Raw genomic sequence first — 144179 nt, forward strand, 5'->3', positions numbered from 1 at the left:
TAATACAGAGGAATGGCCAATAGATCAGACGACAATCTACTTAACAAATGGAATGAAGAGCTTTCCAATGTCTTACTTCCAAACTCTGTCTTTCTCGCTATATGCATAGCAGTGGGGTTCATCGGAAACGTTCTCGTAATTTTTATCTATGGATTCAAACTCCGAGGAGCAAAGGAACGGTATTTCATCCCCATCCTTGCTCTGGCTGACCTTTTGGCTGTAACAGAGACTTCGGGGTTCAATATTTCCTATAATTTTAACCCCGTGGAATATGACCGTGAGCTTCTCTGTAAATGGGGATGGTTTTTCGGTTACCTGACGGCCATGGTTTCCATATTTCTTCTTGTGGTGATTGCTATACAACGTTATCTCAAGATCTGCAGACCCTTTGCCAAACAGATGTCCCTAAAATGGAAGAGAGTTGCTGTCTTATGTTCATGTGTTTTAGCTGCTGTGCTCTCGGCTCCGATTCCAGTAACGTATGGACTGGATCCCGCGTATAATGAACGTTATAAAGTCACCGGAAGTGCCTGTCGCCGACTGACCCAAGAGAATCGACTTTTATCTCTTTCCCACGCCATTGTGTGTAATGTTCTAGTTTTTGTGTTTGTGTGGGTTCTGATTCTCCTGTATACTTTGATCGGACAAAGAATCTATAAACAACTTCAGCAGTGGGACAGGGGGCAGAAGCTTTCCACAATCAACAAAAAAGAAAATCAGAGAGAAGATGACTCTGAAAACACTAATCAGAGAAACAAACCAACAATGTTCAGAATAACATTCATGTTTATGTTGATTTCTTTTATTTTTATTGTCAGCTTTTCTCCAAAAGTGGTCATTTTCATCCTGGAGTGTATCGATGACAGATTCTGGGACTCGATGACATACAGTACCAGACTTCTGGTCAGGTTCTTTGACGTCTTGTTTATCGTCAATAACATCGCTAATCCTCTGGTGTACGCATTTCTGGACGTCAAGTTTTCTCAGGAGCTAAAGAAAATATTTTGTGACTTTGACTACTCCCTGTGAGTAAGTCGGGTCTTACGGTAGTAGCATAGTTCATTCTTTTCACTGGAGAAAACTAATCTCATGATTTAAAACTGTTTCCATGGATATATAAAGTACGAAATAAAAATAGAGACATAAAAATCATTTTAGTTTCATTTTTCTAGATTTCTAGAATAGAAATGGTTGTTACATGTAGCATTTCGGCTTATATAAGAGGTATTTATCAGAAAAAGATGACGAAAAGAAACGAAAATAGAATATAAGATATATAAGTGAAGAGTTAGAAATAAGACGTTTTTTGTGAGCGCATAGGCGTTTATAATTAATTATATGATGATGAAAACGGTTACCGTAGCTTTATCTATTAATTTTCAATTTAAATCGTTGAAAGGCGATTTTTATTTTTTGTTTGATTGTATCATGATCTTTATGATTGTCAGTTTTGATTCCATTAAAAAATATTTAAAAATTAAAAAAAAAAACATCCGGTAAATGTAATACATGTATAAATTAATACTAAGGTTACGATTTATTTTCTATTGTACGCATAGTTTCTGAGTTAAAGTTGATTCTATTTCTGAGCTTATGACGCAACGGAACTAATGGTTTTGATAGTTTCTTATAATTTCATGAAGTTATATATCTCTAAGTTATGGTCCTTGGGCTATGAGTCTAATATTGGCCATAACTTTTTACTTTTGGTCATCAACTAAATTACTTTGTTAAAAAATTATTCTGATTCTGCACAAAAGAACTCTGAAGTTGATATTAAAGGGATGCTCATTGACAACATTTATGTAGTCTTCGGAGACAGTCTTCCAATAAGCTGTTGGAATTGCGATGGGCACTTATTGTGTTCCTTTATCAGCCGACTTGTTTTTATATTCCTAAGAAGCGGAATTTATTCAGAAACTTCTACATGAAATATATGGAAATAAAGAACAGTATTCAAGCTCAGAAGTCCATTAAACATTACAAAATAGGAGCAGAGCAAACACGGACCTCCAAAACATCAGAGGTAGGATTTGGTGCCATGGAGGAGTGAGCATCCCCTGCCGACCGGTCACACCGCCGTGTGCTCCTTGTCATGATCGGGAAATAACGGAAAAATCCGTCGACAATTCAGTGTGTAAATAATGGCCTAACAATTAGTATGAAAAACGTCAGTCAGCATGAAAAAAGTCATAAGAAGAAAACACTGTGGCCGCCTATTCGACATCCAGATATATCGACGACGTTTTATCAATTAACAATAATTACTTCCATTAATTTGTCAATTCGATATATCCCAGTGAACTGGAAATAAAAGACACCAAAGAGTCGCCACATCTGTTTCATATTTGGATATTTTACTGACTATAGGCGATAAGGGCCAACCAGCAAATAAACTGTATAGCAAACGAGGTGACTTCCGCTTTTCTATCGTTAACATTCCTTATTTATATCGTAATATTCCGCTATCATCTGCATATGTTGTTTACGTCTCCCAACTTATTCGATACTAAAGAGTATGATCTGAGTACGTTCAATTCTTAAACCGAAGCAGGCTACTGACAGATAAGTTCATGTTACAGGGATTTTAACAACCTCGTTTAAAGTCAGCAGTTCGTAATTCTATGGTCATTATAATGACCTTGCTAACAAATAAAACCCATCATTGGGTCGTATTTTGGCTGAATTGTTTCATTCCAATTGTTAGGACTTCTTAATAAATTTGACCAGAGTTTGTTCAAGCTACCTGATCAATGCATACGGCTCACGGCGGGTGTGACCGTTCAGCAGGGGATGCTTACTCCTCCTAGGCACCTGATCCCACCTCTGGAATTTCTGGAGGTCCGTTTCTTATGCCCTGTCTACAGATTTGTATTTTTAATAGATTTTTTTTTTACATCGATCTCTTCTCGCTATCGTCATTTTTTTTCATTTGAACCTTTTACTGGAGTGAATTCAAACTTGAGTCTTGATATGAAGTAGATAAAAGGTGTGATCTAGACTGTTTATATCTAAAATTGTCATGAAAATTTGGTGTAGTTCTAGATAAACGAAAGTATCCATGCATTATAGTTGTCTTTGAGAATACTTTGTGATTGAAATACATGTACCTATGTTATATGCTAAGTTTCTTTCGGGTGAAATCGACCAAATGTAGTTTATACGTGGGATCGTCATTTACAAGATAGACTTCAACATGACCAACTAATGACCGTTAAAACTACTTGTCAGATATCCGTCCTTGTTTTTCCCTGGCGTCGGAAAACTTTTAATTTATCAATACTGTTGTAAGTGCGGAAAGACTTTTAATATGAATACTAGTACTATTGTAAGTGGTCTGTGACGATTGATGTCTAACTTGTGAGAAACTAAAGAAGTGGGATTGAATGAAACCTGTGTGGAAAAACATACAAAAAAATCATAAAATGAAATATGATTAAACGAACAAAGAAAAAATATTGTAGATATGAAAAATTCCGAACTATTCTGAAGTGTAAAGATTTTCCCAAAACACTAACCATGCAATTGACTTTTAATTGAAAACTGATTTTTTTCCATACATATCTTATTGTATAGAAGATAGACTAATGGGTTGAATACAAGACGTAAAAATTTTACCTTATAATGTATACTTGTAAAAAATGGTTACAAAGATTGATGACAATAAGAAAATTATTCCTAATATACTTGCTGAAACGAAAACAAAAACAAATTAATAGCAATTCTCTGTAACCAATTAAACTTGTTTGGCACGCAGGGTCACCGATTCTTATAAAAATTTGCAAATCACTATACTTTGACTCCAGAAACATATATCAATCAGAATTTGGTTGCTATGCATCTTGGTTGCCATAGTAATCGACAGAAAATGTTCAAAAATTAAAATTTTTATCTTTTTTAAAAACATTTTTGGGCTATCACAAGGACTTTGAAAACCATAATGACCACTTACACAAAAACTTTTTACAAGATAACAAAGCAAAGCAACACAAATTGTGCTTTACTTTTGATTATTAGTGCCATTTCATGAAGCATGGAGAATCGAAACTGAGAAATATATAAATATAAATATATATCTATGTTTTTTTGGAGACCATGGCAAGGTCTTCCAACAATATGTTGGAATTCCCATTGGTACCAACTGCGCCCCATTTTAGCAGACCTATTTTAGATTCATATGAAGCAGAATTTAGTCAAAATCTTATACAGGAGAAAAAGAAATCTCTTGTTGTGGCCTTCAATTCGACATTTAGATATATCGACAACGTATTATCAATTACGGTAACAATAGTTATTTCCTAGGGAAAGACGTTAATGGTAATCTAACAACACAGCTTTATGATAAACATGATGAATTTAACTTTTCAATCGTCAACTTCCCTTACTGATATAGCAATATACCCTTATTACCTGCGTATTGGGTGTATATCTCTCTTTTGATTCGATACACAAGAGCATGCTCTACATATGAATAATTTATAAAGGTAAGTTATTGACAAACAAGTTGATGAAACAAGAATTTCAAAAGTCTCGTTTAAATTCATCATTTTGTAAGTTCATTTGTCGATACAGAACTTGTCAACAAATACAATCTATCATTAACATATGCTGAGAGACGCTCTTCATACTTATTGTTGGGCCATTTTTTTACATACTGAATTGTCGACAGATTTTTCCGTTATTTCCCGAACATGACAAGAAGCACACGGCGGGTGTGACCGGTCGGCAGGGGATGCTCACTCCTCCGTGGCACCTGATCCCACCTCTGATGTTTTTGGAGGTCCGTGTTTGCTCTGCTCCCGATGTTTATTGTTTGAATGGACTTTGAGCTTGAATACTATTCGTTATCTCCATATTTCATCTTTAAGACCCTGTATCCCAGAGAGCATGAAGAAAATAAGGAAATCGTTGCTTTATTATTGTAACCATAGAGTCAGCATGGTAGTGGTTTAAACTTATCTCCTTTATTTTTTATAAGTTTTTTTTATTTAATTACTTCTGATAAAAAATATTATACTATATTAATTCATCTTTGATTACGTGAATTTAAGAAATAAAAGTTGAGTTATAAATAATGATCTGTTGCTATGGTTTTCAGAGGGAAAAAAATGTTCAATTTTCCTAGCCTCATATAATAGCTACTGGCATCGAGCTAGAAACGGCATGGAATGTATCATTAATATACATCAATCTAAACAGTCTTTGAAATTTACATACAAAGTTACGTATTACAGAAAACTGAATACTTTTTAAAATTTTTTTAACATATATTTTAACATAACCAAATTTGCACAGTCTATTTTAAGAATACGATTAAAACTTTTCGAAATATGGAACTTTAGATCACATCCTTGTTTTCAATAACTGTTCTCCAGTTATACATATTGACCAGGGGTCATTTTTCTGTGTAGAAAATTGAACCCCACCCCCCACCCCCCAACCCCGGTCTATATCCTACTTAAAAAAATGACAACTTTTTGTAGAAATTACGACCTTAGGGTCATTTTTCGATCACAGGGTCACAAAAATGATTCTGTTAAAATCTGTTCCACTGTCTTTTGTCGTTTTCTAGTGTCAACAAAGCCTTAGCAATATGAAGCTTTTTACATCAAAAACTTAGTCAATTAAAAGAGAGGCGTTTGGTATACCAAGAATTGACATAAATCTATAAACAATAAAATCGTCTTCTCCCTTTCTAGTTACATGTAAAAAAAAATTAACAATAGAGAAACCCCGAATGTTGCATTATGAAAAATCTTCTCAGTCTAATTCACATACTCAGCATTACATTTTAAGTTTCATGCCCCCGGATCGAATATACGGGGATGTATAGCTTTTGTCCTGTCTGTCCGTCCGTCTGTCTAGCTGTCTGTCTGTCCGAAAAAGACTTTTGCCCAAAAAAATATTGCCCATAACTTTTGATTGGTTGGAGATATGACTTTCATATTTCACATGTGTATTTCTTGTGACAAGACCTTTCTTATAACATATTTGACCTTGACCTTGGAGTTTGACCCAGTTTCGCAAACTTTTACCGAACTTTAACATTGGCCAAAACTTTAGAAAGGTTGGTGCTAGGGCTTTCATACTTTACACGTGTAATCCTTGTATTAAGGCCTTTCTTTGTGTGACGAAGTTGATTTTTTTATATACTGTTTTAATTTTGGTTTTAACGGGTTTCCTTACTATTGAGGTTGTTTTGTTACGAGTATATAAAGGGACCGGTTTTGTCAGAGTGGTCAGATCTAGTTTGGTGTCCGGTAGCGTGACCAGCCGGAGGTGTACCATGTTTGCTTTATCCCCTGCATGATTATACAAGTGGCGAATATATTTCGGTGAGATATAGCACCGAATTTAACGGGTAGCCATATAACTTGTAAGGCGGACTATTGCGGCGTGTGTATGCAGTTCTAGCCGGTAAGAGTGTTCGAATAATGTAAATAGTTGGTTTATTGTTATAATTTCCGGTTTTCAGTTGTAATATAGGTTAGGTTTTTGTAAGTGTAAATTCATTTCAGTGCGTAAGGTGCTGAGAGAATATTGTGCACATAGAAGACGGGCTGAGGGCCAGTTGACTGTTATAAGCGTTTGAGGTCAGTGGGGAGCGTTGGATGGAAGGCCAGTCGTGTCATGTTCAATCGTCGATGCTGAACAGGAACCAATGTTGGTAGGATTACCGCAGTGGGAGGCGATAGACCCGGGGCTACGGTTAAAGCAACTACCACGTGGTGACGAGAGAACGGCACAGGACTTAGACGTTCCTAGATGAGTGCTAATGGCGGATACACGTGTGGTGTGACTTCCGGTGAACGTTTATAAGCAGTTGTGATATAGTAACTATTGAGTAACTTTCAGCCGTTTAAGAAAAGGAAATTATTTTTTGAAGTATATATAATTATTAACTAAAATTATTTGAGCTTTTTCGGAATATTATTCAAGTCAATTTTGGTGAATTTTTCATTTCATATAATATCTGATACTTACTGAATCAGAATTGTAGAAGTTAATATTGAATTAATGTAAAGTATCGGAATTGGTGAAAACTGAGTTAACAGTTTTCTATTACATTTATTTCATTTTCGGTCTGTGAGCCTGTATGTGAGAGTGAGTGAGTGACATAGAATTTATTTGTTTTCTGTTTTATTTATTTTGTGTAAATAAATTTATTTGTTTATTCTGATTGATATTGTTTTCCTTCTCAACTCTACAAAATCCAAAAGAACTCATTACACTTTGCATACCAACAAATTGACCCTATGACCCTTGACCTATGAGTTTGACCTAATTTTGAAAAACTTTAACCTCGGCCATAACTTTTGAACGATTGGTGCTAGGGCTTTCATACTTTACATAAGTAATCCTTGTGACAAGACCTTCATTTGGATAGCAACAACTTTGGTCTTTATCCTTGATCTTGAGTTTCACCTACTTTTGGAAAACTTTAACTTTAGGCATAGCTTTTGAACGATTGGTGCTTCAATGGTGATTGCATACTTCACAAATGTAATCCTTGTGAGAAGGCCTTTCCTTGGGCACCATTAATTTTGACCTTTTGACCTTGATGTGTGACTTACTTTTGAAAAACTTTAACCTTCTCCATATTTATTCAATCATTGATGCTATAAGTTGTCATACGGGGGCATCAGTGTTTCACAAACACATCTTGTTTTCCCGAGGTATGATTGGCAATATTAACACATTTGAAGATGCGTGTGCAAAAATAAAGAACTCTACAAAAAGGTATTGTAATAAATCGCTAAGATCCATGTTTATATATTTTTCAAAATCATAATCGCTAAGCTATGACGTCTCAATCGCAAACCTATGATGTCACAGCCTATGGCACTGTGTAAAGAAAAGACAGAGGCAAAAGGAAAATCGAATAAAAATGTATTACACAGAAAATTCAATGTTATGTAGTTGGAAATGGAATTTAATTCACGAGTGAGACAGGATTTTTTGAAATTTTCACTCGTGCTTCGCACTCGAGTAAAATAAAAAAAATTCCCGTCTCACTCGTGAAATAAATTCCATATCCAACTATAAAACATGGAATATCCTATATATATATATATATATATATATATATATATATATATATATATATATATATATATATATATATATATATATATATATATATATATATATATATATATGTGTGTATATATATATATATATATATATATATATATATATATATATATATATATATATATATATATATATATATATATATATATACATATATATATATATATATATATATATATATATATATATATATATATATATATATATATATATATATATATATATATATATATATATATATATATATCTCTGAGGGAACTGAATTTTGGTATTTAGGTGTATACAGGTAATATTTTATGGCGCACAAATGCTAATTTACATTCATAAAGTTATTTATAATTACCAAAAGTTTTTCAGATAAGCATTGTAGAATTACCTACAGTATATTTTTTCAGCATTCTCAATTGTGGAAAGTTTATAGTCATTTCACTTCACTTCTTTATTGATTGATTTATTCATAAAAATTTAATTATTTACATTTTTTAAATTATTTATTAATTATTTTTTTTGCATGATAATGCCGTGGGAAAAAAAGAACTACATGTTATGTTTAATGGTATTGATAGCATATTCTCAGATATATTCATTCATATTTCATTGGAAATTTTAATTTTGTTACACTGTACTAGTATATGAAGTTTGAATTAAGATGTGGAATTAGCTCCTCCTACTGTTTATAATTTGATATAAATAAGGGACACTCTCAGGATAGCCTATAACTAGATTCATCATCCTATTGAAAGCAGAACGAAGAATAACTCAATATTTTTGAATAAGGTAAGAACCATTTCAATATTTTATATATTGGGAAGATTTTCCATGCGTGCCAAGATTACAATATTTCTAAAAGGGAACCAAACATCTACATTTAGCATCATTGTAATACAATTTAAAATAATTGTATTAGTGATTTGTTGTTATTGAAGTAACAGAATATTTCTTAAAACCAGTTCAATCTATAATGATTAATGATACTCATTCCTGAGTTCATTTCTCAAGAAATAAAAATAATAGACAATACAATGTATTTTTTTGTTATTTTATTATTATTATTATTTAAAAACGAATTCATTTAATTAACTATCTTAATGCATTTACCATGTACGAAGAATATAGGAAATAAAACAGCGATTTGAATGAAATTATAAATAATAATTTTATGTATGTAAAAGATATTCAAGTCATCACAAGACATAACATCTTTTTCATATTAACACAATATAATCATGAATATTTTAAATGGATTTCAAAACGTTAACAATTATTCGGTATGAGAATTTTGAATAAGAAGCCCTGTGTCTGGGGTGAAAGTGGAGTACACATATTTATTAAAAGAAGAACAATTGATTAGAACTAACTAATTAACTCATTATAACGCTTATAGTACTGATTCAAAATGCACAGAAATGTTTTGATTATTTTTTTTCTTTTAAAAAAGAAAAATCAGAATGCTAAATAATTCTATGGAAGCCCGACTAGAGTGGTGGGATGGTATAATGGCTGATGCCTTCATCACCTGCACAATCTACCTGGTTGTGTGTGGCATTTTGGGAGTTCTTGGAAACACAACCGTCTTGTACATCTATGGAGTTCGTCTGAGAGAAAAACAAAGTGGGCGATACTTTATTCCGTCTTTAGCTCTGGCAGATCTTCTTGCATTAATAAGTTCAGTACCGTTAAATATTGTGTCAAATTTCCAACCCATAAATTTCAAATTTGAACAGTTTTGCAAATGGAGTTTTGTAATTGCGTTTTTGACAACTAGTTTGTCAATATTCATTCTGTTGATTATCTCGATACAGCGATACCAAAAAGTATGTAAACCACACGGAAGACAAATGACCCTATTCTCTAAGCGGCTATCCTTGTTGATTTCTTTTATTGTATCTATTATGATAGCCTCTCCGTGCTACTTTACTTTCGGGCTGGAGAAAATCTACAATAGCCAACTGAACGTCACCGGAAGTGCCTGTCGAAGACTAACATCAAAAACACAAACATTATCCTTATCTCACAGCGTTATCTGTACACTATTTGTGTTAATTACATCGTTAGTACTTGTTGTTCTCTACTTTAAAATAGGAAAAGTCATCTATCAAAGCTCTAAGAAGTTTAAAAACAAATCAACAAAAAATACCCAAACGGATAAAAGATCAAAGTACAAATCTTCACTGATGTTTATGATTATAACAATAATATTTGTTGCTTCTTTTCTGCCAAGACTCATCACGTTTGTTTTGGAATGTGTAACTGTTGGATTCTGGGAAACACTTTCCGTTCAGGAATATAGAGTTGCAAGAGTTTTTGAATTGTCCTATCTTGTGAACCACGTTGTAAATCCCTTTGTGTATGCTTTCATGGACAACTTATTCTTTAGCGAGCTTAAAAGATCATTATGTTGTAAAAATCGGATCCGTTCTTACGGAACAAGGGGCAAGTGAGCTATCTCGCTAGCCCGAGTGACATTGCTATCCCTTTCTGAGCTAAAAATACTATGATAAAAAAGAAATGATAGTATATTGCCGTATAAAGAGAATGGTACTTTTACTATAAATTTCTAAATACTATTTATTTGCTCAGTTCAATTACGAGATGTGTTTTTATTCTGCATACATTTTATTAGAAAATACGATTTCAGAGAACGCCCCATTGTTAGATTTGTAACTGGTGTGACTTGTTCTTTAATGGCAATTTAAATCTACCTTCTTTTAAAATTCTTCGGAAGTATATTTGCGTTTACTTGTGCTTTTATGAATAAATTAATAAAAACATAAATTTGATTTTTCAGATTGTACTTTAGTTTTTAAAAATTTACCTTACTTCATTTCACCTTATGGTAAAAGTTAGTTATTGAAGTAAATAAATCCTATAAGCTTATCGAGATTCAAATAGGAACAATTTTTAAAAAATGCATTTCAGTTTTGAAATTTCATAAAGGTATAATCTTATACTTTTCACCCACTGAATGCTTCATGAAACACAGGGCTGCATGAAAAGTGTCATGTCCTCTTGAACTTTTACACTGTAATACATTGCTTTATTTACATTTCAACTATATTCTATTTAAACATACAGCCATTGACAAACTATTTAGGGTTAATTTCCCCATAGCTTAAAGGAGTGCCGACTTATTATCATTTCTCTTCAGTTGCATTTAATTATGTGAATTTCTTTCAAAACTAACCTTAAAAGAAAAATCACATTATATAAGTCTTTAACATATATCTACAGAATAAGCATTATATCGATTAATGTATACTTCATTCACTTAAACTGTAATTTACATTGATGTATATTCATGGGAATTTACAATATAAGGTGGATAAAGTCTTGGGTGCAAAATTTCACCCGCCTCTGGAAACTCTTACACATGTCTGTCTGTGAAGAGATTCGAGCTCTGATCATCAGATGTGATATGTTAGAATATCACGAAATTTCTGATCGGCTTATTATACATTATTATTTTTTAAATGAAATATGGAGAAAACGAATAGTATTCAAGCTCAAGGTCCATTAAAACAATACAAATCGGGAGCAGAGCAAACACTGACCTCCAAAAACATCAGAGGTGGGATCATGTGTCATGGAGGAGTGAGCATCCTCTGCCGACCGGTCACACCCGCGGAGCGCCCCCTGTCATGACAGGGAAACAACGGAAAAATCCATCGACAATTCACTGTGTAATAATATACAAATAATATAAAGCTGGATTTCTTTCATGAATCCGTTTGAATTTTTAATACATGTATAGTAACTCTGAAGGGCAAGGGCAGATGACTAGTAGACCAGCAAGGATGTGAATACAATACATCTAGATTATTCATATTTTTTAATATCCAAAATCCGCCCTGATTCGAGAAGCAATTGAAAAACAAATATCCATAACAGTTTTGCTATTTCTGCATTACTCACAGGGAAATAAAAAATAATTGAAATTGTTTTTTTGGAAATTGGAAGGCATTCCTGATTGTATACATGTTTGTAAAGTTTGTTTTTTTAATGTCTCTTTGAGAATTTTTCACTCAAATTGAGATGCCACCATTTGCCGGTTGAGAGCTACAAATTTATGCCTATACTTGGCACCCTGGGCCATTGAACTTTCGCTCCAACACCTACTGTCTCCAAGTCCCGCAGTTGGATTCGAACCCGCGACGTAAGGATCAACTCCTTACTCCGCCACTCTAGAACAAACGCTCTAACCACTGCACCACGCGGGGTAAAACGGTTATGTGTTCCTTTTTTGTCATGTATCTACCTACATCTGCTTTGTTTCTGCTAGAGTTTTTTTGTTTATTAGGAAGTAAGAATCGATTAAGAAGTTCTCTTAAAAGAGCTTTCTTAAAAAATAAGTTTCTTTAAAACAGTATATGAATGAAATATTGATATTTCATTCTTATATGTTAATACTGTTAATATATCAATTATATTCCTCATTTTAATACCAAAGAATGATCAGACAACTTCACAAGTGGAATAAAGGGCTGACTGATGTGTACCAAACTATGTATTTCTCGGTATTTGTATAGCGTGGGTTTCGACGGAAATGTCCCTGTGATTTTATCTTTGGATTCAAACTCTGAAGAGCAAAGGAGCGCAATTTTATCCCAATCCTTGTTCTGGTCGACATTTCAGTGGTAACAGAGACCTCGGGGATCAATATTTCCCACAATCTGAACCCCGTGAAATATGACCGCGAACCTCTCTGTAAACGGGAGTGGTTCTTCGGTTACCTGGTTTCCATATTTCTTCTAGTGGTGATCGCCGTACAACGTTATCTCAAGATCTGCACACCATATGCTAAACAGATGACGATGAAATGCAAAAAAGTAGCTGTTTTATGTTCATGTCTTTTGGCGGTTTAACTCACGGCTCCAATTCCGTATGAAATATATTCTGCGTATAGTGAACGATATATAGTAATCGGAAGTATTCCAAGAGAATTGACTTTCATCCATTATTCATGCCACTGTGTGAAACGTTCTAGTTTCTGTGTTTGTATACATGGGTTCTGTTTCTCCTGTACACTTCAATTGGTCGCAGAAGCTATGCACAACGTAAGCAGTTGGACCGAGGGCAGATGCTTTCCACAATCAACAACAAAGAAAATCAGAGAGAAATGACTCTGAAAACACTAATCAGAAAAACAAACCAACAATGTTCAGAATAACATTCATGTTTATGTTGATTTCTTTTATTTTTATTGTCAGCTTTTCTCCAAAAGTGGTTATTTTCATCCTGGAGTGTATCGATGTCAGATTCTGGGACTCGATGACATACAGTACCAGACTTCTGGCCATGTTCTTTGACGTCTTGTTTATCGTGGATGACATCGCTAATCCTCTGGTATACGCATTTCTGGACGTCACGTTTTCGCAACATACAAGTATACATAGGTTTGACCGTTCAAAAGGGAATGCTTACACCTAGTAGGTGCCTGATCCCTTCTCTGGAATTTTCGGGGGACCCTGTTCAGAGATTCCTATTGTTTGTAGATTTTTTGTTTAGATCGATCACTTTCCGTTATCTTCACCTTTTTTCATTGATATGTGATTTTCAATTATTTTGTTTGACCGTATGATGATTTTGCTATCGTCTACGACTGATTCCTGTTGGTTCAATCCAAGAATTTTTTTTCAAATAAAAACAATCGTGCGAGTTCTATGTGCTACATAGATTTTAGCAATACGATTGCTTTGTGATATATGTAGAAGCAGAAACTTTTGATGGGGATAAAATTTCTTTGATTTGTGATCTAAAATAGTTTCGTGGGCATTTAATTTCGTTGTTTTGAAAGTAACCCTATTCAATATATAGTCGTAAAAAAATTTCGTGTGGAATTTAATTTCGTTGCTAACTTTTAATAACGAAATAAACGAAATTAATCCCACGCGAATATTTCTGCTTTTACATGTATTACTTAGGTAACAATTGTTTTTCTATTAGTTTTTGTAGTTATTATTAATTCTATTTCTGGACTTATATATAACGTAACGGAACTAGTTTGTTTGAATTGATTCCTATAATTTTATAAAGTCATCTCTAAAGTTAAGGCGATGAATCTTATTATGACTGGTTCATAACTTTGGAGCCCTTCACTGGATCAAGATAATGTTGTCCATGTCAATAATGATTCTAGTAAACGAGGCTTACATTTCGTTAAAATCCCTTCTAGTTGTCTTTGACAATACTATTTGACGGAAATACATGTACCTATGTTAACTGCTAAGTTTCTATCGGGTGACGTTGATCAAATGTAGTTTATATGTTGGATTGTCATTTACAAGATGAACTTCAACATGACGATCAGTTAAAACTACTTGTCAGATATCCTTCCTTGTTTTTTCCTGGTGTCGGAAAACTTCTAACTTATCAATACAGTTGTAAGTGCGGAAATCTCTTAAATTATCGATAATGTTGTAAGTGGTTTGTAACAATAGAGGGCTGCAGTGTGAGAAACTGCAGAAGTGGATGTTTCCGATTTTCTGTATTATTTCTTACAGCGATTTAATTGGATTGAATGAAACTTTTGTGGGAAAACACTAAAAATTCGAGAAATAAAATATGACTATAAGAACAAAGAAACATATTATAGACATGACAAATTCCGTACTTTCCTGAAGGAATGAATAATAAAATAAGAAAGTGACGTCGAAATAAGTGCAAATTTTCCTGCTCTTTTCACTGGTATCAAACTTTTTTCCCAAAAAACACCAAGTATGCAGTTAACTTTCAACTGATTTTTTTTAAAATTAATATTCGTATATATTTTATTGTGAAAAAGATAACTATTGGATTGAATATAAATTCACCAACTCCACTAAGTAAAAATATTTACCTTATAATATTAATTTTATTCCACGTGTATTTTGCTTATAAACTCTGTGGAAAGCTATCAATCAAAACTCCATGACACGGACGGGGAGGTCAAAAGGTTAAAGTATGATTTTTATTTTGACGTTACAAACGTTGAAAGCCGTGCAAATGCAACGTCATCAGCGGACATCAAAATTCACCCTCACATTGAACAGTTTGTAGTTAGGACATGTTGCAATGGTTCTTCCATTAATTATAACTTACTCGAAGGATAATACAGGGATTTTTAAATATAACTCACATTTATAGACAAGACAGGGCGTTAAAAATGTTAATATAAGCATCGAATCATTATTTCAAAGATGTAGTCTCATAACTGCAACGACATTTGCGAACAAAGTGAGTATCGTGCGTCAACGCGTTATGAAAATTTGATTGCACAACCGGTGCAGTTATGAGAAATGGAATAAAAACATACAGAGAACATACGGGGATCTAGAGGGGGGGGGGTTCGGATCCACCTGGAATTTGCGGAGTTATTAAAAGTATATACTGAAGCAAATAAAAATTGACTTTGGACCCTCCTAGAAATCGACGTCCCCACCATCACCACCACGAAATAGGTGTTTTTCACGTTTATGGAATGGATTTTAGTGGGGTTTTTTTTTTATTGTTTTTTTTTTGTTTTTTGGGGTTTTTTTTGGTTTTGTTTTGTTTTGGGGTTTTTTTTGTTATTATTATTATTTTTTTTTTCTGATTTTCGAGAAATTTTTGGGTTAAATGTTTTTTGAATGGGATCCCCCCCCCCCCCCGGAAAAAAATCCCTGGATCCGCGGCCAGAGAATGTAGTAAAAATTACTACGTTTGGTTTTACTACCATGGCAAGCATTGCCAACCAATAAAAATATAAATTTTCTTCTTTTAATATGTGACAAGGATCGTTCTCTATAATAGCTTACACTACAACTTATAATTGCTTTTATTTTTTGAAACTTGAATAATCAAAATGAATAAAAATTATAGAATTTCAATACTTTTTTTCCATGTCAACTTATGTCACAGTTGTTTCCCAAATATTTTTATCATGCAAAAAAGATATCAAGACTTTGACTTTTTTCTATCACTTTTCTGTATTGCTGCAAACGTCATTGATGGGGCTCTGAACATGTTCAAAACTGCTATTTTTCATACTCTAGGCCATGTTGCCATTGTAACTATGACCATAGCAACTAAGTTTTGCCTGATATGACTTTATGGTATCAAATGCTTTTACCATAGCGAGTTTTAAGAAATCATGTGATTATGCGTGCTATGTAAGAGATGAAAAAGGTAAGAGTTAAAGTTATTACAAAGAATGGCTCTTAAAAGTCTGAGAACTTTCTGAAGTTCAGGCACGGATTCAAAGTAAGATGGGTGGGTCTCGGTACGCGCCCCTTCTAAAAATATATCAGATAAAATTTCACTATTATACACAGGTGTAATAAAGGTAAAATTACAGTCATTTATGTGTCAAATTAAGGTCTACGCATTCCCAATTCTCAGAAGCTTACGGGGGCTTTGTTTCCGGGCCCCAACCAGACTTTGTCCTTGACCTACTTGAGTCCTCGAAGGTATCCAGACTCCTTGTCATCTAATTATAGCGCACCCTTTAACACAAAATCCTGGATCCGCTCCTGAAGTTATTTTTATTACTAACATGTATGGATTACATGTAAGTATATTTCTGCTTGCAAAAATACAGACTGACAACACTCGTTTTATATATCTATTTTAAATAAAAAGATTTTTTAAACCACCACATATGAAGTTTGAATCGTTAATTCGCTTTCATATGAAAAATTTAAGATACCATATAACCCCGTTGGAATAATAAAAAAAACATTAAAAAGGTATACATTTCAGCATTGTCTAGCTATTTCAGATTTTCAAGGAAGTAAACAAGCGATTTGTCAATTTTTTGGATTGGCTGGAATGATTAGCTTTAGACGGGATAATCCGCCATACAATAATAAAGTATCCCAATAATAAAACAGCGAGTTCCAGCTTTAATGTTCCTCTCATAATCACGGTAATCCGATTTCATTAGATACCAATACACACACCCCTAACAAAACCAAAATGGCGAATCTCAAATGAAAATTGTGTGAAATGTTTGAATGAGACAGAGAGAAAAATGGGTATTAATCAGTCAAAGAATCTTCACGCCATTACCGACTTTGACAAGGTTTGTAATAAAAGACCTCATTCGTTTCTTGTTTCTGCTGTTACAATTTGATTTGATGACTTTTTAAAATTGTTTCATGTGATCATTACATTTTACACGGGAAATCAATTGCTTCAGGATTTTGACGTTTTTGATATTTACATATTCCGTTTTACTTCAATATGGTGCTGTACCTTTCTCAATCAGGTACCTATCACTCCAATTTCATGTTAATATGTTGTTGTTTTTTTATATTTACGTAACTCAAAACAAACCTTTAAAAACTTTCTCTTTACATTATTCTAATAATATCATACTTATTTCTGTTCGCTTTAGTATCATACACCATCATATTAATTTAAAGGCTCCTTGCTTCAAACATTTTTTCTTTCAAAAATCAAGAAAATACACACTCATTCTATGTTTATATAAGGAAAAATAAATAAGTTTAGCTGCACAGAGTTATTTCCCCCAACATTTTCAGTAATGTTAAACACTGGGGTGAAAAAACTTTATAGATTGGTAAGGGGAACAGCAGATAGCGAGAATTTTTGACATAAGAAGAAAATCTACAATTTCTTCACTTTTTTCTCATTTAGAATCAAATTAAGTCCAAAAATATATAACAACCATGTATTTAATTTTTTGTAGCAAATGTCTCTAAAATATAAATGTTGAAATCTCCCGTTTATCTTTTGTAATAAATCATTTTCTAGCAACACATTCCGACGTTAGATGGCCAGGTACCCGAGCAGAAACAGGACCTCCCCAGTCCCTCACCCAACATCACCACAAAGGAGGAGTTCTTTAAACTTCCCATGTACAAAGATATCGATGACTATATCTTAGGGGTATGTGTCATATCTAAAACATTTTAATATTATGAATAAATATTTACATTTGCAAATGTTTTCCTTTATGTAACAGTATTTGAGCAATGCATATTTAAACCTGTATAAAAGCAGGTTCGTCACTTGACCGCAAATTCATTGTTAAGTCATAAATCGACATAGATTCACAGTGATGTCATGAGTGGTCGACGTGTTCAACACATTCAATTTATACCGCTGAGGTTTGAAAATTTTAATCATTTTATGTCTTTAAAACGAAAATAAGCAAATATTTGTTTTATTCTTATATATGAACCTTATTCATTTATTTACATTTGTAACTGATATAAAACAAATATTTGCTTATTTTCTTTTTAAACACATAAAATGATTAATTTTTTCAAACCTCAGCACTATAAATTGAATGCTTTTATTTTGAGATATGTTTTATTTCAAAACCTGACTTTAAAATAAAAAATAGTTTTATGCATTTTGTAACTAAAATTTATTTTATTGTAAATTTCTATTTTTGGAGAGTCCTAATTTACTATTTTAAACCTAAAAAAACAGGCGCCATCTAAGCTCTTAGTGGGAACATTTGATGACGTCATCCAATTCTTTAAATATCGGGACTATTGGAACCACATGGCCTTGACCCGGGCCATATTTCTTTGGGTGGTGCATCAGGACATTTATAGCCTTAAGTCAACTGATGAACCTCCCCCTAACTCCCCTTTGGAGTACTTCATTAGCATGCAGACCAGCCAAGGTGGATATGCCCACCTCATCTGGGGACTTTGCAAGTAAGTAAAAAATAAGATGTATGATATCCGATATACTTCTCATTTTCCTTCTAAGTTAGTAATTAATTGAGAAAAATATGGAATCAGCTCTTGGTCTTGTAAAGATTCAAATTAAATAAAATTCCAGAAATACAAAAATGGGTTTGTTTAAAAAAAGGAATAGGGAAATATTTATACTTCACAGACATTTGGAAATACTGTTCATTCCGTATTTCCCGGGAAGTACTGGTCATTCCGTATTTCCCGGGAAATACTGGTCATTCCGTATTTCCCGGGAAGTACTGGTCATTCCGTATTTCCCGGGAAATACTGGAGTAGTCTAAACAGTTTCATAAACATGAACCCTAAAACTGTACAAAGCTTTAAGAAAACTGGTAAAGATTGTGGCAAATATGTCAAACTTAAGAAGAAACCTCTATTCAAAGTAAATATCTCTCAAAATAGGAGTACACACATACATAGGAGTCAAGAGTCAATTTGTTAAAGCAACATGTTTAATTTCAATACCTAAAGTGTACATACACAGGTGGACAAAAATAATGTGATTTTCATTTTTGTGTTCTTAATTATGCGACAATGGCAAGGAGATTCTCTTATAATAAAAAGAATTCTATTTTGTTTAATAGACGGCTATAGAGAATCCTGTGTTCTGCTACAATTGCTTAGGGAAGCTTGCGTAGTGATACATGGTACTGACTCTCTGAACATGAATTGAAATTGGAGACACATTCACCTTGTTTTTTATGTTTATTTTGTTTCTTTAATTTCTCATTTGAATAAATAAATTATAAAAAAAAGTCATATTTCCCAGCAATTACCCCAAATCCTCAATTTAAAGAAAAATTTGTAGTATTTACTAGGCCGGAAAATAACGGTTATTACCAACATTGGTATTCTAAGCCAATCCTGATTCAAATAAATTTACACTGATTCAAATTTTGAAATTACCAGAAATTAAGTGACTGTCTATTCAAATGTGATCATATCTTGAGATGTTTAGTTTTGCAAATGTAACAATTTTTTTGTTGTTCTGCAGTATGCTGGGCGTGCCGTGTGTTATCATTAATGGAATGACAAAGAGTGCCGCGTATGAAGTGGGAGGCAAAGTAAACAGAGAAAATATGGGGGCCCAGTGGAACGCCGTGTACCTTAAAGACGAATGGCGATTCATCGACGCATTTTGGGCTTCTGCATGTGTGGTAGGTAAAAAGTCCAAAGAATGGAAATTGGTGGACGCAGAAGGGAAATACGTGGACGAGGACGAGGAAGACGAAGGCGCGTACCAGCACGTGGAAAACGAGGTCAACGAGTTCTACTTCTTCACGGACCCTCAGAAGTTCATCTGGACTCACTACCCAGACGAAGAAGAGTGGCAGTGCTTAGATACCCCCATCTCTTTGACGGAGTTTGAAGAGCATGTGTATATCCGGGAACGTTTCTACTCCATGGAAATCAGTCTTCTAGATGACTTTCAGTATAAAGAGATAATCATTCCGGAAGAAGGCGAACTTGGTTTGCGTTTTGGATTCCCGGAAGAGAAAACTGATACCTACCAGTTCCGTTACGCTATGTACAGAAATAAATCGGACGAGGAGTTCCGGCACCATCTGAGACTTGATCGCTTTGTTCTCCTGGAACATACTAAAGGGATATTGAGACTATCAATGAGATTCCCACTCTCTGGTAAATTTAAACTGGATGTTTATGGAACGGATGACAAAGAAAATGGATCATTTGACCTTATTTGTTCTCATATGATACATTGCACAAATCCGAAGAGAAATTGTTTGCCCCTACCGGACCAACCTGCCATCGGATGGGGTCCTGTAGAGGAGACCAAGGACTCGGGTGTGGTTCCTGTGAGTCACAAGGGTGCCGTCATAGTAACAGAAGATGGTAAGATTGATGTTAAACTGGGCACCAACAAGAAAATGGAAATTCACCAACTTTTGAAGAGTATAAACTTAGATGAAGCGACCCTCAGTAAATACGTTCTTGTAAGGGAAGAAAATGGGGAACATTTTATACACATTCGGTTACCACAAGGCGGGGAATATGCCCTTAAAATCTACGCGAACGAAGAAGGTATGCCAGGTGATGCAGATAACATTTTGAATTATCTGATAAGTTGTACTAATGAAGACATTCAGAATAAACCCTTCCCTAATGTACCAGATGGAATACTCGGTAAAAAAGCAATAGCAGAAAATATTGGTGTAAATGCAAGAATTCAAAAGGGGCGCTTTAAAACAAAAGACGGGAGGATTCGACTGGAATTCGCTGCCATGAGCTATGTAGAACTAATGGTTGAAATCCACACAACAGATCCTGTTGCAATGAAGTATTTGAAGTCCTACCGACAGACCATAGAGGATCGATGGGCGTTTGATATAGATCTACCTGTCAAGGGGGAATACTCTATCAATGTTTTTGCACGAGAAAATCCAAAGCGTTCCCGGGTATACAATGTACATTCTTACCTCGTCTTTTCCGATGGTCATGCCTATAGAGACACAAAAGAAGAGTTTGTACCGACAAAGGTTCTCACAGAAACAATTCAAACAGCTGATAACGAGGCTCTGATTCCAATACCACGTGGTTATTTAGATGTCGTCTGTTGCCTCCAGCGACTTCATGCCAACGATCCCCCGGATAATTCTCAAATAGAGATAATTGATCATGATAACGACAGACTCTTCCTGACAGAGTTGAACGACTACGGCGAGTACATGATGAATTTATACGATAAGGATGAATTTGGACTGCTGAATTGCATCGCTCGCTACCAGCTCAACCGTAAAACAACCACAGAGTTGATGCAAGACGACCCCATGGTGATCATGGACAGAATTAAAGAGGAAGTTGAAGAAGATGAAGATAGGGAGGAAACGAAATCCGAAACAAAAGATCGTAAGAGAACTGGTGCCACTCTAGATATGGTGAGAAAGAGGCGCCATATATTGATGCTTAAACGTCGTGCGATGGAGCTCGGAGACCGTGATGCACTGGAACAACTGATTGTAGCTTACGAGGAAACAAAACCTGCTGACGACGACCCAACTCTGATGTCTGCCAGAAAACTACTGAGACTACTGAATGCTAAAGACGGTAAGCTTTCAGTCCTGCCTTCGTGCATATCTTTTTTTAAAATTTTGATTTTTTTATGCATCAAATTAAAACAACAACCGTTCTATTAAACGAAACTGCTAGTATATATATTTCCTTATACAGAACTGGCAGCTGCTTCACGAACACGCCATCTAGAAAAACTGAAACGTGCCATCCGCAATGCAAAGGAGGCCAACTATGACGGAATCCTCAACCTCCAGTTAGTTACAGCAGAGCGCCTGCGCGACAAACTTGCCAGGATAGAGAAGTTACGTCACAACATCCTTGTTATGGATCAAACAACTGCAGCAGAACTTAGAACCTACACACATCCGCCAGAGGGCGTGCGACAGTCCATCATGGCCGTTTTTGTTTTGTTAGAGTATCCAAGAAAAGATGTAAAGGTACAAATAAAATGTATTGAATCTGAAGTACTTTTGATACGCCCATAAATATTTTGAAAACATAAGGGTTATTTTATCCTTATTTCGCTTGCAGGACTGGAAAACAATTCAGACTATTTTGTCTAGATCAGGAAAAGAGTCCATCATGCGTCGGGTTGCCATGTTTGATCCTAAATACTGCTTCCTTGACGTGGCTTTGGAAGCAAAGGCGATTCTCGCGCCATTCACGCTTGAGGAAATCCGTGATGTCAGCAATGGTGCTGCAGCTTTTTATAACTGGGTATATAATATTATTTTTTAAAAGAATTCTAATTCCTAAGCTTGAGCCAGTGTTTGGAACATCAAATTGTTGCACTAATTTATGATATTGTCTCATCCTCAAGGCCGAATATGTGCGTTATATCAATTTAAGAGGAGAAAAGGAATACTTTTTTTCATTGCATTGAATTCTTTTTTATTCTTATAATATTTCTTATTATCAGATTTTATAATAAAAACTGACTAGTATAAACAATTGTTTTCCTTCAGGCCTCTGGGATGATTGCTGAAGTGGAACAAACAGGTGGCGCTAGTCGACCGATGGATGAGTGGATGCAAGTGACCGAGGGTGTCCGAAATGTAGAACAGACGATTTCACGCGGACCAGCGTCTGCGCGGACAAGTCGATCCACGTTACATCAAACTCCAGAAAAACTCGCGAGATATAACACTCAGGACACCATCAATAAAACCTACACAGTCAGGTCCCGTAACTCGTGACATAGCTAGAGAAAAGGATTTTTGTGTCAACCTTACTTTATTAGCACCATGACTAATCTATCTAGTGATTCGTTTGTTAAATTGGACATCATGGATTCTAAACTTTGGTCAATATCTGGTGAAAATGATTCAATGTAAACAGTGCTTTGTTACACTGCATACAAAGTATGTAATATTTTGATACAATTTTGAGCGTATGCCTTGGTATGCACTTTATAAATATGACGCATAATGGTACAGACTTTCTTGCAACTCCTGAGAAATGTTGTTTTACTTAGTTAGGTCTCTGTCTAAGAATGAGGAGTGCGAAAAAGTGGAAACATCTTTTATTTTAAGTTTTAAATATATACATGTATGATCAATAAAATGATTTCAGTTTTATGAGAAAGATTATCGATAAGGTTTAATTTTCCTTGATTTGTTTTCGACAGTAAAGAAAAAATTGAAATAAATTTCCCCATGTCTATTGTATTATGGTCTCTCATCTGCTCAAACTTTATAAATTGTGTGTCGTAACCAATACGTTTTTAACAACAGATACTCGCTAGCCAAGGGTTTTCGGTCCGCACTGTTTCACGTAAATGGGGTGCAGAGCGTTCTAAAAATCCTTTATTAGTGAATATGCAGTGGAGTCGGGTCATCGTTTTAATTTAAATGTAAAAAAAAAATGTATTTAAAAATAAGGATTCTGATGTAAAATCAGCTTATTTAAAAGATTGATAGAAAGAGGGAAAAGAAAATACTCGATTTGAAAGATGTAAGCTATACTGGATTCAATGAAATATTTCTCAATTATATTGAGATGTCACCAGCTGCTTGTGAAGTCCCAATCCCAGACCCGTTATCTACCAGCTGTAGGTGAAAACCAAACACAGACTTGTAAATCACCACCTGTAGGGGAAAACCAAACACAGACTTGTAATTCACCAGCTGTAGGGGAAATACCAAACCCAGACTTGTAATTCAGAGCCTGTAGGGGAAATACAAAACCCAGACTTGTAATTCACAAGCTGTAGGGGAAATACCAAACCCAGACTTGTAAATCACCAGCTGTAGGGATAATACCAAACCCAGACTTGTAATTCCCCAGCTGTAGGGATAATACCAAACCCAGACTTGTAAATCACCAGTTGTAGGGATCATACCAAACCCAGACTTGTAAATCACCAGCTGTAGGGGAAATAACCCCAGACTTGTAATTCACCAGCTGTAGGGTAAATACCAAACCCAGACCTGTGATTCACTAGCTGTAGGGATAATACCAAATCCAGACTTGTAATTCACCAGTTGTAGGGATAATACCAAACCCAGACTTGTAATTCACCAGCTGTAGGGGAAATACCAAAGCCAGACTTGTAATACACCACCTGTAGGGGGAAATACCAAACCCAGACATGTCATTCACAGCCTGTAGGGGAAATACCAACCCAGACTTGTAATACACCACCTGTAGGGGAAATACCAAACCCAGACATGTCATTCACAAGCTGTAGGGGAAATACCAAACCCAGAATTGTAATTCACCAGCTGTAGGGATAATACCAAACCCAGACTTGTAATTCACCAGCTGTAGGGGAAATACCAAACCCAGACTTGTAATTAGCCAGCTGTAGGGGAAATACCAAACCCAGACTTGTAATTCACCAGCTGTAGGGGAAATAAACCCAGACTTGTAATTCACCAGCTGTAGCTGCATGGCGTAGCTACCATGTAATTCACCAGCTGTAGGGGAAATACCAACCCAGACTTGTAATTCACCAGCTGTAGGGGAAATATCAAACCCAGACTTGTAATTCACCAGCTGTAGGGATAATACCAAACCCAGACTTGTAATCCACCTTCCGCATGGCGTAGCTACCATGTATGCTTGTATGACAAAGCATCCACATTATTTTTTTCCCTAGTTACGTTATTTGAGCCTGCAGTAGAAGTACCAAACCCAGATCCGTAATCTACGCAGAGGCAAGCCATGGTTCTTTATCATCTGTGCAGTCTGCCTAATGTTGAAATTTTATTTGAACTACGTGTAAGATGGCTATGTGCATTTCAACATTGAGAGTTTTGAAATTTTTGTATGAAATTAAGTAAAGAGGGTCATTAGACCTTAAATGTCTAAATAGAACTCCATAAAGATGAAAAAGCCTAGTAAAGAGCACGGTTAGACACTTTATGTAATTTTTTAATTGATAATTGACATTTTATACCCTGATCGTTTTAATTGTGCATAGAGGCCATGGCTCCGTTTTACTAAAGAACTTACGACTAAGACCAATATGCAACTTTGCAAATAACTCTCCTTTTTCGTTAAAATGAAGACGGTTTTAATCTTTCAAAAAAGAACTCAAAAAAGATATATTTATGTTGACAATTTGTAATTAAATCATTATTTTTGCAAGATTTTACAATCATTTAAAGTTTTTGGTCTTAGTCGTTAGTTCTTTTGTACCACTTTCTCAACCCCCCCCCCCCCCCAAAAAAAAAAAAAATCCATGGTTTTCAGATCTGATGTCGAGCAGCTTTTGGCAATAAGAATAAATCTGCTAGTTTTGACCGTTCGGTAGTCGATATATCAAACACTCTACCTCTCGTTCTAATAGAATATGGAATGTCCAAACTGCTGCTCACTATTCGACCAGTACATGTATAAACGTTTTCGTTATTTTTATATTGGTCGGAAAATACATTACTTTTTGTTGTCGGAAAAGCCTAAATGGTTTTAAGATGGAGTCATTTCCCTTATCCCAGAGAATCAAATTCGTAAACGAGGACACTATTCAATTCAAATTCATAAACTTTTAAAAATGTAAAAATAGGTTTATATGAAACATGAGGACAAATATATCAAATGAACCTATTGTTACATTTGTAATGTTTGTGATTTTGAATTTTATTCTCGTAATTTGAGATAAGGAAGATGACTATTTTGGATTAAAATTTATTTTATTCAAATCAATGAAATGGATTGAACAGCAGGCATAAATGCCTATGATTGTTCTCTCCATAGAAGATGACTTTTTTCTGTGTCCATCACTAAAACCATACCTGGGCTCTCCGGCAACCTAAAAGCAATCATGTGTTCTCCGAGCTTGCCGGGAAGGTCTGAGAAGTTACAATTGCTACCATATATGTTACGATATATCTGATTTTTTTGACGTGATTCTGTAGAATTAGTTTCTGATTTTTTTGTTTTTGTCATTTTGTCATTGAAGTATTGAAACTCTAACAAGATTAAGGTACCTTATCAGGCAATTGTGCAAGATACCAGAGGATGCTATTTACTATAGAATCCTATTGGAGATCACTAGCATTGCCAATATCACGATTTTTTGGTGTCCTTATCTACTCAGACATTTTGAAAACAGCCTAAAAATCACAGGTCAATGATAATTATGATTAATTTGTTGTATATTACGAAGAGATAGAAAAAAAAAAACAGATAATCGAGCAACGTGTCGTCAGACCTTATATAGCTTTCCTGGGTACGGTGCAGATTGAAAAAACAAAATCGCTGAAGAACGAAGTTGAAGAGCAAAATAAATATATATTTATAAAAAAAAAAAAAAAAAAAAAAAAAAAAATCACCATGATCAGACAGAATTCTGTAAAAAAAAAAGAAGAAGAAAAAGAAAAAAAAAAGAAAAAAGAAAAGAAAAAGAAAAGAACAGTACATGTAGGTTCTAATTTTTTATTCAATAATTTATTCAGAAATCTATTTACCAGTTTAATGGCAAGTTTGCGTAGTAGCTATTTTTGAAGGTGAAGGGACCATGTAAAACTAATATTTCAGATTCATTAATGCCATGTCGTAATATTTGCCAAAATTAACGCACAAATTCCAAATATATTGACTAGAGCGAATTTTTTTATGAGTATACATGTATCTAGTGCGTAATTATAAAACTAGCGGCGTTGACCAATTAGGTTATTACTTGTTTAAAGCACGGATTAGTTAACTAATTCAAGTCGAACAATTTTATTCCCTTTTACCAAAGACTATAGATAATCGCCTTAATCTGCGACCTACAAATCCTTATAAAATATGGGTCAGGAGGTGAAAATTACAAGTTGGATCAGACGAGCACACACAGTCCGTAAACAATGATGACATCCTGTAGAAAAATGATGGAGTATTGTGTCTGAAGATGGGGAGTGGAACTTCTAAAGCGCCACCTATCGACACCCCGAGGGGCCAAGATAAGGTAAGACGGACTGAGCGTGATGTAAGGGGACAAGGTCTTACAGGGAAAAATAAAGGTGAGGCTGGAAAAAGAAATCTGTTGTGGGGAGTTGAGAAGAAAAGAGAATGGGAAAAGATAGGTTAAAAAAACGAAGAAACATGTTTGAAAAGGGGGAGGGAAATTTGAAATTGGAGAAAGCGGATAAGGGAGGGGAATATATAATTATATAAATATCTGTATGTTTCACCTTTACATATTTTAGAATGCTGATAAGCCGAAGCCGTTTCATAGGGGGACCGTCGGTAAGAAGGGCAAACCTAGCCCTAAACCACCCCTCATCTCTAAAAAAGAGCTTCTAAAAAGTGTCAACTTTAAGGTGATGGATGACGTTGCGCTGCAGGTAAGAACACGTTAAAATAATCATTTAATCTCTTGGCTGTGGAAAAATGTTGCTATTCATAATTATTTCTTATGTTCTCATTAATATAAAAATTTTACTACACAAATATAGATAGAAATCCAAAACATTAGATGCTGAGGGGGGACTATCTAACCATTTTGAAATTGGACCAGATATGACCCTGGTATTGGTTCAGCATCAAAACATTGCACTGCTTACCTCATTACCTTATGAAAGTTCTAGTTTGTCATCATCACTTCAACAAGGAAGGGTATATATCAAAATAGTTATTGTCCAAAACTCGGGAAACTTTTGTTGGACCATCAGACAAAAATGTTCCCCTCAACACTCAGCTTCGGGCACTTTTTCTGTCTTCAGGTTCAACATATCAATTGTGGACCCTGTACTCGGTCAACATCAGCTAAATATCATCCTTTCTATTTCTGATCGTTGTTATATTGCTGTCTGTTTTGTTTTTAAAAGCCTTGTCTCATGAAAAGTAGGATCACTTACATGCACCATCCTATCAAATATTGATAAAAATGGATCCCAGAACCACAATTGGGGATTAAGTTTTATATATATTTGTCAGTTATTCAAATTGAAAATATTATTAAAAAAAAATACTAATTGATATTTCTAAAACTATTTTTAGAACTTAAAAAGAATAACTGGGATAATGTTCACGTATATAATTTGACTATTTAACCTAGGTACCTCCTGATCTTCTACTGGAAGACTTCTGGGACGTAGTGGAATACATGATTGTTTCCCCTGATGGCGATATAGTAAATGATCTATTGAAAGTGCGTGCCATCTTCCGGTGGATCGTGTCATACGACATTATGAACATTGATACAGATGTCCTTCCGCCAGACGGATCACCACTAGAACATTTCCTCAAGATTCAGTGCGAGATCGGTGACCACGCCCATCTCTTCTACACAATGTGTTCGTAAGTTGGTTTCATTTGTTTATAGACGCGCTATATTTAGATGCGTTATTATCTTCACCATTATTTTATTTCTTATAAAAATAAATGATTATACCGAATTATTTATGTGGTGAAAACATGTCCAATAAACCCTAAACAAAAATAGTTACAATTTATTTTGAATTGTCATATGCTACAAAAAAGTGTGTTTCTATAAAGGTCAGTGCCTTTCTTCTTTTCTTTTTAATAGTTTCTTTGTTTATTTTTTGTTGTAAATAAGAAGGAAATTTTTCGAATGATTGTTTTAGCTTAAGATTTTGATACTCTTATAACGGCTTGTTTAAGCTTCGGCCTAATCTTCATGCAATGTTCATGTGAGCATAGCTTACGAGTATTCAAAGAAATCAGTAATACAAAAAATTGCATTGGGTGTACAGCAAAATAATTTTAGCTTATAGAAATCCACCATTACATATCTTTACAGATTAGCCGACATCCCATGCGTCATCATCAATGGAATGACAAAAAGCGCCATCTATGAGTTGGGTGGTGAAGTGAATCGAGAAAACATGGCGTCTCAGTGGAATGCTGTGTATGTGGACGGGGAATGGAGAATTGTGGACTGTTTTTGGGCGTCTGTCTGCGTGGACGATAGGAACTCCATTGATAGAATTGAAGTCACCAAAAAACGCAATTTGAAACGAGTTTCTGAAAATGGAGAGGGTCCGGTACCCTTCAATGAGTTCTATTTCTTGGTTGATCCAAACCAGTTGTTATGGACACACCTTGCAGACGACCGTGATTGGCAACTTGTCGAAACTCCAATTACAGAGGAGAAATTTCAAGAAAGAGTTTATATAAGAGAACAATTTCACCTCCTTGAAATGGAGATCAGTAACGGTTGTACTAACTGTATTCTTCACACAGATGGAGATCCTATTGAAATAGTGTTCAAATTACCGAAGACAAAAGGAAGGTTTTACAAGTTTGCCTATTCACTCACTCAGTCTAGGACGCAGGTGGATACGGACGGTACTGAAAAACCCGTAGATTTACTTCTTGAGAGGTTCGTCTTCTTTGAGCATACAGATGGTCAGGTCAAATTCACGATAAGACTTCCTCTCACAGGAATGTTTCAACTAGATATTTTTGCAGTTGATGTGAAAAAGTCAAAGGCATATAAGCTTCTGTGCACATATTTAATTCAGTGTGATGAGAAAAAAGACAACATCTTGCCTTTTCCGGATTGTCCGGATTTAGGATGGGGTGTATCACCACACGCACAGGATGCCGGGATACGTCTGAGGAATCGAGAGGACTATGGTGGACGAATTTTGACAAAAACAGGAGAAATAGAATTGGTATTTGAGGTGCAAGACATTCCTTTCCTTTCAAATTCATTAAAAAATGTCCTGATCAATGAGGCATTGTTAAGTAAATATATCCTTGCACAACGGGACAAAGAAAAATATATTGTGAAAATCCGTTTACCCAGGGAAGGAGAATATGGACTGAAAATATTTGCGGACGATGGAGGCAACAAAATTGAAAACTACATTCCAAAAGATATCATTCACTTACTAATCTGCTTTGAGGGCGGAGGGAAAAAGATAAATGAACCTTTTCCAAATATTGCTGGAGGAAATTTGGGAACAAAACCTTACGCAGAAAAGTTTGGCATTGATGTTCTGAGCTATCAAAATGGGATGATAAAAGCTTGGGGTGGCAGAGCGAGGGTGGAATTTGAAACACACACAGATAGAATTTTGTTGATGTGTGATTTGTCCTGCAGTGATAGGGACGCGCAGGCAAGAAGCAAGATTGAAACAACACATGTTGACAACCACTGGGTGTTTGATTTAACCCTACCAGTGCCCGGGGATTATTCTATGAACGTGTTAGCGACTATGGAGGAAGACAGCAGCAATGTTTACGAGGTACAAAGTTATATGATCACTTCTATTGTTACTGATGTAAAGCGTGTAAAGTTTGCCGAAGATGCAGAGGACGTTGATGACATCATTACAGCAACTATCCGTACATCAGAGGAAACAATCACTATCCCAATACCAAACGCAGACGCAGCGGAGAAAGTGTTCACAAGAATAAGTAGAAGAGATGGCCGAGACGGAGAGAACGGAACAAGACCGTCTGTGGTGGTCAATAAGGAGTCGTTTGATATCACACTGAGAGAAGACGGCGAGTACGTGATGGACGTATGGGCCCAGGACAAATCTAATGTGCTAGACACAGTGGCAAGGTTTACCATCTGTCGCAGGCCATCCATCGACTCCTATACAGACGACATCGAGGCTCTGATTGAGTCTCTAAAACCCCAGGAAGAAATGGAGGAAGAAGTAGAAGAAGAAATAGAAGAGAATAGCGAGGAAGAGAGTGAAGAAGTAAACGAAGAAACAGATGATAATACTACGTTCTATACTGAAACAGAAGGTGATGAAAACTATGAAGATGACAACAATGATAATCAAAGTGAATGTGAAGAGAACGAAGATCAGGATGCAGAGTCAATAAAAGACGAAGAGGACCAGAAGATAAAAACTGACGCACCGGAGCAACACGACAACGATGAAGCAATGAAGAGTGAATCAACGCCGAGAGAGATAAATAATGTTGTTGTCGTTGGTGTCGTGGCTGATTCAAACAAAAAAGAAAGCAAGGATGTTAAAAAAGATGCAAAACAGAAAGATAATTGTGAAAACAATGATGCAGATGAAACTCCGATAGATGAATCTCCCGCGGATGACTCTCCAGCAGATGAAAAGCAGGAGACTAAACCAGCTAATGAGAGTTCATCTAACGACAATCACGGAGAGGTGGTAGTAGCTGGAGCTGTGTCGGGTGTAATCATCACACAGAAGGAGAACCAAAGTGAAGACTGTCCAATAAAAACTCATGATTCACAGGATAAACTTAGTGATGACGTCATCAGTTACTCCGACGGTAAAAGTATTGTAGACACGGACACAGAGAGCATACTAACACTCCAGGATAATAACAATCAGAGGACAACTACGAGAATGGACAGTGTCAGCGTCTCTGCTTTTGGGATGGTGGCTGCACATGTCATCTCCGAGGATAAGGTAGAGGATGATGACGAGGACGATTATGACGACGATGAGCGTCTGACGAATGACTCACAAGGATTATTTGACATTGAGGAAAATAACATGAACGAGGATCAAGACAAATACCGAGCTGGTAGGTTTTAAACTTATAAATAATCAAAATATTCCTCTAGAAAATCCTTTAATATGAAAGCTTATTAAAAATTGTCAAAAGCATCATCTTTTTAATTTAAAAATCTTTCACAGCACGACGACGAACGATTGTCAGGAAGTTGCACAGAGCAATAAGAGACCGGAAGCTAAAGGAGCTAACACAGATATTCCAGGAATACAAAGCAACTAAACCTCCCAAGGATGATGAACTGAGACGAGAGGCCAGACGAATTATCAACCAACTCAAAGCAAAAGACAGTAAGATGATTATGTTTCTCTAACTTCATTCCAGGCGTATGCTTTTTGCTATCATTTAGCTCACCTGAGTTGAAAGCTCAAGTGAGCTTTTCTGATCACATTTTGTCCGTCATCCGTCTGTCCGGCCGTCTGTAATCTTTTCACATTTTTGACTTCTTCTCCAGAACCACTGAGCCAATTTCAACCAAACTTACCACAAAGTATCCTAGGGTGGAGAGAATTCGAATTTGTTCAAATGAAGGGTCACATCCCCTTTCAAAGGGAGATAATTAAGAATTAGTGAAAACATGGTGGTATCTTTTAAAAATTTTCTTCTCAAGAACTACTGAGCCAAAAAAGTTGAAACTTATACAGTATGAAACTTTTTTTTACATAGTGTTCATTCAAAGTTGTTCAAATCATGACCCCCACGGGTAGGGTGGGGCTACAATCGGGGATAAAAGTTTTACGTAGGAATATATAGGAGAAATATCTTCAAAAATCTTCTCAAGAACAGCAAAACCATGATTAGTCATATTGATATGGAAGCATCCTCAGGTAGTGTAGATTCAAGTTTGTTCAAATCTTGACCCCTGGGGGTAGGTTGGGGCTACAATGGGGGATCAAAGTTTTACAAAGGGATATATATAGGAAAAACTCTTCTCAAGAATAGCAAAGCCATGTTTAGTCATATTAATATAGAAGCATCCTTAGGTAGTGTAGATTCAAGTTTGTTCAAATCATAACCCCGGGGGAGGGGGTCACAATGGGGGATCAAAGTTTTACATATATAGAGAAAAATCCTCAAAAATCTTCTCAAGATGTTCTCAAGAACAGCAAAGCCATGTTTAGCCATAATGATATGAAAACATCCTCAGGTAGTGTAGATTCAAGTTTGTTCAAATCTTGACCCCCGGGGGTAGGGTGGGGCTACAATGCACTAACATATGGGTGTATAGGATTTTTTTTTCTAAAATCTTTTCTCAAGAACATCAATGTTATGTTTATTCACATTGATATGGAAGTATCTTGAGGTAGTGTAGATTCAAATTTGATCAAATCAATACCCTGAGGGGTAGGTGATGCTACATAGTACATCTATAAAAATCAGGACACCGGTGAGGGGATAGGGGGGTCATTATAGGGATAATGGATTTACATAGGTATATATTATAGAAACAATCTGCTGATGAAGAACAGTATTGACTCAGGTGAGCGTTGTGGCCGCTTTGGCCTCTTGTTGTAGTACTAAGGACTACCGACTCATTTCTCAATATTATCGACCTATTAGTGTTCGATATACCGAAGCTCAACTGTAGTTGTCTTTGTTCCTCCATCCCCTTCTTCACTCTATCCCTCTCTCTCTGCTTTCTACGAGCATGCGCGAGCATGCGAATCCTTATACTCTCTTTGACATAAAACTGAATTTTTATATATAAAGGCAGTAAGTTTCAAGAATTTTTTGAATAAATTTATCAACAAGACATATCAAATGACAACATTTTCATTTTGATATGCAATTATTATTGCAAATATTTGAATAAGTATAAAATCTTTGATGAAGTATAAAGCAGTTGAAATTCTCATTGGAATAAGTATTATATAAATAAGTGACAATCTGCGTCCCCTCTTGAGTCTTTGCTGGAGACAAAAAAAAAGACCAAAAACACCGGAAAAGGTGTGGTGTTGTTATAACGTCTCACAAATACCCAATTTTAAGGTCAAGTTTTAGATACTTTATGTGAATTAAGAAAATGCAGTTTTGTTTGGTTTCAGTTATCTTTCTTCCTTGTTATAAACAGATTTGATAACCGCCACTTTATCCAAGGACCCTGACACCCTCCGTGAGGCCATCACTCGAGCCCACAGACACAACTATAACATGGCCCTGACCGTACAGATCCTCCTGGCCGGCAGATTACTGGAGAGGTACGTCAGGATGAAGAAGATTGAGTCCACTGTGATAGAGATGAACCAGAACGCCGTGACAGAAATGAAGAAGTATGCCAAACCTCCCAACGGCGTACATCAGACACTAGGAGCCACCTTCTTGTTACTAGGAGAAGATGCCACAGTCGTCAAGGTAACGACTTCTTTTGAAACTTTTCAACAAAAATTAATAAGCTGATTTTCCTTTTGTAGCATTTAACGGAATTATTATTTCAGAACTGGAAAAAGTGTCATGCTTTGTTGTTCAAAACTGGTAAAAACGGCATCCTAAGGCGAGTCGGCGCCTTTGATCCCAAGGATACAAATCCAACCATTGTTGCTGCAGCGAAGAAAATTTTAAGTCGATTTGAATACTTACAAATCCGTGACGTCAGTAAAGGAGCAGCTGCGTTTTTTACTTGGGTTTGTGATATCAATAATTTTTAAGTTAATATACACTTTTATTTCTTATATAGATCGTAAGTCCCTAAGTTCCTAAGATAATGAAATATACCCAGTTAAGCATCTGAACTATATTTCTTCAGGCAAACAATATGGTGCAGCAGGCGGAGTCTTACCGGAACTCTCTCCGAAAAAGTGGTAAAACATCCGCGCGGAATATCGGACCACGATCTGCTAGTATGGCTCCCTACAGCGGCAGGCGACAAGGAACTACTGTTTTGAAAATGTGAAGAATACGGATTTAATAATAAACTTTTATCTGCCATACTGTGTCATTATCATTGTACATTATTCGATCATTAACGATAATTTTCTGTGAATCCATTTCTAAATAATTGTCAATTATATATAAATTTTTGTCTTAACAATTGTATTTGATTGTCACAATTAAATTTGGTTGTTCAGTACATTAGTTCATTAATTATTTAATTTTTCATTCGTATGCATGAAAGTTTTTTTTTCAGAAAGTGGTTTTCTTTTTTGCTTTGGGGGCCCATGCTTGCACTGCTCTCAATTTGGTATTGTTGGATTTCAAACTTCACATTTTCATGGCCATGAACACGTTAAGTTCCTTTATAGTACCGTTGTCAGAGACCTTTAATGTTAAGCACTAAAATTGATTCGTTGTCATGACCTCACAGGTGTGGTTAAGATAATGTTCGTCCGGTGTCATTCAAAATATACAAGAATTTTTACTGAATGCATAAAAATTCATGTTTTTGTTCAATTCCAGGAATTGGGAAACAGATACATGCAGCATTCAGTTTTCAGGACAAAAAGTCATGTCTTTGTTATCCTATATATATTCCGAGTAGTTTTGATTGGCGAATATATATCATGGTGTAAAAGCATGGATGTGCGGTGAAAAAATATATTTTTTCGTCAATTTATTTAAAAAGCACTTTAAATTCGTAGTTTGAAAAGTAGCCCTATTTTCATTTCATTAGACATATTATAGCCTTTTGTAGAACGCATACTATATGAAAATTTCCGTTGTCAGTACATGTTAAGTTGATATGGTCCGGTGTCACTTCTCTTAACATGCAAGTCTGTCTATGAAATGGTGCGAAAATGATCAGATTTATTTATTCTAAAGGCACATAATATCGAGAGAGGGGTTGGTCCCAAACTTATTTAATTAGTATGAAAGTATTCTTTGAAAGGTCGGTTGCCCCAACCTTTTTGTTTCAGTAGAATCAATTCTCTCGTCCAAGAAGTTAAAAATTAAGCCACCCCTAAATAGGATTTTCTTCTCTCTAAGTAGTTTGTCAAAGAAATTTCTGGTGAATTACCAATTACTGTCCTAGCCCCTCCCACCTTTCAAAAGCGATGCTATACGAGGAGTTATCAAAAAGATGTGATAAAATTAATATTATGTGGTCGTTGATTACAAAATTTATAAGGTACATAAAACAACAAAAGTTTAGGAAATGTTAAAAATTTCAGCTTGATACGTTGGTGATTTGCCAAATTATCATTAATTAAATGAAAAAGACATTATATGATCACCCGGCACTTCGCCATTGACTTCAATGACGTCGGACAACGTCATTATTTCTCAATGTTCGCTCCCTCTGTCTCAATACACTTATCTTGATGAGATTCCCTGTAGTTAAGTAAAAACCTAAACCCGTCTTATTTATATGATATTACAATGTCATGAACAGCTAATTTCAATGCATTAATATTGTAAATAAAACTTTACATAAGAAAAGATCCTCGCTTGATTAATACAGCATAATTTGCTTGTCAAAGTTCAATGTCTACCACACATAATTAACGTCACTTTTCGACGTGACTGACTTTGGGCAACCTGTCTACAAATCGACATTAACTGTGCGTTTCTTCTCTAATTTCTCTGTAGCCCGTTTAAACATTTTCTAGGTCTACGCCCGTTTTTCCGGGGCTGAAACTTTATAGAATGTTGGAAAATGACGCCCTCCCCCTTTTGACGTCATTTTTGTTGGAGATTCTTCCATATAAAGATTACGATAAAATTTTACAGAACTTACAGAATGAGGTAAAAACTGCAACTTTTACGAATCAATTGTGTCATATCACAGGAGTGAATTTATGGGACTTTTGGGTGACAAATGCTCATATCAAAAGAGTTTTTCTCAGTTACACTCAGGTAGAGAATACGTCATGTTGGAGGTTGCGCCGCCTCGACATAAAATTGCTAACGAAAACATTAACAATTCATTAAATAATATAACTTATGATTTATAGTTTATTTTATAGAAAAAAATTATGCTTATTAAATGTTTAGATATTCATTGATGTACCTCAAGCGCTTTTAATTTTATGGCGCTAGTCCACGAACTTTAGGATAACCCCTCGTATATGCATGAAGAGATAACAGATTTAAGCAAATATCATGATGATTGTAGTAATAATTTCAAATTTTGTTTGTTGTCTGAAAGCAGCTCAAAGTTCAACAATTTTAAATTTTAAAAGATGCAATAAAGTAATTATGTTCCCCAAACGAAGTTGGGGAACATATTGTTTTTACTCTGTTTCTTATTATTATTATTATTTTTCTTCTTCTTCTTCTTCCTGGGTACTTTTTTGTCCGCGAGTGATCTCGTCAACTACTCATCCGATTGAAGTGAAACCTTTTTAGGGTTAATAGGAATGTTATGTAGATATGCGGAATCGAGGTCATTTTGCGCGCACGTGCATTCACGTGCGTGCGCGTGCAATGCGTAAAATGATCAATATACTTGATATAGCTATAACTTTTATATTTTTTGATGAAATGCTTTGATACTCAGAATATAAGAATATATTAAAAGTGTAAACAAGATGACATGGTCAACATGCACATGCATGCACGTGTGCGCACGCGCAAGGCGTAAAATGACAAATATACTTGATATACTCGTAACTTTTATACTTTTTGATGAAATGCTTTGATACTCAAAATATTTATATATATTAAAAGTGTAGACAAGATGACATGGTCATCATGCACATGCATTGCATGCACGTGCGCGCGCGTGCAATGTGTTAAATGACCAATATACTTAATATAGCCATAACTTTTATATTTTTTTTATGAAAAGCTTTGATACTAAGAATAAACAGACATATTATAAGTGTAGACAAAATGGCATGGTCATTATGAACATGCATGCAGGTGCGCATGCGTGCAATGCTAAGATGACCAATATACTTGATATAGCCGGAACTTATTTATTTTTTGATGAAATGTTTTGATACTGAGAATATAAAGATGCATTAATAGTATAGATGAGATGACATGGTCATCCTGCACATGCATGCACGTGCGCACGCGTGAAATGCAAAAAACGATCAATATACTTCATTGTCTTATTTAATGAAGCTTACAGGAAATAAGACACCAAAAGGGTGTTGGGGAGCGTTTGGGGAACATCTGTAACGGTCCCCGTTACAATTATAACTAGTTTCAATTCTAATTCTACTAGGTACGTGCATGTATTTTGGTGTGCATATCAGCAGTACCAAAAAAAAAAAAAAAAATCATAATAGACATACTGAATAGTATGCGTTTTATTTTACTTTTCTTAAAAAGTAAAGATAATTTTATGATCGAGTTATAAAGTGAAATATTGTCAGCTATACACGATGCCAAAGTCTGTTGGTTGGCTGCTTGCTTGCTTCAGGTCCCTTGAACACTACTGACTGCCTATTGAGGGATGCTTTAGATCTGTATTCGGCACTTGTGGACATAGAACAGAAAAAGATTTATTTCGTACCAACATCTGACTACTATGATACGGGACTTATACCGGTCTCGACGTCCGCGTTGAAATTCGAACTAGTGACGTAAGGATCAATTTTCTTGCTCCTCCACATTAGAGTGAAATGCTCTAACCACTGCATGCGCTTAAGCTTCGTGCTGCTAAGGTGTTCACCCTTAAAAGTCTAACTTTGAAGCTCAGTAAATCTTAAATTCTTTTGTCATTAAATCGTCCACCCATTGATATATTCAATTATTTTTGTTTTATAATGAGATTGGTCCTTTGAATTTAATTTAAATTTTTAAGGTTTTCTCATAGAAACAATTATAGACGAATCAGTGCCATGTTATCGATGAAACATGCTTTAAAATTTTATATTAATAACACTTGTTCGAAACCTACGGCGCCGTTAGAGGGCCAGATAAAAGAATATTTATTTGTTCGGACGAACTAGATACATGTATTCATTCGGACAAATTAGATATTTGGTCTGACAAATTAGAAATTTGTTCGGACAAATTACATATTCGTTCGGCGAAATGATACATGTATGACCGGTTTTCCTTTCCAACATCTTTTCCCTCTGTTTTCAGGTATAATTGATAAATAGAATGTATTAAACAGTAGTTTACCAATGTTGTATACTGTACAATTCTGACAACGGACTGAATTTTCGTAACTTGTCATGACAACGGACATAATTTGAATTATAGCAAAAATTTTCAGTTTGACTTTGCTTTGATTTTATTTCAGGGGCTAACAATACCTCATAATATTACCTGTACTTAGTGTTGGGTATTGTTTATTGTATAAAAGAAAAATATGTTCATTTCAAAGAAAATTTACACAAATCAAAATATGTTTTAAGCAGGGTGGTGTATCGCCAATGCAAACTACTGTAATATAACCTGTTACATGTAATATCTGACGTTATTGATGCACCAACAAATATATTGTGAGGTCTGTTCCCAATTGCAATTTGAGGGATTGTAATCAATTAACTCACTTGGAAAATGAAATTAAACTAATTATTAGTTCTCTGAAGTTATGACACCGGACGGATATCATCTTAACCTCACCTGTGAGGTCATGACAACGAACCAATTTTGCTTAACTTTAAAGGTCTCTGACAACGGTACGGAACTTAACGTGTTCCTGGCCGTGATTTTCACTCGAACATTCTCATTTAGGCTCGGGGATAAAAACACAGAACTCATTGGATAAATATTATCATATCCAACATATATATATATATATATATATATATATATATATATATATATATATATATATATATATATATATATATATATATATATATATATAAACAGATAAACTACACTGGTTTCATTTTCTCCTGAAGATTAAAAATGAAAGAAAAAAAACTGATGATTGAAAATGAATTTTGAAAATATTGAAGATTGAAAATGAAATCGGTATAGAGATTATTTCGGTAATTTTTTTTTGTTATACGATTGCGTGTGTGGACTTGTACTCTTTCTCTCTCTCTCTCTCTCTCTAGATAGATAGATAGATAGATAGATAGAGTATTATATATTCATTTAAACCGTAACACTGCAGTAAACGAATATCAGCTTCATTCATTTTTTTTATATTCTGCGTTTAAATGCCTTGTACAGCCGATATGAAAATATTGACGAACGATTCGCTTTTAGTATTATGATGACAAATAATTATTATTCTACAAAATTGCAAGGTTTTTGGACCATAGGCACCCTTAATGTATGCTCAAAATATTCATAAAATTTGATCCAAATATGAAATTAACTTTTCTGCACCTTGTATTCTCCTGTCAAGAAAAGTAGCATCTGGCCTGTCTAATAATGTGCCACTGGCGGATCTTAATCAATTATCAAAGCCACCACGGGATATATGTCGCTTCAACAGAATTTCGGTAAATGGGTTCAATGGACGCGCTAGTCATGGTCTAATTGCTTGATCCGCCTCTTTCCGCGTACATTATCTTTATACCCAGGTGAAATAATTGTGTAAACATCCAACTGCGAAACGATTAACGAAAAGAAGAAATGTCAATATAAAATTAATTCTTATTGTTATAAAGTTAAATTCTGTCTATGAATTGTATCTATGTCCGGGTGATTAATCTATGTATATTGACTACTTATATGGTCAACTTTTAAAAATGTGTAATCTCCTAGAAACACAGAACTTGAAAAGTAGATTTTAGAACAGGGTAAAAAAATTATTGATTGGCACCACTATATTTCCCGAACGGTGGATTCAGTTGTATAATTGAACATTACCGTGGGGTCTTTAACCTGCATATCGGAAGATTGGGGAGCTGTAGGGTTATTACCAAGAGAAAGGACACCTTTTGTAAGGGGGTGTAGCCATGGGGAATCAGGCCCAGGGACCCAGAGTGTTTGCGGTAAGTAATAAAGATAACTGTATAATTACTGAATAGATTGTTAATTTGTAAATAAACTTTCTGATGAATCTAAAGTAAGCAGGAATTTTATGAAAAGTAAATGCAGAAATAAAAAAAATCGTGTTTAATAAAAGACGGGGAAAATCAAACAAAACAGAATTTATTATTACTTTTTGAATTCAATCAATCCAGACTATTTTTCGTAATTTCAGATATGACAACGAATTAAATCTCTGATATGAAAACTGTTTTACCGTTATTTTCTGCAATTGTTAAGTATTTCAACTATATATAGTTTAGCGTTTTGTCCGGTATTTATTTTTTTAATTTATTCAATGAAAGAAGAATTAGAATATAACAAGCCCAGTGTAAGACTCTCATTTTATCGTACATCGTTCTTCGTCTTTAGTATATCATTTTTACCTTAGTTTGCGGAAATTCACTTAAGTAAACTTATGTTGGTCTGTTTATTGTAGGCAGATGATGTCTTGGACCAGGCTGCTGGGACGTTTGGGGAGAGTGGAGATATTCCGGTGGTTCCACCAAAAAATTCCAAAGAGGAACTTCTCAAAAGAGTGGACTTTACTTCTATAGATGAAGCTGCTATCAAGGTACAATGAACACATAAATACTTCAACGTATATACAAAGATGCATATGATTGTATTTGACTTCGGGGTTCATCTCTAATTTACACTTTTTTTTCTAAAATGAATTCCTTCTACCATAAGAGTTACTTGTGCCCTTTTTCTAGGCACCACCTGAACTTTTACTGGAGAATTTCTGGGATATATCGGACCACCTGGTGGTATCAAAAAGTTTTAAGGTCATTGATGACCTTTATAGAATCCGTGCTATATTTAGATGGTTGACGTCATTTGATGAGGAGAGTATTACGTCACAGATTCTTCCCCCTGAAAACAGTCCCCTGGAATACCTCATTAAAATAGGGTCAGACTTTGGAGACCATGCTAACCTGCTTTATGTCTTATGTGTGTAAGTGTGTTTCGAGACTCAGCGCGTTATAATTATTTTTTTTACCTAAACAAAACATTTGATTTGCAAAACAAGTAAATTTCCTCATTTAAATATAAGTAAAAAAACCATTTGATTATACCAGAGTATTTATAGTTCTACTTTTCTCCAACACTGCAATAAAGAAATCCGTTTTTGTTTTAGATCCGCCAACATACCATGTGTTGTAATAAACGGGGTGTCTAAGCATGGTTTTTATGAGGTTGGGGATGAAATTCGCAAAGAAGTATTGGCATCGAAATGGAACGCAGTATTTGTGAATGGGGAGTGGCGCCTAATAGACCCTTTCTGGGCGCACACCTCCATCCCTTACGATCAGTACCGTGATCAAATAGCCGTAGACGATGAAGGACAGATAACTCTCTCTACTGAACTGGGCGACACTGAGGGAGAACCTCGCCCGGTCAATGAATTTTTCTTTCTGTGTGACCCGGAAAAATTGATCTGCACGCACTTCCCAGACGAAGAACAGTGGCAGCTTCTGGACGACCCTATCACTGAGGAACGATTTCAGGAACAACCGTACTTCAGGGAACATTATCATGAGATGGGACTCGGCGTTAGTAAAGGATTCCCAGACACAGATAACTGTATCCTGCGACCAGACGGGAGGCCATGTAAAATTAGCTTTGATTTGCCCAAAGACAGAGGTGCAACCCAAGACTTTAAATTCTCTGTGACTGAACTGGACGTGGATGAAAACACTGACACTACTGACTTAGAGAAATATGTCATGATGAGCAAATCAAAATCCACATTACAGTTCGGCGTGTGCTTTCCTTTCATTGGTCGATTTCGCCTAGATGTATATGGAACGGATGACACGATTAACAACCAATTCAACTTAGTCTTTTCATATTTAATCCACTGTGGCGTGCCTATCAAAAACTTCAGTGGATTCCCAGAAGTCCCTGAGCATGGATGGGGACCTCATCCAATTGCGGAGGAACTCGGGATTGTTCCAATAAGCCCAAAGTCGAGTGTCATAAAAACAGAAACAGGAATTGTAGAAATACGATTTCCGGCCTCCAAAGCAAGGGAGATCAGCCACTGTTTAGGTTCCACAAATTTTGATGCGGCTACTTTGAGCAGACATGCTCTCGGCCGTTTAGACAGCGTCAGACAGGAATACTTTGTTTATGTGAGGCTTCCAGAACAGGGGGACTATACTCTTAAAATATTTGCGGACGTGGACGAATTGCGTGGCAAAATTCCAGATTCCACGATCATGACTTATCTTATTGAGTTTTCTGGAGAGGCAAAAAATGATCCATACCCTTTTGTATTAGGTAGTCAGATTGGTCCAAAATTAGGGGCATTCCAGCTTGGTGTTGAGGCTATCGATGAATCAAATGGTGTGTTAATGGCCTGGGATGGAAAATTAGATTTAACATTTACAGCTGATGAAGATTCCGCCTTGTTCAGCGAATTATCTACATCCAATCCAACTGCAAGGAAAGTTATGAATATCAAGGATAAAAGAGAGGATGGAAAATGGTTATTTAGTCTGAATCTACCTGTTGCTGGACTTTATTCCTTGAATCTGTTTGGATGGAACGAGAAAGAAAAACACAAGAAAGTGGAAGAAGTTTTTAGTTTCTTGATTCAGTCGACAGGGTCCCTCAGTAAAGAGGAACTAGAGAAACTAGAGAAAAAAACCAAAGGGAGGAGAAAAGTCAATTCCGGAATCACGAATATGGAGAGATCAAATACAGTGCTGGATAGTGAATCTCAGATCGCTAAGTCACGTGTAGATACTGAAAATAACTCATCAACAAAAGTGTCGTCTGACACTGGAGACATAATGAAAGATGGTAAAGGAGTCGACATAATCTCAAATTTGGCCTCCCCAAGAGACCCAATATCAACTGGCAGCTTTAACAGCATGAACAAACCTCCCACGTCAACTGGTTATGGGCGGCAACAGTCTCGGGGGAGCACAAAGACCACAGGAACCTTAGATAAAGAAAGTACTACAAAAGGAAGTACTCACTCTAAAGAAAAACCAGCTAGTGACGGAAGTTTAAAACATTCATCTTCGCAAAAAAACAGGGACACAAAAAGCAGTGACAAAGCAACCCCTCGCAAAGGTGTTCTGAAGAAAGGAGATGACAATAACGCGTCACGAGATGGAGTTCGAACCAAAAGGAAAGCGGTTTCTATTGTGGAAGCCACTGGGAAAAATGACGCAAGGCACAAGAAGAAGAAAGATGAATTAGACGTTCGAACGTTTCAAACCACCAAAAATATTGTAAAAATCGATATTGAACATCCAATTAAAACTGTGTTTACATCACTCCGCAAGACGGACGCCATTGATAAGCCTGGTGACAGAGCCGCAGTAATAAAAACTAAGGAGGGGATCGAGGTTCGAATCCAAGGATACGGACGGTATCAAGTGGACGTCATGACAAAAGAAAGCGGTCCACATGTTAAGATTGTAGGGCGGTACACAGTTATCCGCGTCCCTTCCTCCAACCCTTCAAAAGACGAGTCCATGTCAAACTCGAAGCTATTTGGAGGAAATGAATTTGACGGAAATGTGTTTTTAGACAGCGATGACGAAATTCCAGTCAGAGAAGACGTCACAGTCAGCAAACCGAAAAAGGTCACACCCAAGACTTCGGACAAGGTGGATTATGGAACAGTGGTCCCTGACTTGCGATCAATTAAAAGTGCAGACCTGTTAGACGAATTTCTACAGGGAAGATTTACTGATGGTAATAATCTTTACTAAAACAATTACTTCTTAATTACAGAAAGTAGCTCACACAATTGCACAATTGTTTATGTTGTATATGCTCCTTTATTTTTTTTCCAACAGCAACCAATAGAGACATGAAGGCTAAACTAAGAAAAGTCCTAAAAGTTAGAGATCTTAGTCTCATTCTGAAATATCTGGAACTTTATCAATCGACATCTAAATCAACAAGGAACGCCATCTTCCCAAAGGCCGTGCAGGACATCATGAAGAAAATCAAACAACAGCAAAGTAGGGATAAAATTGTTAATAAATGCAGTTGGTCTCATTATCTTGATTAGACCGATAAATATGATATCTAGTTAAAAACAATGACATAATTTGTAAATTGTTTATAGGCCTAGTGTGTTAAAATTGATATTGCATAAGTATTTATCACAGCAATGGATATGATCATTTCTTAAATTAAAATTATCACTTCACAGGACTGGTAGAAGAATGTAAAATGGAGACACCGGTCTTGATGGATGAAGAAATTCGTGTCTCCAAGACTCCGGATGTCGTCAGGGTGGTAGTCACTCATAAAATTATGGACAAAAATACAAGAAAAGAAAAAGTATCCAAAGTCACTCTGGAAATAAACCAGATCGCTCTGACTGAAATCAAACAGTACGCTAACCCACCAGAGGGCGTGCATGAATGTATCATGGCAACACTTGTGTTACTAGGCGACCAACCTGAAGATTGCAAGGTACCAGTAAAAGCTTATTTTGTTTTGGTCATCTTAAATGTTGAATACCGTTTTTCATCTTAACAATATAATGTACAACAAAATAAGATTTATTTTTATTTCATGGTCAGGATTTCAGTGCATGTCAGGGACTGTTGTTTCGGACTGGGCGACAGTATATAATGCGCAGAATCACTCAATTTAACACAAGATGTGTCCCACAAGATAGAGTAGACTTTGTGTCCAAGATTGTCAAGGAATTCAGTATGTGGCAGATCTTAGACGTTAGTAAGGGGGCGGCCGCTTTCTATATGTGGGTAAGTAAAGGTTAGAAATTCAGTATACTGCAGATCCTAGACGTTAGCAAGGGGGCGGCCGCTTTCTATATGTGGGTAAGAAAAGGTTAGAGAAATCAGTATGTGGCAGGTCTTAGACGTTAGCAAGGGGGCGGCCGCTTTCTATATGTATGTAAGTAAAGGTTAGGAAATTCCGTATGTGGCAGATCTTGAACGTTAGCAAAAGGGCGACCGCTTTCTATATGAGGTAATCGTTAGGAAATTTAGTATGTGGCAGATCCTAGAAGTCAGTAAGAGGCAACCACTTATTACATGTGCGTTAGTAATCATCAGAGAATTCCGTATGTGGTTAGAAAGTCCGCAGCGCTTTCCATACGAGGGTAAGTATTCGTAAGAAAATCGGGTGTAGCAGTTCCTGTCTACGGTGCCATAAAACTTAGGTGAGCTCACTTTTGATCTAAGTCTCACTTTATCACAATAAATTTACTTGTACTTAGATCAAAACTGAGCTCGCCAAAGTTTTATAATGCCCGACTGGAGCAGATCTAGATTAAGGTGGCTGCCGCTTTCTTCAATAGAATAAGTAATGACAGCTTCGTGGCTACATTTAAAATAAAATAGCTTTGTAGGAAAGGATTAAAGTTATAGTAAAAACATAATTTTTTTCATATCTGTTGCTTATCCAAATTAAAAAAGTACCAATTTAATTACTATTAACATCTTTTTCAAAAGGTAAAAGCTATGTTACATGACATCAAACAGAGAGCTCGTTCTGCGGCCCCATCTACAACCGCAAAATCTACCACGTCAGCCAAGAGAGTCCCTCCCAGACCCACCATCCTCCCAGAGTACATCAGTCGGAGGGACGGGACTATTATCCTCAGACTGTAGGGTCCAAAGAATTAAAGGGGGACATTTCAACCCAGAGAGGAGGGGCGTGACGACATCTCTGACGCATTTTATGATGATAATGATAAATATTAGTGACGATTGATTTTGGCAGATATATGTTGTGTAAACAAAAATATGACAGTACACTTTTATCAATAAAATCGATGCAACAACCATGTAGCTATTTGTATTTCATACGTGATCCCCTTTATTTATGATTATTCGTTAAAATAAATGAATTATGTTGACTTATAGTAGATACACAACTTCACAGTTTAAAATTACAAATATCGAGCAAGTAACCAAAGAAACATCCAGAATTCCAAGTTTATATATCCATGAACTTCATAAAAGATACTTCCAAACTGATATAATCTAATACGATAATCTATCTAGTACAAAATGCAGAAACACTAACGACATATGAATTAATTCTTGTATATAAAGCAACCATGCTTTAAAGTAAAGCTATTTTTGTCGATAAAAAGTAATTTGATGCTTTATTTTATACATTTTCTACATATACCATAAAATTTGAAATAGAATGAATAAATTCTTCAAACCCAGTGTTATATATGTCCAGGTTTAATCATAATAGGATACCAGAGCAGAGAACCTGTGTTAGTCTTTTTTTTTAATTGTCAATGCAATTAGTTGTATTTCTGAAGACTTTTACATACATGTATGTTATATAAACTAACAAGTAAAACAGTCGCTCAAATTGTTTAGTGTATAAGCTCCTGTATCAAAAGTCCAGCAGATTACAAGGATTAAGAAATTAATGATTTATGAACTGGATAAACTTTATATTGCTAAAATTAAAACCTATACCAAAACTGGTTCCAACTAAGCAATCAGAATTTTATTTGAAAAAAAAAAATCGACTTTCCTCACAACAACGGAATCCACAGAACACACAAGAATCAACATTTCTCTACAGATACATGTACATTTATATAGTCAATGTGTATTAGACAGTATTACTTTCAGAACTTATGACAAAAATACTACAAACATTTATTTACAAATGTTTGTAATGATGTGAGATATAGATTCCAAATCTAACTTTTACGGATCACCGTATAAAGAAATTGTTTTGTTGTTTTTTTTTTCCGAAATCGAACTGATCAAGTTATATTAATCACACCTTTTTTCATTGTCCTTGCTCGCTTATAATCCTCGGAAATAGGTCACAAAACGGATTAAGCCGCTCAATAAATCCTCTATACAATGATCAATACAGGGGATTAAGAAATGTGTATTCAGGACGAAGTTATTGTGCACTAAACAGATGGTTTCAATTTCAAATATGGCTTTATATTCCTGTAAATTCTAACTAAACAAGTACATGTAAGTATATTGTTTAATTCAATTTTCATATTATTTTCAACTATTATTTTTGTAAACTTGAACTACGATCGACCCATCCTGACAAGGGATCTGTATGTATATATTTCTAAGTATTATGCTTATTTTGTTAGATTAAAAATGTCAACCCTGCATGGTTATTCTCATGAATTTTCATGAATTTTATTAGCAAAGTTCTTCTCGCGTACATACATTAGTTTGCCGGTATCGTTTTATTTCATGTCCATTATACAGAGCTGAGGAGCCATATTTCTAGACGTGATAATAATGCCAAAAAAAGAGAAGACAAGTACGTCAAAAACCTCCACCAAACCGGTAAGAAATATCAGTGAGATTTCAGTTAAAATTGACCAACAATTAATGACTTACAATGCCTGTAAATATTCGCTCCAGAAGTTTAAAATTAATATTTTAAGTATTCTTGTAAATTAATACACTAGTAAAAGTCACAGGAGAAATATTATTTCTTCTTTCTTAAAAATAATTTTCACGCTTCTATACATAAAACTTGTTCATAGTCTACACACCACCTCTGCCCATTTATTGAAGTCATAAGATCTGTAAAATTAACATCCGTGAAATCTTTAGTTTGGAGCAAATTTTCTACTTCCCATATCCAACTCTTTTTCATTGACTTATCATTTTCAAACCGCTGCTGAGGGTCTGGGAATTTTATTTTACAAATATTAACTTTGCTAAACGTTATCGTGACTGGAAAGTTAAAGGAAAAGATCCTGAATATAAAATCATGATCACTGAGGGACTATTGAGCTTTAAATGATTTCAAATTCCTGGATTTTAACTTAAAATATTTAAAGTAATAGATTCAATAAATTCTTCAACACTTAGTAGTTCAAGCATTAATGAGTCGTAGAAACAGGATATTTATCCCAGAATTAGATGATTTTAATCAATTATACATAACGTAATGTTCAGACGTTTAAATAAGTTAAAAATCTGATGTAAAACATTTTTTTTAATTTACCAAGGGGAAAAAAAAGCTCCAAAGTACCAGACCAGAAAAAGAGGCATGTGACAGAATGCGTAAACTGCAATACAATTAGTACCTTATACTGATGTTACTTTTAAAATTCAATCCGAATTACACTTTTATGTAAAAAGCGCATTATGTACTAGTACAGTATATTCATTACGGAGGTCCAGTAATGCTTACATTTTAAAATCTTGGAACTCTGGAAATGATCGAAGAAACCTTTCACTTGGCTGGTAAATATCTTAAAATGAAAGACCCTGACTTGACCTGTAACATTATGTTGGACCAGGTCAAGGTCAAAAGGATTTTAAGGTAAAACTTTTGTCGAATCAATAAGTTCATATAGGGAAAAAAGTTAGGGTATGATGAACTGGTGTGTCTTGGCGCCTGAACTGAGGTCATTTGGACAGGGTCAATTTTGTCCCATTGAAATTGGGTAATTAGGTACTCGTGTTTAACAAACACGTTTTCCTCTTGTTAATTTCTCAATAGTTACTGCAGATACTCAAAATCAAACAGTAGTGTACCATACTATACTTTATTTAGGGAAATAAGGATTAAACCATTCAAAACTTTTTTTGGAGAATAAGGACCATACAATTCTTTAATGTGAGGGATAAAGATAGCTGTTCTTCTACTTTTATACGTATATCAAATCAATGCAATTTATTTACCGATATCAGGAACAAATAGAGGGTCAAGATGAGATTGTAAGTATGTGTTGACCCCTCCCACTTCCCCCCTTTCCCTAACTCAATGTTCATACTTAATAATATGTACATTGTATATTCCATAACGCCCTTTATGTTAACAGAAATCCCATTGATGTGTCCATTTAATTCATAGGCTTACACTTTGACTGTACATGATTAATTACAAATTGGATGAATTTTCAAAGAATTTCCTCTCCAGTCTTATGGGATAATACATTCAAGTTTATAATACAGTATAAAAACCATTAACTAAATTCCTGTAAACGTACAGTTTACGATGATAATAATAACGTTTTTGTAATTGTTAATTCATGTACCTGTTAATTAAACCCAAAATATTACGGATATAATCATTTTTCAATGTACAGTTCTGGGATATATGTAATGGCTTCATTTGTTGCACCCTTCCCAAATCAAATCAATAATAATTTAATCGTACTTATATATGAAAAATCAAATTATATATAGACTTTGATGAATGAAATAGAAATAAATAATAAAATGACAATTAATAGTTCTAACTTTAGAAACGCCAAAAACACCCACGTCAATATCTGAAGGGTTTGCACTTATTAAAAGAGGACATGGGATTCTTACATGGTATAAAATCGAGATGGTTCGAACAGCTTTATTTCCCCCACCTAATATGACAAATATTTATAGACGCTATTACATTGTTTGCACTGTTTAAATTTTTGATGCAAGAAAAACTATAAATTTGATTTCGTACCCAGCAGTATCCATCTCTTTCTATATACACATAACTATGATATTTTGATAGGATATCACAAATAATTTAATATACATATGTACTTTTTTCAGGAAGAAGAGGGCATACCGGAAGTGAAGCCACCTCAAACGTTAAAGAAGGAACTTCTCAAAGACGTGGACTTTTCTGTAATAGATCACCATGCTCTGAAAGTAGGACACTAGAATTGTATATATATATAGCTCATAAAATATATTTTTGTTTGTGTGTTGTTTAACGTCCCATTCGAGAATTTTTCACTCATATGGAGACGCCACCACTTGCCGGTGGAGAGCTCCAATCTTTTACCTATACTCGGCACTTAGGGCCATTGAGCAGTGAGGGATCTTTTTCGTGTCAGCACCTACTGCGACACGGGACCTCGGTTTATACGGTCTCATCCGAAGGACCGGTCTCCATGTCCCACAGTGGGATTCGAACCCGCGACGTAAGGATCAACTCCTTACTCCGCGATTCTAGAGCAGACGTTCTAATCACTGCGCCACGCTGGCGACCCCATAAAATATGTAGAGCTTGAATAGAACTATGTCATATACATCTGCATTTATGATGGTTGTTCTGAAAAAAAGACTGAATTCTTCTTATTTTTTGCTAGGCCTCTAACTCACTGCTAACGGAGTCGTTCTGGGATCTTGCCAAGTACCTATCGGATGATGACGCCTGGAACGATGATCTCGTCAAAGTCCGCGTCGTCTTCCGCTGGATTGCGTCATACAACGTCAAGAAAATGAAGATAACCGAGACGCCGCCCCCTAACACACCTCTAGAGTACTTCAGTAAAATCCAGAGTGGATTCGGTAACCATGCTCAACTCTTCTTTATAATGTGCCAGTAAGTCAAAGAAATATTTCAGAATACTCCAGAGAGTTACTTGTTTGTTCTCTAATAGATCAGGACTCACGTTTAAGTAGAAGTTAATACAAGTCTTTGTTTTACAGGTTGCTTGACATCCCTTGTGTAGTTGTAGACGGAATGACTAAAAGTAAAGTGTACACGGTGGGTGACCCGATAAATCAAGAAGAAATGGCGGCGCAATGGAACGCAGTGTACATCAAAGATGAATGGAGGCTGATCGACCTATTCTGGGCCAGAGAGTGCGTGGAGGTAGACTCCGGAAACGATGATGAATATGACGAAAACGGAGATTTTATGTCTATTGATGATGTTAACAGCGAAACCGCGGATACCATATCAAAGGCTTCCTTCATTCGGTACCACCACAGCGAGGAAGTGGACGAGCAGTACTTCCTCACGGACCCCAGACAGCTTATCTGGACGCACTTTCCTTTCGACTCAAAATGGCAGCTGATGAAGACCCCAATGTCCGAGAAGGATTGGGAGGAACAACTGTACGTCAGAGAACGCACCCACGAAATGGAACTCAGCATCAAGAGAAATCTGTATGGAAAATGTGTTGTGAACGCCAAAGACGGCAAGGCTGACATCATTATTTGGTTTCCAGAGAAAAGGGGGAAATTTTATGAATTTAAGCATTCATTTAAGCGGACAAATGTATCGCAGGGCAGAAGGCCTATTGATAGAATTCTAAACAGATTTACTATCTTCGACCAAGTCCACGACCGGATCCACTTTAAGTGTATGCTCCCTGTATCAGGCAGTTACTACCTCGATTTTTACGGACGGGATAAAAATATAAAAGACCTCTCTGAATTTGACTTACTGTGTACCTACGTTATAGTCAGCACTACCCCTGACAAAGAGCCAGAGCCACTCCCAGACTACCCTCGTATAGGATGGGGAGAGTGCGCACGCTCGAGAAAGCTAAAACTGCTTCCCATTACACACAAGGAAGCCTTCATCACGACAGAAGACGGAATTCTGGACATCAGGATGCAAGGGAGTGACAAAATTAGACTTAAGTTAAAACTAAAGAGCACGATAGTCGACGAAGCTAACCTTGTAAAGTACGCCATGATGCACTGGCACGCCGGGGAATATCTAATACAGACCCGCCTTCCTAAGCCCGGTAAATACGCCCTTAAGCTATACGGTTTTATGGAACCTAACGCCACAGAAATGGTCAATGTTTATAACTACATGATAACGTGTACAGGCCGCAGTGTGAAAAACTACCCCTTCCCTTGCTTTGCACAAGACAAACTAGGTGAAGACCCTAACGCGTACAAAATATGGGTCCGTGGATTCCAGACAGAGACAAGCTTCATAGAAGCTAAAGAAGGGCACACCAAATTAGAATTCGAAGCCAAAGATGGCGTACTGCTTCTGACTGAACTTAACACAAATAACCCTTTTGCCGCAGAGCGCATGCGTGTTGTGCCGAAGGAGGAGAGAAATCACCAGTGTTACTACTTAGATCTTCCGGTTGAAGGGGAGTACTCATTTAATCTGTTTGCGTATAAGAAAAGCAACAGCCAGAAAATACACAACGCATTTACTTACCTTGTTCACTCATCAGGACGACCTATAGAAAAGGGTCAAACAAATACAACTAAAGGAAACACCAGCAGAAATTTCTGGAGAGACTGTAATGAGATAACGACAGAGACAATAGAAACAACCGATGACGAAGTCATTCTTCCGGTACCAAGATGTTTGGATAATTTGATAGCGTTTCTCAGCAAGCGGAAGTCCGAGGAGCCACCTAGCGCTAAATCTGTAGAACGTTTTACAGAGAAAGAGATCGAGCTATATAGGGTGAAGGTCCCGGATGTGGGTGAGTATGTCTTCACTATTTATGAGAAGAAAGATGCTGGTTTTGTGAAGAGCAGAGCCAGATACTTGATCCGGAAGGTGGAGGATGATGACGAAGAGAAGGAAGACCAGGACTTCCTGGAGGTTCTGAGTATCATCCGTGACGAGCGGAGAAAGGAGGGGAAGAGCGTGACGGAGGCCGACAAACATCTAAACAGTAACAGAAAGATCCAGCTGGAGCAACCCAAAGGTCGGTCAATGTAATAAACTTAAAATATTCCTAGTCACAATGCATGCATCCCAATACCAAAACACACAAGATCTTTTTAGGTCACCTGAGTCACTCAGGTGACCTATTGCTATCTCTTTTCGTCCGTCGCCGTGCGTAGTCCGTCGTTCGTCGGTCGTAAACTTTTATTGAAACAAATTGAATACATAGTTATGATAAGCAAGAGTGACTTTACCAAAATTATGAAATTCATGACCCCAGGGTCAGAGGTTCTGGTGCTACGGCGGGGCTATATAGATCATATAGTGAAAGTGCATTATTTCTTTGAAAATCTTCTTCTCTACTCCTGAGTATTATTTAAACAAATGCATAGTTATGATAAGCAAGGATGCCTCTTCCAAAATTGTGAATTTCATGATCCATGGATCAAAGGTTCTGATGTTAGGGCGGGGCTCTATTTATTATAGAGTGAAAATGCATTAATGCTTTAAAAATCTTCTCTGCACCTGGGCATATCAGAGGCAAAAAGAGTAAATGTTTTAATAAGGAAGGGTATTTTTACCAGATTTTTGAACATCAGGACCATTTGGTCAAGTGTTCTGGTCCAGGCCAGGGCTCTATTAATTTGCATTCTACTGAGAGGAGTTACTCCCCTTTGCCACTTGTGATAATTAATCACTGTAAATAATGTACTTGAAAGGTTAATAGAATAAGAGAATTATGCAAGAATTTTTATTGTATAATACAAAAAGTACTTTCATAGTTTTAATGATCAGGTAGACTTGTAAATAATAGATAAATAAAAGTGAGACAAAAATAACTTGTCTTATTAAATGTTCATCAAGACCAAGAGAGGCCAATGTAAGAGATTTCAACAAGGAATTAAAAGAGTACAGAAGCACTGATAGTTTGTTTACATACTGTCTGGTGAGAGTGATAAATGGGGAACAGATTAAAACCTAATTTATGAACTGTTCGTGAATACTAGACTAATATTGTTGATCCTGATTACCCTATTTTTCTTGCTTTTGGGCAACAAAACTAACTTCACCTTTCAGTTCATTTTATACTCTATGGATCATCTAAATTGTTGTATTATTCTCAGGTGACCGTTAAGGCCCTTGGGCTTCTTGTTTAAATATAAATTTAAAAAAAAATCCCATGAAAAAATCCATATTCCTTTTTTTCGTATCATAATTCACATTTCCACCTAAAAAGGTCTGGTTGATTTCAAACTAATGTAAGCAAGTAATTAGAGCAAATATTCGACAATTTTAGTACGAATTTTGACATGATTTCTTTCTCCAGTAAACTCAAACGAGTTGTAGACAGAATAACAACTATTCACAAAAAATATTTTTTGACATCTTTAAAAGAGTTACTGGTGACGGCCAGATGTTGTAATGACACTGATGTCTAACTTTAATCATAAGTTAATGACAAACATCTTGTCTTTTCATAAAAAAAAATATCTCATGTATGTCCTGAAAATCTTTACTTTGATCGTCTCTCGGTCGAGATTTGAATAAGGGATCTATCTTTAATGACCGTTATTCATCTTGTGTATTTTAAAAATCTACCCGAGAACATAAGTTAACGAGGCACGCAAGGACGCCTGTGCCAGAAATTGAAAGGTAAACAATTCCCCGGTGGTGTAAATTGCTACAAAGTAAACTATTTTAAATACTTCGTTCTTTTTCCATTTTGAAATAACGTGTTCCGCGTTCTTCTGTTTTATATACAAATCAAGAAAACACAGAGAAACAATAATCAATAGCTCGGATCAATTTCTGTTTTGTAGTCAGTGAAAGAATAGCACTTTCTCAGAGGCTGAAATCCGCCATTAATTCTCGGAGACCTGCTCAGTTGAAGAGGGCACTTGACGAGTACAAATATCTAAAGCCGACCCAGACAGACGATTTACTGGTGGACGGTACCCGGCTCCTCAGGAAGCTCGAGGCACAGGAAGGTTAGTAATGGTGGTTTGGATAAGTTACCTTAAAGACCTTTAATTATATAAAGTTGGAATGTAAATGTGTCAATTAGCCCTTAAATTCATGTACATGTATAGTGTACAATTAATAAGACTTTTTTTTTTATAATTTGGTGTAAAACATAACAGTACATGAACTAGTGTTTTGTCAGTAAAGAAAATAAGATCTTAAAACTGTGACGCTAGTATTAGTGAGGATAGTGAGGATGGAAAATAAAATCTGAAGTTTGAGTGCTAAAGTAATTCGATACTTTAGTTCATGACCAAATTGATATGAATTTTAATGGTAGTGCCAACAGGCAGATGTCCTATTTGTGGAGGGCTTTAAATCAACTATTTGCAATCTGCTCTCCTTTAATTTTTATAAAATTTTGTAAAACAAATAATTTTTACAACTCGCATGTTTAATAGTGTAAGTAATCTTTAACAACTTTAATTAACAGGTTTGATTAGGGCGTATGAAGATCAAAATTTAGAGGACTTAGAAAAGGCGATAGTAAAGGCCCGAACTATAAATGACCCGTCTATGAAACAGCCCTTGGCCTTAGCCTCAAGATTACGGGATCGTCTTGCTGCTAAAAATAACCTCAGAGACATGATGCTGAACGCAGACATCCGGACTATTTACGAGCTCCGGAAGTTAGTTCATCCACCAGATGGCGTTCATCAAGCTATTAAGGCGGCGCTGATTCTGCTGGATTCTCCACGCCAAGAAGTCGAGGTACAGTGTTTAATTGCAGTCATTAATGTAAATAACGAATACAAATGGTTCAGCTTGTGAACTGTGTGCCACTTCGTCATACACACTGTATAATCCTAATTTTTATGCTTTTTTTTAAAATTTAAATATGCCGTTTCTTATATCCTTTTTGATAGATAATAAATAACAAGTCAAAAAATCTTTCTGAAAATATTTTGTTCATTGGTAAAATAAGAAGGTCATCCGCCACTTCGCTAACCTCAGTAACAACCATCTCTCCTTTCTGGCAGTTAAATATCAATATGAAGCCTGTTAATTCAGTGTACACAATTTCGAATAATTTCAAATAAATGTAATTATTGTTCATTAATGTTAAGTTTACAAATCTTAGTATGTTAATATTCTTATTGAGAAAGTATGCATAGCCCTAATATTTATGATTTCAACAAATATCTACACTATTTGGGGATACTTTCACATTTATTCGATAGTTTGGGATCTGTTGTTCTTAAGGAATTTTAAGAGTTTTCCCCCTATATATTCAAACAAACTTTGATCCTCTGTTGTGGCTCCATCCTAGCTCAGAACAAAGGGACCACAATTTAAACAAATCTATATCTTCTTTACCTGTGAATGCTTGCATATTAATATACATGTATATTCTTGTTTTTTGAATGGTGAGGATTTTTAAATGTTTTTTTTTTTTTTTTTTTTTTTTTTTTTTTTTTTTTTTTTTCACAATCTATCACTTTCTGGTGCTATCGCCCCTCTTTTGCCTCGGGGCCTCTAGTTTTGAACAAAAAATCTTCACTACATGAGGGCGATTTTAGATTATCTTAAACATGACCTGTTATTACTTGGGAGAGTTTTCTAACGCACAGATACGTACAAATCCCCTGTAGACGATAAGGATCAACTAACAACTAAATTGCATGACAAACGAGATACTCAGTTTTATCCCATCGTCAGCTTTCTTTATTTATGTAGTAATATTCCACTATCACCTGCATATGGTGTTCACGTCTCACAACTTACGAGTTCGATACTCACTTGCACGATCAATATTAAACCGAGACAGGCTACCGACAAATAAGTTGATGTTACAGGAATTTACAACAACCTCGTTTAAAGTCAGCATTTCCGAAATGGTCGTTAAAATGACCTTGTTAGCAAATATAACCCATCACTGGGTCGTATTTTGACTGACGTTTCATACCAATTGTTAGGCCTCTGTATATTTATACTTGTTTTGACTACAGAATGTTCCATCTACCTAATCAATACACAAGAGTTCACGACGGTTGTGACGGTCGATAGGGGATGCTTACTCCTCCTAGACACTTTATTCCACCTCTGGAATTTTCAGGGGTCCTTGTTTTATGCTCTGTTAACAGATCTGTATTGTTTTGTATTTTTTTTTCTGAGATTGATCACTGTTGGTTATCTTTACCTCACTTGAACTTTCCGGTGAGCTTAAACAGGCTGCGATATACCGTGGTAACTCAGCGTATTAATTAAGTATAAAAGAAACAGTAAAAGAACTGGGTTTAAATTCCCCATCTGGTTCCAACCTATACCCATAGAAAAATCCCCTTCTAAGAATGATATTCTTCACAATCGCCTTTCAGTTTTAAATACGTTTAACATTTCAGTTAAGGGAAGTCTCATTTACCGTACATGTACTATACTGGATTCTAAAATTTTATAAAAATCCTTTAGAGTATTCTGCAGGGTCAAGTAAGTGTTCAACCAAGCTCCTTCCTCACTTCTTACCAATACATTATAACTGCTGTGATAGAAAAACTTCGGACGTATTGCAACATATTCAAGAAGTGGTGTAAATAAAATGAAAAAAGAAGAACTTTTTAAATTTAAAATCCTTAAACTTTTCAAACATAAATAGTATCAGAACATATGACCTTTGTACGCCTAATACAACTATAATTCCTCACGATGAATTAAAGAGCAGGTTTTTTGACGTCATAGACAACTGCTTCCTCAATAAAAATGTAATTCGTAGATATTCATATCTTGTGATTGGTCATCTACAGAATTACTTTGTTAAAAAGTAGTCTGATTCTACATACAAATACTCTGAAGTTGATATTTAAAAATAGATGCTGGAGTTCCTCATTGACAATACCTATGTAGTCTTAGAAGATCAGCCTTCCAGCAATCTGTTGGAAGTCCGATTGGCACTAATTGTGCTCCTTTATTAGCCGACCTGTTTTTATATTCCCATGAAGCAGAAGTTATTCAACAACTTCTTCATGAGAATATGAAAACTCTTGCTGTGGCCTTCAAATCAACATTAAGATATATTGACGACGTTTTATCAATTAACAATAGTTACTTCCCGTTCATACGTCGATTTGATATCTCCATGTGAACTCGAAATAAGATATCAAAGAGTCTCATATTTGGAAGTTTCACTGACTATACATGATAATGGCCATCTAGCAACTAATCTGTATGACAAACGGGATGACTTCAGCTTTTCTATAGTCAAATTCACTCATTTATCTAGCAATATTCCAACATAAACTGCATATGGTGTTTTTGGCTCCCAAACAATTCGATACGCAAGATCATGCTCTGAATACGATCGCTTTTCAAACCTAGGCAAGCTATTGACAAATAAGTTGTTGTTAAAAGGGTTTCATCAATCCTGTTTAAAACAGCTTTTGGCTAATTCTACAGTCGTTATAATGACCATGTTTGAAAATACAACCTATCGTTGGGCCGTATTTTGTCTGAAACGGTTCTTACAACAATTTGTTAGATCAATGCTTTAATACTAATTTTAACTACAGAATACTCTGTCTCTCTGATCAATACACAGGACTCAAAGCGGTTGTGACCCGTCGACAGGGGATAGTTACTCCTCAAAGATACCCGATTCCACCACTGGTATTTCCAGGGGTCCGTGTTGCTGCCCTGTTCACGATTTGTATTGTTTACTTGATATATCTGAGATTAATCACTGTTCGTTATCTTCACCTTTTGCATACTACATGTAGTTACTGTTCATAAAATATTTAACACACATTCTGAGATGGAAGTGTAAAACTCAGATATGTATATATATAGATTAAAAATCATAAAAGAAAAAAGAAACATTACCTTTATCGGATGTCTTTAATGGAATCAAATGTGATGGACTGTGATCGGCTACGGCCGGAACAAAAGCTAAAATTTAGTAAAAACAAAACAAACAAACAAAACACGAAGTACATACAATGACATTGTTGGACTGTAGAGTTTTATTTTCTTCTTTTTAAAGGACTGGAATAAATGTTTAGCCATGCTTGGAAACAGAAGTCAGGACGGGTTACGATACCGGATGGCTGAACTCAATCCCTCTGACGTCAGCCGGAAGAACGCTCTGGATGCTAAAGTAACAATAGAACCGTATACGGCAGAACAGCTCAGATACATCAGTCCCGGAGCTGCCGCCTTCTATCTCTGGGTATGAATTAATCAACTCCTCATTTCAGTCACATAGAATACTGTTTTAAATTACGTTTAAGAGAAATTGACAGTCTTGGAATTCTTGGGAAAAACTCTTTGAAATTATTATGCCGTAATTATCTCAATGCATACACATTTTCAAGACAACTAGCAAATAACGGCTTAGTTGTAATGTATTACTGCCTTGTACTCTTTATGCTTTTTTGTTTTATAGAGTGATCAAATAATTAAAGAGGTGGAAGCAAACAGTGGAGTACTGAAGAAAAAGCCACCAAAACCAAAAACCCCAGTTCCTCCCCCACCCCGCGAGCCAACACCTCCACCACCGAAGAAAAAGAAAGAACCATCGACGAAATTTGTAACCCTGGACAAACTTATGAAAGAAAAATATCCAATGGATCCGGATCCCAACGCTAAACCAGAAAAGCCTACTCCCACTCCGGCTCCGGAGCCACCGACCAATGATGATACATCGAGCTCAAACAGCTCCTACGTCGCACGACATCAACAGCGGACGAATTACTATGGAAAGAAAAACAGAGCATCAAGGGCAAGTAATATTAATAGTGAAAGTCCAGTTTCTAAAACTCCTGTGAATTCTATGTCGCCTGATCCTAATCAAAAGAATCCAAACAAATCCGAGTCACCAGATCGGAGGCGACCCAGGAATAAGCCGGAAAAGGACCCGAAAGGCTCGCGACCACCAAATGATCCGGACGAAAAGACAGACAAAACGAATAAACCAAAGGAAAATAAAAATGTGCCAAATAAAAGTGTCCCATCGAAAAACGCACCAAATATCGGAAATCCGACAAAAAATCCACGTGATGCAAGTCCTGGAAAAGCTGGGGCACCAAACAGGGACATTAAACGAAATGAATCTCCAACAAGGAGGCCCGATAAAGGGGAGTTAAAACGAATAGACAGTCGTGGTTATTACAAGAATTTCAAAGCACAGCAAATTCTCAATCAGAGCATGGAACCGGATATTCTACAAATAAACCACGATACGGATCCGGTGGAGGATCCGTTAGAACCCAATGACCCGAAAGGATATAACTCTCTTTATCAGAAGAAGAAACATTTTAATGAGTTTAAATCATTACCCAAACAAGCCGTGTGATGATATTGTGCTCATTTCGTTTGTAAAAATTTTTCTCAAATAGATGTGTACATGAACAAAGGGGAACAACTCCCGGAAATCATCTATACATGTACAATATTGAATGATTATTTTTAAATACGATACTGGGAATGAATTATGCAGTGCAATTTTGTGAAAAATAAATTGTAAACTACAGATTTTTCTGTATACTTGTTAGACTTAAACCTTGCATCTCTATATTTATCAAGATCTTTTTTAATACACATCAGTACACATCAATTATTGAAGGATTTGTTTTCAAGTGGGTACCACTGTTGTCCCTTTACAAAAGAAATGCATAGAATTCACCTCTTAAATTTATCTATAAAGAAAAAACGTAATAAAGAATCTATCTTTTATTTTGGATACGGTCTAAATTTCAAAATAATTGAAGCTTCTAGTGGGAAGCTGTACAGAGCTCCTACATGTAGGAATATCTATTGCTCTTATGACCTACAAGTATATAATTTGGGATATGATTTATAGTGCACTTTTAAAATAATGAATTATAATTATTTTAAACGCTTCAATAGAAGTGGCATGGATAAAGGCAGACTAAAGACTTGTTCAATATTGAAATATTTAAAAGTGAGGGTGTTTGGTGGATTTATTCATTAAATGGATAATGAAATATATTTCTGTGACCTTCTTGGTGAATATATTTTACCGACTAACACCTAAAACACAACTAACACTGTTATAAATGATGGTTATTTAATGATTAACCTGGCACGGTCTTTCGATGCAATCTTTTGTTCAATGATTATCTTAAGACAGTATTAGCCCATTTCTTTCTTTGGCGATTAATCCTTCTCTAAACCTTAAACCTAATAAGCAATATTTACATTGAACTCTACAGAGAAAAAAAGACTTAAAACGACTAACTCTTTGTATTAGTTTAAAATTTAAATTTTACAGAATATAACAACGGCCTTAACATAGCAAGTTTGACTTGAATGATAAAGCGCTATGTAAGATAAGTAAGTCTATTATGGATGGTATTTTCATAGTGTGTAATCATTAAAATATTGACCTTAACTCCACCTGCCTTGTTGCCTAACGGCGGAGGAACTGGGAGGCTCTTGATTTCATTACCGTGCATTAAGGACAGTGTATAAGGACAGAGGGTGAGGATGGGGTCTGGGGCCTCACAAATTGATGATGATGACGATTATATGGATGAGGAATTAGACAAACCTCAACCGAAAAAATCCCAGCCTAAAAAAGTAAGTCAAACATCTGATAGAGAATGTTGTGTTCAGAGACGGTGTAAAATACACTTCTTTGATTATAGTTTTTTAATAAATATTTCTATTATACTAGTTCAATGAAAATATAAATTGAAAACATTCAAAAGAGCTATAAAGTAGAATTGTAAATAAATTCTGTTAAATATAGCTTACAACTGTAGTTGTCAGGTGGGGGAAACTTAAGTATTTATATAATATATAATATTTGGAGTAAATTGTACACAAAATCACTTATTTGCTTATTTTATTAATTCTTTCATAAACTGTCATTAATTAGAAATTACAACGAAAGTCTCGGAAAGGTAATCAAAACCCCTCCACTGAAGTCCCTACAACATCCAAAGATGAATTGCTGGCAGATGTGGACTTCAAGTATATTGATAATCACGCTTTCAAAGTAAGAATTATCCCCGACTTACGTAATATACCAAGTAATAAGGTGACTGTCGCGGAACTTGTTCTTATTTTTCAAAAGGGCTCATTCTTTGCAAACTAAATTTTTATGTATAACTGTGATTGTTACCCGGCACCACGTGTGCCAACGGAAGAGGACCTGACACCTGAATTCTTTAAAAGTTGAACTGATACGATTGTATAATGAAAATCAACATTAAAAAGATAAACAAAGACAATTCAGAAATTAAGATGACGCTTTAAAATGACACATTTCTTAATAATGCCAAGATCTCAAGGATAGGCGTGTATATATCATGGCCGTAGAAACCGGGGGGGGGGGGGGGACGTCTGATAACATTTTTTTTTGTCAAGGAATTTTTGGTAGTTGAACTGAAAATGCACTTTTATCAAGTTGAAGCTAAGATTTTCAAATAGCCAACCATCTTCCCAGTCTTTCACTAATTTACAATTTTCAATTGTCAATGAGTACAATGTCATCACTAATAAATGATCGGAAACAAATTTCAATGGAACAAATTTTAAATTTGGGAACGGACATCTCTGTGTAAATCCACAATAAATCTTTTGGTAAATTCCGATTGGTTGATATTACACATAATAAAAAAAAAGTTTAAGTACTGTTCTATTTATACGGATATTTTCTTTCGTTTTTAAAATTAAATTATACATTAATTTGCCCATAAGAAGCAGCATTCTTGATTTTTGTTTTGAACAGTTACGTATAGCCTCTCAAGATTAAATCGGAAGTAAGGTAGAGAAGAAACTTGTTTAAAACAACTCGAGTTGGATCAAACGAGAAATGTGTTAAAACCTTCTTTATTTAATTTTTTTTACCAAAGAAAGTGTCACACTTCCCTTATTTTACATCGACATTAATATTAATATCTGATGATTAACATGAATATTTGTATGATATATGTATCATGATATTAATGTGAAATGCCTGTGCATATGGTAGGTGTGCAGTATTTATGAAGCAATGACGATAATTGACAATAATGACAATCATTGGGACATGCAGTTCTGATAAATAAAAACATAAATCTACGTATAAATGGATATTCTTTTTTGCATTTAAGAAAGCTTCAAACACTAATCAAAGATGTTTTTTGGACTTTGAGAAAGCTATATCATGTAAAGGTGTACATATTGAGTTTATCCAGTTCTCTTTCAACATCGGGTACCTACCATATTTCTACAGGAAAAATGTTTTAAAAAGACCATAAAGTTCAGTGAATAAATATCACTGTTTAATAACATTGGAAAAATACATGCAAATTATATTTTCAATGACCCTATTTTTCTGTAACATAATGTAAAATTCCCGCTTATTCTATTTTTCAACAAAGAACAGATCACTCAAACTGAATAAAATACCATTGAATTGGAAGTGAATAGTGTTTAGAGGTCCCTTAATTTGTTTTCATGCAAACTGATAATTTCAACCCCGTTTCAAGAGTTGGCAGTTAACTAGGTTCATTAACAAAAATTTTACATATTCAACTCCTAGTTGTAAAACACATTTGCAACGTCACCTTATTACAGCCGGAACTGTTCTCAGTACAAGAGACCATATATAGAAAATGACTTACAACGATAAACAGTTTCTCATCTTCGCTCTGTATTATGCGTCTTCTATCGTCGGAGGATGACGGTGCCTGATAGACCACAGGGGCTTATCACGAAATATATATAGATACCTTATAAAAATACTAAAGGGGAGTATCCAAGAACAGGAAATTAACTACCACCGATTTTGAGGCTCAAGCGAGCTTTTTTATCTAGAGCCTCTAAGCGTGTCTCTGTCATGTGTCGTCTGTCACTTTTTCGACTTCTTGTCCAGAACCAGTAAACCAATTTCGGCCAAACGTGCCACAAATCATCCTTGCCTAAAAGAAAATACAAGTTTGTTAAGTGAAGGGCTACACCTTCTTGAAAGGGGGAGATAATTAAGAAATAGTGAAAATTCGGTAGGGTCATTGAAAACACTTCTTCTCAAGAACCATTGGGCCAGAAAAGATGAATCTTTTGCGACAGCTTCCTGACATAGTGTCAAGACCAACGCCCCCGAGGTAGGGCGGGGTCGCAGTAAGAGATCCAAGTTTAACATGTCATATATAAGAAAAAAAAATCTTCTTTTCAAGAACCCGGAAAGATGGAACTTTTATGAAAGCTTCCTGACAGAGTAGATTCAAGTTTGTTCAAATCATTGTTCCAGGGGGTAGGATTTACTTCTGCTGCAGAGCAGCAAGGCCACGTTATAGTGACATTAAAGCAAATAAAGGATGTTTAGATTTACTGAAAATTAGGTAATGTCATGATTCTTTGTGATTGGGTTGACTACAATATGGAGTAAGGATTTTTTCAAGTGAGTAAAGATGGAAAGTGTTTTTTTTTTAAGTATTCTGATAATAGGGCCAAAGTATCTCAGGTGAGCGAGATTGAGTAAATAGAAATAAAACAAATCCATCAAAATTGATGGTCACGGTAAGGATTTCTACTGCGAGATTCCTCCCTTCTGTATTTTTTAATAGGCCCCAGGGTAACTATATTCATAGACAGTAAATATTTCGTGACAAGCCTCCGTGGATAGACTAGGTACATATCTGTACTCAACAGGCTCACCACTGCCTGTTAAGTTGAACAAGTCCGGAGTTTTAGAATGTGTGTACCTTGGAGGAGTTAAAAATGTGTTGTCTTCACACTATTACTACCTTTCATTTGTGATACTATGAGAATATTTTTTATTGAAATGCTCAGGTTTGCCGTTGATTTAATTTACATAATTGTACAAGACACATGTACATGCATTTAATCTTAAAAAAGAGCGGAAAACGAAGAAAAGAAAATGCAATTAATTAAATTGACATGTTTAAGTATTATAGCAACTTTAAAAGCTATTTTGTTTTTAAATTTCATAATTAACAAAAATATTCTTTTCTGAATACAAATGTTCAACTTGGTATTTAATATGGTAAGGTTAATGTCTGAAAAAACTGTTTAAAAAAAGGAAAATTAAGAAAATAATAAAACACGTTACGTATACTCGTAACATTTGTAACCCACAGGCCCCTCACTACCTGTTGTACACTTCCTTTGTGGAGCTGGCGGACTATTTAACAGACGAGGGCGCCTGGCAGGATGACCTTGTCAAGGTCAGATCAGTGTTCCGCTGGATTACGTCATACAACCTAAAGAAAATGCAGATTGGTCCCAATCCGCCCGCGAACACTGTCCTGGAGTATCTCAGCAAGATCAACTGTAACATCGGCAACCACGCCAACTTATTCTACATACTGTGCCAGTAAGTAGAAACCAAGCATAATTCCAAAGAATTTCAAAATACAGTTAAACCTCGTTAATCGAACTCGACAGAACCGACACATTTTTCTGAGATATCTGGGGGCTCGAGATTTTGAGGGTAACATATTTTAAGAAAAAATGCATGGGACTTCCAAATCACATATCCATGGTATTCGAGTTATCCCTGTTCGAGATACCGATTGATTGATTGATTGTATATTGTTTTACGTCCCAATCGAGAATTTTTCACTCATATAGAGACGTCACCATATACCGGTGAAGGGCTTCAAATTTTGACCTTTACTCGGCACTCAGGGCCATTGAGCAGTGAGGGATCTTTATCGTGCCAACGCATGCCGTGACACGGGGCCTCGGTTTTTAAGGTCTCATCCGAAGGACCCGCAACTTTCACTTCAAAGTGCCGAGCGCATGGCGAAGGAACAGTTGCTACCTATTTTTTATCGACTTAGGTCTGTCGCGGCCGAGATTCGAACTCACGACCTCCCGATCACGGAGCGAGCGCTCTACCGACTGAGCTACCGTGAACGGTCGAGATACCGAAGTTCAGCTATTATTTATTCTTTGAAAAGCTTTCATTCTATTATGCAACTGATTGTATATAACTGTGTTTAAAAAAATCATCAGTATTACCAATATTTATTTTAAGAATGGTGGACGTGCCTTGTGTTATTGTTGACGGTGTCACCAAAAGTTCCGCGTACAAACTCGGGGAACCTCTTAACAAAAAAGCCATCAAAGCTCAATGGAACGCTGTCTACGTTAGAGACGAATGGCGCCTCCTTGATGTGTACTGGGCAACAACATGTGTGGAAATCAACAGCGGGGACACCCCTGGGGAAATTCAAATCAAGAAATACGCTAAGACAAAAGTGGACAAAAAGACCAAGTTAGAACACAGAGAGCCGGTGGACGAGTGTTACTTTTTCACTGAGCCGTATCACCTAATATGGACACATCTTCCGGATGACGAGAAATGGCAGCTTCTGCCACATCCAATTAAGGAATCGGAATTTGAAAAACTTGTGTATGTACGAGAGAGAATGCATGAACTTGAAGTGGACTTTCCTGCCAAAAAGAATAGGCGAGTAAACGTGTTTCTGAAACAAGGTATCGGACACATTGAGTTAGATCTTCCTCCCAAGCGGAGTAAGTTTCTGCGGTTTAAATTCGCGTTTTATCGATCTAAAGGATCGATGGATGACGACAAGGACATTGATGTTATGCTAAATAACTGTGTGAAGATGAATCAGACAGGTACAAACCTGTTCTTTGACTTTGACGTGCCAGTTTGTGGAACCTTCAACTTTGAAATCTATGGAAAAGATGCTAATCACAAGGAATTGCAAGAATTTGATCTAATGTGCACATACTGCATTCGAGCGCCTGTTCCGGAAAGGAAACCCCTTCCGCTTCCGGATAATCCGGAAATAGGTTGGGGTCCAAACATGAAGACTCTTAAAAGTGGAATAAAGCCAGTAACTCATAAAAGGTCCAAAATAATTACAGACGATGGCATTTTGGAGATAAAAATTCAAGCTCAAAAGGAGTCCAACTTGACGATGGAACTAAGGTCCGGAGTTGTTGATGATGCTGCAATTGTAAAGTACGCCATAATAAGGTGGGAAGACGGCCATTACATCATTAACACAAGACTTCCAAAAGCTGGACATTACATCATGAAAATAAACGCTCGCAACCCTAAAAAGGGAACTAGTGTTGAAAATGTATTAAATTACATTATAAAAAACAATGGTAAGGAGGAGATTGATAATCCCTACCCGCACATTGAGAACGGTGTCATAGGACCTACCGAGAGTGCGGAAAATCTTGGTGTTCGTGCTGTGTTCGCGGAAAACATTATAAGAGCGAAAAAAGGCAAAACAGTAGTAGAGATAGCGGCTGATGAAGAGACCAAAATCATGCACGAAGTAGACTGCACGAACGAAGAGGGAAGGAACACTATGGTGGCCAACGCATCACAGGAAGGTCAAATTCACACGTACGATTTGGATCTACCTGTTGCAGGAGAGTACTCACTCAATATTTACGAGAAACAACAATCTGGTGTCAATGTTCTGTATGCATTTTTAATTTTATCCACCGGAAAACCAAAGAAGCCCGTCGGAAACAAGTCTGACAGAACCAAATCGAGAGGTTCGTTGTCCAACAAATCAACAGTCATTGACCTGTCAGACGCGCCTGTTAGCAATAAATCAAACACAAATACACCACGACTGATCACCAAAACATTCCGTACTAAAGAAGTCGAGCTTTATGTACCTGCACCTGATGACACCGTCAATATTGTCGCCATTTTGACTCCAAAAGAAACACCAACGAACACGACAAACGTGGTTCCCCTTCGCAAAGATGGAAGTAATTGGTTCAACGTACCGCTTGCTTCCGTGGGTGAATATAAATTTGACGTCATGAAACAAAACTGTGACTCTTCCATCAGCTATATCGCCAAATATAAGATTCGTCGGCTGGACATTAACTCAGCAGAGGCCAACCAACCGGAACAGCCGGCCTTTGACCCGGATGCACACTTCAAGGCACGAAGTAAGTCAAAAAAAAGTGATGTACTATTTAAAAGACTGTTTCAAATAAAAAGCGATTTTCTTTTAGAAGCTTTAATTTTTGTGGCAACCTTGATATATTTTTATAGCGAAAAAGAAGGAAGAAGTTACCCAGAATCTGGAAGACGCCATCGAATCCCAAAGTGTTGGGAGGATCGAGAATGCGATGATTGTATATGCTGGTAACGTTAGTAACAACAGTCAGGACCGCCTACTGGAGAAAGCTGAGCAGACACTGAAGACACTATCTGTCAGAAAAGGTAGCCAAGGGAATGAACTACACAAGTGACCACTAACAATCTCTGTAGCACGTGGTTTAGTTGATGTGATATACCTGTCCAACTGTGTACTTTTTTCTTTAACAACTCTTTCATTGTTTGTGAATGTACATAGATTTAAAGCACAACACTGTATAATCCACTGTTCTCCTGTTAATATGATATAATAAGTCATTTTTCTCGTTGTTGTTTTTCAATAGGTGAAAAAATCATTATTTGCACTAAATCCATATTTGAAGCAGACTTTAACATTAACAAAGTATGTATTTTCTCTGTGTGACTGTTCCATAAGAACTCATCTTTGTAGAAATCATTATAAGACTTTATCAATAACTTTAAGAAATAGTTTAATCCAACTCTAATATACAATAAATCTATCACAAATTTTAATAAAATATGTAGCTTGTTGTATTGTTTTAAAGTTTGATTTAAATTTCTATAATTTATTTTGCTTTTTAGTTATCCTGTTTGTTTTGTCATGGTTTTCGTATATAGCTCACCTTTGCTCAAGACTGAAGTGAGCTTTCCTAATCTAAGTTCGTATATCCATCTATCTTTCAAATTATCTTTTTCCCTCCTAATTTATGATTTCTTCGAAACAAGTGAATCAAGTTAACCAAACTTGCCATATCGTATTCTTTTGCTAGGAGGTTTTAATTTTGTTCAGATGAAAGGCCATGTCCCTTATAAGGGGAGATAACAAAGCAAATGGAGAAATACGATGAGGGCATTTAAAAATCTCAAGAATCACACGTCTATAAAGGATTAGACTTGTTAAAAAGTTCCTGAGGAAGTGTAAAAATCATGGCCCTCACCGGTATTGGGTGTGGCCAGCAGACTTTTAGAATACTTGTACTCTTCTCAAGAAAGCAAGACCTGATTACAGACATTAATATCCAAACACCCTAAAGTTGTGCAGATTCAATGGCTATTTGGTGAAGAGTGAGAATAGAATATTTCGTAATAGTTTTAATTTAGAATGCCTTGGGCAGGAGAAAAACCTTTCAGAATCTCCTCCTCCTCGAGAACAGAGATTCTTTGATTTTCTAGTAAATATGCAAGGATCTCAGGTAGTGCAGATTAAAATTTGTTCATATCATGAGCCCCGGGGTAGGTAAGAACCATGATAAAAATTTAAGTTTTCCATTGAAAATATTTAACAATTGAAATGTTTCAAGAAAAGCAGAACTAAAATAAATATCCAAGCATCCTCGGGTAGCGCAGATGTAAAGTTCAATCATGGCTCTCGGAGGCAGGGTTTGACTATAATAAAGGATAGAAGTTTAACACAAGTTTTACATGGGAAAATAGAGGTAATGACGTTTATAAAAAAAATCCGAAATAGCAAGACCATAATATTCATATTGATATTGAAGCATCCCCATGCTTATAATATTTAAGTTCGGTTCAGTTATCTCCCCTTGGGACTAAAGTGGGTCAAACCTTTTCATATAAATAAAAAGCAACAAGCAAATTCAAAGAATTGTGGTCCCCCGCTTTCGGTGTCTTAGTGGATGGGATGCCATTATTTATGGCATATTGTAACTGTCTTGATTGTGTGTCCTGTCTTGTCTGTGCATTATACAAAAAAGATATAAATTATTGAATTAATAACAGTTATGGCAAAGACAGTAGCTTCACAAAACTACAAGATCAAAGTCATGAGGTCAAATATCATAATAAAATCCGAAAGGTCTTGTCATAAGTAATGCATATGTGAAAAAAAAAATATCAAAAGGCAGAGTATACAATAGGAATGGTCTTGAAACAGGTAATGCACATGTCAATTGTAAGTGCCATATCTTCTCCCAATCAAAAGTTATTAGCAATGTTAAACTTTTTGAAAAGTAGGTCAAACTTTAAGATCATGGGATTAAGAATCAAAGTACATTTGGAAATGCTTGTCACAGGTTATGCACGTGTCAAATAGGAACGCCCTATCTTTGCTCCTTCAAAAGTTAGCAACACTGATGAAATGTTTGAAAAATAGGTCAAACTTGAATGTCAAGGTCACGGGGCCAGATATCATAGCATATTCGGAAACATTTTGACACAGGAAATCCACTTGTCAAATATGAAAGGCATATCATATGTAATTCAAAAGTAATCACCAAAGTTAATTTTGTTGAAAATTAGGTCAAACACAAAGGTCAAGGGGTCAAAACTCATAGCATATTTAGAAACACCTTCTCACTGGCAATGCACATGTCAAATATGAAAGCCCTGTCTATTCTCAATCAAAAGTTATTAGCAAAGATAAAAATTTCGAAAAGTAGGTCAAACTCCAAGGTCACGGGGTCAAAAACCAAAGTACTTTTAGAAAGGTCTTGTCACAGGTAATACACATGAAAGCCATATCACTTCTCAATCCAAAGTTATAAGCGAAGATAAAATTTTTGAAAAGAAGGTCAAACTTAAAAGTCAAGGTCACGAGGTCAGAAATCATTGTATACTTGGAAAGGTCTTGTCACAGGTAAAATACATATGTAATATTAAAGCCCTATCTTTTCTCATTCAAAATTTATGACCAATTTAAAGTAATGTTAAAGTTTTTGAAAAGTAGGTCAAACTTCAAGGTCACGGGGTCAAAAATCATAGTATATTTGGAAAGGGCTTACCACAGCTAATGTACATGTAAAATATGAAAGCCCTATCTCTTCTCATTCAAAAGTTATGACCAAGGTTAAAGTTTTTTGTGACAGACAGACTGACAGACAGACGAATGAGATTTAATTTCCCCTCGCTTTTGCGAAATTGGGGGACAATAAATATCTTCTTTTAAAGAACAGCCATTGAATCAAATAAGCGATGTGACCCAGGGGCCTAGGGCCTCCTTTTTGTCTCAATTATTTTCTTAAGTCTTTTATTTTTCTGTAAGATTTGTTAAGTATAAATGTTAGATATTTATTACTACCAAGTCAGTGACTATATATGAAAATATACTACGGATTTGATCGTTTGGCTTCTTACATAACTACAGTGTGTTTCGTGTGATACGTTACCAACCAGACACAACCTTACACCAAAGCAGTCCCAGAGAAAGCAGTCCCAGAGAGAGCAGTCCCAGAGAAAGCGGTTCTTGTCCCTCGAACTACTAGGCACCTGATCCCACCTTTGGAATTTCCGGGGTCTGTTCCCTGTTCACAGATTTGTAAATGTGGATTTTCTTGAAATCGATCACGGTTATACATGTATTTACCTTTTTCATTCTAAAAATGTGGATGCTCTGGGAATGCTTGGGACTGCTCTGGGCCGCTGTGGGACTGCTCTAGAAAGCAAGCCTAGCAGTCCCGGGATTGCGTTTTGTAAGGTTGGGTCTGGTTGGTGCTGTATACCAATGCCACTTTGTAGATTTACTGGGTGCATACGAAAAAAGGCACATTCCCACACTTGAGCGCATGTTAAATAGAGCACGCGCCAACAACTTCAACAATATCCTGGATTCCGAGATTGTGCTGGCTAGCCGCCTGCTGGACAGACTAAACAACCTAAAGAGCCTGCGGAAGGAAGTGATGATGAAAGACTCAAAGGCTCTGACGGAACTGAAGCGTTACGCTAATCCCCCGGCGGGGGTCTATGAAGTGATGTCGTGTACGCTCCTACTGCTTGGACACCCACCATGGGAAATAGACGTAAGTGTAGACAACACATCAATGTAATATATCTGTGTCATATCAATAAATAATGCAAGTATTACTATTAATTAAATCAAATGCATGCCTCTTATTTTCAGACATGGGCAAAATGCAGAGCAATAATAAGCCGCACCGGAAAAGATTCTATAAAATTCAAAATGGCTGATTTTGACCCACGTGACGTGCCGCTAGATGTCGCACTTGATGGCAGAGACTTAATAGATCCATTCACTGAAAAACAGATTTATGACGTCAGTCCAACTGCCGCTGCATTCCATTATTGGGTAACACTCATTTAATAATACATTTTACTTATTCTGTAGAATTCATTAAAAGGGAGGTGATATCTCGCTAAATCTTATGATCAGAGACATAGTTGCTTATGTCCTGTCAAGACCAGTATTAAATTAACAAATTTGAGTTCGAACTATGGTCTAAACACAGATAATCCTATTTTCTCCCAAAATTCCAAGTATGTACTATTTCAAACTTTCATGGAGTCATATTGGCGAGATACCATTTGGAATCTTGTTCATGGTTATTTTGGATCACGTGCACAAAACATAATGATCAAATGACGTCATTTATAGGTGAAAGAGCAAATAACAGAAATAAGAAATTCTGCTGGTAGTCTAGGATACACAAATTACAGAAATATGACATTCTGCATATAGTCTAGGAATCAGGTCGGCCGCTCTGAGTGATTGTCAACTCTTTGCACTGCCATTGGAGGTCTTGTCACAGTTTGACGTCACATTTTCTGACATTTCAAAAACTGCGTCATATTTTTATTATGTACACTTAACACAAAAAGAGATTGTTCACATGGCAATACATGTATTTTATTTGTATCGTCTCTTTAGTCCAGACCTTAAAAAGCTCTTCACATTTTGCACGATTTCACTATTGTTTATGTAAATTTTCAAACATCTGCAAGTTTATTTGGCCGTTTCACGATTAATCTTCATCTTTGCATCTGAGGATTTAGAATTCTTTACAAATCAATAAACAAACCTTTAAAACCCAAAATATCTCTCATGAATGTATTTATTACAGGACACCCGTCAGCTAACGGAGGTAGAGACCACTGCTGTATCTTTAGGAGGAAAGAATTTCGCACCAGACGAGGTGCAGGAACTCGAGACTATAGCTGAGAGCGAGAATTCTGAATTAAACAGTACAGACGTGTTACCTCTGACAGAAGAAAACCTCAATCAGTTTGACAATACCTCCAAACAAAATGGCCACGTTCAATTCGACCAAAGCTCTTCTCCAAAAACAAACGGACATGGGCCGCCTCCAACCTCAAATAATATCAGCGACACACACTCACGTAAACCTAGCACAGCATCACGCCCCCTATCGGATAGAACTGTCGGATCTAATGGAAACTCTAGACCCTCTCCTCTCCCTCCTATCACCCCTCGAGGGACCTACACAAACGGGTCCCCAGCATTAACGAACCCTGCCTCGTTGACACCCCGAGGGCGAAAAATATTCAACTACAGAACCTCCAGGAAGAGTGGCTTCGTAAATCTGAGAAAACTCGGAATTATTCCTGACTGGAAAGGTTGAGGACAAGGGAGGGAACACTGTATATACATTATCATTAATTTATTGAATCACATTGATTTATAAAATAATCTTAATGTTACATTAATTTCTCTATATGCTCGAAATATACATGTATATTTATACCATACGATTTCTACTGTATCATTGAACACTCAAGGATAATACGTTTTACATATACTTTGTATATACTTTGATAAAAATTTGAAAGTTTATGAATGTCATTAATACTTATAAGTGTCATTTGAGAGCGCTATAAATCTCATTCAATTTGAGAACAAAATTATTTTAATAGTGATCCAGGTCTATGCGTACAAAACTGTCCTGTGTTTGTGTTTTTCTGATTGTCAGTTTTACAGAAGGTAATCATGCGACCGCAAAATTATAGATTAAAAGTTTTCTCAAGCAGAAGCAGGATGAAGGTTACTATTTTGAGCATTGTGGCCCATGGGCCCACAGTATGTTAAACAAGAAATTAAAAATGCCTTAACACTCTAGAATAGGAATCGATCCAAACGGTAAATGGTCGGTTATCTTCAGTGGGACCAACACTTTAACCACAACAGAAATTAATAAATGTAGCTTATAACAATAAATGGAGCTTATAACAAGAAATGGAGCTTATAACAATAAATGTAGCTTATAACAATAAATGGAGCTTATAACATGGAGCTTATAACAGTAAATGGAGCTTATAACAATAAATGGAGCTTATAACAATAAATGGAGCTTATAACAATAAATTGCATTTAAATTTTGTTTTCGAAATACCTTCGATCAACTGGATCATACATATATGTAGTTTTTGAAAAACAATAGATGAAGATAACGCATTCAAAAAAATCTACAAACAATACAAATTTGTGAACTGGGCATAAAACGCAGACTTCCCTGGAAACTCCAGAAGTGGGATCAGGTGCCCCTGTCGACCGGTGAAACCCACTGTTAGCTCTATGTTCTGACAGGGCTCGACAGTAACTTTTTTCCCTACTTGTCCATTCGGACAAGTGACCAAGACATTTACTTGTCCGAACTTTAACTTCACTTGTCCGAAAAATTTTCAATAAAGATCTAATACTGTTAACTGAAAAACTAAAAATAAAGTCCATTACACGTGCATGATGCTATTTATAAATACAACAAACACATGAAACAAAATTTTATCTAGACTTTCTGTCCTGACAACATAAATGCTGTCAACATAAAACAGAATCCAAACTTCGTCAGTTCCATGCCTTTGCAGTAGTATGCAATTAGTGAACTTCGATCCCGATCAAGTGTACACAATTACATAGCAATCTATATCGGGATCGAAGTTCGTTTTTTATGTACTGTTTCCATCTTAAAGTACCTGTAAATTTTCAACAGTCGTTCTTTCAAATATTTAGAGACTTACAGAAAAATGCACTTGTCCAATCGGACAAGTGCCCAGCAATATTCACTTGTCCGTATTTTTTTTTCACTGGTACCGGACAAGCGGACAAGATTAATGACGAGCCCTGTTCTGAACAGGAAGAGGGAGTAATCCTTAGTGAAATTTAGTATAAAAACAAAGGCCTAACAATTAACAAGTCAGCCAAAATACCACAAAATGTTATAAAAACAAAGGCCTAACAATTAACAAGTCAGTCAAAATACGACAAAATGTTATAAAAACAAAGGCCTAACAATTAACAAGTCAGCCAAAATACGACCAAATGTTATAAAAACAAAGGCCTAACAATTATCAAGTCAGCCAAAATACGACCAAATGTTATAAAAACAAAGGCTTAACAATTATCAAGTCAGCCAAAATACGACCAAATGTTATAAAAACAAAGGCCTAACAATTAACAAGTCAGCCAAAATACGACCAAATGTTATAAAAACAAAGGCCTAACAATTATCAAGTCAGCCAAAATACGACAAAATGTTATAAAAACAAAGGCCTAACAATTAACAAGTCAGCCAAAATACCACAAAATGTTATAAAAACAAAGGCCTAACAATTAACAAGTCAGTCAAAATACGACCAAATGTTATAAAAACAAAGGCCTAACAATTAACAAGTCAGCCAAAATACGACCAAATGTTATAAAAACAAAGGCTTAACAATTATCAAGTCAGCCAAAATACGACCAAATGTTATAAAAACAAAGGCTTAACAATTAACAAGTCAGCCAAAATACCACAAAATGTTATAAAAAAAAAAAAAGGCCTAACAATTAACAAGTCAGCCAAAATACCACAAAATGTTATAAAAACAAAGGCCTAACAATTAACAAGTCAGCCAAAATACCACAAAATGTTATAAAAACAAAGGCCTAACAATTAACAAGTCAGTCAAAATACGACAAAATGTTATAAAAACAAAGGCCTAACAATTAACAAGTCAGCCAAAATACGACAAAATGTTATAAAAACAAAGGCCTAACAATCATCAAGTCAGCCAAAATACGACCAAATGTTATAAAAACAAAGGCCTAACAATTATCAAGTCAGCCAAAATACGACCAAATGTTATAAAAACAAAGGCCTAACAATTAACAAGTCAGCCAAAATACGACCAAATGTTATAAAAACAAAGGCCTAACAATTAACAAGTCAGTCAAAATACGACAAAATGTTATAAAAACAAAGGCCTAACAATTATCAAGTCAGCCAAAATACGACAAAATGTTATAAAAACAAAGGCCTAACAATTAACAAGTCAGCCAAAATACCACAAAATGTTATAAAAACAAAGGCCTAACAATTAACAAGTCAGTCAAAATACGACAAAATGTTATAAAAACAAAGGCTTAACAATTAACAAGTCAGCCAAAATACGACCAAATGTTATAAAAACAAAGGCCTAACAATTAACAAGTCAGTGAAAATACGACCAAATGTTATAGAAACAAAGGCCTAACAATTAACAAGTCAGCCAAAATACCACAAAATGTTATAAAAACAAAGGCCTAACAATTAACAAGTCAGCCAAAATACCACAAAATGTTATAAAAACAAAGGCCTAACAATTAACAAGTCAGCCAAAATACGACAAAATGTTATAAAAACAAAGGCCTAACAATTAACAAGTCAGCCAAAATACCACAAAATGTTATAAAAACAAAGGCCTAACAATCGGTGAAACAAGTCAGCCAAAATACAACAAAATGTTAGTTTGTATTTGCTAATAAGATACTAAGAGCATGCTCTTTGCGTATCGAATACATTGGGAGCCATATGCATGCAAGCGATAGTGGAATTTATTTTTCTAAACAGCCCGAAGCGTGGAATAGTTTTTTGTGCTATTTGCCCATGGTGAAATAGTCATGGAACTATTCACCAGCAGCATTCCATTTCCCCCGCATTTCATCTCGGAACTCTTCTGGTTTTAACAGGATCGTGACGTTACGCAAGTAAAGTCTGCTTCGGAATAATAAAACACCTATTTACTGTCTATTCGGATAATAGCAAGTTTATTGTCCCCCTCGACAGCAACTATTTCTGGGGATGCTTGTTGCTGTCTTGGGGGACAATAAATTTGCTTTTGTCCTCATAGCCAGTAAATAGGTGTATAATAACAGTTAATAAGAAAAGTTGACGATGGAAAAGCTGAAGTCATCTCGTTTAGTTTGCCCTTATCGTCTACAGTCTAATCGGCAATCCTCGGCTTACTCCGCTACGCTCCATACAAAGTAAGTGTGCGAGGCATAAACCACCCGAGGAGCTCCGAGTGTCTCCAGTCAGTAAAAAATCCAAATATGAAACAGATAGATAAATCAACTTTTTGTCATAAAATTGTGCTTTTAATATATAGCCGGTTATATTATCCATATTTTTTTTATTTAAGGAATAACTGTTTAATTTTTTGGTTTCATGATGTGATCAATCGATTGGCTTACGTGATAATTTGCATAAACGCAAAAGGCGTCATGAATCCAAAAAATCTGACAGTTATTCCTTATATTTACATGCTCTTGATTCTGCAAATTCACGTGCTACAGGCCCCGCTTCTGTCTCTATTTGTCCCGCCCCGCACGTGATTTTTTTCACCACGCCTATCGATGAACCAGTAGATTTATGTAGAAATAAAGTATTTTTACTATTTGAAATTTTATCTCGGACAAAGACATTGGAAATGTAAATATTGTGGATTCAAATTCTTTCACACTGTATTTAACACTGTAATTTCCGTGATGAATACTCGATTTTCTACAGGGTATTTAAAAGAAACACTGAGACCTTATATGTTTTACTGCCGAATGCTTGTTCTAACTTACAACCTTTGAATGACTAGACACCTCTTGTATTAATTTAATAATGCTCGTTCATTGACCAGGAACAATAATTTTAAAAATTATCATTTATTCAAATACCCCAAATTTCACGCTTCTTATTTCCAAGGTACTTCGAAGTCTTTGAAACGATCTTTAAAGGTTGAAATCTGCACTCTTTTTACATGGTCAAAAAATTGACATTTGCAGGGAAATCAAATTTCCTTTACCCGATAATTTTCCCCTCATATACCAATGCTTATTAGCATAAAATGAAATTCGAAGTGGTATATGATATTTTGAAATGGTACCACATTCTATTTACACAACATATGAAATAGGAATTGACACTAGCGGCAGAAATGTAACATCACATATGTATCAAGCGGCAGAAATGTAACATCACATATGTATCAAATACATGGCTTTCTTCAGATGCTTGAATAAGCTTTTTTTTTTTTTTTTTTTTTTTTTAGGTTGTTGTTGTTGTTTTTTTTTTTTTTTTTTTGGTTTTATTCAAACATGTGCGATGTATTTGTTCATCACTTTTCAACTACAATATGCATAATCGATGCTTTTATTCATATCTTCTTCCATTTGTAATTTCCCCTATGAGACATGATTTACGATGAACTTTGAAAAAAAATTGCATGAGTAGAAACACATTACTCAATCGTTACGAATGACACATTACTGTCATTTTTAGTTACTTATCTGTTGATCATACCCTGAGGGATGGACTACCTTAATTTACTATTACATTCGCGAGGGTGCTGTTTTGAAATGTAAAAGTGTGATAAAGAAGTTGATTCTCATATTCCCATTACTTAAGCATATGTTTTATGGACACACAAGGAGACATCTAAGAAATCTAAAATTTTCGGAATTTAAAATAAAGTGCTGCTAACAATGCCTATTTCAAATAAATAAATTGTTGAGGTTAAAGTGTAAATACATGAAGTAAGAGTTCTACCATTGATGAAAAAAAGGAGTTACTATGTGGTGACATTTTTACTCGGTTCGTCGGAATGGGTATGATAAGTACATGTATTAGATAAAAATAATAAAGTTTACATAATTGATCAATTAATTCTTTTATGAAAAAATACAAAAAATCAAAATGAGTAGTCAAAAATAAATCGAAAGCTAAAATGAATACAAGAAACACTCACACAGGGAGAGAGAGAGAAAGCAAAAAAACTCCCGTCTCTCGCGAGTGCAAAGACGTACACAATTAGCGTAACATATGTAAATATTTATTCTACGATGTTTTAAAAATTCACAGATCACTCATTATCAGTGGGAAAATCAGTGTTGAAATGCCAGGCTAATTCCTAGTCATTGATAACGTCCATCTTTCGCATCAAGTCGGCACGGTGTTTTCTTCTCCCTTCACTCAAACGTATCAAATGTCCGCGCTTTCGGAACAAGCAGCAGACGATTTCAGCTCTGTGTTTGGCAATGTATGTTTCCTCATGGACCTGGAACATATTCTATTTGTGTGTAGTCTTTCCCTGTTTTTATAATGTGTCCATTTCTCTGAACGACGATGACAGCGATGATATAAGCAATGAATCAGTTTATATTCGGACAGAAGAAGAAATCGCTTCCAAGAGTAAGGTGGACTCTCTAGGTCCAGTCTTAAAGCGTCATATCCAGGCTCTACGCCAAGTCAGCAACAAAAAAGTGGACATTGTATTTCTAGTGGACAGCTCCGCCAGTGTGGGACCACGGGACTTTAATTATGAAATTAAATTCGTCCGGAAGCTGCTGGCAGACTTCACGGTCGATACTAACCATACAAGAGTTTGTGTGATCACGTTTTCCTCCAAAAAGCGCGTGCTTCGGCAGATTGATTATGTAGGTCAGCCTTTAGTAGATAAGAACAAGTGCACTCTGTTAGAGGAGGATGTTCCTAGCATCCGATACGTGGGGGGAGGGACCTACACCCTGGGTGCATTCCTAGAAGCCAAGGTAAACATACCTGTAGCTGTAGCCATTAGCTAGCCATTAGTCCGATAATATTATGGTACCATAATTTTTATCATGCTTTAAGGTATTCGATATATAATAATCAATATTTGCTATTTTCATTATAGTCATTATAATCAATAATTGCTATTTTCAGTATATCATGACTTTAAATAATCAAATAATTAATTTGCTTGTAAAAGTAGGTAAAAAGATAAAATGAACAATAAACATGAATTAAATCAAAGGTATACAGAGTCCTTTAATTCAAAAAATTAATTTCTGCAAAATTTGCAAGGTGACCTATGCAAAACAGTAAAGAAAGTTTTAAAGATCTCAAGAGCATTTTTTTTTTTCAAATATTCATTTCTTTTTTTTTTTTTTAAAAATCTATGAAAAATATACTAAAACTTTGCCCATAGGCTTCTATTTTAAATTAATAAGAATACATCTATTTTGAGTTAATATTGAAAGAAAATTCTAGGTAAACTTACTTTGATCTATGGAATATTTACACATTTCCCTTTATTTGACCTTTTGTTAAGAATTTTTTCTTTATGCATTGGATTCCTTAAAAACTAAATTGAGTGATCAGTTAGATTCCTTAATAATAAACAAAAGATGTCTACATATAAAAAAAATACACAAAATGTTAAAACTAACTTATTTATTACAAACAAAATCCAATCCTAAAATTTATGCTAGCTATGAATGAAATGAAAATTTTCTCTGTGGCACATCTTTTAACAAAAAATATGTTTTAGTGTACAGATTACATTTTTTCTTGGAATTCCAAATGCGTAAATTACATTATTTACCCAAAAGATTACATCTAACTTTCTCATGAAAGTAAGAATAAACAGAAGTTGACTACGTGCAAAATAGCTTCCTAAGCGCATGTGCCTTGAATTGAATTACGTTAATTTTTTTCTGAAAATTTAAATTAAAAAAATGATTGAAATGTTGTAGTTACACATTACGTTGATATAATCTTAAATGGAAGACAGTGAGAGATGCGTGTCGTGTGAATTATTGGGATTGACTGAATTTTTTTTTAATAGCTATTTCATTATGTCGATATATTTATTAATTTATACTTCACATCTGTAGAAGGTACTAAGTACGTCGAGGTCAAACTCAGAAAAAGCCATTTTCTTGGTGACAGACGGATTTTCTAATGGAGGCGACCCTAGACCGGAAGCCAAATATCTTCGCGACAAAGGTGTCAAAATATTCACATTTGGCATCCGGAATGGAAACGTCCGGGAACTGGTCGACATGGCATCTGAGCCCAAAAATGAGACTTCTTATATTCTGGACAGCTTTGAGGAGTTTGAAGCTTTAGCACGACGTGCCCTGCATGAAGGCAAGTGGAATTAAGAATCCACATAACTGCTTTCAAACAATTACTTAGTGCATGTATTAACTGATTTGTTATATCAAATAACTGTGCTATGAATAAATATCTATTGTAAAATTTACCTCTAACAGATTTAGGTGCTGGATCCTATGTAGCGCAGCCCATAGACAAATGTCACCATCTTTGTATCGATAGATCGCCATGCTGTGACCAGAGAGCAACATGTCGCTGCGGTACACATACGGGTAACTTTGAGTGCGTCTGCCGGGAAGGCTTCTATGGAACAGGACTCTACGGAGAATGTTATCGTATGCTTTACGTTACTTTACCTGTTTACGTTTATAATCACAAATATAGTATTCCAAATGTATGCTTGTTTACATGAGTCTAAGATCATGATGATCATATAACGTCGTATAATTAAGTCACAGCAAAGTGACCCTTAACTGGAAATATTTATATCAGTTTGGAAAATTTAACTGATTTTATCTTCTAAACATGTGTTTCAAAGGATAATTTATTACAGAGAAATGTAGGTTATATGGAGCTCGATTATCAAATATGGTTTAATAATTCAACAAAAGTAATGGGTTAAAATCCTATTTTAAACACTGCAGCCTGTCCTTCTGGTACTTACAAAGACGAACGTAAACTGGGCGACGAATCCACGTGTAAGAAATGCCCGGATGAGAACCAGTCAACACAGACCGGGGCTACTCATGTAAGTCAATGCTCCTGTAAGAAGGGCTTCCGGACCTTTAATGGGACAGGGTGCTCAGGTGAGTGTGGCATTACCATTAAACAGTTTATATGATTTATGATGGGAATTTATTGTTTAAGGATTCCAGACTTCAAGTTAAAAAAATTACTACCGCAGAAAGAGTGAGAAATAGGAATTTTTGAAATATTAAAAAAAAAAAGTGTTCTCAACTTTATACAGTCCTGCGCTGTCCTGAGTTAAAGAGACCTAAGAACGGCTACTTCGTCAATGATTACTGCGACAGTGTATTTAATGCGGCTTGTGGCATCAAGTGTAAACCTGGGTACGAGCTCCGGGGAAACAGTCTCAGGATTTGTCAGGAAGACGGCCACTGGTCTGGGGAGACCGCAGAGTGCGTCAGTAAGACAGACAAATTTTAGAATGCGCATACATGCAAATTCACACTTCTCATTCCATATTCTTTTACATGTATAAGGTTCAATTTCAAGAAAATGTTTGAGTATGACTTTAATATTCTCCAAGCACATGAATCTATTGGTTCAGAATAATTATTTTCCATACACATGAATCAGTACGAAAAAAATGATTTAAAATACTAAATGACTACAATATTAAGTTACATACTGTATCTGTATTCCAGTGAAAACGTGCCCTCCTCTACCCAAACCAAAACATGGGAATATGATATGTGACCACGATGATTTCTCGTTCTCCACGGTGTGTCGGTTTACATGCGATACAGGATATAAACTGGTGGGCTCCAGGAAGCGAGAGTGTCTAGCCATAGCGTACTGGACAGGGATCCCTACGCGCTGTAAAGGTACGGGGTCGGTGTAGTTTTGATTATTGACCTCACTGATTCCTTTGTTAACATCATGCAAATGTAACCATTTACGCGCACATGACGTGACGGACTAATTTGATTCTTTGCACTGCCAGCTTCATGTAAAATTATTTGCTATGTACAAAGAAGATTCTTTTGAATTCTATTAAATTGTACACTGATTTTCCCGTTTTACCGATCATGATAAGGAGCACACGGCGGGTGTGACCGGTCGGCAGGGGATGCTTACTCCTCCATGGCACCTGATCCAACATCTGTTTTTAGAGGTCCTAAATTGTTTGCTCTGCTCCTGATTTGTATTTTTTTTCTATGGACTTTTGAGCTTGATTACTGTTCGTTATCTCCATATTTGATTTTAATACATTTACATGTATATTTGAGATGCAAATATTTAATAATACACTTACATGGTATATAAACGTACGTTTTTTCTCTCTTTTTATTCACTTGCAAAGCGGAAGTACTCCTTCTCTTTACAATTAGTTTGTTCAATGGAATTTCGAGTAAATTAATTCGTACTTTATTTTTTAATGTCTGTCAAAAAGGATACCAGCGTATTTTCATCTTAAATCATTTGTACATACACTAATAAAAGTAGGTAGTCTGTATTACAATCAACTTTATAAGAACGGCACAATTAAGTTCAAATTCCCTCATTATTGATAGGAAAAGTTTTTCTTATTAAAGAGATCACATGTCAGCCCCTGCCTCAGGTACGGGAAGGAGTGGTGAAGCCTCTGGACTGCACTGCGAATGAAGTGTCATTCGGAACCATATGTCAGGTGGAGTGTGCTCCCGGATACTCTCTGGAGGGACCGGAGAGAAAGCAATGTACACCGGAAGGAATGTGGGCCCCTGAATCCTTTGGCGAGATGAGTCGCTGTGAAGGTATTATGATACTATGGTAGTTCAGTAACCATTGTACATTCACAATTATAGACGGAAATTATTGAATCTGTTCTCTGTATGTTTTTTTTCATTGTCACTGTGTTTGAGACAGAAACTACACGTTAGTCTCTATATATTAAAAACACTCAGTTGTAACTTTTAAACGACTTCACTATAGAGTTTATTAATTGGCTCTAACCGTGAAATAACTGCCTCATGAACTCAACTCACTTTAATTCCTAATTATTCTTCAGACAAGTCCCCGCCCAATTTGTTTTGTCCTGCTGATATCCAGCAAATAGCACCAGATGACGACAATACTGTAGAAATCATGTGGCAGCCCCCGCTAGCGCTGGATAATTCCGGATTGATCCCGATCCTAACAGTGGTTCCCGCCGTGGAACCACCTAAACGTTTCCCTATTGGTGTGACGTACGTGAAGTATATTGCGGAAGATCTGAGTGGGAATAGAGAAAAGTGCAGGTTCTCGGTCGTTATCAGGGGTACAGGACTTTATTATTTTCAAATTAATTCTGATTTATCGGTTCTTCTTAATTTAGGCAAAGAAAAAAAAGGCAAGAAAATTTTAAATGTCTTTTTTTTTCTGCAGATGTAACACCGCCAAGGGTTGATAGCTGTTTTTCACCAAATCCATTTGTGTCATCCACGTTTTATGCGGAGGTAATCTGGGATGAACCTCAGTTTAGCGATAACTCTGGAGAGACCCCGAGAGTGGAAAGGACACATGCACCTGGATTGTTTCCTCGGGGTCTTACCATAGTCACATACCGAGCATTTGATGAAAGTGGCAATAATAACACGTGTGAACTAGAAATACAAGTTATACGTAAGACACGCTTAATTAACCAAACCTGAAAAAGTAAATGAGGCAAATTACCTGTCATTGCAATATAATGAAATTATTCCAACAATCACATCCTCTTAACTTACTAGTATTTTGAAATTTCAGCACACCCCTGTCAATATCCCCCTGAGCCAGTTAACGGAGAGCGACACTGCTATGAGACCACGGAGGGGGTGTATTGTAATGTCACATGTAATGAGGGGTTCGCTTTTGCTATCAATCCTGCTGACGTTTACTTCTGTGCTTATGACAATATATGGACTCCCATAGAGAAAATGCCCATCCCAGACTGCTCAGGTGAAAAGTACAAATTTTCTGTTTCGAATCCGTTGTGATATAAAAATACGTAGATATATCTTATACAAGAGGATTGTTTTATTGCAGTACAAACGGTGACTAACAGTATAGAGCTACCCGCTTCTGTAACCTATATTTCTAACGTCCCATGCCGAGATCATCTGGTTCTGAATCAGATGCAAAATAACTTCTTCATCACACTCTCTGGCTTCGTAAGTAATCAGAAAATGGTGTGATATTTCATGTTTCCCTACCTATCGAATTCAAAATATACTTGATAATAAATGACTTATTCCTTCATTGTGTATCACCCTTTTTAATGTTAATAATGTTTTATTTTATTATTGTCCTCAGATAAATGGTTTGTGTGATGAGAACATGATCTGCGAGGTGGATGACGTAGATGCGACATGTGAAGAAGAAGTGGAAGGTCAAGGCTGTTTATAATTTTATACTCTTCAGTACAAGATGTTGTTGGGTTAGACAGGCATAATTCACATTAATTTGGATTTTCATTTTAGATTTTAACAGAATTAAGATCATCCTTGATAGAAAGCGTCGAGATATTGTCCGAATTATCTCCAAAGAATCCGGAAAAGATGCTAAGATATCTGATAGAGAGGTGGAGAGCTCTATCACGTTTGATTTCCTGGTCAGAGGTAAGGTTAAATGTCAGATATAAGATTAAATGTCAGATATTAGATTAAATGTCAGATATAAGGTTAAATGTCAGATATAAGGTTAAATGTCAGAGGTAAGGTTAAATGTCAAAGTTAAGGTCAAATATCAGATATAAAGTTACATGTCAGAAATAAGGTTAAATGTCAGATGTAAGGTTAAATGTCAGAGGTAAGGTTAAATGGCAGAGTTAAGGTTAAATGTCAGAGGTAAGGTTAAATGTCAGATGTGAGTTAAACGGCAGAGGTAAGGTTTAATAACAGGCATAAGGTTAAATGTCAGACATAAGGTTAAATGTCAGAGGTAAGGTTAAATGTTTTATATCAGAGATTAAGTTAAATGTCAGATGTAAGTTAAAAGTCAAAGGTAAGGTTAAATGTCAGATATAAGGTTTAATAACAATAAGGTTAAATGTCAGATGTGAGTTAAATGGCAGAGATAAGTTTAAATATGTACTTCTAAAATCATTGCATACTGACTTACTTAAGTTACGCAAATATCAATACACCTATGTGTCGAAATTAAGATTTTTTCTTGAACTTGATTTCCTTGGTAGCAATTTCTATATGTTTTTTTTTTCTAAAATCATCCAAAATAGTATGTGTTATGTGTAGGCCAATACCGAAGTCCGGTGAACCCCGGGAAAACCGTTAAAGAAAGCCAGAAGGTGGTGACGGAACGACTTAAGGGGGTTCTGACTACGGTGAAGACTGAAGGTAGTGGGGGGATGCTGGACTTGACAGTGGGAGGCACTAAGGCTAAGTTCGCTAATCTGACGGTCAGTAGAACAGGTCCGCAGTACAAATGTAAGGAGGGCGGCGTGCTAGTCAACACTTCATGTGGTAAGTTATGCATGTACACTGTCTTGTCTTTAAAAATTTGACTTGATAGAAAAATACAGAATTTTAATTATGTTTTAGGTTTAATGCAATTGCTTATTTTATGACAAATGATATTCATCATAGAATACCAACAGTTTTATAAACGTTATGGATATTTTTTTCTTTGATATGAAATACTGTACATGAATTTGAACAGCAATTCATCATTATGCTAAATCTATTATGTCATAGTGAAATGCCCCGTGGGGACGTTCTTTAATGTGGTTTTGGAGTCTTGTTCCGGGTGCCCTGTAGGGACGTACCAGCCGCTAGAGGGCAGTGTGTCGTGTCTGGTGTGTCCTGTCAACACAACCACCGACCACAACAACTCTAAATCTCAGGAAGAATGCAAAGGTACACAATAGCTAAAACACTAATGAAGAATTATGAAAACATAGGTATGTTACTGTCCTAGAACATTAATTAAAACCCTTGGTTCGTTCAACTTTAATTAGCTCAGTGTTTACCCGGAACCTACTCCAAAGACGGTCTGGAGCGATGCGCCACCTGTGAGATAGGGTTTTATCAGACTGATTACGGACAGACCTCGTGTAGAAAATGTCCACCGGGGACCACAACAAAACGCCGTGGAGCAAGGATCATAGAGAAATGTGAAGGTACAAAGCCTTTCATATCAGATGATCACCATAGGCACAAAATACCAAATTAAAATAAGCTGATTAAACAGATGTCTGAATTAAGTTACTGACTTTGGACCTAACTGATGTTATTTTTAGAACCCTGTGAGCCTGGATTTGTGTCCTCTTCTGGTCTTAAGCCATGTTTCCCGTGCCCTAAGGGAACCTACCAGTCAGATACGGGTCAGACTGCTTGTTTTGAGTGTCCAGGGAAAACGCTGACGCAATCCATAGCTTCCACTGAAGTTACTGACTGCAGTGGTATGTTACATCTTTTAAAATAATAATAGTTCACGCTTTTACTGAGAGGGGGTGCAGGGGGACTACCCCCTCCTTTTTTTCTGAACGATAAAGGATACTGTGTTAAAATTTGACAAGAATAAAAACAAGAGGCCCAAGGGCCTTAATGGTCACCCGAGTATAATACAACAATTTAGAGGATCCATAGAGTATAAAATGAACTGAAAGGTGAAGCTTTGTTGCCCAAAAGCAAGAAAAATAGGGTGATCAGGATCAACAAAATAATTAGTCTAGTTTTCATTAACAGTTCATAAATTAGGTTCTAATCTGTTCCCCATTTATCACTATCACCATACAGTATATTAACAAACTATCAGTGATTCTGTACTATTTTAATTCCTTGATGAAATCTCTTACATTGGACTCTTTTGGTCTTTGATGAACATTGAATTAGACAAGTTATTTTTGTCTCATTTTTTATTTATCTATTACTTACAAGTCTACCTAATCATTTAAACTATATAAAAGTACTTTATGTATTATACAATAAAAAATCTTGCATAATTCTCCTATTCTATTAACCTTTCAAGTACATTATTTACAGTGATTAATTATCAAAAGTAAATGGCAAAGGGGAATAACTCCTCTCAGTTGAATACAAATGAATAGAGCCCTGGCCAGGACCAGAACACTTGACCAAATGGTCCAGATGTTCAAAAATCTTTATTAAAACTTTTACTCTTTTTGCCTCTGATATGACCAGGTGCAGAGAAGATTTTCCAAAAAAATAATGCATTTTTACTACAGATTCACTATATTATCAATAGAGCCCCCCTCCCCCTAGCACCAGAATCCCTGACCTTGGGGCCATGACTTTCACAATTTTGGTAGAGTAACCCTTACTTATCATAACTATGTATTCAATTTGTTTCAATAATACCCAGGAGTAGAGAAGAAGATTTTCAAAGAAATAATGCACTTTCAATATATGATCTATATAGCCCCGCCCTAGCACCAGAACACCTGACCCTGGGGCCATGAATTTCACAATTTTGGTAGAGTCACCCTTGGTTATCATAACTATGTATTCAATTTGTTTCAATAATACCCAGGAGTAGAGAAGAAGATTTTTCAAAGAAATAATGCACTTTCACTATATAATCTATATAGCCCCGTCCTAACACCAGAACGCCCGACCCTGGGGCCATGAATTTCACAATTTTGGTAGAGTCTCCCTTGCTTATCATAACTATGTATTCAATTTGTTTCAATTATACCCAGGAGTAGAGAAGAAGATTTTTCATATATATCATGCACTTTCACTATATGATCTAGGAAAAAGTATCCTTGTGCACCATTACTATGCACTTAGTTTGTTTAAATAATACCCAGGAGCAGAGAAGAAGATTTTCAAAGAATTAATGCATTTTCACTATATAATCAATAGAGCCCCGCCCTACCATCAGAACCCCTGACCCAGGGACCATGAAATTCTCAATTTTGGAAAAGGCATCAATGCTTATTATAAACATGCACTTAGTTTGTTTATATAATATCCAGGAGCAGAGAAGAAGATTTTCAAAGAATTAATGCATTTTCACTGTATAATCAATAGAGCCCTGCCCTACCACCAGAACCCCTGACCCAGGGGCCATGAATTTCACAATTTTGGAAAAGGCATCATTGCTTGTCATAACCATGCACTTAGTTTGTTTAAATAATACCCTGGAGAAGAGAAGAAGATTTTCAAAGAAATAATGCACTTTCACTATATGATCTATATAGCCCCACCCTAGCACCAGAACCCCTGACCCTGGGGCCATGAATTTCACAATTTAGGTAGAAGGCCCAATGCTTATTACAATCATGTAAACAGTTTGACTGCTTGATGTCCAGGAGTAAAGAAGAAGATTTTTAAAGATTGCATCAATTTTGGTGGTTTTAGCCCCACCCCTTGGGACCCAGGGGGGCAGGGACCATGAAATTCACAATTTTTGTTCCCCTTTACCCAAAGATGCTATATGCCAAAATTGGTTGAAATTGGTTGAGCGGTTCTAGAGAAGAAGTTGAAAATGTTCAAAAGTTAATGCACAACGGACGACGACAGACAAAAACGGATAGCAATAGGTCACCTGAGGACGACAGACAAAAACGGATAGCAATAGGTCACCTGAGTGACTCAGGTGACCTAAAAAGTCTTTCTACAAGTAATTTAATGAAAAATTAGGTACACGGCTACAGGCATAATAAGTGTTAAAGCACTGTTCAAGAAAAATAAGAAGTTTAAGGAATACAAAAAAAGTATAAAACCCTTATTTGCAGTTGCTTAGTAAGACTGTATTTCTTTACTACTAAAACATTGATGTGACCACATGCCGTTGTTCTTGCAGTCTAAAAGTTTACCTGTAGCAGTCCGATAATAATAACTGCCATTCCAATATTAGCGTACATGTACTCTAGCGATAACAAAATCAGACGGTTATTAAAAGCAAATTAAATTGTTAAGTGAAATTAAAAATTTAATATTTCAAATTGTAAAAGTGTCCGATTTAGATACAGTCACACTGTTGGATGATACTATCACCGTGGAATTTGGAAATGGGTGTTTTTATTTGAATTTTCAATTGGCTGATATAATAAAAATCTAGGTCTTTGAAAGTTCAGTCGTGGAGAACAAACCAAGTTATTTGAAAAGATTTGTCAATTCCTTTTGTTTACTAATTAGATGGTTTCAGGTTAGTAAATTATCGATGCATGATTTCCTATCCTGTAAAAATCTTATTGTTCCATGTAAGGCTGGTAAACACGGTAAGATCTGCATTATAATACAGGAATTATAATACATAATCTTACCTGTGTACACACTGATACAGTGTATCAAGAGATTTTTCGAATCTTATAAAATGTATTAAGAATAGATCATTGAATGTTCTATTTCGTAATACAAGTCTTAGCTGATCTTTTATTTTCAACCAACCAGATAACACATACATTAGGGTCATGTATTAGTATCCAAATTTGCATTACATTACTGTTGTTAAAAATGTGCAGATGATATTAAATTTATCCTTAAAAGTCTGCATACAGATTTCAGAATCGCAAATTATTTCATAATAAATCATAAATTCCATCTTTTTGTTTCAGCAACTCAGATCAGTACAAAAATGATAACTTTTCGCTGCTGTTATGGTATAGAGAACTGTAAACGATAAAGAGTGTGGTTAGGCCCTCCTGACATTGTTTGGAGGGGAAAAAAACACGTTAAAATATCTACGTCTACTTTCAATCTTACAAGATATATTTTAGAGTGTGTACAGGAGAATGCCATAATAAAAAAGTATTATAATACTTCTAGTATACATGTAATATAAATCCTGTGTACCGGTCTTAAATGGCAAAGCTTTAAGTATGATATATGCCTCATGTGCCCTAATGGGCCTAAACGGTCTAATTATTTTGCATATAGAATTGTGAGGCATATGTACAGGACATATACAAAATTATTCTTTTTTCTGTATGTTCAGGTTCACAGAATCCCAGCAGTAATCGTCTCCAGGCAGATGAGCCGGCGGACGTTGTTGTGTTCAATGCTTGTTTTGAGAACCCTTGTCATAATGGATCCACATGTCGAGCTCGACCTTTTGGGTATACATGTGACTGTGCCCCAGGGTACAAAGGTAGATTAAAAACACAACAAAGATTACCTCTACTGTATCGAATCCTGATTGAAAATTTGTTTTGAAATCATAAGAAAGAAAAAAAATGGAGCAGATTTAAAACAAAACATCTTGATGGTATTCGAATGATAACACTTTGATTCTATTTAAAGGAATAAATTGTGACGTCAGAATTAATCACTGCGAAGGAGCCCCCTGCCTGAATGGTGGAACCTGTAACAATCACCTTACTAACTATAGCTGCGACTGTTCCACGGGGTTCAGGGGTAGGTGAATCTTACTAACTATAACTGTGACTGTTCCACGGGGTTCAGGGGTAGGTGTATTACTAACTATCATAGCTGCGACTGTTCCACGGGGTTCAGGGGTAGGTGTATTACTAACTATCATAGCTGCGAATGTTCCACGAGGTTCAGGGGTAGTTGAATCTTACTAACTAAAACTGTGACTGTTCCACGAGGTTCAGGGGTAGGTGTATTACTAACTATAACTTTGACTGTTCCACGGGGTTCAGGGGTAGGTGTATTACTAACTATAGCTGTGACTGTTTCACGGGATTCAGGGGTAGGTGTATTACTAACTATAGCTATGACTGTTCCACGGGGTTCAGGGGTAGATGTATTACTAACTATAGCTGTGACTGTTCCACGGGGTTCAGGGGTAGGTGAATATTACTAACTATAGCTGTGACTGTTCCACGGGGTTCAGGGCTAGGTGAATATTACTTACTATAACTTTGACTGTTCCACGGGGTTCAGGGGTAGGTGTATTTCTAACTATAACTTTGACTGTTCCACGGGGTTCAGGGGTAGGTGAATATTACTTACTATAACTTTGACTGTTCCACGGGGTTCAGGGGTAGGTGTATTTCTAACTATAACTTTGACTATTCCACGGGGTTCAGGGGTAGGTGTATTACTAACTATAACTTTGACTGTTCCACGGGGTTCAGGGGTAGGTGTATTTCTAACTATAACTTTGACTGTTCCACGGGGTTCAGGGCTAGGTGAATATTACTTACTATAACTTTGACTGTTCCACGGGGTTCAGGGGTAGGTGTATTTCTAACTATAACTTTGACTGTTCCACGGGGTTCAGGGGTAGGTGAATATTACTTACTATAACTTTGACTGTTCCACGGGGTTCAGGGGTAGGTGAATATTACTTACTATAACTTTGACTGTTCCACGGGGTTCAGGGGTAGGTGAATATTACTTACTATAACTTTGACTGTTCCACGGGGTTCAGGGGTAGGTGTATTTCTAACTATAACTTTGACTGTTCCACGGGGTTCAGGGGTAGGTGAATATTACTTACTATAACTTTGACTGTTCCACGGGGTTCAGGGGTAGGTGTATTACTAACTATAGCTGCAACTGTTCCCCGGGGTTCAGGGGTTCGAAGTTGTTTAAGGACCCTCTATACACTGATGAAAAATGTTTTTTTGGACTTAGATAAATTAATATCACATAAAGGAGAATATTTTGAAATTAACTAACCCATTTTTAATATAGGGAGCGTGCCTTTTTTATTCAGTAAAAATCTTCAAAGACATTGAAGTAATAGAAAAGAAAAATTGCCTTCGCTTACTCAAATGGATAAAATACATGCAAATAAAGTTTTCAAATACTCTATCTTGGTCTCATATAATGTTTAAAATACTTGGATTTATTTTAAATTATGTGATACAGTTCAGATTACAATTTATTCTACTTATATGTCAAATGGTGGGTCAGTCTAATTACACAAAAGTACCCTGAAAATAGGGTGCAGTGTAGAGAGGGTTCTTAAACATTGTATTTGAGACAGGTCCTGATGATATGATTTGTCATCTTTGCAGGAGATAAATGCGAGGTGAATGTTGATGATTGTGCTTCGATGCCATGTGAGAACAATGGGACATGTCAAGATCTGGCCAATGGCTTTACTTGTAGCTGCCCTGCGTTTTTCAAAGGTATGAACAATAGAACTTATTAATAATCTTATATAGGGATTTTTCAGACTATTTTGGACGATTGTGTTTACATTTAGAATAAAATTCATATTTCGTAGGACCCACGTGCAATGTTACAGTGGACTTCTGTACGCCTTCACCCTGCCTCAATAATGGCATTTGTCACCCTAGTTTGGGGGGATACACATGTTCGTGTCCTAGTGGGTTTCGGGGAACGAATTGTGAAATCAACCATGACGAGTGTGATAGTGGACCGTGTCAGAATGGCGGATCATGTGAGGACGGAATAGCAACTTACCGGTAAAATGATCACACTCAAGCGGAAATCAACACCTTAGCATTTCCATTGTAAACCCTCATCAGAAATAAGATTTATAAATCAGATTATTGACAGATATTACCTCTATTTTTAGGTGTCAATGTTTAGTGGGTTTTACTGGAGACCAGTGCGAAGTAAACATAGACGACTGTGATCCGGACCCGTGTGTGAATGCCACCAGGTGCGAGGACGGGGTGAACCGTTTTACATGTCACTGTTTAAAGGGATTCATAGGGGACCGCTGTGAAAGAGGTAATGATGGTGAATGGCTAAATATTAACAGAAAAACTGGAAAAAAAGTATAAATAAACTAATGGGGAATTTTGGTCTTCTTTATTAGAACTGGAAGTGGAGTATTTGCTGGATTTTCCTTTTGCTGGCACGTTTAATTATACTGCAGCTACGATTGAACGCGACCTGACATCAGTTTCAGTCTCTTTTTGGATGAAAACAAGTGACACCACTAACCAGGGGACTCCATTTTCTTACGCCTCAGACTCCAACATGGACAATGCTCTCACCATGACCAGCTACGACGGGTAAAAAAAAAACCAGTAACCCGTAAATTAAATGAAATTAGAGTTTAGACAATTTAAACAAACCCACTTAAAGTGACGCCGTAACGTACAAACGGGAAATTTGACAAAAATAGAATTTTGGCACGACCCATGCAAATTTTGTTCATCTCCTGAATGTATTAGGTTTCAGAAAATTAAGATTTTGTACATAAAATCTACTTTTATGAAAAAAAATTGTTTGGCCCAAGTCGAAAATATTGCTTTAATTACTTCTTCCTCCTTATTGTACGTGTCCGCAGAAAAGTTGAAAAATTAAGTTACCTTGGTCTCAAGTACCAAACCAAGAATTTTTATACAATCTTCAAAAAAGATTATTAGAACTTATTTGTCATCTTTGCGTGCTCCAATTCAGTGTTGTGTATAATTTTAATAATAAAATAAAGAAAGCTAAATATAAACGTTGCATTACCTTGACATTTACGATAACAACGAACCAGCAAATACATCGTGTGTTTTTCTGGCACTTATATTTTGCTGTCTTTTCTTGCTTAACAGTACAGCTAAGTTTGTCATATCTCGGCTATATACTCTATTTATTTTCTGACTGTTTCGGTTTATAATACAGACATCTTTAAAAAAAACACATGATTTTGACTCATTATGTAAAATTCTAACCTCATGACTTGGGGAATCGTTTACATTATCATATTAGTTTCAAAGAGACTAATATTAAAGTTGTTCGTGAAGATCTATTGAAGATGGTGACATTTTCGTTTTGTAGCTTTGTTCTATATGTAAATAACCAGCAAAAGACGACAGATGTCATAGCAAATGATGGCAAGTGGCATCATCTAGTGTTCACGTGGTCTTCTAGTCATGGGGCGTGGAAAATCTACATTGACGGAGTGGTTTGGGACTCTGGGTTTAGCTTTGCAGCGGGTCATACTATTAAAGGTATCACTTACAAAGCTTTCATAAGTTTGCTTGGAAACAGATTTGGACAGTACATCAGATGGATGCAAAAAAGAAATGACATTAATGTCAACCAAAGTTTTTTTCGTCTAGTTAAGTCGTTCATGTGTTTTTCGTGCAGGTGGTGGTAAGTTTGTGATAGGACAGGAGCAGGATAAGGACGGGTCGTACAACAGCGCAGAGTCCTTTATAGGGCAGATCACCCACCTTAATGTCTGGGACAGGGAACTGACCTTCGACGAGATCAACTCCATGAGAACGTCATGTCGGAAGTTTATTGGGAATGTGATCGCGTGGCCCGACATACAGACGGGATTACATGGTTCTTTAAAACCGGAACCTTCAAATTTCTGTCGAGGTAACGGTTGATAGAGGGCGCTGTTTGTATATTATAGCTAATGCTTTGCTTTGCTATTCCAGTAAAACATTTGACCTGTATTTAATTTTACATGAAGCATTATTAGAAGATGTAATATTTATTTAACACATATTGACCAAATATAGACCTTATATATTGCTTAATATGTAAATGATGAGTGTAATTTATTGATGTCAGCATGTTCAGTGATTAAAATGCGTAAACGAAGCTGTCTTAAATTATGTATTTTACATATATAATATACTAGTATTCATTATTTATACTTTAATATTTATTGAACTAAATCATTTTTATGGCATTCACATTTATCGATGTTAAAGTGATTCATTTCTAATGTGTGGAAGTAATGCGTGTCTGTGATACCCGATGAACATCATGTTTAAATATTAAGTAATGTCAAGCTATGCATAAAAACTTTGTAGAAGTAAATTTACCTAATAACGAAGCATTATTTCTAGAAATAAACTATTACTTTCAATTTTTTTTGGTATGGTATCTGTATATCGTATACATTAACAAATATGTGCATTTTTCTATGAAATAAAAAATGAGAACATTTTGTTTTGACTTGTACGTGTACATACTCCAGATAATGAATGGCTTGATTGAGAGATACTCGTGACAAACTTTTATATAAGAGCGTAAAATCTGCTATCATACAGGCTGCTACAGAAATATATTGTAATGCTTTTGGCTTTAACAGAAATCATATTATACAAGAACCAAAATCCGGATAAACGGTAAGATATTTTTGAATTTATTTCTGAAGTACTTGAAATATTATTGAAATTATTGAATGCATAATATTTAATTAAATTGGGAAGTCACGCTATTTTGCCTGACATATGACCCTTTGTTATCCCCCAGGCTGTCCGGTCCCGGTTAGACCTATCTACGGACATGCTGCATTCTCCTCTACAGAACCTGGGGCCACGGTCAAGTACTCGTGCTTACCAGGGTTTAATTTCTTGGATCGGGACACCAGACAGTGTCTAGTGACGGGGGAGTGGAGTGGGAGGGATCTCCAATGTCAACGTAAGTCGAGGGGGCTGTTAAAAGGACGTCACTACATCAATAAGTATCCTACAGCAATTTAGAAAGTTTTAATCTATAGCGTAGGCATTTGTAAACAACATTTACTCGTCTTTGCACGAGCAATTTTTCCAATGGTACTCGTGCAATTTTTCCAATGGTAAACTTCAGTTAACTTAAATAATCGGTGAATATTTTATGCATCTTTTTTTTAATCAAACCTTTATGTTTTTGGTAATTTTATGCTCGGAAATTAAATTTCTATCAGAAATCACTTTCTGTCTATTTACAAAGAGGATGTTGAAGTTTCCTATAATGATCACGAGTTTCTGCAACACTCTCTTAGAAATAAAACTTGTGAGCTTGTAGCGCTTGAATATCTTATTACTTATCTACTACCTATTATACTGCTAATATTTTGTTTACATTTTAGTATCATTATGAGAGTGTCTAAAAATCTGTCCTTGAGTGAAATATTTTTTACATGTATGCTGATTTACGGTATTTTGTACACGATCGCGATTTTGTTTTTCATTTGTTTTTCCTTAAATACTGCATCCGTCATATCAACTATGATATCAATAAAAAATACTTTATAAATAAGTATATTTCGGATGTCCGACAAATGATGAAAATAAAGTGAATAATACATGTATGTTGTGTTTATGAAATGCGAACATTTTTGACAAAACGCGAAAAAACAAATCTAAATAATACCATTTAAATCAGTATATGACATTGTGTATCTGGAAATGTAAGATAAAACACACCTTCCTGGAAAAAAAATAATAAGGGACAAACTTTATAATTCAGAGAAAGTTATTTCTTACTTACCTGAATTTTAGAATGTATTTTAATGATAGGTGTATACTGTGGGTTTCCACAACGAATACGAAACGGCTTCATTGACGGGAGAGACTATTATTACGAAAGCACTGTCAGATATAGGTGTGACAACAACTACAGACTCAAGGGGTCCGAAAGGCTGTACTGTAACGAGAACGGCACGTGGGAGGGGGAAACGCCCACCTGTGAAGGTATGTGTAAATAGAGGCCGCCATCAGGGAATCTGTCAACTAGAATAGTTACCTCTAACACTCTCAGAAATGTTTTATCTTATTTCAGAGATAACGTGCCAATTACCTTTGTTGTCTGGAAATACCATACCGTCCATCAATAAACAGCATTACAGGACCGGAGAAACGGTAAACTTCAGTTGTAAAGAGGGATACAAGCTTTTAACAGACCACGATTTTGTCTCGTGCCAGAAGGATGGCACATGGGATCGGAGCGTTCCTACGTGTGACCCCCAGACTTGCAAAACTATTCCACCGATTAACAATGGGGAAGTTTCATCCATAAAAGATGAATACTCTGTCGGTCATATTCTGACCTTTACATGTGACTACGGGTACCGATTGTCCGATACAAATCCAACAGGACGGATCAGCTGCTTACCGAATGGTCAGTGGGAAAGCAATGTTCCGCAGTGTGAAATAGTCACGTGTCCAAACCCGCCATCTGTGCTGAATGCAATGGCTGACTTAGACGGTTTGACTTTCCTAAGTTCTGTTACCTATACCTGTAAAACGGGTTATGAACTTGTGGGAGAGACGGATATACTTGAGTGTGTAGAGGACGGGACCTGGGATCCACTACCTCCAGAATGTGTTCCGGTAGAATGTGGAGATCCCGGTTTGATTGCTAATGGAGATGTTCTCGCACCCATGTATACGTTTGGTAGTTTAGCATCCTATAGATGTAACCCAGGTTATTTTCTAAGTGGAAACAATACACGAAAATGTGAGTCTGATAAGGAGTGGAGTGGTGAAGCACCGACCTGCTCTCCTGTCTCTTGTGGTCAGACGGATAATATTGAAAACGGAATTTATGAGCAAAATGGAAATACATTTGGAAGTATTGCCACGTATGGATGTTTACCAGGTTACGATTTACATGGAATTGCAGAACGTACCTGTGAAGCAAATGGCCTCTGGTCTGGTTCGCCACCCGGATGTACCAAGAAGGAATGTGGTGCCCCTCCAATCATGAACCACGGTCAGCAGAGATCAAGTGGTGTGTACTATCAAGACACTGTAACTTATTCATGTGAATTAGGATACAGGTTGAACGGTGTCGATACACTACACTGTGGAACCAGAGGACGATGGGAGCCGTCCCCACCACTATGTGAGGAAATCACGTGTCCGACACCGGAAACTATACAGTATGGTAATTACACTCTTACTGGAAAAGTATTTGGTTCAATAGTAGATTATTTCTGTTTACAAGGGTATAAACTTGCGACTGAATCAGCCAGGGTGTGTCAACCAGACGGGACATGGTCAAGTAGTCTACCATCTTGTGTTGCTGATGAATGTCCTCCGCCATTGCCGGTTGAAAACGGAAAATTTGATTTCAAGGATAGGCAGCTTGGTTCTGTAGTGCTGTATTCGTGCAATCCAGGATATAAACTAGTTGGAAGTGATGTTCGCCGATGTGTAAATTCATTAACATGGAGTGGTAACGAACCAGTCTGTGCGCCAAAGTCTTGCATGGAACCGGAAGATATTACGAATGGAAGGAGAAATGCGTCTGGTTTGTTGTACAACGCCATTGTAACCTATGAGTGTGATGCTGGATATCTCCTAAGGGGTCCTTCAAAACGTACATGTCAGTCCTCAGGTGCCTGGTCAGGAACAGCTCCAACATGTGAAATCGTTGTTTGCGACACTCCCTCTAAAGTGACCTCTAATGGCAGAAGTTTTGGAAACTCGTCAACATACAATTCGGTCGTTACATACGAATGTGACCCAGGGTACAATTTGAACGGGGCTAAGAGTAGACGTTGTCTCGCTAATGGACAATGGGATTTTGAGATACCTATATGTGAAGTGGTTCAATGCCCTCGTCCTCATCTTTCAAATGGAATTTTCTCAAATTTCAAGACAGAATATTTATCTAACGTAACCTTTCAGTGTCGCTCTGGTTATGTATTGTTCGGTGCTTCAAAAAGAACGTGTTTAGAAAGTGGTTTATGGAGTGGACAAAGCCCTATTTGTGTGAAAAGGAAAGAACCACCAGTTGTAGAATATGCTACAGTGTTAAGTAATGGCAACTCTGTTATATATTCGTGTCTTTATGGTTATAAAATGGTTGGGAACACAAATCTTCAGTTTGATTCAGACGGGCGGTGGCATGGAGATAAACCTGAATGTGTGCCGATAGAATGTAATGCAACTAGCCTAAACATAGATAATTTTGCGCATGGAATTGTCGAATTTGAAAATATTACACTGGGAAGTACAGCTGAGTATCGATGCGAAAGAGGGTATGAACTCCTCGGAGATGCAACTCGCACCTGTTTATTCAATGGCTTTTGGAGTGGATCTAATCCCATTTGTAATATTGTTTTTTGCCCAGGTAATTTTGAAATACAGCATGGTAGTATTTCTGGAACAGCTTATCATTTCAACGCATCTTTACGTTTTGCTTGCATGCCTGGTTATCAATTAGTTGGAGACGAGGTAATAACTTGTCTAGAAAACTCTTCATGGAGTGGATCTAATCCGAGATGTGAGAGAATAACTTGCCCAGCGCCAAGAGGATCGGGTGACCCCTCTGTCTCCTTCAACACTCTGACTGTAGGTAGTACCGTTGAATACCGATGTTCTCAAACACACAAGCTAATCGGAGAATCTTCTAGAACCTGTCTACCCACAGGACAATGGTCAGGACAAGCGCCATCTTGTCAAATAATTCAGTGCAAAACTCCATCTTTCGTAAATGGCCGAGTTAACGTCAATTCAAACACTTTAGGTGGGTTCATGACGTACGCTTGTGATGAAGGCTATCGCTTGGAGGGCATTTCATGGAGATTCTGTACCAGTAATGAAACATGGAGTGGAACGGAACCATCATGTATAGCCATTAAATGTTCACCTCCAAGGTCCATTGATAACGGGATGATTCTGGATAACGGCAGGACAGAGTTCTTTTACGGTGATATGGTGCGGTATAAATGTACGGAAGGCTACGTAATGCAGGGAGGAGACACGGATCACATCTGTCAAGGTTCCGGATCCTGGTCTGGTAGCCTACCTACGTGTGTTTCTGTGGCGTGTGGGTCAGTCCCATACATACCTCACTCGCGGACAACACTGCTGAATGGGACTATGATCTATAACTCTGTTGTTAAGTACACTTGTGCTCAGGGATATAAAAGTCAGAGTGGCGCTATTGACATCAGTAAATGTCAACCAAACGGAGCTTGGTCGGTGGTTACCATTTCTTGTTCTATAGTTCATTGTCCAGCGTTCCCATCGATTGCCCACGGAACTGTAGTTGGAAAGGATGTAGCCTATGGTAGTCGAATTTCAGTTGTTTGCGATAACGGATTTTCACTCGTTGGCGATAGCCAGATAAGATGCCTTTCTAATGGAAGTTGGAGCATCACACAAACTCCTCGCTGCCAGCAAATCCTCTGTCCGACACCGGAGTCCACTTTGAACGGAAATGTGTATTTTACCGATATAACAGTCGGTGTGACTATAAACTACACGTGTAACACTGGATTTAAACTGATTGGTGACAATCAAAGAAGATGCTCCCAGACAGGTGAATGGACGGGAAGCGTTCCAGTATGTCAAGAGCAAGTCTGCGGGGAACCTCCAGTTTTCCCAAATGCTGTCATTTCCGTTAATCGAACAGAGTACCCAGTGTCAGAATCAGCTCAATACTCATGCCTACCTGGATACACAATGTCTGTACAGAGCACAACTCGGTGCAACAGTGTCGGAATTTGGGAAGGGTCGGGTCCATCATGCACAAAAATCAAATGTGAACAGCCGAGGGCATTTGAAAATGGTAGAGTTCAATATAATGACGTATCTTTTGGCAGTAAAGTTACCTTCACCTGTAACGAAGGTTATATTCTTTCTGGGGCTAGTAGTATGAGTTGTCTTGAAACTGGTATATGGAGTAGTTCCACTCCTATTTGCCAACCCGTAAGTTGTCCATCTCCTGCGTACGTGGAAAACAGCATTGTTGTAGGCGACGTTTATACCTATGGAAATATGGTGACATACATTTGTAATGAAGGATATGAGCAAAGTGGAGCAAGGGATTTGATTTGCCAGGCAGATGGGACTTGGTCCAGCACTCCTTCACATTGTCAAAAAGTTCAGTGCAGACCACCCCCAGCAATAGCACACGCAAGAGTGAAGAGAATAGACTTTTTCTTTAAGGATAAGGTCACATATGAATGTGAGGAAGGATACAACTTGATTGGTAATGCAACCCTTCAGTGTGGTTTTAATTCTAGTTGGTTAGGAGTGAAACCTCGTTGTGAAATTATATCTTGTGGAGATCCACCTGAAGTTACGCATGCAACTTCTCACATGACTAGACGAACATACAATGCCATGACGACATATATGTGTGATTCAGGGTATACAAGGAACGGAGATCCGATTGCCACGTGTACTGCAAATGCAACATGGGCTTTGAGCGCAGATTTAAGTTGTGTTCCGGTAGACTGTGGGTTTCCTCCAAATATTTCTAACGCAGTTTCAGATTTCGCATCAACAACCTATCTTTCTTATGTCGTGTACCGATGTAGTCATGGGTACACTTTGCATGGAAACAGCCGTGTTCAGTGTAGAGAGATTGGAGTTTGGGATACGGCACTCCCGGTGTGTTTGATAGCCAATTGTCCTCCGCCAGTTATCTCTGGTAATGTTATCATCATTAAAGGAAGTTTCAGTGTTGGAGATACTGTGGAATTTGGCTGCAGTGATGGTCACATCATTTCTGGAAACTCTCAGAGTACCTGTACTTCCAGCGGAATGTGGAGCTCTAGTGTCCCTGTCTGCAAAAGTAAGTAAAAAACTTAGTCTGTTTTTTATCAAAAGAAAACTTCTGGTATTGCAAATTGTAAGAAAAAAAATTGATTTTTTTCAAACTATATATAAAGATAACATGGTTTACAGGAGTGCGATGTCCTATGCTGAGCCTGTCAGGATCTGGTCTGTTACCAAGTGTCAACAAGGACGACTTTGTTTTCGGTGATCACGTGTCTTTTACGTGTACACAGGGTTATGTTATTGTTGGTGGCACAAGACTTGAGTGTCAGTCTGATGGCACCTGGAGCGGATCTCTACCTACCTGTACACCACAAGGTACCTATCCTTGTACTGTCTGTAACTTTCAAAATTTAAAGCCGTATGCAGAACACCAACTTTAAAGCATAAATATAAAATTCAATACTTTCATGATTTTTAAAAATTTTTTAATGTATAATGTTTATAAGAATAAACAAAATAATCACTGGTCTTCTAAAACGACACTGATAACTTCTGTGTACAGCTGCAGCAGCTTGCCCCATCGAGACAAGAATCCCTAATACACAAGATTTCAGCCAACTATTTCCGGTTGGTCATACAAGAATGGCGATCTGTAAACCTGGTTATGAGGAGGCAGGGAGTTTAGAGGTCACGTGTCAGGCAACTCGAAAGTGGTCGTCACCCAGCGGCTATTGTAGAAGTAAGTGACCCGGTCCTATATTCAAGGTTATATTTGTTTAGGGTAAATACTATCTATGCTTTTTCCTTCAATATTAGCATTATCGTTTGGTACACACAGGAAGAGATCAGATGATTAATATTACTATAGTCTGTCCCGCTGTCCTTGTCAGACATGTTTCATGCCAATTGTTACACCTTTGTTCTTACACTGAATTCAACTACGGAATAGTCCGCCTACCTGATCAATACATAGGGCTCTCGGCGCGTGTTACCGGTCGACAGGGGATGCTTACTTCTCCTACATTTGGAATTTCCAGTGGTCCATGTTTTAAGCCCTGTTTACAGATTTGTATTGTTTATAGATGTTTTGAGATCGATCACTGTTTGTTTTCTTCGCCTTTTGCACAAAAGTCTCCCTCTTCAAAAAATTGAATTTCTTCGAAAGAAAATGTAATTAAACATTATTATTTTATTATATAGTCTACTAGTATTTATAGTCCCTATATAATCTATGCAAACGGTTCATAACATTTCATATTCACTGGATTTGAGGCCGCGGTCAATATTGATAATTTTTTTGTTTAATATCAAACCATATTCACAACCAAAAGAGTCCATATCTGTATAATATTTTATCATTACCAGCATCATATTAGTCACTAGATACAAACAATTTAAAAACAAACAAAAATGACATTGTTTATGCAGTCTTTGGAGATTTACAATGCCAATTTCGGCTGTTGCCGTACAAGGGAATAGCTTTTATTACCAGTTTTATATGTGTGCATTTTAATGTTTTTATCATTTGTTTTATTTATAAATCGAGTCATTCAGACAGGAACTGTATTTATTACATATACATAAAAAATTATGCTTACTTAATGACTCAATTTCTAATCAGAGCTGTTTTGCGGGAAGCCCCCTGTCACTGACATGGTGAATATCATCAGAGTCCGAGGGAGATCTTATTTCTACAAAGATCAGGTCCGGTATCAATGTAGACCAGGCATTCCACCAATGAAAATTCCTCCTGTCATCACGTGCACTGATACTGGCCAATGGGATGGCACAATAGCATGCTATAGTATGTAAAACATCACTGTATGTTTATAAAATAATATAAGGTATGTGTTCATCACAATCAATTTCACCTGTGCTATTATTATTAAATTTTGATTTATAACCTCTGCGGAACAATTTTAATTAATTTTAAACAACCAACACATATTAAATAGATTGTTGAATTAATGTATGTTCATATATCATGAACAAACTTAAAATATTTCTGAAGCAGCATCTTGCCATGCAAGAATGTGCAGATGATCAGTCAAACAGTAATTAAAACAGATGAACATAATGTATATTTGTTCCTTTTCATTCTTTGACGGTATATATTTACATATCTCTTTCTCGCAGTGCCGTGTAAAGGCGGATGTAGGAACGGAGGGACATGTCTCGGATACCTTGGCTGCAAATGTCCCGTAGGATATGGCGGGAAAAGATGTGAAAGGGGTATTCTCTCACTCCCTTTCTGTCTCTAATTTGTAACAAAAAACGTGTTACAAACACTTATCGTGATTAATGATATGAAATGTAATAAAGTATATTGATACTTGACATTTTCACTCAGTGAAGAGAAAAGGGGGCATATATTTCTCTATTTATTTGTTAGCTATGTGTATTCTGCCATGTCTTCACCGAGGTCGTTGTGTGGCACCGTATCAGTGCGCATGTCCTCGTGGCTACACAGGTTCCCGCTGTCAGTCGGGTGAGTACAAATGTAAAAAAAACAATAAATACTATTTTATAAAATCTGTACCTGACTTTTATCTCTTTCTCTGTATTACGTTATATACTTCGCAATCAATGGCATTCATGTTGAAAAATAAATATTTTTTCACTATTTCCTATCAGCCATATGTGACCCGCCCTGTGAGAACAGAGGAATCTGTGAACAACCAAACGTCTGCCGATGTCAGCATGGTTTCCAAGGGCCACGTTGTGAAAGGTTAATAAATTCAATATATTACATAGAAATTTTGTATTTTTAGACTGTGGACAAGGAAGGGGAGAAAGTATTTCAAATAATCCAGGATAGTGTCTATAATATTTATTGTGTTTAAATTTTTACAATAATACAAGAACAAAGGACGTTTGCATTCCTTAGTAACTCAGCATTGCTTCTCAATTTTGGGATATGCTTTTAAAAAAATTCTTTACCATACAGCTCGGATCTCCGGACATTTGAACGGGCAGCTCGAGCTCGTAAGTCGACAACCACCAGTACAACAGCAGCCCCTGGGTGGTCCTGGCGGTAGAGCGTTATCTAGCGGTCACCTCTCAGTGCTGTGAATGACATTGCATTTTACCAACATTCATTATAGCTACATGATGATTGCATTTTCTAAAGAAATAAATCTACAACATTTTAGTATTTGTGATCTTGTGTAAATAGATTCTGTTCTATAAAATGAGATGTTTTTAGTAACTGGTAATTATATCTTTTAAATTTGATAATTAAGATAAACTTTATGAAGAAAGTCGTGAAAAGAAAACTGAAATACATTCGTTGAACGTTGTTCTAAAACACTAAAATATATATGTTATCATAGTAAAATAAAGAAAAATGACAGAACTGCCTTTACGCCTGCTAGTGCACATCAGTTTCCTAAAATTTATATTTTACGATTTCGAAAGATGGAAGAAAGGTTGCCTGACAATCCCTCATTATTCTTCAACTTAATTTCTAATACCATTTAATCATGCACTTTAGTACTATCATTATACCCGCACTTTCTAAAGAAAGTTCGGGTATATTGTTGTTACTCATGTATGCCCGTCCGTCCGTCCGTCCGTCTGTCAAACTCTTCTTTCTCAAACTCCTCTTACATTTTACACCGTAGCCTAATCGTCTTTTGGGAGATGGTTAGTGGTGTCCTGTAGATGTGCAGTAAGGTTTCGGAATTTTCATTTTCACCCTAGGGGTCAAATGGGGGTCGAAAAATGACGTTTTTATGCAAAAAGCCACTGGTTCCCTGAACTCCTCTTACATTTTACACAGTAGCCTAATCATCTTTTGGGAGATGGTTGGTGGTGTCAAGTAGATGTGCAGTAAGGTTTCGGAATTTTCATTTTCACCGTAGGGGTCAAATTGGGGTTGAAAAATGACGTTTTTTATGCGAAAAGCCCCTGGTTCCCAGAACTCCTCTTCATTTTACATAGAAGCCTAATCATCTTTTGGGAGGTGGTTGGTGGTGTCCTGTAGATGTGCATTAAGGTTTTGGAATTTTTATTTTCACCCTGGGGATCAAATAGGGTTCAATTTCTTTTTTAAAAAATATTTAACATGTTTAAACATCCTAGTTCCCAGAACATCCCTTATATTTTATGCATTAGCCTTAAATCATGATCATTTGGAAGATGATTGGTTTTGTCCTGTGGATGTGTAAAATGGTTTCAAAATTTGCATTTCCAAGTGGATGGCAAATAGGGGCAGGAAAAAATGGCTCCTCCCTAACCCATGGGTCATGATTTGTACAAACTTGAATCTACACTTCCTGAGAATGTTTCCATATTAATCATGCTCTTGTTGTTCTTGAAAAGAAGAATTTTAAAGATTTTTCCCCTTTTATTCCTATATATATAAATCTTTGATCCCTTATTGTGGCCTGACCCTACCCTTGGAGGTCATGATTTGAAAACTAGAAATATGTCCATAGGAAATGAATGCCCCGCTGAATGTATATTACTAATGCAACATAAAAATTTGTATGGGTGTATGAAGTTTGATGAGAATATCTTGAACCGTTTCTTTAAAATTGAAACTAAAACCTTAAAAAATGGATATAGATGATAAATTCTCACCAAATTATGTGTAAGTGCATGCTTACATAAGAATATCTTAAATTGTTTCTTTAAAACTAAGCAAAATACAAATTAAAGAGAAGGGAGGTCAAAGTCACAGGAAAGTGCAAGGTGAAAAGTTTTTGATGCAGTTGAATAGCTCTCACTAATACATATCAGCTTATTAGGTTTGATAAAAATATCTTGAATGATTTATTTAAAACTGAGCTTAACACTTATTTAAGAAAAGAGAGGTCAAGGTCAAAGAAAAGGTTGAGGTCAAAATGTTTATGCAATTGAAAAGCTTGCATCAGTATGTATTTACTATTAGCTTATGAGGTTTGATAAAAATATCATAAATGGTTTATTTAAAATGTAGATAAACACTAATATAAAAAAGTGAGGTCAAGGTCAAAGGAAAATTCAAGGTAAAAAAAAGTTGATGATATTCAAAGCTCTCAGCAGTATGTATCAGTATATGAAGTTTGATAAATATATCTTGAATTGTTTATTCAAAACTGATCTAGACACTAAATTAAGAAAAGTGAGGTCAAGGTCAAAGGAAATGTCAAGGTCAAAAAATATTGATGGAGTTGCTTAGCTCTTATCAATATCTATCAGCATATGAAGTTTGATAAAAATATTTTGGATAGTTTCTTTGAAACTGAGCTTTGAACTGAGCTTAAAGCAAAGTGACAGACAGAAGGATGGAAGGACGGAAGACGGACATGACAAACACTATATGCCATATTCATGGCGGGGCATAAAAAACTTGAATCTACACTATATGAGGATGTTTCCCTATCAAAATGACTAACAAGCAAATTCAAAGAATTGTGGTCCCCTGCTTCCCGTGTCTTAATGGATGGGATGCCATTATTTATGTCATATTGTTTAAAATATGCACGCCCTATCATATATCATTCAAAAGTAATCACCAAAGTTAAATTTTTTGAAAATTAGGTAAAACATCAAGGACAAGGGGTAAAAAATCATGGCATGCTCGGAAACATCTTGTTACAGGTAATGTACATGTCAAATATGAATGTCCTATCTCTTCTCAATCGAAAGTTATAAGGAAATACAAAATTTTTGAAAAGTAGGTTAAACCTCAAGGTCAATGTCACAGAGTCAAAAGTCATGATATATTTAGAAAGGACTTGTCACAGGTAATATACAGGTATAATATGAATGCCCTACCTTTTTCTCCTTCAAAATGATCAATTTAAAATAATGTTAATATTTTTTTAAAGTAGGTCAAACTTCTAGGTCAAGGTCATGGGTTCAAAAATCATAGTATATTTAGAAAGTTCTTGTAGGTAATGTACATGTGAAATATGAAAGCCCTTTCTCTTATTATTCAAAAGTTATGACCAAGGTTAAATTCATTGTGACAGACGGACAGATTGACAAACAGACAGACTGACAGACAAATGAGATTTAATGTACCCTAGGTCCCTTTCGCGAAAACGGGGGCGATAATCCACTTGCTGTTCCTGAAAAGATTTATGATTAAAAAAATCCCCTGCATTTTTCTATGTAATTCTTTGGATCCTCATATGTGGCCCCACCCTACCCCAATGGGTCTTAATTTGAACAAATTAAATAAGTCTATGCAAAGAAAGTTTCAACTTTTTGGGCCCAGTCAGTGGTTCTTGATAAGACTTTTTTAAATGACACCACCAAATTTTCACTAATTCTTGATTATCCCCCCCCCCTTGTAAGAGGGTGTGACCCTTCATTTGAACAATCTTGAATCCCCTGTACCCGAAGATGCTTTGTGGTAAGGTTGGTTGAAATTGGTCCAGTGATTCTAGTGAAGAAGACAAAAATGTGAAAAGTTTACAGGCGGACAGATGGATGACAAACAAAATGTGATCAGAAAACCAGAAAAACTCAAGTGAGCTAAAAACTTACGATCATAAGTACTTGGAAAGAGTTACAGTATTTGAAAAGCAGTTTTTTTTAATGCATTGTTTTCAGAAGCTGAAAAGGTATGACTTGTATCCATGTAGAAAAAGCTGCACATTTCAGAAAACAGTATGATTAAAAATAGTTAATCAAGGTGCTTTGACTAGTAAAATAAGCCAGACTGGTATAGCTAATTCAACCACAGAGCTTAGTCAATTTTAAGATGCACAACCTTTTCAACTCTTAATCATTCTTAAAATATTTTTATCATCATTTCTGATTCAAGGGAGAACTAGAGATATGACCAGAAGTATATCTGTTGACTAATAAACATGTACATGTATATTGTGTCATTTGTTTGTTTGTTGTTAAATGTCCCTCTCGGGAATTTTTCACTCATATGGAGACACCACCACTTTAAGATAATGAAGACGTACAAGTCGGATTTGGGGTTAACATTCATTTTAGGAGTTTTCAACAATTAAGACGTCATAAACGAGATAACTCCTTCCCCTCGCCCCTTCCCCTACCCAGACCCCTGTTTGTTCATGTATGCAAACTAATACTTTGTTTTGACCAAAAAAAGTATGAATATACTAGTATACAAATTGTTTAATGGTCCATCTCTTTGAATGATTTTCATTCCTAATTCTAGAAGGGTACATGGGTTGACCCAAATTCATGAATGAAATGTCAAGCAATCTTATCATTGATGCACTTTTATTTAATTTGATGTAGTCAGATTGTGAACATTTCCAGTTCATATAGAGAGTGGGGATGACCTCCAGGGGTTCATAGATGTACATAACATAACAACACAAGGAACAAAATTATGTATAGTCAAATGGAAAAGTTTTCTACTATTTTGGATTCACATGATCATTTGTCATTTCGGGGACAGGGTTCGGCTAGGGAGATTGCCCCCCCCCTTGGAATTTGCAGAGTTATTTAAATAGGACTATATACTGATTTACAGAAACAAAAAAAAGATGACTTTGGACGCCCTCCCCCCTATAAAAAATGGACCCCATCATCATTGTTTTTATTTTGTTTGTTTTTTTTTTGTTTGTTTGTTTGTTTGTTTGTTTTTTTTTTTTTTTGCTACTCGGGATATTCTGGGCTGGAAATTTTTTTGACTGAGGTGTGGACCCCCCCCCCCCCCCCCCGGAAAAAATTCCTGGATCTGTGCATGTAACTGAATGTAATGTCGACAACGGGAGATAACTCTTCAGAATGTGAAATTCGTCTATTGTGGCATCCGATGATCTTTGATCCTTTTTTAAACTTTAACCCTAACATTTGCATTTTGGTTTATTTTACCCCAATCTATACTTAAACTTGTACTTACCGACTGTCATAGGTCCTGTCAACTTCATGAAATATAATCCAAGTAAAACACAAAATGAATTAATTCCTACTGATATACATGTAACACTGCACTATGTGCAATCTAAAAATGATAATGGTAAAACTAGTACTAGTACTGGTAGGGTGACGCAAGCCCAATGTGATGTAGAAATTTTCAAAAAGGTGTTCACATACATGTACAGTACAAGAACAAATTTTAAATTATCATACCAAACGATGTTTTAACATAACTTTGCCAATTCTAGGCCTATTTCCAAAAACAGGCAAATTGTTTGTGTGTGTTGGAGGGGGGGGGGGTGACAAAATTGATTGGGTTTTGCTTTTCTAGAAGGTTTTTGCCTAATCAAATACTAAAAAAAAAGTTTGCACATTTTGATAAATTCATTAAAAACGCTTTGTACTAAAATAATATTATTTGTTGTTGAGAAAATAAATTTAAAAAGTTCAATTACGGGCCAAAAATTATATCCCTCCTTTTATCAAAACCTAATTTACATCATTAATTAAATTCTGTTATTTCAGACTGGTAATGAATTAAGTAAAGGAAATACCTATAAGGGGCTCATAGGTCACATGGTCACCTGAGCATTTTATGCTCGATTTGACGAATACATGTAGCCTACTGTGTAAATTATAGAATTATTTTGACCTTTTCCTTGGTAAGCCAAATATGAGGAAGTGTTCAATTAGAGGCAAACACCTTAGTGCGGGTATTACTGTCTCATGACATCATATAGTTCAATTAGGAAAAAATCTCATCGCTACCCCTGACTTATGCCTCAAGTCCAATCGATCACCTGACTGATAAGTCCGGTCGATCCCCTGTCTAATGCCTCAAACCTTATCGCTCCCCTGACTTTGCCTCAAGTCTGATCGCTCCTCTGAGTGATGTCACAAGTCTAATCGCTCTCCTGACTAATGCCCCAAGTCTAATCGCTCCGAGCATTTTTTCAATGTCAACTTCAGAGTACTTGTGTGTACACTTGCTTTTTAACAAAATAATTTTGTAAATGACCAATGGCAAGGTAAGTTAATTTACGAGTTCAATTTTTATTGAAAAAGCAGCTGTCAACGATGTCAGAAAGTCTGGACTTTAATTTATTGTGGGGAATAGTTGTATATAAAGTTGAAAAGTAGTAAGTTTTTATGTCTTGTGATTTCAAATTTTCCAAAAGTTCCTTGGACTTTTTAAGTATCCACATCTGATTACACCACTTCTCAAATATATTGACGCACAGTACTCTTGAATTTTCTCCTTCACTACTGTTAATATCTTAGTGAGGAGTAAAGAAAGAGGCTTGGTTGAACATTTACTGGAACCCGCTATGTATCTTTGTTTGTAAGGATTTTTATGAAGTTTCGGAATCCAATATAGATATGGTAATTTAAATTCATTTTGGTTGTTTGGAACATTAAAAATATTCAAAATTGACATATGATTTTGAAGAATTTCTTCCTTAGAAAGGGAACTACGAGTATAAGTTGGATTACCACTTGTAGAATTAAATCCAAGTTCCTCTAAAATACATTTAATATAATGAGCCTTACAAAGACAGCAGGGACAAGTACGTACTTATCATGTAATCTATCTAATTCTTTTTTCACTTCTGGATTATTGAATACAGTAGGATAGATGGTTCTCATTTTAACATACATCTGATACATTTAATCCATTCTGACAAAGTGTCAAGGTCTTCTTTTTCATGCCTGGCTCATCGCCTGGCGTAATCCTCTACAGAATCATATCATTACTCAAAATCTTTAAAATCTTCTAATGAAGAACAACTGAGCCATGATAAGTAAAATTCATCTGGAGGGATCCTCGAGTTATATAGATTCAAGTTTCTTCAAATCTTGTCTATAGAGGGAAGGGTGGGCCACAATTAGAAGATCAATGTTTGTCATGGGAAATTTTAGGAAAACATCTTTTAAAATTTTCCTCTGAAGAACAGCTTGGCCCTGATTAGTCATATTAATAAACATGCATCCTAGATTTAAAACTGTTCAAATCATTTCTCCAGGAGGAGGAGTGGAGCTACAAGTCTTAGAGAAGATCAATTTTTGAGATAGGAATATAAAGGAAATAATTTTCTTCTGAAGAAATACAGGACCATGTGAAATCATATAGTTATAAAGCATCTTCAGATATTGTAGATTTAAATTTTTAAAATCAGGTTTCCCGAATTAGGGAAGACCCAAATGGAAGATCAAATTTTAAAATTTTTATATAAAATAAGTAAAAAATCTTTAAAAATCCTCTGATGTACCGAAGGGTAATGATTAGTCAATAATTTGCAAATTTATTCAGAATTGGACCTCTTCTTAGGGAAGGATGGGGCCACAACAGAGATAAAAAAAATTTCACGGGAATCTAAAGAGAAAACTTCTAAAACTTTCTTCTAAAGAACAGCAGGGCAGAACTAGTCATGATTATATCGAAGCAGCATCAAGTAATGTTTATTGAAGATTGTTCTAATCAGAGCCCCTTAGGGTAGTTTGGAACCTCAAAATGGGATAGCAAGGCCACAGTATATTATATTAATATGCAAACATTTGTAAATTGTGTGGATTCCTTTTTATTAATTGTGGACACTGGGATTGAAATAATGCTTTTTAAAATCGGAGATCAAATTTTACACGAGCAAATTGTACAGGAATTATTTAAACATCAGCAAGGCCAGATTAGTCATATTAAATATTCCCCATCTTGTTGAATTCAAATTCATTTAAATCAAAACCCCTTTTGGCTAGGAAGGTGTACAATTTGTGGACAATATTTTTCATGTGAATAAAGAGGGCTGATATATAAAAAAAAATCTACTTCAAAAGAACAACAGAGCAAAGGTGACTCAGATGAGCAGTGTGGCATATGGACCTCTTGTTGGGACATGCTATTACAAAATGTAAATAAAAAAATTCCCCCATTTAAACACCCTTATTTTGTTTCCAATGCCCTTACTACATGGAAAGAAATAAATTGATTTACATCGACATGTAACGATGCTATGTTTGTCTTGGTGAGATTTATTATATTTATCTGTGTCCTGAAAGGGGTATTCGACCTTAATCTACAGAGAGATAGCACAAAATGAGGAAGTTCTTCTGAAGTATGCTAGATACCTGTATAACAAAAGATGAATTGAAATGCATTCCATGTTCTTATTGTTCATAATCCTCCGTATAAGTGAGTATGCTTGGCATTCAGATATTGTGCATAACTTTTATACTAAAATTATATACAGTATACATGTGTATAAGGATTTTGAGTAGTAAGTAATGTTTTATCTAGGTCATTGTCAGGAGTTGATTGTATCGAAGCAGGTGATGAACTGGACAGAAGCTGCAGAGTATTGCTTGGAGAGAAATTCTACCCTTGTTCATCCCAACAGCAGACCACCAAACGTTACGAATTACTGGACAATCAAACATAATAGAATTTCACCATGGATTCATGTTATAGGTTAAGTGTTTCATTCCATCATCCTTGAATGAACTGTTTTATGCTCAAAAGAGTTGGGTTGTTTTAAGTTGAAAAAAAAATCTTGGAGAAGGATATATACCTCTTTTAAATACTCATACCGAAAAAAAGGAGTGCAGATGATAAAAAGATTTTTGAAATTATTTACTACGGCTGAACATTGTTTCATATGATATTTCAAGGATTAAAAATAGATAAAAGCAATTTTATGGTTATGAGTTTAGTTGCAAAGTTGATAAGATTAAATTGGCATTCTTAACTTAATATTACTCGGTAGGTTGCTTCAACGAGTCTCTGATACTTTCGTCAGTGATTCAAATCTTCACCCTGGCTTCTAAATCAGTCAGTCTGTGTCAACAGCGATGTCCTAACTACAATTTCTTTGGTCTTCAGGTAGGTACACGAACTCTGTCACTGTTTGTTTATTTCTTTTTTTAAAGACGATAAATGTTTACTCTTTATTTTCATATATACACTATCTTTAAGTTTTGGATAAATTTCTGAATTTCAATCCATTAGTTATTTTATTTGACACCAAACACTTTTATCATTAATCGTCATTTTATTAGGAAAAATGATTTTAAGTACATAAGCTTTAAAATGAAAATTAAAGCAAAGATTAGATTGATTACTGACTTTAATGAATTTTTTTTTTTTTACGATATTCTTTCAGAACTCCAACTGTGTATGCATATTTAACAGCGTTTCTATAAGAAGCGCCGTCGACCCTAGGTCTTGCAATATATCCTGTAACAATACTTCAAAAAAAGTTTTAAATGAATGTGGTGGTGAAGAAACGTACAGCATTTATAAATCAGGTTAGAATTCTGTGAAAAGTTTTCCCCATACATCTGGGAAATAAATTGTTGGTAACATTCTAATCATTCATATTGGTATGGTTTAAGATCCTAAAAAATATATAGATAATAATTTTTTTTTTCAAACACTGAGTGATAAATTCTAAAATCACTGCAAAGATGCACTTTTTGATCTGTTCACCAGGGGATGAGGATTTGTGTTTGCTCTGCTCCATAATTTGTATTGTTTAATGGACTTTTGAGCTTGAATACTGTTCGTTTTCTCCATATATTTCATCTTATAAACTTTAAAAACTTTTTAAAATCTCTTTCTGTGCTAAAAATAGCAATTTAAATTTTGCATCTAATTTTTAAAAGATTTACTCACTGTGCCTTCGTTTTATAGAAACATTCCCTTCCTTTTCTTGTGAGCCGACATATAAGATACTTATTTTACCAGTTGATGATATTAAAGTTTTGACGTTTAGTTTTAAGTAAATAGCACGTCATGTTTCACAGGGGAATTTTTCCTAATCGGGGAGACGGAAAAAAATCAAGGTTGTTTAACCATTCAATGCAACAGCTCCATTACTTTCAAACATTTAGAGTGTTCAACTTCATCGGAGGGATGTTTGTGCAGGAATCCTGGTAACCATACTATTTTTATTTGCGAATAAAGACATCAATTTCAAAAGAAAGCAAAACAAAATAACAGTAATTGTTGTTAGGAGAAATATTCTTAATTCTATTTTGTGATTTGACTCTGATTTCTTGAGGCTCTGTGTCTCTTAAATTTGTAAAACTTTCGAACAACTTTCAACTTTCAAATGAACATTTTCCAAAAAGTTAGATAAAATTAAACGTTCACGTCTTCTACAATACTTACAAGAGGCTAGTAGGCCTTGACGGTCACCTGAGTATTATGAGTTTCTCAGACGATGGCCACTTTAACCCCTTTTGGAATTCTTGACTATTCTGTCAAAAATTTCACTGTTTGATTAGCACTCTATAATCCTGATAAATTATACATACAGCTTATCTCCTAGAAGTTCTGGCCGCGGGATCATGAAACATCTTACACTTAAGTCAAAATCGTCATATTTTACTTAAATGTTGTAGAAGTCATGCGGACCAAAATTAAAACATGTTTCAATATTGATTCACAAAAGTGTTGTTATTTACAAATTTTGATATTAATTCAATAATTAATAAACATTTTACAGGCGATTGAAAATTTGACTTAAGTCTAAGTCTGTTTCATGATCCTGGGGCCAAGAGTAAAGAAGATAAAGTACATTTTTGATCATTTCTGATATTTGAAAAACTTAGTCCCGTCCTGGAACCTGATCCATGGATCAAGGAGACTTCAATTTTATCATTTTGTAGTGGACTAGTTCCTCCTCATCATCATTCAACCACAGTCTGATAGATGTCCATGAAAAAAGATTTTTAAAATTGTAATATATTTCAAATATATAACCAACTTAGCCCCACTCTTTGGGCCTTAACCATAGTTAGGACGGGTGGGGGGATAATTTTACTTACAACGTATTTTAATCATGGAAATACTTTCCTGCTGACTATCCATGAGAAGAGAAATGAGTTTTCAAATATAATGTATTTTCAATAAATACTCGACTCAGCCCTGTCATATGGCCTTAACCACGGAGCCAGGGGACATGAAGTCTATATTTTTAGTAATAAGTCGTACTCATTAAAATCATGCAACAGTTTGATGGGAAGTCCATGAGTTAAACATATAGTATTTTCAAAATATGACAAATTAAGATTCACCCTGGTTTCTGAACCGTGAATCCAGGCAGGGGCCAGGAATTTCACAATCTTGATAAAAGGCTCATGGTTTATTATAATCATGCCAACATTTCCCTTCTAGATGTCCAAGAGTTAAGAAAGGGGTACGTGTAGTGTATTTTAAATATATACCCAACATGCCCTACATGTTGCCTGTGCCATATGCCAGGGCGCCATGAATTTCATATCTCTAATTTATTATACGAGGGTTGTTCCAAAAATTCGTAGACAATGTTCACATCTTTATAAAAATTCAACCAATACTCACCAAACTTTTCAAGACTATTATTAATCAAATGTTCATTAAAATAATGAATTTTTAAATGAAAATCTTGCATAGTAATAATATTATGACAATTTATAAGAAGGTCGATATGATCTGTCGGCGCTCGCTTAGAATCCGGGATAATTTACGTATGTTAGCATTGCAGTTACGTATTATGTTTTCTCTGATAATACGTTAAAAAATAAATTGAAATTTATATCAATGAAATCAGAAAACAAACCTGCATAATATATAAAATTTTCATGTAAATGGCATCAGAGATAGAGGAGTGTGACGCAAATTTCAAAGCGTACTCTGAATCGAGTTTGCTGAAAATGACGTTGTCAAACGTATTCCAGGCGCATAGGGATATAATAAAAATATTTGTTGGATTGAGGTACCCCCCCCCCCCCCCTCAGAAACAAAGAAAGATTTAGAAGTAACATAAAACACTACAATGTTAGTAAAGAAGTTATTTATAAATGGCATAAGAGATTTGGGACAGTTTTGCCTCGGCACCGGATATTGGAAAGACCTAAGAAGTAGAGTAATTATTGTGTAAATTCAGAATTTGAGGAAGAATATGGATAACGGTCAACGTAAATCTCTGTGTATTCTTCGCCTGAAGAACTTGTTAAGGAGAACTTGGAAAGACTGAAATTTGAATCTGATCAAGAAAATAGAAAGACAGTGGTAAATCTTATTGCGTCTCTGGTCAAGAGTGGTTAAATTGCCATTTTGCTTGAAAAATTACTGAGATGTCACGAGACTCATGTTGCGTACAAAGGCCAGTATTTCGAAAGGGAATGGTCATGACGTTAGAAGAGACGTAAATTACTTTGTTTTTGTGCGCCGACCTACACTATTAAGTTTTCTTCATTTTTGCTTTATTTTCTTATTAAAAGTGTTATTCTTATGAAATTTGAAATTCATGATCATTAAACCTTGCCTTTTACTGAGACAAAAAAAAGCTGTGTAAGCAAAGTGAAACTAATTGTTTAACCTGTCTACGACTTTTTGGGACAACCCTCGTAAGCATGGACACAGTGTGTCTGCTAAATGCTGATGAGAAAAGATGATTTTCAAAGATGAAGTGTATTGTCAATATTTGACCAATGAAGCTCCGCTGTAAGAAACAAACCATTAACACAAGAGCTATGATTTTCATTTGATATAGGGTTGAGAACTCATTATAATCATGCAAACAGTTGGACTGCTAGATATTGATTAGTAAAGAAGATTTATAAGATTTAATATTAAATCTTAATTTATATATATATTTATAAATATCTATACTTGTAAATTAATAAATTCTGCAAATAAACTCCGAAACGGATGCACCAGAGTTTTTACTTACTCCTCTAAGAATACACTAGATACAATATGATGTCCGTAAACTATATTTAGATTTCACTCGCATTGTAAGTATCGTACATTAAATTGAAAGTCTACTTTTATTTTCTATAAACAGCAGTGAAATAGCAAAAACGTGAGTACGGTGGCGTTTCCGGTTGGCGGATCTAAGTTTCTGGCAATTTTCAATGAAACTGACAACAAGCAATCGTTTATTTATTTCATAAAACGTCATTACTGAATTATTCAATCAATACTTGATTAAAATGCGATAAAAGAAATAAGTTGTGATAACCGATTAAAAAGGGAAATATGCAAATTTTTTTGTCATTCACCGATCTTAATATTGGCGGAAGCTTCTAGAACATCATATACATGTAGCATCGAGCCCGATGTAAAAAAGAAAAAACGAGACGATTATCTATACTTATAAATTAATAAATTTTGCAAATAAATTCCGAAACGGATGCACCAGAGTTCTTACTTACTCCTATAACAATACACTGTATACAAGATGATGTCCGTAAACTATATTTAGATTTCACTCGCATAGTCAGTATCGTATATAAAATTAAAAGTCTACTTTCATTTTCTATAAACAGCCATGAAATAGCAAAAACGTGAGTACGGTGGCGTTTCCGGTTGGCGGATCTAAGATACTGTCAATTTTTAATGAAACTGACAACAAGTAGTCATTTATTTATTTAATTAAACGTCATCACTGAATTATTCAATCAAAACTTGATTTAAATGATATAAAAGAAATAAGTTGTGATAACCGATTAAAGAGGGAAATATGCAAATTATTTTCGTCATTCACCGATCTTAATATTGACGGAAGCTTCTAAAACATCATATAGCATCGAGCTCGATGTTAAAAAGAAAAACGAGGCGATCATTCAAAAAAAAACTTTTGTATGAATGGTCATTCAATTGATAACACTATAAGTTTTGAATATATTTATATATCGAAAGACTATTTCATACATATAGTATCTTTTGTATCAAATACTCGGCCTATTCATAGGGCGTTAAAAACTAATTTTTACACAGACCCCGTACTTGGGTCTTGGTTTATAAATATTTATGTACCCTATTGATATGTTAAAAAAGTAAACTACATTTTTTACGTATAAATAAGGTACGTACATATTTATAAACCAAGACCCAAGCATTTGTGAATCCCCCCCCCCCGAAAAAAAATCATGCAGTTTATCAGTAAAATGTGCATATTCGCTGCTTTTATCCTTGACGGAAATGAAATAAGAGCATCTGAAATACAATATCCATAACATAGTATAACAGGTTTCACAATAAACGCCAATTAACGAAATTGTTATTTTTCAAGTTTTTACAGAAAGGGGTGGGGTAGGGGGGTGGAGACATTCATCTACTTCATGCGGGATTTTGAACAAGGTATTTCTTCCTGCTATAAGCCTGTAGGCTGTCAATAGAAACTACAATTATATATTTTCTGTCGTTAGTGGTATAAATTCAATTCCCCGCGCTTGCGCGGAATTTCATCTAGTAGCCTAATAAATTTATCGTTAAAATGTGTATATATTCCTCACTGAGAGCATCGTGGCAACGAACCCGAAGAACAATTTCTACTTCGTAATAAAATTGCTTACATGAAAAGAGAAATTTAATGAATAAGATATTGCTCAAATACAATTAAAGCTGTAAAATTTTGTGCTTTAATCAATACATTTCAGTTTTTTTCTGAATACAGTCAAATAATCGGCCTATTCATAGGGCGTTCAAAGCTAATTTTTACACTGGTACTTCCGTCTTGGTTATATACATGTATGTACCTTAATGATATGTGAAAAACGTAAAGTACATATATATTTATAAACCAAGACCCAAGTACCTGTGAATTTTTACCCCCCCCCCTCTCAAAAAAAAAAAAAAAAAAAAAAAAAAAATCAATTTATCAGTGAAATGTGCACATTCGCTGCTTTTATCCTTGACGGAAATGAAATAAGAGCATCTGAAGTATAATATCCATAACGTAGTACAACAGGTTTCACAATAAACATCAGTTAATGAAATTGTTATTTTTTCAAGTTTTTACAAAATGGGGTGGGGGGGGGTTGAAGACGCACATGCGGGATTTTGAACAAAGTATTTCTTCCTGCTATAAGTCTGTAGGCTGTCAGTAGAAACTACAATATATTTTCTGTCGGTAGTGGTATAAATTCAATTACCCGCGCTTGCGCGGGATTTCATCTAGTTATTTATAACCTTAACCCTAACCCTAACTCAGGGACCATGATTTCACAATTTTGATAAAAGGCTTATTGTTTATTATAATTTGTTAAAATCATAGCAACATTATGCCTGCTAAATGTCCATGAGAAAAAAGATTTTAAAAAATTAAAAAAAATAATGAATATTGGCACACATCTCAGGCCTAAGGAAGGCAGGACCGTAAAATTCATGATTTGACCCATAAATGCTTTATGGCAAAGTTGGCTGAAATCAGTTTAATCAGTTAGAAGCTGTAAATGTTCACAAGTTTAAGCACTACACACGGTGCATGACGACGGACAAAAACAGACAGACAATAGATCACCTGATGGATTCAGGTCACAAGAACATTTTGAGTGACAGAATAGAAGAGGATTTGTGATTTCTGAGTGTAAATATGCAAAATATGTTTAACCAATACTTTGTTTATTGTGAAGTAAAGATGTGTTCGGCACCGCACATTCATGGATAGGTTGTGCTACGTTTTGTAAAAATGAAAGAAGATATATGCATGGAGATTATGACCTACTTCATGAACAAGAGGCGTGTAGAGGAATCAGTGCAATCCTACAAGGCCGAAGTGCTTGGATAGGGATAGCAAAAGAAATTTATACTACTTCATACATAGGTATCACCTTGAAATATCTTCTTCTTTTTTAATATTTTGTAAAAAGACAGGAAATGAAGGGTTTTTTTTTCTACATTCGATGAATAATTTCTAAAACGAGGTAAGCTATTGACAAACAAGTTGATGAAACAAGAATATCAACATTCTCGTTTAAAGTCATCATTTCGTAAGTTTTATGGTCGATACAATGACCTTGTCAGCAAATACAATCTATCACTTAGTCAAATACTGACTGACGTTTTTCATACTAATTGTTAGGCCATTACTTACACACTGAATTGTCGACGGATTTTTCCGTTATTTTCCGATCATGACAAGCAGCACACGGCGGCAGGTGTGACCGGTCGACAGGGGATTCTCACTCCTCTATGGCATCTGATCCCACCTCTGATGTTTTAGAGGTCCTTGTTTGCTCTGCTCATGATTTGTATTGCTTAAATGGACTTTTGAGCTTGAATATTATTCGTTATCTCTATACATTTCATGGTAGTGCTCATCCTTTAGAGCCCCTATATTCCTGACCCTCGCTGACAAGATTAAATTGAATTGAACTTATTTACTATTGTAGGACAAAGGGATCTTTATTTCCTTGTTTTGGAATGTGTTGGCTGCAATAATGATAAATGCAGTCTTGGATCTTGTTCGGAAAATAAGTATGCCATTTGCAATGAGGTAAAGTAAACATTTACTGTTAGAAATTTCATTTTGATTTGGATAATATATCTCTTTCATCCGTAGTGTGTAAACTCTTCTCAGTTACGATATGTCTAGCCTAACTGCTGAACCGAATTCAACTAAGCTTGCGAAAAGTGCCCTTTGATGTTTGACATTTAAAAAAAGAAAGGAATCTTTTCCAAAGAGTAAATCATCCTAAACCTCAAATGTAACTAGATGCTGTCATGAGACAGTAATACCCACACTAAGGTGTTTGCCTCTAAATGCACACTCCTTCATATTGGGCTTACCAAGGAAAAAGTCCAAATAATTCTATAATTTACACAGTACATGTATTCGTCAAATCGAGCATAAAATGCTCAGGTGACCATGTGACCCATTAACCTCTTATACGCATTTCATATACTTAATTCATTACCAGTCTGAAATAATAGAATTTAATTAATGATGTAAATTAGGTTCTGATAAAAAGGAGGGATATAAATTTTTGGCCCATAATTGGAACTTTTTAAATTCATTTTCTCAACAATAAATAATATTATTTTAGTACAAAGCGTTTTTGATGAATTTATCAAAATGTGCAAACTTTTTTTAGTATTTGATTAGGCAAAAACCTCCTTGAAAAGCCATACCCAATCAATTTTCTCACCCCCCCCCCCTCCAACACACACACACAATTTGCCTGTTTTTGGAAATAGGCCTAGATGGCAAAGTTATGTTAAAACATCGTTTGTTATGATAATTTAAAATTTGTTCTTGTACTGTACATGTATGTGAACACCTTTTTGAAAATTTCTACATCACATTGGGCTTGCGTCACCCTACCAGTACTAGTTTTACCATTATCATTTTTAGATTGCACATGCCATGTGACATGGTGCAGTGTTACATGTATATCAGTGGAAATTAATTCATTTTGTGTTTTAATTGGATTATATTTCATGAAGTTGACAGGACCTTTGACAGTCGGTAAGTACAAGTTCAAGTATAGATTGGGGTAAAATAAACCGAAATGCAAATGGTTAGGTTAAAGTTTAAAAAGGATCAAAGATCATCGGCAATCTCCTATGCAGAGTTGTCGTTCGTTTCTCTCTCAGACACTGAATGTATGAGCCGATGGTAGAGAGTGGATCATCGGATGCCGTAATAGACGAATTTCACATTCTGAAGAGTTATCTCCCGTTGTCGACATTACATTCAGTTACAGGCACAGATCCGGGAATTTTTTTCCGGGGGGGGGGGGGGGGGAGGAGGGGGTCCACACCTCGGTCCAAAAATATTCCAGCCCAGAATTTCCTGAGGAGCAAAAAAAAAAAAAAAAAAAAACAAACAAACAAACAAACAAGCAAAATAAAAACAATGATGGTGGGGTCCATGTTTTTAAAGGGGGAGGGCATCCAAAGTCATTTTTTATTTGCTTCTGTAAATCAGTATATAGTCCTATTTAAATAACTCTGCAAATTCCAGGGGGGGGGTCCAATCTCCCTAGCCGCTCCCTGTCCCCGAAATGACAAATGATCATGTGACTCCTAAATAGTAGAAAACTTTTCCATTTGACTATACATAAATTTGTTTCTTGTGTTATTATGTTATGTACATCTAATGGTTTAAGGTTATGAACCCCTGGAGGTCATCCCCACTCTCTTAATGAACTGGAAATGTTCATAATATGACTACATCAAATTAAATAAAAGTGCATCAATGATAAGATTACTTGACATTACCCTCCTAGAATTAGGAATGAAAATCATTCAAAGGGATGGACCATTAAACTATTTGTATATATTCACTTTTTTTTTTTTATGTCAAACCAAAGTATTAGACTAGTTTGCATACATGAACAAACAGGGGTCTGGGAAGGGGAAGGGGCAAGGGGAAGGAGTTATCTCTTTACGTCTTAATTGTTGAAAATTCCTAAAATGAATGTAAACCTCAAATCCGACTTGTACGTCTTCATTATTTTTAAGTGGTGGTGTCTCCATATGAGTGAAAAATTCCCAAGAGGGACATTTAACAACAAACAAACATTAATGACTTAAAAAACACAAGATACATGTACATGTTTATTAGTCAACGGATATACTTCTGATCATATCTCTAGTTCTCCCTTGAATCAGAAATAATTATATAAATATTTTAAGAATGATTAAGAGTTGAAAAGGTTGTGCATTTTAAAATTCACTAAGCTCTGTGGTTGAATTAGCTAATTACCAGTTTAGCTTATTTTGCTACTCAAAGCACCTTGATTAACTATTTTTAATCATACTGTTTTCTGAAATGTGAAGTTTTTTCAACATGGATACAAGTCATACCTTTTCAGCTTCTGAAAACAATGCATGAAAAAAAACTGCTTTTCAAATACTGTAACTCTTTCCAAGTACTTGTGATCATCAGTTTTTAGCTCACTTGAGTTTTTCTGGTTTTCTGATCACATTTTGTTTGTCATCCATCTGTCCGCCTGTAAACTTTTCACATTTTTGTCTTCTTCACTAGAACTGCTGGACCAATTTCAACCAACCCTGCCACAAAGCATCTTCGGGTAAAGGGGATTCAAGTTTGTTCAAGTGAAGGGTCACACCCTCTTTCAAGGGGGGATAATCAAGAATTAGTGAAAATTTGGTGGTATCATTTTTAAAAAGTCTTATCAAGAACCACTGACTGGGCCCAAAAAGTTGAAACTTTCTTTGCATAGACTTGGTGTAGCTTCAAATTTGTTAAAATTATGACCCACTGGGGTAGGGTGGGGCCACATATGGGGATCCAATGATTTACATAGAAAAATGCAGGGAATTTTTTCCATTATAAATCTTCTCATGAACAGCAAGGGCATTATTGTCATCCGTTTTCACAAAAGGGACCTAGGGGACATTAAATCTCATTTGTCTGTCAGTCTGTCCGTTTGTCAGTCTGTCCGTCTGTCACAATAAATTTAACCTTGGTCATAACTTCTGAATAATAAGAGATAAGGCTTTCATATTTCACATGTACATTATCTACAAGAACTTTCTAAACATACCATGATTTTTGAACCCATGACCTTGACCTTGAAGTTTGACCTACTTTTCAAAAAAATTAACATTATTTTAAATGATCATTTTAAAAGAGAAAAGATAGGGCGTTCAATCATATTATACATGTATATTACCTGTGACAAGACCTTTCTAAATATATCATGATTTTGACTTTGTGACATTGACCTTGAAGTTTAACCTACTTTTCAAAAATGTTATATTTCCTTATAACTTTTGATTCAGAAGAGATAGGACTTTCATATTTGACATGTACATTACCTGTAACAAGATGTTTCCAAGCATGCTATGATTTTTTTTACCCCTTGACCTTGATGTTTTACCTAATTTTCAAAAATTTTAACTTTGGTGATTACTTTTGAATGACATATGATAAGGCCTGCATATTTGAAACAATATGTCATAAATAATGGCATTCCACCCACTAGGACATGGAAAGCAGGGGACCGCAATTCTTTGAATTTGCTTGTTAGTCATTTTGATATGGAAACATCCTGATATAGTGTAGATTCAAGTTTTTTATGCCCTGCCATGAATATGGCCGAGGCATATAGTGTTTGTCATGTCCGACTTCAATGAAACATCATATGCTGATACATACTGATGTAAGCTTTTCAACTGCATCAAAATTTTTGACCTTGACTTTTCCTTTGACCTTGACCTTACTTTTCTTAAATTAGTGTCTAGATCAGTTTTGAATAAACAATTCAAGATATATTTATCAAACTTCATATTCTGATATATACTGCTGAGAGATATCAATTGCATCAACTTTTTTGACCTTGACTTTTCCTTTGACCTTGACCTCACTTTTTTAAATTAGTGTTTATCTACGTTTTAAATAAACCATTTCTGATATTTTTATTGAACTTCTATGCTAATAGTAAATACATACTGATATAAGCTTTTCAACTGCATAAACATTTTGACCTCAACCTTTCCTTTGACCTTGACCTCTCTTTTCTCAAATAAGTGTTAAGCTCAGTTTTAATTAAATCATTCAAGATATTTTTATCAAACCTAATATGCTGATATTATTAGTGAGAGCTATTCAACTGCATCAAAAACTTTTCACCTTGCACTTTTCTGTGACCTTGACCTCCCTTCTCTTTAATTTGTATTTTGCTTAGTTTTAAAGAAACAATCTAAGATATTTTTATGTAAGCATGCACTTATACATAATTTTGTGAGAATTTATCATCTATTTCCATTTTTTTTAGATTTTAGTTTCAATTTTAAAGAAACTGTTCAAGATATTCTCATCAAACTTCATACACTCATACAAATTTTCATGTTGCATTAGTAATATACATTCGGCGGAGCATTTATGTCCTATGGACATATTTCTAGTTTTCAAATCATGACCTCCGAGGATAGGGTCAGGCCACAATAAGGGATCAAAGTTTTATAGAGATTTAAAAGGGAAAAAAATCTTCAAAATTCTTCTTTTCAAGAACAACAAAAGCATGATTAATATGGGAACATTCTCAAGAAGTGTAGATTCAAGTTTGTACAAATCATGACACCATGGGTTAGGGAGGGGCCATTTTTTTCCTGCCCCTATTTGCTATCCACATGGAAATGCAAATTTTAAAACCATTTTACACATCCACAGGACTCATGATTTAAGGCTAGTGCATTAAATATAAGGGAAGTTCTGGGAACCAGGATGTTTAAACATGTTAAATATTTTTTTTAAAAAATTTGACCCCCAGGGGGAAAATAAGAATTCCAAAACCTTACTACACATCTACATGACACCACCCACCATCTCCCAAAAGATGATTAGGCTACTGTGTAAAATGTGAGAGGAGTTCAGGGAACCAGGGGCTTTTTGCATAGAAAACGTCATTTTTCGACCCCCATTTGACCCCCAGGGTGAAAATGAAAATTCCGAAACCTTACTGCACATCTACATGACATCACCAACCATCTCCCAAAAGACGATTAGGCTACTGTGTAAAATGTAAGAGGAGTTCAGGGAACCAGGGTCTTTTTGCATAAAAAACGTCATTTTTCGACCCCCATTTGAACCCCAGGGTGAAAATGAAAATTCTGAAACGTTACTGCACATCTACAGGACACCACTAACCATCCCCCAAAAGATGATTAGGCTACTGTGTAAAATGTAAGAGGAGTTCAGGGAACCAGGGGCTTTTTGCATAAAAAACGTCATTTTTCGACCCCCATTTGACCCCCAGCGTGAAAATGAAAATTCCGAAACCTTACTGCACATCAACAGGACACCACTAACCATCTCCAAAAGATGATTAGGCTACTGTGTAAAATGTAAGAGGAGTTCAGGGAACCAGGGGCTTTTTGCATAAGAAAACGTCATTTTTCAACCCCCATTTGACCCCCAGGGTGAAAATGAAAATTCCGAAACTTTACTGCACATCTACATGACACCACCAAACATCTCCCAAAAGATGATTAGGCTACTGTGTAAAATGTAAGAGGAGTTTGAGAAATAAGAGCGTGACAGACGGACGGACGGACGGACGGACAGACATGAGTAACGACAATATACCCGAACTTTCTTTAGAAAGTGCGGGTATAAATATGCAAAATTACTGCTTCTAAATCTTTTATATAAAGATTCCTTACAAATGTAAAAAAAAAAATATACTGTAAAGAAAAGATCAGGATCGAATGAACATTTAGTATTTATGCAAGAATTACCGGTACTTTTATTTCCCGAAAAACCAAATAAAACGTAACGGGAAAAAATTGAGTACATATAAAATTGTTTTACACACCACATAATGCACTTATCACAAAGTTAATTCATCTTTACTACTTTTAATTTAATGCTATGAAATAGTAAGAACCTGCCTATAAGTTATTGGGGTCATGTGACCGAATAAAGCTGATTACAAAAATGTAAAAAAAGGAGAAAAAAATTAACGACTCATTGAGCTAGGTATGGTGAATCTTACATAAAGTTTTTTTTAACCGAAATAAAACATCACACAGAATACCAACCCCGTTTCAAATTGGGATATTTAATCAGAGATAGTAATTGATTGTAAACTAAAAACTTAACCTAATGAAAAAATTGACGACTTTAACTTTTCTATCATCAACTTCCTTTATTTTAATTGCAATATACCATTATCACCTACATGGGGTATTTTTCGATACGCAAGAGCAAGTTCTGTGTAAGATCAATTTCGGTTTCCCAGGCAAATTTCTGAAAAATGAGTAGATGACAGAGGAGTTTTACAATCTTACCTAGTAATTAAAGTCAACATTTCACAAATTCCTTCCTTATAGTACTACATACCTTGTCTAGAAATGCAATTTGTCGTAAAGTCAAATATTGACTGACATTTTTAATTTAAATTGTTTGACAATTACATATATTTTCAAACGTAATCTGATTTGTCTTCGGATTTCTCTCTTTACACAATCAAGACAAAGGGATCACTTCTCGTGTAACTGGTCCACAACGTATGCTTACTACTCCAAGGCACCTGAGCCAACCTTTAACCGTTTAATTACATTTAATTCCATAGACAACGTTAGAAGACGCGTATTTCAGATCGTCACAAGTTTTGTGATAACTTTTTCACAAAAAAGGAGTATAATACCAGAGGTGGGATCAGGACCTAGGAGGAGTAAGCATCTCCTTTTGACCGATCACAACAGCCTGAACCTATGTATTGATAAGGTATACAGAGTAGTCAAATTTAGTATAAAATCTTAGAAAATTTTGTCAAATCCGTTGTAAAGATACTTTTTAAACGTATATTCAAGACTCAATTAAGTTTCAAGACCCACCCACCCCGCCAAGGACAGACTTCATTCAAATAAAAGTAATTCAAAGATTGATAAATGTATATGCAGGTTTCCTCATACATGTTTAAATACATCTGCTCAAGTGATGGCCCTACTTTTTTTTATTATTTAAATTTTGTAATGCAAAGGAATTGTTAAACAAGAATACAAATTTTCAATTCAATTTCTTAATGTCCTCGTGCATTGTAAATTCGATTTCATTCAGTTCGTTGCACATTGCATCTAAAGGTGATTCGTTATAGTTTAAAGTTTTTACAAAGGAAGAGTTAAGAAAAAAAACAAATGTCTCGGAAAACCCTGCTTTATGATACTAGGGTGACCGTAGAGGTCCGATGTGCCTCATGTTCAATAAAATATGCGATTATTTTGTACATTGATAAAAGTTAAGATTCTTTCATGAATGGTACGTACATTACAGCAGAAAACTGTGACCATAACACAGCGGTCATCATCCACTTCCCCCACGACGGACGTATCGAGGCAAGCAATATCTCATTCAACCACGGAATTAACAACTCTATCAAAAACATCAACAATATTCTTCTCGCCTTCCACAGCATTTACCCCAGTTTCAAATAAAGAAGCTTCCAATGAAGAAGGTTAATATACTTTTTAATAAACATATCAAAACTTCATTAACTAATATAAAGGAGATTCTGGTCAAAGTGTCATCATTTTCTTTCGAGCAAATATGCCTTACTCTTTCTCATTAAAAGTCATCGGGAATTTTTACTTGTATTTCTTTCAAGATTTGTATTATGTAAAGGATTTATAAGATTAATCACGATCACTGTTTATCATTTTATAACATATTAAATATATCAGCAATGAATGTGTAGGTTAACGTTAATACAGCAATGGATTTTGACATTTATAGGTACATGTAATTATTACATTTATGTTATATAAAGAAATTCCATTTTTCGACAGGTGCATTTAGTCCAACAACTACAATTATTGTTGCTTCTGTTGCCACATTTACAACTATATCTGTGCTGATTTTTGTCACCTCGCTATGCATAAAGTAAGTATAGTGATTATTTAAAGATGGTTGATTATTTTTATAAATTTCTGTACATAGAGTAGAAAATATTGAAGATGCTTGATAAGCATTTTTCAAATAACTGTTTTTTAAGTAGTAAACTTGAATTTTTTGTTTTGTTCTAGAATGTTGACTATGTTATTGATAAAAAAGTCTATAAATTGTGTTCAATATTATTTCGGAGGTAACAACACTAGAGGGAGAAGGAAACGTTTCTAATAAAATCATTGTATATCGATACCTGCAGAGTAAAAATTAATCTTTAGTCTTATCACTGTTTATCTTTATATCTAAAAATCATTTTAAAAATTTTATGAAGAAAAAGGCAGAAAAAAGGGAATGAAGCTAACGTTGTTACTGAACAAATTCATGGGTCAGAGACAGAATTAAATACATACATGTACAGCGGGAGTCCCTCTGAGGTATACCAAAGTAAAACTGTGAATCATCATAATCCATCAGAGAATAACGAAGAAAAAGACAACAGTGTGTTTGACGATGACGATTATAATCATCTACAGGTCATCTTGAGAGGAAGAGAATCTTATAGTGCAAATATTTACAATACACTGACGAATTGTAAATCAGAGAGGGATGCTGATACGGACGCGAGCGAGTTGTACAACCATTTAAGGGAGACAAACGTTCAAGCAGCAGACGACATTTACGATCACATGACGGAAGAAAATGACTGTGAATACAGCTTCGCAGATTCTGCTGCAATTAAAGATTCGGATGTACTTTGCAATTATGATCACATTGTACATCCAAATATCAAAGATAAATTTTATGAAATGACGGGTGATAACAACAAACAAAATATTTGATTTGTGAAGAAATCAACTTGCGTGGTGAAATCTTCATATGTTCCTTCTGAAGCTAGTTTTAAAATGTATTTAAAGATTTTCAATAATTTAATTGGTTGTATCATTGTCATTTTACTTTGTACGTTTTTAATTTTCAATTAATTTTTCTAACAAAGAAGTCACATCTATATGTGGTATCAAAATTAATTGAATAAGAAGCATTTTTACTTCAGGATTAAATTGGGTTAACGTTAAAGATTAAATTGCTTAAAAAATCAAGATCAATGTTGTTATAATAGGAAGCAATTCATGCTATTTTTTTTTATATCATCCTATAATGAGAGATTAAATTTTATGTACCATTTAATTATTGTCTTTTTTTGTTCGATGATCAAAGATTATTTAAAGTTACCAATCTGACTTAATCTGGTATCATAATTTAAGTGGGTATTGTAGTTTTTTCCCACGTGAATGTGCTATCATAATGATGTTATATATAGGTTAAAAAAGTATATATTTCTATACTCTGAAATTCACTAATTTACATCATTTCATTTTTTAACCCAAAAATTATCTTAATTATTATTTGCCATTAGGCATGTAATATTGAGGCCTGTAAATTTTTAGAAACTGTTTTGACAAAATGATAAACTTCCTGCATTCTTACCAACCTAACCATTAAAAATCCAGATGATTTTTCCTTGTACCAGAGAACCTTAACCTGAATAGATATCTCGTGGTAAGAAAAACTAATTTTGTTGACAGTTAAGTGGAATTAACTCACAAAGTCCTAGAATTTAATCACAAAAATCACAAAAATCCTAATCTACAGATTATTAAAATTCATAACAATTACTAGATTTTGATAGGTAAGGAGGGTTATCTGTAGGAACTACAATAAATGAACTTTAAAATCTTTCATAAGATTGCTTTTGTCCTAGAAATGTGATAGAAGTCAATATTGGGTATTATAATGAACTGTAATACCGTAATACGTGATCAAAATGATAGCTTCCTGTTGTTATTTAAAGCAACTTATAATCAAACAGGACATAACAGGAAAGTATTATATCACGTGTTATATGAGTGTTATATCACGAATTACAGTTTCTTATACTACCCAACAAAACAAAATTAAAAATAAATAATAAATTGACATACTCATTCCTGTGTACAGCTTCTTGAAAATGTTAATATATCCCTCATACAATGTCCATAATATTGCATCTTCCAGTTGATTCGATACCCAAGAGGATGCTCTACGTACGAACAATTTCTAAAATGAGGCAATCTATTGACAGACGAAGTGATGAAACAGGGATATCAGCAGTCTTGTTTGGAGTCATCATTTCGCAAGTTCTATGGTTAATACAATGATCTTGTGGCAAATCACAATCACACGGAAATCCTTTTTATCATTTATTATGGCGATTAAAGGCAAATAACAAATCCACAGGGGTTAACAATCACAATACCACATTGGCTAAGATATTCAGAATGTTTTCTGATATATACTTAATCTTTGTTTTCAATCTAATCTCAATCTTTTTCTCAATCTGATCTATGATCACAAAAATTGTCACTTATATACTATGAAGGAAACATCTAGAAATAGAAAGTTCTGTCAAATTCTAGGTCATCATATTCTCACATATTCTAGAGAATTCTTGATTATTCATTCAAGTAACATGTAGAACATTCTAGATTTCACATAATTAAATCAATTCATTAAATTTCTATAAAAGTTCTTGAAATTGCGACTGTTCGCAACACTCCCAAGGCCAAGGAAAGTCTGTCACAAATTTAATTGTTCTTTAATCAGTTTTGTGGCTTTTTCAGCAGCCTGTCTCTTTGCTCTAGGCAACGGAGGAATATCACTGACTGTTTGTTTTTCCTTCTTTTCATCACTGTCACCATGATCTGAGTCATTGATACATTCTATAGGATAGAGTAAATTTAAAGGTCTGTTTAATGTCCTTTTGTTGGGTATTATTACATTTCCCGTTCTGAATTGACCATCTTGACTCATTGTCAAATCACAAATTCTTCCGATCTTCCAGCTTCCTTTAGGGAGATCTTCTTTGATTCGATCATCTTCAATTTTTACTGGTCTATTATTCTGAATATACTTTCCTCTCAGTCTATATGTTGTTTTTTCTCTCCTTGGCCAAGTGACTCGATATCTGCCATTTACTGTTTTTAATTTACCTTTAAAGTTTTTCAAGGCCTCTTCATCATCTGAAGATTGAAGTTGGTCTTTAGTTCCTATAGTTTCAAATTTCCCATCATTGTCCGATGACGGCTTCAGGGGCAGACATTTATCAATTGAGGAATGAAGACAATATTCTGTACTACGTTTGTTTCTGTTTACAATCGGTATCTTATGTAAATGATCTCTGGATCCCTTAAACTTTTCTTGCATTCTTCCTGTAAGAATCCATCCTACCTTTGACGATAGTAAGTATAGTCCTTGGTTGACTTTAATTTTTTCTGATAATATTAAATCTAGGTAATAGTCATTTCCAATAAGAATGTCTATGGCTGAATTTTCTGCAGTTTCTGGTAGGGTATCAGCAAATTGTAAATGTTTCCATTGGTGCTGTACTTGTTTAGTGATGTTAGGTGGTAACGGTCTTCTTTGTACTGATCCAGTTATTTGAGGCACAACATTTGCATCAATTCTCATGCAGTGTCCATCCTTTAATTTAATCCTCAAAGAGATTTTCGGTGTTTTTACCGTCTTCGGATTCCTTGCTCCAAATGTGTTAAGTGATATTTCTTCTGTTCCTTTCCTCTGCAAATTTAACTTCGAAACTAATTCTTCAGTAACATATGTTCTCTGAGACCCAGAGTCCATCAGAATTCTTACAGATTCAACTCTCCTTCTATTCAGATCTGATGCATCAATTCTTGCAGTCTGCATTAGCACCATACTACCTGAGGAGAGTAGACTGTTTTCTGGAACACTGTTAACTGGTTCTGTGTCATAAACTTCTGATGTTTCAGCAAAGTGTGAGGGTTCTTTCGAAAGCTGCATCCTCTTATTGCAGAGACTTCGGTGATGTTTCTTTGTCTGATGGCAATGGACGCATGGTTTGTCTACTTTGCAGTCTTTGCTCAGATGACCTGGTTTAAGACAAATGTAACATCTTCCTCTGATCTTCTCTTTTCTGTCATTAATTGTCCTGAATTCCTTGCATTCATCACTCCAATGATTTCGTTCACAGAAGATACAAATGGGATGTTTTCTTTCATATTTGTTTCTTCTTTGTGATTCTTGAAATAATGTTGTTAGGGCTTCTGCAGATGCATATGTCCTTTCATTTATATATGAAATGGCAGGTAATGGTGTTTTTGTAGCAGATTGTTCTTCATGAGAGGCTAGGTTGTCCATATCTGTAGACTCTCTGGCTACTATGTAATTATCAAGAAATATTCTCAGCTTTTGCACAGTCCACTTTTCTTTCTTTCCTTTCTGTATTTCTAATTGTAATCTGGCTTCCTTTGGTAACTTTGTTATTATCATGGAAACAAAGACATCTTGATTTACATCCTGTTCCAAGGCTCTAGACTGCGCATATGTTTCTCTAGTTCATCCAATAATCTACGGAGACTGGAAGTGTTATTGAGTGCAGGCTTAATGTTGATGAGGTCCATGTAATGTTTGTTTATTACAGACTGCACATCTCCGAATCGTTCCTTCAATATTGAGAGAGCTACATCATAATTTTCATGGGAGAGCATAAGGCCGGAAATAGCAGATTGTGCTGTTCCTTCCATTTTACTTTTCAAGTAGTTGAACTTCTCAATATTGGAAAGCTTGGAGTTTTTGTTCACTGAAGCTTCAAAGGAGTCCCAAAATTCTTTCCATTTTAATTTATCTCCATTAAATGAAGGTAGTTCAAACTTTGGAAGTTTAACTACTGGAGATTCTTTCTCTTTGTAAATCTTCTCTTTCCTGTGAAATTCCTGAATTTGGAGTTCTTGGAAATGCAAAAGTTGTTCCTGCATTCGTGTCTGCAGATCTATCATGTGGTCTATTCTTGGGTCATTTAATGCTTCTGTTTTCAAATATGGAATGTCCATTTGCTCCAGTCTTTTCTCTTCTAGTAGAAGTTCTTCAGAGTGCTCTGTAACTTCGGAGAGCAATTCAAACAGCTTCTCACTATCTTCAGTAAATTTTTCAATTTCAGACTCGTTGTCGACTTTGCTCTCTAAAGCAATGGAAAGTTCTTTCATCGATTCCTCGAGTTTTGCACCAAAGTCCTTTAACCGCCTCAAGGAAGATTGAATCTGCCTTAACTTGGTTGTCAAATCCTCTTCTTCAGCTTCTGATGAAAGAAATGCCTTACTTTTAACCATTTCTTTCATAAGTAAATTCTTGTACCTTGTACAAAGTCCTTTCAAGTATGAGGTTGACATCTTCTTCTTTTCCGTGATAATTTCTTAATTTCAGGTTCCAATTCCCGGGTTCCGGCACCAAACAATGTGGCAAATCACAATCACACGGAAATCCTTTTTATCATTTATTATGGCGATTAAAGGCAAATAACAAATCCACAGGGGTTAACAATCACAATACCACATTGGCTAAGATATTCAGAATGTTTTCTGATATATACTTAATCTTTGTTTTCAATCTAATCTCAATCTTTTTCTCAATCTGATCTATGATCACAAAAATTGTCACTTATATACTATGAAGGAAACATCTAGAAATAGAAAGTTCTGTCAAATTCTAGGTCATCATATTCTCACATATTCTAGAGAATTCTTGATTATTCATTCAAGTAACATGTAGAACATTCTAGATTTCACATAATTAAATCAATTCATTAAATTTCTATAAAAGTTCTTGAAATTGCGACTGTTCGCAACAGATCTTGTAAACAAATACTTTCTTCTTTATTGTTACTTTAAGCTTTACAGCTTATCAGTATATACATTATAATACAATCAGATACAGTGCAGAAGTGAATAATTTACAGGAGAACCGTAAATAAACCGTACCTGTAATTCGTAATGCATCTTTGCTCTCCTGATCCCTCTTCTTCCCTCTACCACCTCTTCTGGGTCCTCTTGCTGCCCCTCTAAATTAGGATCACCCAGTGTACAATGGCCAGCATCAAGATATAACTTTCCATCGATATACAGCTTGTCTTTAACTAGAAAGACTCTCCTTTGATCTTCCTTGGCCTTCTTGTAGATGGGGTACAGGCCCTTTCTTCGTTCTTGTATTTCTTTGCATTGCCGATTGGATGGGTATCGGTTGCATGGGCTGTAATTGATGAAAGGAAAGGTTACCATTGTGCTGGATGTATTGCATTTGCTGATTCTCTAAATCAGCATTACTGTGAGGTGTTTGTTGATTGGCCTCCATCTTACCCTGCGCAGATTTTCGCCTTTGTTTCTTTTTCTTTAGTGGTTTGGAGGGCGATGGCGCCCCAAAATTCATAAGAACAAGTACTACTTACGCAGTCGAACACATACAATACCACAATGGAAAAATTCTCATTCTTCTAGGAGTGGAAACACAATTAAGTTCATAAATTCCCTAGACGAAGAAAAATATGTCCACCTCTGTACGTGTCACGTGATCCAATGTATAGTTAAATCGAATGCTGACATATTTTTCATACTAATTGTAAAGTCATTATTTTCACACTGAATTGTCTACGATTTTTCCATTTATCCGATCATGACAAGGGGCACACGGCGGATGTGACCGGTCGGCAGGGGATGTTCACTCCTCCATGGCACCTGATCCCATCTCTGCTGGTTTTAGAGGTCCGTGTTTGCTCTGCTCCCGATCTGTATAGTTTTGATGGACTTTGAGCTTGAGTACTGTACGTTATCTCCATGTTTCATTATATAGTCTTCGGAGACCAGGTTTATCTGTTTTAATGTATGATGCTGAATGCTGGAGGATGACAGAGAGTGATATAAACAAACTATCAAGTTTCCATAATGGGTGCCTCAGGAAGATCTTGAGGATATTTTGGCCAGCAAAAATTACCAACAAAAATCTATATGAAACAACGAAAACAACCGATATGAGGACATTACTAAGAAAATACAGATGGAGATGGATTGACCATGTCTTAAGAAAGCCAACAAACGATATCACAAGAGCGGCACTAAGATGGACTCCAGAAGGGAAAAGGAGGAAAGGCGACCAAAAACAACATGGAGGCGAACAGTTGAAAAAGAACTGAATCTTACCTGGGGAGAGGTGGAGAGGACAGCCATGAACAGAGAACAATGGAAATCCCTAGTCCTTGCCCTATGTGCCTCCGGGTGCAACAAGTACTAGGTAGGTAGGTAGGAGATAAGGTCCTCCAACAAACTGTTCGAATTCCAATGGATGCTACTTTATTAGCCGATTCCTTTGAAGCAGATTCATTCAAAAAGTTCTATATAGAAGAAGAAAACACTTGCCGTGGATTTCAGTTCCACATTCAGATATATCGACGACATTTTATAAATTTTCACCTTAAGAAAATTATTGTCAACCGAGGCGCAGCCGAGGTTGACAATGGTTTTCGAGGGGTGAAAATTTTCAATGATACACTCAACTACATGTACATGCAGTATTATTTTTTTTTATATTATACTGAATGTTTTATACAAATACATATTACAGTGAACCTTGCACGCACAAATTCTGCGCAGTCAATATCATTTTGAATGAAATATATGGAGATAACGAACAGCATTCAAACTCAAAAGTCCATTAAACAATACAAAATAGGAGCAGAGCAAACACGGACCTCCAAAACATCCGAGGTGGGATCAGGTGCCATGGAGGAGTGAACATCCCCTGCCGACCGGTCACACCCGCCGTGTGCTCCTTGTCATGATCGGGAATTAACGGAAAAATCCGTCGACAATTCAGTGTGTAAATAATGGCTTAACAATTAGTATGAAAAACTTCAGTCATCATTTGACTCAATGATAAATTGTATTTGCTGACAAGGTCATTGTATCGACCATAGAACTTACGAAATGATGACTTTAAACGAGACTGCTGATATTCTTGTTTCATCAACTTGTTTGTCAATAATTTACCTCGTTTTAGAAATTATACATACGTAGAGCATGCTCTTGCGTATCGAATCAACTGGGAGATGTAAACCCCGTATGCAGTTGATGAAGGTATATTGCTGCATAAGTAAGGGGAGTTGACGATTGAAAAGTTAAAGTCATCACGTTTATCGTAAAGCTTGGTTGTTAGATTACCATTAACGTCTTTTTCAAGTAAAATATCCAAATATGATACAGATGTGTCAGACTCTGTGGTATCTTTTATCTCAAGCTCACTGGGATATATCGTATCTACGTAAGAATGGAAATGGAAACGGAATATCATCCGTCGTCAAGCAATGTCGACTGTTGGTATGCTGGAGGGCTTGGCTTCATTATTCAGCAGGTAATAGTTTTTTAACAAACGTTTCTCGGCGAATCAGATTCAACTAATTTACATGAAAGTATAATATTTACACATGTTACCATTGTTAAATTTAAAGTTAGATTTGATCTAGAGTTGTGTTGATTACACTTCGTTTGCACAGTCCATCAATTAATAGCTTTGAAAACCTGGGGTATACAAATTTCGAAGTCATGAGTTAATTATAATTATACCATAGTAAGCTGTGCTAGTCCGCAGTACATTAAACAAGATGCCGCCATAGCCATCAAAAGCAAATATTCCGATTTTTTTTTTTAGTTTGAATCTGTGAGGTGTAAAATTAATAGGTGAAATGGAATTGACATACACATTCTGAAACCAGCGATATATAAAGGACACCCTGCAAAAACAACCATGTGTTAAGGAATATTCGAAAATGAATTTTTATAGAAGCTTTTGTAATTATATAGATAAAGACAAATTAAGCGCATTTATGGGTTTGTGTTTTATGAATGATGAATATGGAAACTGTAACTAAGTTACATATATTATAGTTACTATTGAATATATACCACAAGCAAGGGTGTTTAAAGGTCCAAAGAAAAACCATCCGAGTAACCCGGTACTCGATTGAACAAGTAAGCGAGTAACCGGTTACTACAATTCGTCCAATTTGACAACACTAGATTTAAGCAAAGTTGGATCAAAATATTCTTTGGGGAAATCTAAAAACCATTAATAGAGAAATTAATATTCAAAAATATCAAAAATAGGGAAGTAATTTTAACATCTTATTTTAGAACCACTTGGTGAGAAAAGAAAAATCTTCCTCACATTTTGTAAAATAATTTTTTCATAGTTTTGGACACAGGCTAGGGTGAAGCCACATTTTTACGCAAAAGTGTATTGGGGGAAATGATTTCTTTCAAGAACAGGAAAACAAAGAAATAGGTCTTAAGTCAATATAGCGTACATCTAAATTTGCTTTAATCAATTTTCAATCTATGGTAGGCCACAAGTAGGGGGTTCAAAGTTTTTTTTTTTTGTTTTTGTTTTTTTTTTAGTTCTTTTTTTTTTTTTTTTTTTTTTTTTTTTTTTTTTTTTTTGGTTTGTTTATGTTCGTTTATGTTTTTTAATTTGTTTTTCGGAGGAGTGGGGGGCTATGTTCAAATCTGTAAAAGTCTCCTTAAAATCCATAATCCCAAATTTGTAAGCACTTTTTTTTTATCTTCTAGGAAGGAAAATATAACTCGGGTGAGCAATGTGCCTATTGCTAAGTTCCCAATTTCCTGAAGTGCAGGTGCCTCTTATCTTTCTACCCGGAAGTTAAATGGAACACATGAACATGGTTATGAGAAGAATCGGTTTGTGTATTTTATCATTGTGTGCGATAGGATCTTTTCAAGAAAATGAAAATGGTATGATTTAAATTATTGATTGTGATAATTATTTACAAGACTTGCACATCTCATTGTACACACAAGTTGCCTGCAACTGCAACATTTGATATGATAAAGGGATCTTCGTAAAGTTAAAGTATTCCGGGAAGTTTGGTTTAACATACATTTTTCCCATTTAGTTAAAGCCTCCAATGTTACTGCTCCTAAAAGATTTTGTCGAATAAGAGAGAATGATTCCCCTATCCCAAGATTTGAAAATGATGGGCGTGTTTTTATTTACTTTTCAGTTTTTTTTTTTTTTAATTTTGCATGTGATATTTTGGGTACCCCCCCCCCCCGACACATACACACTCTTAGACACATAAATTCTGTGAAAAAAAAGATTGTATTTTGTTTGTAAAGTTCATAATCGAGTGCTTCTTAACTATTTTTCCAATGAATGAACAATCTAAAATCAGCATTAACACACTAAAACTCATCTTTTGCTCTGTATTCGAGTATACACAATACGGGTTTAATTTAAGATTTATAGGAAATCTTATAAGCTTTTAATTCTTAGAAATCGGCAATTTGATGAACTTTGTTTGCTGTAATTTGTTTTTTTCTTTTAGGCACATTTTACCTAGTTCTGGATACGAACAACAAATCCATGAACTGGTCTGAAGCCCATAATTACTGTCAAAGTCTTAACTCAAGTCTCATTGATCCATTTGAACATGAGGTATTTGTGAATGGGACATTTTGGACAAACAGATACTTGACTAAATATTCGTCCTGGATCTATATTGAGGGTAAATTTCTCTTATTTTTTTTTATTTTGAGTTTTCTCTTTTTAAAATTCTATTTGCTGTACGTCTTTGATTTTAGGGGCAATCACTCCTTCTTATACACTTCCGTTTTTCTCCTTTTTTGTAATTATTAAAATATTTTTTCCCAACCGATTTTGGGACACTTTCTTTTCAACGATTCGATATATTTTCATGAAATTTTTGTTTTGTTTGTCTCATTTTATTTGTTATCCAGATTGATTTACATCTCTCTCTCTCTCTCTCTCTCTCTCTCTCTCTCTCTCTCTGTATGTATGTATGTTTTAAGATATAGCAGCTATACGTATCTTATTTCAAACAATTTTCTTCCTTAAGGTTGTGTAAATATTTCCTCCTTGAATGGTAGTGGCAGAATAGTTTCCTCCCTCTGGCAATGTGACAATTTATGTAATCACACAAAATTCTTTGGGATCCAGGTAAAATGAATATGATATATCTTCAATTAAATAATCCCGTTTATTAAGAATTTTTGAGTAATGCTGCAATAAATATTCCAGAATAAATGTTGATGTGAGGTAAAAACCTTTCTTAAACAGAACTCTACATGTGTTTGTCTTGATTCAATTGAGTATGGCATCAAGGAAACGTGTGATGATGATTGTTTAAAATATGAATCGCCTTTTGACCAATGTGGTAGAAAATCGGATTCTATGACTCTCTATGGAAAATTCACGGGTATGTATAAACATCAAGTAGAAAGAAGATTATGCCGAGGTTTTAATCATCGCATCCCAAATTATTTTCAAAAGGCGATATGATTCATTGTAAATCGCGTCAGAAATCGTAAACGGTGTAATACACATCAATTCAAAATGAATTATATATTGGTAATGAAAATGATTTTCCGAATATCATTTGCCAACGTTAAAAGAGGAACACATTACGGTTTTAAAAATTATTCCTCTTTTAGCATTTATTTAATAATTTATTTTAGATAAATCAAGATATATATATATATATATATATATATATATATATATATATATATATATATATATATATGGGGGTTGAGAGGGGGGAGGTGAGGAGGTGTGTGTAAATGATTCATAATCTTTATGTTAAGAATATATTCAGTGGAATTCAAGAGATGGCAATTGCTTAGCTATCGAGAGCAACAGTGGAACAACGTTTCAACCTTATCCATGTAATTATAGGACCTTTCATTGTGTTTGTAGCAGAGGTGGTAAGGATGTTTCTTTTTTCTGTTATTGTTTTTTATGCTTTTATGTTTTTGTCTGTGTTTAATTTACTAAAATAAAATTAATCAAAATTTCAAATTTGTATTACTTTTTTCAATCGATGCACGCTTATCGTAGGATTCTTTTTTCTGAAAGTATTTGCTCATATTGAAAAAATTCCTTGGATTTTTTTTCAAATCCTCTTCACAATTTTTATAAAACCAGAACTACTTTCTGCCTCACATAAAGTAAACATAACCAATAAAATTATTGGACTTCATGATACAGTAAAACCCGTTTAGTATGAACACGGATATTATGAATAAAGGGATGCAGCGAATTTGTTTGGGATCCGGAGAAAAATTCTTCACATTCCCTTATTAAATTCTGCGATTATAACCAAATCTGATATAACAACCTTACGGATATATTAAATAGATTTGGGCCCTTTTAAGGTTTAAAATAACGAAATTTACATATCTTACTTAAGAAATGAATTTAATTTTTTTTTTTCGAATTCATATTTCATTATATATGAAACAAATTGATGTAGAGAAGTTAATTCATAGGTCTCCAGGATTTTGCCATAATGCTTGTTTTACTGTATTTATTTTTGTTGTACTTTTTTCAAATAAAAGAACCTGTGTTATATCATGTAAATTTCGAGTAAAAATTACAGCTGAAGAGAAAATTTATTTAATCTAAAAAAAAAAAAAATGCCATCCTCCTCAAAATTGTAGGAAGGAATTTAATTTTACACTTATCGTTTCTTCATCTTAGTCATTGACCATGGCCATTCTGGCTGATATTATGGTCATAGATATTAACCAGTCACATGTAACTATAGTAGTTAACTTTACAGCAGGTCTTTTCTACGTATTTTTTTATCATAAAATATAACGTAAGATAGATATATTATGAACTCCAAAAAGAAGAATCGTTCTCTCTATTGCTTTTCATCTATTTACACATTGAAATATGTCATATTGAAAATCCAATGAACATATTGATCATACTGTCAAAATTCATTTGCATGTAATAAAATATTAAAATTTATTAAATTTAATTTTAATTTTCAGTGCCCAAGAATGTTAAACTGGCCGTAAACTGGACAGATTGCTTTTATATCTGTGATGCAAAAAAACAGAAATTTACATGGACAACAACATACTGTTGCAATCTGCCAAAAAATTCGCCGGTCTGGATAGCTGTAACGAGGCAAATAAATGGTAAATAGATTCTGTTTTAATATAAATCCTAGAATATTATGGATCAATTTTCGTATATTGGTCATAAACAAAAATAAATTGTAAAAATTCGCTCTGATTCTACACAGAAGCACTCTGAATTGATATTAAAAGATTGCTGGAGTTCCTCATAGACAACATTCATGTTGTCTTTGGAGACCGGTCTTCCAACAAACTATTGGAAAACCCTATAGAATTAACTGTGTTCATTTATTAACCGACATGTTATTATGTTCCTTTAAAGCAGACTTTATTCAAAAACTTCTTTATAAGAAGGGGAAAAACCATCTTGATGTGGTCTTCAATTCGACATCAGATATGTCGACGAGGTTGTATAAAAATATATATTAACAATAGTTTATTTCCATTCATATGTCGACTCGATATATCCCAGAACTTAAAATTAAAGACACCACAGAGTCTACCATATCTTTTTCATATTTGGATGCTTAATTTACTGACTATAGACAATAACGGCAAACTAACAACTAAATTGTATGACAAACGAGATGACTTCAGCTTTTCCATCGTCAACTTTCCTTATGTATGTATTAATATTCTGCTATCACCTGTAGATGGTGTTTACGTCTCCCAATTTATTTGATACTGAAGAGCATGCTCTGAGTACGAACAATTTTTTAAAACCGATGCAGGCTACTGACAGATAAGTTGCTGTTACAGGGATTTTTGACAACCTCTTGTAAAGTCAGCATTTCGAAAATTCTATAGTCGTTATGAAGACATTGTTAGCAAATATAACCTATCATATGCATTGGGTCGTATTTTGGCTGATGTGTTCAGAGACCAGAAGAGCTTATGCGATAGTAAGGTGTCCGTCGTTCGTCCGTCTGTCTGTCTGTCTGTCTGTCCGTCCGTCTATAAACAATTTTTCAAAACGCCACTCCTCCTACAGTTTTGGTCTGATTTCAATATAACTTGCCATAGGAGTAGACTAAACTAAGACACACAATTCTGTCTATCTGTTTTTGATTTCGATGAACGGTGTTGCCATGGTTACTAAAAATAGAAATTTCTGTGAAAAACTTTCAAAATTCTACTCCTCCTACAGTTTTGATTTTGATCTGATTTCAACATAACTTGGCACACAAGTAGATTATACTAAGATACATAATTCTGTGTATCGGTTTTTGATTTCAATGAAAGTTATTGCTTTGGTTACTAAAAATAGAAATTTCTGTGAAATACTTTCAAAATGCTACTCCTCCTACAGTTTTGGCCCGATTTCAGTATAACTTGGCACAGGAGTACACCACACTAAGATGCATAATTCTATTTATCCGTTTTTGATTTCAATGAACGGTATTGCCATGGCTACTAAAAATAGAAATTTCTGTGAAAAACTTTCAAAACGCCACTCCTCCTACAGTTTTGGTCTGATTTCAATATAACACCGCACACAAGTAGACTACACTAAGATACATAATTCTGTTTATCTGTTTTTGATTTCAATGAACGTTGTTGCCATGGTCACTAAAAATAGAAATTTCTGTGAAAAACTTTCAAAATGCTACTCCTCCTATAGTTTTGATTTTGATCGATTTCAATATAACTTGGCACACAAGTAGATTATACTAAGATACATAATTCTGTGTATCGGTTTTTGATTTCAATGAACGTTGTTGCCATGGTTACTAAAAATAGAAATTTCCTTGAAATACTTTCAAAATGCCACTCCTCCTACAGTTTTGGTCTGATTTCAGTATAACTTGGCACACAAGTAGACTACACTGAGATACATAAATGTCATTATTGTTTTTTGATTTTGTTGAATGATGTTGCCATGGTTACTTGAATCGAAATTTCTGTAAAATTGTTTTAAAATGCTACTCCTCCTACAGTTTTAATCTGATTGCAATAAATCTTGCCGCAAAAAGAAACTAAACCAAGGATTATTATTCTATTTATTTCTGTTGCAATGTTTCTTCAAGTCCAAGTGCTACTTTTATCTTCCTTTATAAGTACAACCAGTAGAGCTACAGTCTCATCAGAGACTTCTGGTTTTATACTACATTGACTACGGAATGTTCCGCCCACCTCATTAATATATAGGACTCGGCAAACAGGGGATGCTTACTCCTCCTAGGCACCTGATCCCTGGAATTTCCAGTTGTCCGTGTTTTATGCCTTGTTCACTGATTTGTATTGTTTGTAGATTTTATAAGATCGATTACTGTTTGTTACCTTCACCCTGTCATCAAAATGAATAGACATTGTATCTTGTTTTTATGAATCAATTTACTGTTTGACAGTTAACGAGAAGGGTGACGATTCTGAACCTTTCCATTGCTACAAATGTGAATTTAACACATCTGAATGTATGTTCGACTCATGTTCCAAGAAGTATCTTCCTCAATGTAGAAAGGTTTGTTTTAATGATATTGATTTGATCTTTAATTATACATAGGGAAAAGTGGCTCACATGATATTCATGTGATTATCTTTTTATTCGAAAATTAGGGAAAATCATGTAAAAATTATATTTTTGTTTTCATGCGAATATCATGTTAATAAGTTTGTATAATATTCACATAAATTTCTTTAGAACTTTCATGTGAAGTTTTCTTTACTCGATTTTTATGCGATATGCTCTTCATGTAAAATTCATATGAAAGTTATGTCAAAATGGCTTGAAGTTTTCACTTAAATTTCACATTTTGTTTTGTTTTGTTTTTGGTCTCTTTCTCATGTAAAGAATTCACATGAAATTCATGTGAATTTCATATAAAATTTATGTAAGCCACTTTTGCCT

At 35.5% G+C, this 144179-nt stretch overlaps 8 protein-coding genes and 1 pseudogene across 8 annotated transcripts in view; 8 read left to right on the plus strand and 1 right to left on the minus strand.

The window, feature by feature from the left end:
* LOC133174992 (delta-type opioid receptor-like) overlaps positions 1-1068 on the plus strand; it is a 1073-nt gene extending 5 nt beyond the window's left edge. Inside the window, exon 1 of the mRNA XM_061310083.1 lies at positions 1-1068. This exon is cut by the window's left edge and continues 5 nt beyond it. Within this exon, the coding sequence (XP_061166067.1) occupies positions 13-1029 (1017 nt within the window). The 5' untranslated portion in view covers positions 1-12 and the 3' untranslated portion in view covers positions 1030-1068.
* Positions 1069-9590: 8522 nt separating this feature from the next.
* On the plus strand, positions 9591-13521 carry LOC133174910 (uncharacterized; annotated as a pseudogene).
* A 3559-nt stretch (positions 13522-17080) lies between these two features.
* Positions 17081-23014, plus strand: LOC133175041 (uncharacterized). The gene is made up of 7 exons (XM_061310139.1): positions 17081-17131; positions 17827-17961; positions 18511-18743; positions 19780-21851; positions 21975-22255; positions 22350-22535; positions 22784-23014. Exons 1-7 carry the CDS (start codon positions 17081-17083, stop codon positions 23012-23014), a joined length of 3189 nt encoding a protein of 1062 aa, XP_061166123.1.
* A 5307-nt stretch (positions 23015-28321) lies between these two features.
* On the plus strand, positions 28322-34623 carry LOC133174911 (uncharacterized). The gene is made up of 6 exons (XM_061310004.1): positions 28322-28547; positions 29011-31745; positions 31859-32023; positions 33805-34085; positions 34169-34354; positions 34477-34623. The coding sequence occupies exons 1-6, from the start codon at positions 28354-28356 to the stop codon at positions 34621-34623; spliced, it is 3708 nt and encodes a 1235-aa protein (XP_061165988.1). The 5' UTR covers positions 28322-28353.
* A 5869-nt stretch (positions 34624-40492) lies between these two features.
* Positions 40493-46180, plus strand: LOC133175027 (uncharacterized). Its single transcript, XM_061310119.1, has 8 exons — positions 40493-40528; positions 41005-41139; positions 41282-41523; positions 41707-44282; positions 44387-44554; positions 44749-45014; positions 45125-45310; positions 46022-46180. The coding sequence occupies exons 1-8, from the start codon at positions 40493-40495 to the stop codon at positions 46178-46180; spliced, it is 3768 nt and encodes a 1255-aa protein (XP_061166103.1).
* Positions 46181-50631: 4451 nt separating this feature from the next.
* On the plus strand, positions 50632-60257 carry LOC133174980 (uncharacterized). The gene is made up of 6 exons (XM_061310071.1): positions 50632-50855; positions 50963-52947; positions 54728-54895; positions 55363-55640; positions 58903-59088; positions 59305-60257. Exons 1-6 carry the CDS (start codon positions 50752-50754, stop codon positions 60211-60213), a joined length of 3630 nt encoding a protein of 1209 aa, XP_061166055.1. The 5' UTR covers positions 50632-50751; the 3' UTR covers positions 60214-60257.
* A 1110-nt stretch (positions 60258-61367) lies between these two features.
* LOC133174912 (uncharacterized) lies at positions 61368-73292 on the plus strand. Its single transcript, XM_061310005.1, has 8 exons — positions 61368-61460; positions 61762-61881; positions 64970-65205; positions 65872-67787; positions 67894-68064; positions 71434-71714; positions 71816-72001; positions 72774-73292. The coding sequence occupies exons 1-8, from the start codon at positions 61368-61370 to the stop codon at positions 73290-73292; spliced, it is 3522 nt and encodes a 1173-aa protein (XP_061165989.1).
* Positions 73293-78976: 5684 nt separating this feature from the next.
* Positions 78977-104719, plus strand: LOC133175042 (sushi, von Willebrand factor type A, EGF and pentraxin domain-containing protein 1-like). Its single transcript, XM_061310140.1, has 35 exons — positions 78977-79504; positions 80612-80867; positions 80993-81169; positions 81479-81640; positions 81802-81981; positions 82223-82402; positions 83114-83314; positions 83569-83817; positions 83925-84161; positions 84285-84476; positions 84564-84688; positions 84831-84906; positions 84998-85135; positions 85769-85996; positions 86228-86389; positions 86491-86652; positions 86773-86934; positions 90438-90590; positions 90743-90856; positions 92431-92544; positions 92643-92844; positions 92958-93115; positions 93204-93402; positions 94163-94335; positions 94475-94711; positions 95600-95767; positions 96628-96801; positions 96890-101641; positions 101755-101943; positions 102131-102307; positions 103190-103372; positions 103705-103800; positions 103961-104056; positions 104203-104296; positions 104516-104719. Exons 1-35 carry the CDS (start codon positions 78992-78994, stop codon positions 104604-104606), a joined length of 10770 nt encoding a protein of 3589 aa, XP_061166124.1. The 5' UTR covers positions 78977-78991; the 3' UTR covers positions 104607-104719.
* A 26425-nt stretch (positions 104720-131144) lies between these two features.
* On the minus strand, positions 131145-132875 carry LOC133174913 (uncharacterized). The gene has a single exon (XM_061310006.1). It carries the CDS (start codon positions 132873-132875, stop codon positions 131145-131147), a length of 1731 nt encoding a protein of 576 aa, XP_061165990.1.
* Between the last annotated feature and the right edge of the window lie 11304 nt (positions 132876-144179).

Source organism: Saccostrea echinata, unplaced genomic scaffold, assembly GCF_033153115.1.
Source record: "Saccostrea echinata isolate AGI-Se365-2 ecotype Australia unplaced genomic scaffold, CSIRO_AGI_Sech_v1 ptg000060l, whole genome shotgun sequence".
Taxonomy (NCBI): domain Eukaryota; kingdom Metazoa; phylum Mollusca; class Bivalvia; order Ostreida; family Ostreidae; genus Saccostrea; species Saccostrea echinata.

Bases quoted from the DNA above. Each gene is read 5' to 3' on its own strand.
- LOC133175042 (XM_061310140.1), top strand. From the start codon at position 78,992: ATGTATGTTTCCTCATGGACCTGGAACATATTCTATTTGTGTGTAGTC. The intron at 86,935-90,437 runs GTATGTTACATC...CTGTATGTTCAG, and splicing joins TGAAGTTACTGACTGCAGTG to GTTCACAGAATCCCAGCAGT. The intron at 93,116-93,203 runs GTAATGATGGTG...CTTCTTTATTAG, and splicing joins AGGGGACCGCTGTGAAAGAG to AACTGGAAGTGGAGTATTTG.
- LOC133175041 (XM_061310139.1), top strand. From the start codon at position 17,081: ATGGGTATTAATCAGTCAAAGAATCTTCACGCCATTACCGACTTTGAC. The intron at 17,132-17,826 runs GTTTGTAATAAA...ATCATTTTCTAG, and splicing joins CCATTACCGACTTTGACAAG to CAACACATTCCGACGTTAGA. The intron at 18,744-19,779 runs GTAAGTAAAAAA...GTTGTTCTGCAG, and splicing joins CTCATCTGGGGACTTTGCAA to TATGCTGGGCGTGCCGTGTG.
- LOC133174911 (XM_061310004.1), top strand. From the start codon at position 28,354: ATGATTGTTTCCCCTGATGGCGATATAGTAAATGATCTATTGAAAGTG. The intron at 31,746-31,858 runs GTAGGTTTTAAA...AATCTTTCACAG, and splicing joins TCAAGACAAATACCGAGCTG to CACGACGACGAACGATTGTC. The intron at 34,086-34,168 runs GTAACGACTTCT...TTATTATTTCAG, and splicing joins AAGATGCCACAGTCGTCAAG to AACTGGAAAAAGTGTCATGC.
- LOC133174913 (XM_061310006.1), bottom strand. From the start codon at position 132,875: ATGATAATAACAAAGTTACCAAAGGAAGCCAGATTACAATTAGAAATA.
- LOC133175027 (XM_061310119.1), top strand. From the start codon at position 40,493: ATGGGGAATCAGGCCCAGGGACCCAGAGTGTTTGCG. The intron at 41,140-41,281 runs GTACAATGAACA...CCCTTTTTCTAG, and splicing joins TAGATGAAGCTGCTATCAAG to GCACCACCTGAACTTTTACT. The intron at 44,555-44,748 runs GTAGGGATAAAA...ATCACTTCACAG, and splicing joins GAAAATCAAACAACAGCAAA to GACTGGTAGAAGAATGTAAA.
- LOC133174912 (XM_061310005.1), top strand. From the start codon at position 61,368: ATGGGGTCTGGGGCCTCACAAATTGATGATGATGACGATTATATGGAT. The intron at 65,206-65,871 runs GTAAGTAGAAAC...ATTTATTTTAAG, and splicing joins TTATTCTACATACTGTGCCA to AATGGTGGACGTGCCTTGTG. The intron at 72,002-72,773 runs GTAACACTCATT...TATTTATTACAG, and splicing joins CCGCTGCATTCCATTATTGG to GACACCCGTCAGCTAACGGA.
- LOC133174980 (XM_061310071.1), top strand. From the start codon at position 50,752: ATGAAGATAACCGAGACGCCGCCCCCTAACACACCTCTAGAGTACTTC. The intron at 50,856-50,962 runs GTAAGTCAAAGA...TTTGTTTTACAG, and splicing joins CTCTTCTTTATAATGTGCCA to GTTGCTTGACATCCCTTGTG. The intron at 59,089-59,304 runs GTATGAATTAAT...TTTGTTTTATAG, and splicing joins CTGCCGCCTTCTATCTCTGG to AGTGATCAAATAATTAAAGA.